Source organism: Heterodontus francisci, chromosome 32 (assembly GCF_036365525.1).
Source record: "Heterodontus francisci isolate sHetFra1 chromosome 32, sHetFra1.hap1, whole genome shotgun sequence".
Lineage (NCBI taxonomy): Eukaryota > Metazoa > Chordata > Chondrichthyes > Heterodontiformes > Heterodontidae > Heterodontus > Heterodontus francisci.
Window position 1 is genome coordinate 27616240 of NC_090402.1, and position 116262 is coordinate 27732501.

General features: G+C 41.6%; 1 protein-coding gene across 12 annotated transcripts; it reads right to left on the reverse strand.

Moving 5' to 3' along the window:
* Positions 1 to 1470: 1470 nt before the first annotated feature.
* rc3h2 (ring finger and CCCH-type domains 2) lies at positions 1471 to 92119 on the reverse strand. 12 transcript variants are annotated; one of them, XM_068012547.1, is made up of 21 exons: positions 92031 to 92113; positions 67335 to 67449; positions 61567 to 61876; positions 60011 to 60128; positions 56315 to 56548; positions 51006 to 51181; positions 48806 to 49006; positions 43559 to 43691; positions 42601 to 42719; positions 41999 to 42111; positions 40201 to 40509; positions 38618 to 38826; positions 37197 to 37627; positions 35617 to 35790; positions 33691 to 33852; positions 30542 to 30746; positions 29479 to 29575; positions 26526 to 26607; positions 22802 to 22903; positions 18051 to 18193; positions 11927 to 16170 (listed from the first exon to the last, which is right to left on the reverse strand). In XM_068012547.1, exons 3-21 carry the CDS (start codon positions 61795 to 61797, stop codon positions 15969 to 15971), a joined length of 3441 nt encoding a protein of 1146 aa, XP_067868648.1. In that variant the 5' UTR covers positions 61798 to 61876; positions 67335 to 67449; positions 92031 to 92113; the 3' UTR covers positions 11927 to 15968. The 12 variants fall into 12 exon arrangements, 7 of the variants coding, with proteins under 7 accessions (XP_067868653.1, XP_067868648.1, XP_067868647.1 ...); XR_010968999.1 differs by lacking the exons at positions 11927 to 16170; positions 67335 to 67449 and adding exons at positions 18662 to 18765; positions 20067 to 20148 and having other exon boundaries at positions 18107 to 18193; XM_068012552.1 differs by lacking the exons at positions 11927 to 16170; positions 67335 to 67449 and adding an exon at positions 1471 to 5037.
* Positions 92120 to 116262: the final 24143 nt, after the last annotated feature.

Sequence of the window (116262 nt, forward strand, 5' to 3'; positions counted from 1 at the left end):
CCTGATGGGTGCTGTTCATGTAAAACCCCTTTCATTTTCAATTTGGTTCCTTAGAAATAAGCATACATGCTAAAATTCTCTGTTTTTAAGTTTCATATCTTTGTAGTCTAAACCGAGGAAAAACCAGCTGTGCAGGGTTGTAGCTCCACTGCTGAAGTACAGGATTATTGAAGTTACTCGATTGTATCAGCAAGGCCTGTACCATTCAGTATCATTAAGGTACATCATAATTTCTAACTGATTAAGTCATGTGATATTCTTCAGTAAGTTCTCTTAACATTGCTGGGGTGTCATACTTAGGCCGCAGCAAGACCATGGTAATGCCAGTACAGGCTTAGACGACCCACAAGCAATATCCTGGGATAGCTACTAGTATCTACCTAGAAAGGTATGTGCATCTTATGCACATTTTGTCTGTCTTATGTATACAATATATAGAATCATAGAATAATTACAGCACAGGCTATTCAGCCGATCATGTCTGTGCTAGTTCTCTGTAAGAGCAACTCAGCTAGTCCCATTCCCTGCCTTTTCCCCATAGCCCTGCAATTTTTCCCTCCAGATAATTATCCAATTCCCTTTTGAAAGCCATGATTGAATCCTAGTCCACCACACTGAGGCAGTGCATTCCAGATTCCCACCACTCACTGCATAAAAAGCTTTTCCTCAGGTCGCCTCTGGTTCTTTTGCCAATTACTTTTAGATGTGTCCTCTGCCTCTTTACCCTTCCACCAACGGAAACAGTTTCTCCCTATCTACACTGTCCAGACCCTTCATCATTTTGAACACCTTTATCAAATCTCCTCTCAACCTTCCCTTCTCTAAGGAGAATAGTCCCACCTTTCCCAATCTGTCCACATAACTGAAGTCTCATCTTTGGACCATTCTCGTAAATCTTTTCTGTCCTGCAGCAATACCACAGGAAATCATTTAATTTTAGAATACGTGAATCAATTCATTCCTATTTCTAGTTTATAATTTTGTATTGGAGTCAGACTTCATTTATTGTGATGGAAAACTGAAGTATATTCTCAGTATAGGTTTATAACTGTTCAACAAACAAATTAGTAATAGAGTAGAACTGTGAATTTTTGAAGCATAGCAGCTTTGAGGATGCTAGCTATGAGAGAACTTTTGTTTTAAATCAAATATTTCTCCCTTCATTCTTTACACAGGGTTAATTTAATTTACATTTAGGCTTTTCCCAATTTATGATTTTTTCATGAGTGGCCCCTGACTGCAATGCATGAGAGGATACGTACTGCGCAATATCACAAACCACATTCACTAGACCTGTAACTTTAACAATTATCAAACAAAGAGATGGTATTGAGGAACAGATGGTTTTTCCTCAGTTTGGACTAATTAAAACAGAATTCCAATGGTAAAGTATGTTGGAGACCTTTTCAACACAAATCTTATATTGTATATTGCTGTCATAAGCAAAATAAATGTAACAGGTGTGTATCACAGTTATAGAAGAACAAAAAGTCGAAAAAAAACAAGTCAATCAAGCATGCAACTACTAGATACAACTTCACATTCACGATACAATCTGCTATACGTATAAAGAACTAAATTTTTTCCAGTCATTTTAGATACATTGCAAGGTGAAATGGACAGCATTAAAGTGATGAGATTATTAAATTAAGTGACTGATATTTGAGTGGAAGGGTAGCTGTTTACAGGCTTGTGTATAAGATAATGTAGGATTAGAAAAAAAAATGAAATGACATATTCAATATACATTCAGAGAGGGCCTAATAATATATGGATAATCTAGGAGGGATTGATCTCTTTCGAAGTGAATGACTTACTGAAGAAATGGGTTCTTCGGTCTGAAATATCAGAGACCAATCAATCAAATTTTGTCCAATGCACCAAAATGAAAATGCCATGACTTAGAAACACATGACAAGGCCAAAAAAGGTTACTGGTCCCTCAAAGCTTGCCCCACCAATCCCAGCATCCAACTGCTTTTTAAAAATCTCTAATTTTTTCCCCTGTGGCTGATATTTGGTAATTAGAGCCAAAGAATGTGAATTTGTTTTACGTGCATATCAAAAGATTGCCCAATTTCCTCATGAACACATTTATTTACATTGTAGTAATATTGGAGCATACTTCCATTTCCTTCCCCTCAACACTCATGGCCCTACCAATAAAGTGTCAGTCATAAGGTTGCTAAGTCATTGTACAAGATATCCAGACTGCAAGAGAAAACTCAGGTATAAAAGCTATATAAAAACCTATCAGCAGAAGGAACTTCACATTGTTCTTCCTACTTTGGTTAAAATTCTTCTTTTATAATCACACATCAATAAAAATGACAGTTCACTGAAGAACAAATTAAAACTTCCAATACTTCCACTGTTATAAAACATCTGACTCACCAGAACAATGTTACAAAAGATCACTTTGTATATAGCACACACTATTGGACAATCACTTATTTCAAGTAGATTTTTTTCTAATTGCAATTTCCATCATTATTTTCGGTCATGTCCGTTTTGCATATTAATTTCTTATACAGAGTTCTGACCCCCTGGTCAAGTCACGTGAAAACATGGTGCCAAACTACTGATTATAATTACACCTGCTGATCATGGATTAGCATAACTAACTCAAGCAGAAGGTATATTTCCTGCCTTTTTGAGTAATTTAATTTCAAAAAATCAGTGAAAAAAACTCTCTCAATCATAACCTTCTTCTTCTTCTTTGGCCTCCTTGTCTTGGGAGACAATGGGTAAGCTCCTGGAGGTGGTCAGTGGTTTGTGCAGCAGCGCCTGGAGTGGCTATAAAGGCCAATTCTAGAGTGACAGACTCTTCCACAGGTGCTGCAGATAAAATTGGTTGTCAGGGCTGTTCCGCAGTTGGCTCTCCCCTTGCACTTCTGTCTTTTTTCCTGCCAACTGCTAAGTCTCTTCGACTCGCCACACTTTAGCCCCGCCTTTATGGCTGCCCGCCAGCTCTGGCGATCGCTGGCAGCTGACTCCCACGACTTGTGATCAATGTCACAGGACTTCATGTCGCGTTTGCAGACGTCTTTAAAAGCGGAGACAATGGCGGCTGGTGGGTCTGATACCAGTGGCGAGCTCGCTGTACAATGTGTCCTTGGGGATCCTACCATCTTCCATGCGGCTCACATGGCCAAGCCACCTCAAGCGCCGCTGACTCAGTAGGGTGTACAAGCTGGGGATGTTGGCCGCCTCGAGCACTTCTGTGTTGGAGATACGGTCCTGCCACCTGATGCCAAGGATTCTCCAGAGGCAGCGAAGATGGAATGAATTGAGATGTCGCTGTTGGCTGACATACGTTGTCCAGGCCTCGCTGCCGTAGAGCAAGGTACTGAGGACACAGGCTTGATACACGCGGATTTTTGTGTTCAGTGTCAGTGCGCCATTTTCTCACACTCTCTTGGCCAGTCTGGACATAGCAGTGGAAGCCTTTCCCATGCGCTTATTGATTTCTACATCAAGAGACAGGTTACTGGTGATAGTTGAGCCTAGGTGAACTCTTGAACCACTTCCAGAGCGTGGTCGCCGATATTGATGGATGGAGCATTTCTGACGTCCTGTCCCATGATGTTCGTTTTCTTGAGGCTGATGGTTAGGCCAAATTCATTGCAGGCAGACGCAAACCTGTCGATGAGATTCTGCAGACACTCTTCAGTGTGAGCTGTTAATGCAGCATCGTCAGCAAAGAGAAGTTCCCTGATGAGGACTTTCCGTACTTTGGTCTTCGCTCTTAGACGGGCAAGGTTGAACAACCTGCCATCTTATCATGTGTGGAGGAAAATTCCTTCTTCTGAAGACTTGGACGCATGTGAGAGCAGGAGGGAGAAGAAAATCCCAAACACTGTAGGTGCGAGAACACAGCCCTGTTTCACGCCACTCAGGATAGGGAAGGGGTGTGATGAGGCACCACTATGCTGAATTGTGCCTTTCATATTGTCATGGAATGAGGTGATGATACTTAGTAGCTTTGGTGGACATCCGATCTTTTCTAGTAGTCTGAAGAGACCACGTCTGCTGACGAGGTCAAAGGCTTTGGTGGGATCAATGAAAGCAATGTAGAGGGGCATCTGTTGTTCGCGGCATTTCTCCTGTATCTGGCGAAGGGAGAACAGCATGTCAATGGTCGATCTCTCTGCTCGAAAGCCACACTGTGCCTCAGGGTATACACAATCGGCCAGCTTCTGGAGCCTGTTTAAAGTGACTCGAGCAAAGACTTTCTCCACTATGCTGAGCAGGGAGATTCCACGGTAGTTGTTGCAGTCACCGCGGTCACCTTTGTTTTTATAGAGGGTGATGATTTTGGCATCGCGCATGTCCTGTGGTACTGCTCCCTCATTCCAGCACAGGCAAAGCAGTTCATAGAGTGCTGAGAGTATAGCAGGCTTAGCACTCTTAATTATTTCAGGGGTAATGCCGTCCTTCCCAGGGGCTTTACTGCTGGCTAGAGAATCAATGGCATTACGGAGTTCCGATTTTATTGGCTGTACGTCCAGCTCATCCATGACTGGAAGAGGCTGGGCTGCATTGAGGGCGGTCTCAGTGACAACATTCTCCCTGGAGTACAGTTCTAGGTAGTGCTCAACCCAGCGGTCCATTTGCTTGCGTTGGTCAGTGATCGTGTCCCGATTTAGATTTGAGGGGGGCGATCTTCTTGATGGGGTTGGCCCAAAAGCTCTCTTAATGCCATCATACATTCCTCTGATGTTTCCGGGGTCTGAGGCCAGCTGAATATGACTGCATAGGTGTTGCCAGTAGTTCTTTGCGCAGTGCCTGGCTGTTTTAAGTGCTACAGATGTTAATTCGCTGGAGGCTTTCTTGTAGTTCAGCAGTGCAATGTGCTTAGCGGCTATGACAGGTTCCAGCTCTTCAAAGTGAGATTGAAACCAGTCTGCATTCCGCTTCACGCATTTGCCATAGGTGGTCATAGCTGACCCATAGATGGCGTCTCTGATGTGGGTCCACTTGTATTTATCCATATACTGTGCAACCTGTCTAAACAAACACTCCCAAAATCAGACACCTGCAAAAAATAGGACACTTATTGAGATCCAAAAAACTTGCACAGCAAAATATACAAGAGGCACTCAAACTACGGCCACTCGCAAACTATGGACAGTGAACAGCTTTCAGTGCGCCAAATTCATTTTTATTACTGAGAGGACATACATCAGTGCAAAGTGGCAATGGGGCTTGTGAAAGAAATTGTGAGGAATAGGGAGCTTTTTACTCAACACCCATAGTAGCCAACAAACTGCTCTATCTCTGGGATTGAATACTTGCATGGCTTTAAACCAGGGGTAGAACCATAGGAAATTTACGGCACAGAAAGAGGCCATTCAGCCCATTGTGTCTGCCTGGGCTGAAAAAACTAGCCGCCCATTCTAATCCCACCTTCTAGCACCTGGTCTATAGCCTTGCAGGGTACAGCACTTCAGGTGCAGGTCCAGGTACCTTTTAAATGAGTTGAGGGTTTCTGCTTCTACCACCGAGCCAGGCAGGGAATTCTAGACACCCATCACCCTCTGGGTGAATAAATTTTTCCTCACATTCCCTCTAATTCTTCTATCAATCACCGTAAATCTGTGCCCCTGATAATTGACCTCTCTGCTCGGGCAAACAGGTCCTTCCTGTCTACTCTATCTAGGCCCCTCATAATTTTGTTCACCTCAATTAAGTCACCCCTCAGCCTCCTCTGTTCTAAGGAAAACAACCCTAGCCTATCCAAACACAAACAAGAAATGCTGGAAATACTCAGCAGACCTGGCAGCATCTGTGGAGAGAGAAGCAGAGTTAACATTTCAATTCAGTGACCCTTCATCAGAACTAGCAGATATTAGAAGTGTAAAAGGTTTTAAGCAAGTAAAGCGGGGATGGGGCAAGAGGTAACAAAAGAGGTGTTGACAGGACAAAGTCACAGAGAATAACTGACCAGAAGGTCATGGAGCAAGGGCAAACAGTATGTTAATGGTGTGCTGAAAGACAAAGCATTAGTACAGAGAGGGTATTAATGGACAGAAAACTGTGCAGCCTGGCCCCAAGCACAAACATGAAAAAAAAAGTGGGCAAGCACAGTGGAAACAAACTAAAATAAAATAAACTCATAAAAAAGAAAAAAGAAAAAGAATAACTAAAAATAAAAATAAAAAGAAAAAGGGGGAGCCCCGTCATGCTCTGAAATTATTGAACTCAATGTTCAGTCCGACAGGCTGTAGCATGCCTAATCGGTAAATGAGGTGCTGTTCCTCGAGCTTGCGTTGATGTTCACTGGAACACTGCAGCAATCCCAGGACAGAGATGCGAACATGAGAGCAGAGGGGAGTGTCGAAGTGGCAAGCAACCAGAAGCTCGGGGTTATGCTTTCGGACTGAGTGGAGGTGTTCCGCAAAGCGGTCACCCAGTCTGCGTTTGGTCTCACCAATGTAGAGGAGACCACATTGTGAGCAGCGAATACAGTATACTACATTGAAAGAAGTACAAGTAAATCGCTGCTTCACCTGAAAGGAAAGTTTGGGGCCTTGGATAGTGAGGAGAGAGGAGGTAAATGGGCAGGTATCACACTTCCTGCGATTGCAGGGGAAGGTGCCATGGGAAGGGGATGAGGTGGTGGGGGTAATGGAGTGGACCAGGGTGTTGTGGAGGAACGGTCCCTTCGGAATGCTGACAGGGGAAGGGAAGGGAAGATGCATTTGGTGGTGGCATCACGCTGGAGGTGACGGAAATGGCGGAGGATGATCCTTTGGATGTGGAGGCTGTGGGGTAGAAAGTGAGGACAAGGGGAACCCTGTCGCGGTTCTGGGAGGGAGGGGAAGGGGTAGAAGTGCGGGAAATGGGCCGGACACGGTTGAGGGCCCTGTCAACCCACAGTTTGGGGGGGGGGGGGGGGGGGGGGGAATCCTTGATTGAGGAAAAAGGAAGACACATCAGATGCGCTGACATGGAAGGTAGCATCATCCGAGCAGATGCGTCGGAGATGGAGAAACTGGGAGAATGGAATGGAGTCCTTACAGGAGGCAGGGTGTGAAGAAGTGTAGTCGAGGTAGCTGTGGGAGTCAGTGGGCTTATAATGAATATCAGTAGACAGCCTATCCCGAGAGATGGAGACAAAGAGGTCAAGGAAGGGAAGGGAAGTGTTGGAGATGGATCATGTAAAGGTGAGAGAAGGGTGGAAATTAGAAGCAAAGTTGATAAAGTTTTCCAGTTCTGGGCGGGAAAAAGAGTTGGGGAAGGGGGCCAGAGTAGGATCGGAACAAGGAATGTTTGACGTATCCCACAAAAAGACAGGCATAACTAGGACCCATGCGGGTACCCATAGCAACACCTATTACTTGAAGAAAGTGAGTGGAGTTTGAGGAGAAGTTGCTCAATGTGAGAACAAGTTCAGCCAGGTGGAGGAGGGTGGTGGTGGATGGGGACTGGTTGGGCCTCTGTTCAAGGAAGAAGCAGAGAGCCCTCAAACTGTCCTGGTGGGGGACGGAGGTGTAGAGAGATTGGATGTCCATAGTGAAGAGGAGACGGTTGGGGCCAGGAAACTGGAAATTGTCAAAATGACACAGGGCGTCAGAAGAGTCACGGATGTTGGTGGGAAGAGACTGGACCAGGGAAGAAAAGAAAGTCAAAATAGGAAGAAATAAGTTGTGGGGCAGGAACAGGCTGAAACGATCAGTCTGCCGGGACAGTCCTGTTTGTGGATTTTGGGGAGGAGGTAGAAACCGGCTGTCCGGGGTTGCGGGACTATGAGGTTGGAAGCTGTAGAGGGAGGATCTCCAGAGGAGGTCAGTGACAATCCTGTGGACAGTCGATTGATGTTCAGTGGTGGGGTCATGGTCCAAGGGGAAGTAGGAAGAAGTGTCTGAGAGTTGGCGCTAAGCCTCTGCAAGGTAGAGGTCGGTATGCCAGACTACAACAGCAACACCCTTGTCTGTCATCAAATCTGCAATGTCGGGGTTAGACCTGAGAGAACGGAGTGCAGAGGGGGACAGGTTACAGTGAGTGAGGGGGACAAAGAAATTGAGATGGCCGATGTATCGCCGAAAGTTTTCACTGAAAAAATCAAGAATGGGTAAGAGGCCAGAGAGAGGGGTCCAGGTAGAGGGAGAATGCTGGAGGCGGATGAATGGGTCTGCTGGTCGGGGGGAGGGCTCCTGGTCAAAGAAGTGAGCTCAGAGGCAGAGGCTACGGAAGAAGAGCTCAACGTCATGCCGAGTGCAAAATTCATTGAGGTGGGGGCGTAAGGGGATAAAACGGAGTCCTTTGCTGAGTACAGAACGTTCAGTGTCAGAGAGAAGGTCAGAAGGTATAGTGAATACACGGCAAGGGGTCAGATCAGAAGGGGTGGGGGTCAGAAGGAAGTGAAAGGGAAGAAGGATCTGGAGGGGCATTAGTCCCCATCAGCTGCTGGAGTTTGCGTTCCTTAACACCTGAAAGGAAAAAAAAAAGTTTTTTGTTAATGCGTCGGATAAGACAAAGGATGAAATGAAACTGCAGAGTAGAATGGCTTTGAGATAAGGTGTGGCGGTGCTGCTGGAGAGAGAGGTCCACTGTGTATATGTGGTGGCGCATAGCACTGAGTGTGGATCTCAGGATGCGGTGAGAACAGCAGTCCGAGGTACATTGTATTTCTCGGAGATACCTGTAATCCTGGGTGGATTCAAAACATGAAAGATGAAACTTCAGTTGGAATCCACGTGGAATAAGTCGGAGCCGGAGACAGTCACTGAGGAAGGAGATGTGGCTGTGAAAACAGTTTTGGTAGACACTTTATCAAACACCAGGGGAGAAATAGAAAGCAATGAAGGTGAACAAGGTAAAAGAGACAAACGAAAATCCCGGAGAGAAGAGCAGAACTCTTCTGATGAAGGGTCACTGACCTGAAACGGTACCTCTGCTTCTCTCTCCACAGATGCTGCCAGACCTGCTGAGAATTTCCAGCATTTCTTGTTTGTGTTTCAGATATCCAGCATTTGCAGTATTTTGCTTTTATCCTAGTCTATCCAATCTTTCTTCATAGCTGCTATTTTCAAGCCATGGCAACATTCTTGTAAATCTCCTCAGTACTCTCTCCAGAGCAATTATGTCACTCCTATAATGTGGTGACCAGAACTGTACGCAATATTCCAGCTGTGGCCTAATTGGTGTTTTATACAGTTCCAGCATTACTTCCCTGCTTTTGTATTCTATACCTCAGCCAATAAAGGAAAGCAGTCCATATGCCTTCTTCACCACAGAAGGGACCTGTGGACATGCTCCAAAGTGTCTCACTTCCTTTACCCCTCTCAATATCCTCCCACTTATTGTGTATTCCCTTGATTTGTTTGTCCTCTCCAAATGCATTACCTCACACTTCTCTGGATTGAATTCCATTTGCCACTTTTCCGCCCACTCAACCAAACCATTGATATCATTCTGGAGTCTACAGCTGTCCTCTTCACTATCAACTACAAAGCCAATTTTTGAGTCATCTGCAAATTTCCGAATCATGCCTCCCACATTTAAGTCCAAATCATTAATATGTACCACAAACAGCAAGGGACCCAACACTGAACCCTGTGAAACGCCACTGGAAACGGCTTTCCATTCGTAAAGTCATCTGTCGACCATTACCCTTTGTTTCCGGTCACTGTGATAATTTTGGATCCAAGTCGCCACATTCTCTTTTATCCCATGGGCTTTTACTTTTCTGACCAGTCTGTCATGTGGGACCTTGTGAAATGCCTTACTAAAATCCATGTAGACAACATCCACCGCACCACTGTCATCAATCCTCCTTGTTACTATCTTAATTGAATTTTTTGAGGGAGTAAGACACGACCTTCCCTTCGATAGTGTGGTTTCTCTGCCACTATGGATGTTGGGAAAGAACTCCTCATTCTACTGAATTTCTTTCTTAATACAGTATATATGATGACCATTTTGAAAATAAAGACACCTACAAAATGACACCTTGATGCCAGTCTCCAAGGTATCCATAATTTACAGGTTTCACTGTACTCCCTTTCCCAGTAATGTAACCCATTTGGATCCAAGTTGGTTTGGAATTACTTAAACACAAGATAAAAATTACAGAAATTAATTAAAAGCAGTTAGTTCAAGCAACATGTATAAACAACTTGAACTTTATGACTCTTGAACCACTGAATTGTTATTGCTTTATTACTCTGCACAGCCATTATATACGGTTATCGATGCATTCAGAACAAGTCAACAGCAGTTGTTAGATAGCCACCTAAAATGGCTGCTACTTGATATTTTAAAATAAACTATATTCAACATTTAAATGACAAAATGAGGTAAGTTTATATTTGGATAGAAAATATTTCATTTAAATGAACTGGACTGTTGCAGTTGACCATTGTCTAACATCTTGAATAATGTTTCAATATATTCCACACACATTTACACATACTCCACCCCCAACCAAGTTAAACTGTCAAAGCCCTTTTCACAAAATGTTTGTGTCTGTAGGAAGGAACAGCAATGAGGAAAAACTTTAATTGACAAATAACTTTATTGTTATGCATGCAAATACATTTCAAGTACTGCAAACTGTCCCAATCATCTTTCAAACACCGAAATTCATGATACTCATTCTAGTGTACAGCCCAAGCTATTAGCTCTTCAACTTGGTGCTACAGCAAACAAGGTTTTGTACACAGAGAATTCAACCTTTTGCTAGTCAGTATCACAAAACTAATCCATTACAGACCTAAGTGGCCTCGCATTCATATTTCATCCTACTCCTAAAACAAAAAAAGGTAACAGATTACCAACAATTTGGAAGTCAAATTGAAATTAACAAATGGAATATAATTTATTCCCTATTTAATTAACAGAGCACTTTAAAAAAAATTATACATTTTAAATATAAGCCAAGTAGGTGTAGTAAAAATGACCATTAAATCCATCTTATTGATGGTGCCTCCTTTATACATGACGGATGTGTACCATCTTTAATTTCATTTACATTTCAATCGAACAATAGATTTGCAAAGAAAATGTCTAATACAGACGTAAAATATTCACACTTGAGCTCCACAATCTGTTGTACAATTGACAAAACAGGCCTCTTTTCCCAACTTTTCCAGCTAAGCAATTTTTCTAAAGATTTTAGTTTTGCAGCAAGAAAATGTTTTCATAACTTCCAGGGAAAAGAATATGCAAAACGGCGTAAATGCAGACAGCGAATGCTGCAAGCTAACCACAATGCTTCAAATGTCTGAACAGTGGGCATGTGTAGTACAAATATGAACCACGTGTGTTGTATCACAACTACAGTATAATGTACTTTTCTGTTGCCCAGCTAAGAAACTGCATGCATTTCCATGCCTTTGATTAACCAAGGCCTTCACTGGATGGGTTTGTGGGATATGTGCAAGTGACTAAATTCTGAAGTAATGCATCTTGGGCCCATGCAGCAGTGTAACTGCACAGGAGTGGATTCCATTTAAATATCTAAAAAAAAATGAATGCTGGCTGATTCTCAAAAATTATGATACGTTACCATAGTTACGTGCATCAGTTGTAAAAAAGCAACCAGTTTCCCCAATCCCCCTTCAGCAGAGCACAACCAAGTTTTTTTAAAGAATGCAATTTTAAAATAAAAAGGTACATACACAAGATTAATTTATGTAATATATATTCACCCTCAGAAAGCACTGAAGATGTTATTTGTAGTTTTGTAGCACAGAGGGCGGTTATTTCCCTGAGGGCTGCAATCTATTTTCGGAGAGCTATTCAGATACTTCTGGGCTCCTGTCATATCTTGGTCATATTCAAGTAGCATATGAAAAGTCCTTAAGATTAATATACTTAAAGTTATCTGTTTGTACTTTCCTGGATTCAGGCATTAATAAATAGATCCCTAAAAGTATATAGTAGTTTTTTTTTCTTTCGGGGGGGGGGGGGGGGGGGGGGTGATTTACTTCCAAAAGAAATTGGATAGTTGATGGGGCCTGTTGCTGTGTCTGTGTAAATTTATTCAATAGGACCCATTTTCTACCACTAGAGGGAGAAAGCAACTATATACAATTCACTGAGACCCCACAGTGGCAGAGAATAAGTACTGCAGCAGGACCCGATGTAGAGTTTATTTTGAAATATTCTATATTCCAGTCTGATGATTTTGATCCAAAGCTTGATCATTTTTGCACTACAGGATGTGGACCAATATGTCTCATGCAAGGATAAGAATACAAATTTCATCAACCCGTGTTCCTGTATTTTAAAGTCTGTCAGTGATTATGAGCTTGACCCATATTTTTGAATACCTACGCCTGCCTGCGGTGTTGGCAGCAAGAAAGCCCCAGACACTGAATTAAATGTTATGATTCATGAAAAATAGATAGATGTGCTCAATTAGGCATTCATCTATTACAGCAACATAGCAACAGCCATTTATAATTAACACATTCATAAGCAATAATCAGTACTGTGTGCAACTCTGGTGATTACTGATTATTTGAATTATGGAGACCTTTAAGGTCTTCTCATTTATTAATAATGCAACTGGACAGCTGAACTAAAACTGGAAATTTTAGATGGAAACTACAGCACACCACTTGAAAACATTATGTACTTTTACATAAAAATTTACATTAAATATTGTTCCTATGCTACTTATTTTAATCACTTACACCACCTGCCTAAAGCTTTGGTGCATGTTTTGGTTTACTCAATCTATATTGTTAAGAGCAGCTTTGGTTGAAACTTAAATTACTGCAATAGAAGAGTTTGTAAAATGGTCTTCAGTCAGTTTAGCATTAGACTGCATACTATTGACTGTCATGCCAGTATCCAGATTTTTTTTTACATTTTAATGTGCACATGTCCAGAGACATGGACGAAAGACCATGTAAACACACAAAGACTGATAACTTCAGACTACAATAGGTGCATAGATCCCAGTAACTATAAGCTTCGGTATATGATACTGAGTAGGAGGCCCACAAAAATTTAAATGTACAATATCACTCCTTCATTACAAAAACCTATATAAATCCTATTATAAATAGGAAGAGATTTCATGATACTGCCTAATGCAAGTATAAACATCAAGCAGCAAACTGTCTCATCACTGTGCAAATATCCTCCAGGAAAAAAAATGTTCAACCCTCAGGGAAGTGCACAAAACTGTTAAAAATTCTGACACTTTGTTGTGGTATTGTGTATCACTTGAACAACTCAGACGACCAATAACATGATCTTGCAGAAGTTGTTTACCAGCAGAACACCTCCTTTGCAGCTACCTGGTGAAAGTCGTGCTTGGTTTAAAATATCCCAGTACGATTTTCAGAACAATCAACTTCACAGAAGTCATCAAAACATAAAAACCCAAAATGTAAAATCAAAACAATAGGACAGTAAAGATTGAGACTGGAGGGTGCTGTTAAATCTAGGCTAATAGCAAATGGCAAACCTACAGAACAGAAACACACAGATCTATTATTTAATTTGCAATGGTTTGATCCAAAACACTCATTATAAAATTAACAAGGTGAATACTAGCCAGGAAATCAACAGATTTGTATAAAATAATGAAGGCTAAGATAGTTAAACTTTGAATTCAATTTTTATAAACAGATGCTGTTGTCACTCCTCTGCTGGTCTTAACTAGGTAAACAAAATCTAGTTTTTAATTCTCAAAGGACTAGCTCAGAAATTTCATCTACAATTAGTTGTTAGAGAATGAAGGACAGCCAGAAAGCTTTCCTGCTTTCCCCTCAATTTCTCAGATGTGGTTGTAAAAGTGTGAAAAGAAAGGTTACACATAGTTAAATCAAACATAATATCCTCAACTTAAGTCTCACAACAGCATATTTTTGTAAACAAATTTTAAATACTTTTACTGTCAATGTCCAGCTATTATATAATAAATCTACCAGTCTCCCAGAATCCACTGAACATATCTGCAATGGCAAAGATAAATTATGCCTTGGATTAAGTAAAATGCATTACCATGATTATTACCAATAGTGTTTTATTCAAATAAAACTACTGATATTCTTGTCATTTACTTTCAAGTTTGATCAAATTGCAGATGGCTGTTTTAAACTGGACCGTGAAGTGTGATTTTGGATTGTTCATAAATTTATTACAGTACTTTTGCGCTCTTACTGCAACATATAATGTTCATCCATTATGAAGCAAGTACAGAAAAGCCATTAGAAGTTCTTAGACTAGAAAGGGCAGAAAAGAGACCAGTGGAACTGGTTTATCATTCAGTGCAAACACCACACAATGCAGGAGTTCCAAAATACAGTTTTCGCTCTGTGTACACAAACACACATACAGCAAATGTCATGGCAGGAAAGAGAAAGAAATTTTTTCTTTCCAAAAAGATGAAAAATATCACAATATCCAAGTATTTTAAACACAACTATGATTGATACAAAAAATCTTTCAGTCTTTTATGTAAACCAATTAGGATAGCATTTTAGTGTAATTTAGCAGTGACTAACAAAAAGGTTATTGTCATTGCAGAAAATCTTATGTACTTTTTGTTAAACTCTATAATGAAAATCTTTACAAGAACATACAAAAAGCCAAGGATGAGACAAGGTTTTTTGATGTAGATGTTACAAAATGGAACTAATTGCAATTTTTGTCTTTGGTGTGTTTTTGGGGTAGAAGGCAGTGGGTGAGATTCCCTTTCTTACTATTCTGTATCCGGCCACTATGTTCATTACTACCTGTTCAAGTTCAGTAATGTAGGTAGTGATGCCGAGCTCCCTGATGCTACACATCAACCAATACCAGGACATAGCAAGTTAAAATTTCTATCCCAGGAGCACTGAGACGGACAGAAATGCCTCTAAATTAAATTCAGAAGAATTAATTTTATGCAGTTGCTGCTTAACCTGTTATCATTAGAACAAAGGAAGTGAAAGTATCTTGTCACATTAACCAAAGGCAAAACACTGTGGACTCTGGAAGTCTTAAAAAATAAACTGAAAATGCTGGAAATACTAAACAGGTCAGGTAGCATCTGTGGAGAGAGAAACAGAGTTAATGTGAAACGTCATGAACCTGAAAAGCTATTGGTATCTTTCTCCCCAGATGCTGCCTGACTTGATTATTTCCGCCATTTTCTGTTTATATGCCACATTAAAACAAGTGTTTAGTCAGTGGTCAATCTTGCAGGATACTTTCATCTCCTTTCTGAGGCACAACTTGGCAGAAAATAAGTGACAATGCTCCAATGTTTCCATGATCCCACCCCATTTAACATTTGCTTTATACATTTGTTTAAACACTTATCTAGGGATATTTCTCAATTTTTCAATCTTATGTTATCATAGTCATACCTGTTGGAAACTGTATTTTGAAACATTAATTATGCATTTTTTTTAAAGTGAAAAGTATGCTCCTTCCACCGTTTAACAAAACAAGTTTCCTATAAAAGTGCAACAATGCCATGAAACTAAATCTTAACATAACAGCTTGAAAGTACAGGTTTCCAAGCTATTATCTTCTTACAACTTTGTGAATTGTACACAAAAATATATAAAAGAAATAGAAGAGGAGGTAAAGTCATAGTTAGCTTTCACCAGGTGTGTTGCTGCAAGGCCCTGCTGGTCAACAACTGAGTTGTTTACGTTCTACATTAGCCATTGTGAATAAGAATGGCTGTTACTACACCGGCTCACAACAGACTCATAAAAGGCTACTTTAAAGCATTAAGTAGAATGATGTCCAAATTCCAAGGTTCAGTGGAATTTGAATTAGTTATCTGACTGAAGTTAATTTTATTTGTCAAAATGGTTAATGCAGGAGGGCTTTCGTAGTATCAAAAAAGTCCACAGGAATTTGATGCCCCCATATTGTTCTTTTAAAAAATACATAATATAATATACACACACACATATATACAAACTCATGTGTTATATATATATTATATCATATAATATAGAAAGCAAAATTAATTGCTTTTGGATGTTTGTGTAAGCACAAAACCCTTCAGCTCCCATTGACTAGAGCTTCTCCATTAGTTGCAGGTTTCATGTCTTTCTTATCTTCTGACAACCTGACTGCAGATGTTTTCAGGACCAAATTATTGATGCTGAAGGAAGCAGTCACAGTCGGGGAGGTGATGAAGCCAACTGAGGCTGTGATGGGCTGGTTAAAGCCAGAAGTTATAGGTATCATCTTCTGTTCCTCTCTGACAGAAAGGGAAATACAGGAAATAGCTAGTTAAGACAATCAAACTGGTTTCCATCAACGTCTTTCATTAAGTTATTCTGTATTTTCTCCAATTCCCTGATTTAATGTCTCTATACAGGGCACCCATTCTACCCCTGACAGACAAGTGACCCTAACTGGGCCTTTGCTAATGCTGATCTGCAAACTGGGTGTTAAGAAGTGGATTAAAGCTGCTCAACTTGCAAGTTTCACCTTCCTCTGTAGAAGTATTCCCTCTATACACTACTTTCCACAAATGCCCTAACTGAGACTGGGAGTACACTTATGGAGGGCCACTAATTTAAACCAGTGCCCCACCACTTGATGGCACAGCACTTCAGTCAAACTCTTTTCATAGAATTATCATCCATAATTCATATTTTCTACAGAAATAAGATATGTATCTGCATCATCAAAAGTACTGCCCAAATGGTTTTCTATGAATTCTTAATATTGCCTACTAGAACAGCTCTGCTGCCATAATTAAATTGCTATCAGCAGAATCCTAAGAATCTTTTGATTGGAAGAGGCGGGATAGGAAAAACATGAATACAGCTTGCTCTGACATCAGACTTCCCTTCCTAGAACAGAACTATGCTAAAGTGGAATTGTGTACTGCTGCACCCTGTATGGATTCTGCTGTTGAATCTTTTCCAGTAAGGGTCACTACTGTACTTGTCTCTCCTTGAATCAACATAGTCTGCCAGAGCCAGCCATTTATGGGTATGTTAATATAAACTTTTTTTTGGATAAATAAACTCCAGTAGGTATTGAATTCACAAAATATGGAGATTAAACAAAACATTTACAGATAGGATTTAAATGTATTGGCCCCTGTTACCACATGAGCAAGACGGATAAATGACAGTTTAAATTAAAAGGTAAAAGTATTAAATACTGAACACTGCTTCAGCCAAATAAATCATTAGAAATTTGTTCCATTCAGCATTAGGTGTCAGCCTTGGCTCAGTGGTAGAACTTTCACTCGATGCTGAATAGTACTAATCTTTTCAGAACCATACCTTTTTCTACCATTATCTCAAATAACGGATCCATATCCTCCACTGGTTCACTGACATTCTCAATTCCACCATCATTTGTAAAAATTGACACAAAATAGTTCATAATACTCCCATATTTAATTCTCCATAATTACACTTTTTCTTTTATTCCTAAACAGTTCTATGCTCGCTCATTATTTTTACTTTTTATATATTTAAACAACCTTACGGTTTCCTTTTATATTATTAGATGCCAACTTTTCTTCTTATTCCTTTTCAGTTTTTTTTAATCTCCTTTATCACCTCTCCACTCTGGTATTTTAAGATTTTACACTACTGATCAGTGACTGGTTTGCTAACTTTTCTGCCCAGGTAATTTAGGCCAGATCCCTTCTTACCTCATTGAATTTTGCCCTTTTCCTGTCCAACAGCCTTATCTTTAACCCTTCGTTATCCTTTTCTATTTTGACATATGAACCAACTATGTTGTGGTCACTATTTCACAATTGTTTTCTGCCTGTGACATCAGTTATCCCATTTCATTTAACAGAACTGAAGTCAAGCAAATGCTTCTTTCCTCACAAGTCTGCAAACACAACAATGTAGGAAGGAGTCCTGAAAACATTCCAAAAAGCATACTCTATTCTGACTACATACATTACCTTTAGTTTAGCCTATCTTGAGATAATAATCATCCAATGGTACAACCCTGTTGCTCTTGCATATTTTTCTATACTGTCTGCAAATTTTCTCTTCAATTTCATCACCATAACAAGACTTACAAATCCAAATGGAAAAACACATTTAAGACAAACCAAAATCATAATATCCTTTAACAATGCAACTTTACGATTCTTACGTGATAGCAATTTGCTCTGCAATCCTGCGGCCCTGCTCCTCCTGCTCTTGACCTTGGTGCTTATGATGATGTCCATTTTCGGACATTATGTCATTGGTCAGATCACCCTGGGAGCCAATCCCCAAATGCCGATCCAGGACATCCTGTGTGAACAAATAAATATAGTTTTAAGCCTGGTACTATCTTCTACCCAAAAGAATTCAATATGTTGCATAAATTATATTATCTAATCTACAAATATTACAAAATATTCCAGCTAAGGATAAATAAGTTTGCTCCAATCACCTTCACTTAGCCTTGCAGCCATGTGACCATGTTGCAAAACTTTCTGCAAACCCTGAAAATTGGAAGTATATATAGTTTCTCCCGATTAGCTCTTCTCATGGGTCATTATGAACCAATGCTTCAAGCTAAGCTCACTTAACATGGAGTGTTCTTCTCTTGCCTGACACATGGTGACCAGAAGTGAAATAAATAAAAGTCCCAAACAGCTTCCAATGGTTATACATGAGCTAAGGTTACTAGGCTGGCTCCTACCAAGTGTCGAGCATCAGACACTACTGGATTTCAGATCAACTCAGGTATTGCTGCTGAGCAGTTTATTACTATACCTTTAAATCCTTTCTTGCTCATTCTTCACCACTTGTTCTGTTAAACTGTAAAAGCTCATGAATTCTTTTTTGTCATAAGATTTCCAGAACTGCTATTTCAGCATCTATGATGTGACAGGTAGGAGGGATAAAGAAATCAAATGCTACAAATGTAATTTAAAATCATTGGTAATGCTTGTGCAAGGTTCAAGTACATCACATCCTCGTTCTCTCAAAGGAGCAGGTTAATAATAGAATTTGAAATACCAAGGATTATGGATGATCCTGTTCAAAGTATTACATTTCATCGTTTAACATGTGGATTATATATATGAATATATATATAAAAAAGATAAATAGAGAATTAAGACTGTTCTTTGCAAAAGGTGGTATTCTTCAGTCTTTGAATTATTCAACATATCAGAATCCCATTTCATTTGCACAGCACAGCAGTGGGTATTATACACCATGGGAGCTTATGCACATCATGGTTACTGTAGTGTAGCATTATTAGATGACCCTAGAAATGCTTATTTTTTACAACGTACAATTGACCATGTAATTTATTTGTAAACACATTTTTGACCTTGGAAGTTGTTTAATCTGTCATCCAAAAAGTTAAATTGTTAAGTGAAGGGAAATTGGATTTCTCAATTAAGTTTTTGAAGCAAAATTGTAATGGTTTCTCAGATAGTACATTGAAGCTGATTAGGTTTTATACCTGTACTCCAGTGCAAGACACTGATTAAATAATTTGAGCCATAACGCATGTTATATTAACTATATCTAGTGTTGTGACTGAGGCCGGAGTAATGCATCGTCAATTCAGTCCCACTACTCCACAGGTCACAACATATTATTAAAGTTTCCCATCTCTTGGAAAAATTAGCCAAATTAATCACTTTATTAACACCCAGAATAAAACACATCAAACCAGGTATCTTTGAACAACAAATTAGCTATTTATTAATAAACTAAATCTTAAGAAAACTTGTTATTTGTCCTAAACCTCATGCACACACACATACATTCAAAAACCAACTGTTAACCTGTTCTAAAAACGATGATTTAAAAATTAGAACTGTTTCTTAGGAATAATAAAACAACTGGGTTGTAAGTCTTGGTTGGTTACTTTCCCGGATCAGTGAGGTATCCCAGAGTCGAATAGTTAGATGCCACTCGAGGTCTCCAGGTGAGTTGATGAACAGTCTGTAATGGATAAGCATTCAAGGCGCTTCGGCTGCAGTAGGCATCATACAGATCTTTCAACAAGGAGTATAACAGGCCTATTTGGATTTTGAATTAGCAGTTTATCAGTAGAAACTTTACTGAGAATTCCAGAACTCCCAGAAACACAAAAGACAACAGAAAGTCACTCCTGAGGCTGAGCCTTCTTGGAGACTGGAAGTAAAAAGGAATTTTCTACCTCCAACAATGCCAAGATTCCTTTCCAGGGGTCTTTTCCTCTTTAGGCGACACACAGCCTGTAGGCCAATGTAGATTTTCTGCTGAGAGAGAGACAAATCCTTCCTTCAAGGAGAGCAAGCTTTGCTGGTCTGCCAGATCATACCGGTTCTAGCCAGTCTTTTCACACAGTCAAACTGCTACAATACGGCATATGACTGCACATCTCTTGCTGTTGCCTAGGAAACAGGCTTGCAGCTCGCGCACTCTGTTTCCAGAGGGACAAACAACTCTCAGTCTTAACGGCACACAGACGCCCTTTAGTTTTTAAATAACAAAAAAAACTTCCATGACACTAGCCACAGTCATGTCTATGGCAACACTTTTAGCACAACGCATAATTTTAGTAGAAAACTCCTTACACACACACATATATAATATATATATATATATACACACACACACAGGTAAATGTCGATCACATGCATATTTACTTAACAAATACTTTTCACCATTTGGTGCAAAACTTGACAGTCTTTCTCTTTCAGCATATCTCAGTGCAGCTTCTAGCTTTTTGTCCAGAACTTGAGAGCATTACTTTGAGTTCAGAGCGATTGCTGTAAGTGTTGAGTCACCCAAGACATGCTAGACCTGCCCCCACTCTCCAGCCAGACCGCCTTTGAATGCTGCTTGCTCTTAGCCATGACATGCCCTGTTAGAGCTGCTTGTTAATGGCTGGACTTGCAATTTTCTGCTGTCCTGGAGTGGTTATTCTGATTGGTCGAACTGACCACGATTACATTATGTATAGCACACACAACAATCAAGAAAAGTCACGCGTTCTGCGTTTTGCCTTACCATATGACCAAGAAATGCACAGAAATATAAAGCACACATGCATACTCTATGCGAATGTAAGTACTGAGATCACCTGCCCAACAATGGCATCAATAATTCACTTTTAAATGAATAATAAAAAATGCAATTAGCCATATCTGGATTCCCTGTTAGCCACATTAATGGCTAATGTATTGGACAACATATTCAACATAGTTCATCCACCCCTCATTTTTCTATACTTTAGAATAGTTGTGAAATTTGGATACTTGTTTTTTTATAATGTATATCCACTAAATTAATCATGCATATGCATGGAAGTTACTTGTTTATAAAGTGCTACTTCAGTTGTCAAAACCACTGAAATGGTCAAGATAAAAAAAATACTGTTGCAGAGGTACAGTATTTCAAAGTTGTGGGAACAAGGGAAAATTACTTTATCCTCTGAATTAAGGATGGATGTAGTAAATTGCATACCTTTCTTTTCAAGCCAATCAAAATAATACTTCATAAAGGAATCAGGATTGCGCCATGTGACTGCTTCACAAATCAAGAGAAGGTAACGCTCAACAAGAGTTAATGGTGACGTAGTGGTAATGTCACTAAACTAGTAATCCAGAGGTCCAGGATAATGCCCTGGGGACATGGGGCTGAAGTTTAATCGCATGCTGCATTCCTCAGCGGCGTGCTTTCAACTCGGCAGCCTTCCGACACAGAAGGGCTGCTGAGGAGCCACCGTGATATTTTGTGTGCGGGCTCATTTAAAGAGTGGGGGCGGAGCAGTCGCCCTGATGATACGTAGGGGCGGCCATCAGGTCCCTGGCAACAGCACCCGGCACCACTGTGCAGGAACTGGCGCCATTTTTAAAGGGCTTCAAGCCCTTCCGTTACATTGTAAAATTTAAAGGTCCAAATCTCCGGGAATTAAAAATAAAATGTTATGTCAGGTGTCAATCATGTATCCCACCCCCACCATGGATAAACCATACATTAATTGCCCTCTACTGCCATGATAAAATTTTATTAGTATCACGAACTTCCCCCCACTCCGACATTTGTTCCCTTTGACCCTCAACCCCTTCCCATCACCTCCAAAGCCAATAATAAATGTTTTCCCCGCTCCTCCGCCTCTCCCACCCTGAAAATTTTATTCCTCCCCCCTCCCCACCAGATTTTCTCCTCGGAACTCCTTGCAGAGTTCCAAAGGCGCGCGAAGGCCGAATGGAGGCCGTAAAATTGGTGTGGGGTGTCCGCCGCCTGCAGGTAAGTTTATTACCATCTCATTTATGTTTATTTGAATATACAGATGAAGGGCCCACTTCCAGGCAGCGGGAGGAGCCGCACTGACGTCCCCCCACCGCCGGTAATATGCAGTGGGCCCTACTCAATGTTGTGGGTCAGGGCGGGCCTCTCCCTGCAAAATTTTACCAGGCACCGCACCGTCGAGGGGCCGGTAAAATTCAGCCCATGGGTTCAAATTCCACCGCAGCAGCTGGTGAAATTTAAGTTAATTTAATTAATAAATTTAATTAACTAATTAAAATCTGGAATTGAAAGCTCGTAATGGTGCCATGAAACTATCAATTGCTGTAAAAACCCATGTGGCTCACTAATGTCTTTTCGGGAAGGAAATCTGTCATCCTTACCTGGTCTGACCTACACATGATTCCAGACCCACTGCCCTTTGAAATGGCCTAGCAAGCCACTCAGTTGTCAAGGGCAATTAGGAATGGAAAACAAATGCTGGCTTTGCCACTGACTCCCACATCCCTTGAAAGAATTTTTAAAATGGCCACGCTTTTGTAGAATATGTTTTAAATCACAGTTGGCAAATACCACCTGCCAATGGAAAGTCAAAACATCCCCGTCAAAAATTCAAACACGTATCATTTCTTTAATAGAGAGAGTATATATCCATACCTCTATTCCCTCATCTTGATCGGCATCAGTATCCAAAGCAGAAAGCTCCAGTTCTATATCCCGATCAGATCTGGCATCTGTGGAAACCTCTGAAAATTCCCTCTATTAGTGAGCAAACAATCAAGTTTACGATTGTGAATAAATTAAAATACCCGCCTGGAAGCAACAGTATAACTAACAGCAAAGTCTTAAAATATACCAATATGCAAAACATACTCTGCCTAAAAAAACCTTCATTCTTGTGTACTGGCATGCAGTTTGACCAGCGACACAATGAAAGATACTGTCATATTGTAGGATTCTGAGGTAGTTTGTATAACAGTGTTGCTCATTAGTCATATGTGGCTCATTCAACAAATGAGGCAAGATACAGTACAAAACTGAAAGGAGGTTTACACAAACACAAAGGAAAGTGGAAACCCAATGGACTGGAAGGGCTGTAAAAAGCAACAGGTTACAAATGAAATAAGTAAAAGAAATTGCAAGGGATATCAATACATTAAGAAAGAAAAAGAGTGGCTATATGGAGCCTCAGCTTTTCACACCGTCTATTAATGACTTAGATGAAAGGAATAGTTTATATTCAAGCTCACAAATGAGACTAAAGTTGGAAGGCACAATAGGTAGGGCAGATGGGAGCAGGAAGTTACAAAGACTCAAGAGAATGATTAAGTGAATGGGAAAATCTGTGGCAAATGGAGTTCAATGTGGGGGAAGTGTGATGTCATCCACTTTGGATCCAAGAAAGAAAATCAAAGCATCTTCTAAAATGGTGAGAAAATAGGAACTGTAGGTTCATGTGCAAAATAAAAATCACCAAAGAGATAGTGGACAGGTATAAAATGCAAACCAGAACAACTAATGGAACATTGGCCTTTATCTCAAGGCTGTTGGAATACGAAGGGGAGGAAGTTATGCTTCAGTTGTACAGAGGCATGATCAGATCCCATCTGGGATACTGTGCTCAGTTCTGGGCACTACATCTCAGAAGGATATACAGGCCTTGGAAGAAGTACAGTGCAGACTCATCAAAATGATATCAGGCCCAAAGGATGAAATTATGAGGATGAGTTACATTAATTTAGCTTGTATTTCCGAGTGTGTAAGCTGCTTAGAATGATTCATGGATTGGAGATAGGTAAGATCTAAAGATTCTATTTCCTCGAGTGGGGGAAATCCAGAACAAGAGGGCATAATCTTAAAATTAGATCCAGGCCATTCAGGAGTAAAGTCAGCAAGCACTTTTTAAAAAAAAAAAACACACAAATTATTACACTCTTGTCCACCCCACCCCCCCAAAGGCCGGAGATACGTGTATCAACTGAAGCTTGAGATTGAGATTGATAGCTTTACTTAACAAAAATCTATCAAGGGATATGCAGCAAATGGTGGAACAGGTTTGAAGGGCCAAATACGCAATTCCTGTTCCTTAGTTCCTAATTGAGAATCCAGATGTGGCTAATTGTATTTTGATTAGTAATTTTTAATACCAATAACATTGTATGGAGAGGAGAGCTGTCATTATGGTCAGCGCGACCAATCAAAAAAACTGCTGCGGGCCAGCAGGAGAAAGCTAGTCTAATCAATAATGAGCAGCTCCAAAAGGGGCATCTGATGGCAAGGGGAGAGCAACTTCTAATCCTATTCTAGATAGAGAGCAGCAGCAAGATTGGCATGTCTCGTGTGAGTTAATATTCTCAGCAATCATTCTGATGAAGTCTAACTGCTGTGGACAACTGCTAGACAAAAACCTAGAAGCTGCACTAAGATATGTTCTGTCTGAAAGTCATGCAAGAATTCCAGACTTTGGTGGCGTACATTTACCTGTATTGATTACAAGGAGTTATGTACGAAAATCATACAACTAAATCGGTGTCACTGTATCTATGCTTGTAGTTAGTCTGCAGATGGAATGGTTGTACAGAGACCAAAATTACCAGCAAAGCTTGGTTAAACTGCGCAGGTAAAAGATATTTTCACCATTATAAGCATTTCTTTTAAAGCCAATATAATATTTTCCCCATTAAAAAAAAAACTCCTTTCCACTTCTTCAACAGTAAGTCATGAATTCTTTCCTTTTGCTCGGTCAATGGAAAATATACTTGCAGTTTATTCCCTATGTTTTGGGTGACAGGACAAAAAAAAACACGAGTGTCATATATATGCTGTAAAAGGAGGTTATGTTGGTCCTGTCTGGAGGAGTAGACTCTTAAAACGGGCAAGTTTGCCCAATTTTTCCTTGGGCTTGGTCAAACTTTGAGGCAGAGTTTTCTATAAATGTGTTAGCCCAGAATTTGCTGAAGCAGAGAATCTCATAGTGTCCCCTGTTAGATGAACATGTTCCTGCAATCCATCAACTCAAATAAGTTTTGCACACAGTTGCTGGAAGTGCAAGTTGATAACTGTGCGGCCAAACCAAGAGGGTATCTGCAATTCCTGTTCCTTAGTTAATAACGAGACAAACAGTGAATCTCTTACTCAAAGTGGGTTTCCTCCGGGTGCTCCGGTTTCCTCCCACATGCCAAAGACTTGCAGGTTGATAGGTTAATTGGCCATTATAAATTGCCCCTAGTATAGGTAGGTGGCAGAGAAATATAGGGACAGGTGGGGATGTGGTAGGAATATGGGATTAGTGTAGGATTAGTAGAAATGGGTGGTTGATGGTCGCACAGACTCGGTGGGCCGAAGGGCCTGTTTCAGTGCTGTATCTCTAAACTAAAAACTAAATGATATTTAAGGATTGAGAAATAATGAACTTCAGTGGGTGAATTCAATGTCAAATCAGGTACAGAAGAGAAAAATAAGAGGGGGAAAGAAAAATTAGATTGAGAGAGAGAAAAAAAGACAAAGGAGAAGATTATTAAAAAATTAACATTGCTAAAATCTCCAACAATTCTGAAGGAATAAGACTCCATACTTTTAATTGTTGACTTTCTGGGTAAAGGAGCTTGATTGGCAATTATCAATTATCACATTGTTATAAATGTACTTATGTTAATTAGTTGGCTTAACTTTATGGCAAGTTTAATGGGCAATTAATGTGCAAATGCAGCATTTCATAAAAATCTCGGGGAGGTTAAGGGTAAGATCCCATTTTCCTAAAGTATATGGCGGAGTAGCACATATTGGCAGCGATTTGTGATGATTAATAATTTACTGGGTATCCTCTTCAGTGCCATAAGTTGCTGGCTGATTGGCAGTTTAATGATGTTTGTCATTCACACACCGTTAGATTTTCAACAAATTCTGACCCAATACTATGCTCTAGCACAGCAAAACATATGGTATGAGTTTACTGAAAAAAAAAGAATCTGTGCATTACAGAGCCAGTTATGTTGGCCACTCACTTTTGAACCTATAAATTTGCAGAATATTGTGCATGCACTGAGAAATAGACTGAATTGTATTCAGCTATTAAAATGAAGGAACAGAAAAGCAAAACAAACTACAATGGTCTGGGGGACGGGATAGAATGCATAGAAAACTCATGCAGAAAAGTATTATGTTTTATATGTGGTTTCCAAAGTGGAACAAGGATACTGACTATTGTGACAAATCCTTACTCTATGGCAAGTCTACCTCTAGAAAGTGATCTCTCACTTGGAGTGATCCCATGAGCATGGGGAAAATTCTGCAATGCATCTTTAGAAATTATTTTATTAGTGCGGGGGGGAGGGAGTATTTTACGATGTGAATTTCAAGATCTCGGTCACCAAGTCCTCACCTGGTGCAGTTCAATATTCAATTGATCTCCGCTATTAGAATGTTTCCTATGACCAGACAGGTCTATCACTTGCAATCTGTCCCTGCAAGAATAAATGATCAAATGTTAATCAAAATCATTGATAATAGTAATTAGCTGCTGACTGCACGAAATAGTGGAGAGGCAATGGGGTTATGAGCATAACACATCAATCTCGAGCAGAAGGTTTTGTGGTGACACTGAACAAAAAGCAGGGATTTTTCTACATGGAAAAAAATCACTTGGGCTCTCACACAATTCCTGCAGACTAACAAGTATAGTCGAGGTCTGGCAATGGGTGTCCTGCCCAACTTCAACACAAGATGGGGCAGCTCCAGGGAAACTGTGAAAAACTATAAATAAAAAAAATCAATACATACCTTTGGAATATTGACTTGACACTGGCAATATCCAATTATACTGAGAATATCAAGGAACTTTATCAATTAAATTGTACAGAATGTTTGAAACACAACCTTAAGAAAGTCACCTATTTAGGGAGTAAAAGTCTCAATTTTTTTTTAGTGTTATAGTTATTGAGGTGTTCAAATTCACATTTTAGATGCACATTTATACATTACTTAGCATGCTCATTTGTGAAAGACGACGACATGCTTATTTTTGAAAGAGCTAAAGTAAATGAATTAATGCAGCATGGTTAAGGTCAGAGGAGTGCTTGCTTTTCACACAATAAACTGTGCAATAAACTCCCCAATTCTCCAGCATGAGGTTAAAAATAATCTTTGGATGCATCCCGATTTGCAAAATAGCAACCACCATTTTTGTGAGAAATTATGGCAAGCTTTATAATGATTTATACAAATTTACCATCAGTTGTGTACCTCCAAAATTCGCAAGGAAATCATCCAAATTTATGTGGGTGGTTGAGAGAAAACAGCAAGAAAGGAAAAAAATCCTTGATTACAGCTTTCCATTTTGAAAGTACTGCATTTCAGTGTTTCTAAACAAAAATGCTCACCATTATTCATCCATTTGTGTTGGATCCACATGCAATCAGGTGGTGCACTGTTAGCATTATAATAGTTTATGACAGATCCAAATGCAAAAATAGAATTGAGAATAGATGTTTGGTAGTACAGAACACGAGTATTGCCGAAAATGGAGACATTTTGTTGAAGCTTTTCGTCTTGCACTCATCAGGACAATCCGCAAGAATACCAATGTAAGAGAAAGCAACAGATTTATACTGTATGAGAAGACAGAGCTAATTGGTTGGCAAGTGGACTCTGATTGATAAAGGCGTTGCCATGAAGAATGCAGCAGTTTATGGTGACTGACAGTTAACTGCAGATGCTTTGTTTGAAATTTAAACCAGGTAGATTGGCTCTGATTGGTTCATTCCTCAGGGCAATGCCTTGACCAACGAATGGCTGTCAATTATTTTGTTTAGCTGAAACAGGGTGCAATGTGTGTACATGTTCTTTCTGTCTACAAAGAACAGGGCCCTGTGTATTAATATATGTAGCTCCCAGTATGCACAAATGCACCACACTGCGAGCCCGACTGACAATCTTAAATTGGTTGCCAGTGTAACTCTTAGCACACAAGGGATTATTTAGCAAATGTTGTCCAATCGCAGAATCACATCTAATGTTAGACATTGTGCTTTGAGTTTTGCAAGCATGGGCTGGTTGGGTATGGTCTGTACCTTGTCCGTTGCGAACAGTGGAAGAGACATGTTTGATACGATCTGCCAGTCTACCTCAGATTACCCTGGAAGGGTAATGCATCCCAAAAATTTGAACAACAGGTGAAGCTAACTGTTTCATGCTGCTACTATGCAGTAGCAACACGTGTGGTGTCTGCCACTAACAGGATGCTGCTTTCAAGCCAAAAAGACGTTCTGCCTAACAAACAAATGAGTAATGTGATATATGAATTTCAATGCCAGTGTGATGCTAGGTACATAAGCCTAAAGACTGGCGGATCGTATCAAACATGTCCCTTCCTCTGTTCGCAACAGGCAAGGTACAGACCATACCCAACCAGCCCGTGCTTGCAAAACTCAAAACACAGTGTCCAACATTCGATGTGATTCCGCGATTGGACAACATTTGCTAATAACCCTCAGTGTGATAAGAATTACACTGACAACCAATTTAAGACTGTCAGTTGGGCTCGCAGTGTGGCGCATCTGTGTGTGCTGGAAGCTACATATATTAATACACAGGGCCCTGTTCTTTGCAAACAGAAAGAACATGTACACACATTGCACCTGTTTCAGCTAAACAAAATAAATGACAGCCATTTGCTGGTTCATTCTTCAGGTCAATGCCTTGACCAGAGTCAAGCTACCTGGGTTTAAATTTCAAACAAAGCTTGGCAGTTAACTGTCAGTCACCACAAACTGGTGCATTCTCCATGGCAACGCCTCTATCAATCAGAGTCCACTTGCCAATCAATCAGCACCCTCTTCTCATGTAGTATAAATCTGTTGCTTTCCCTTACATTGGTATTCTTGCAAATTGTCCTGATGAGTGCAAGACGGAAAGCTTCAACAAATGTCTCTATTTTCAGCAATACTCAAGAATTGAGAATGTAATATGGAAAAAACTTCAATATGGAACAAATGGGAATTTGCAGTTTATTCAGGAGACACAGTTTTATCTGATTTTTTTTTCACACAGTAGAACAGTTTTGAAACCAGACACTCAATTAATAAAGCTCTCGATTGCATATTTTTAAAATAAAGAAGTTACATTGTAAAATAAATAGCCACTGACTGTTTTGTTTTGCTCTTCAGAGAGGTTTGCCAAAAATGATTCAATTTCAATACATTTTTTCATTGTGGTCATTACATCTAAAATACCTGGATGTGTTCATAAATCAAGATTCGCTAAGACAGAGATTGAGATACAGGACAAGAAAACAAAGTAATTAGAGATCATCGATACGAACTGCATTTTGTTATTACCTGTTTAAGTATTGACCAGTGGTAGAATTTGATCCATATGAAAGGGCATGGGAACTCCAACTACTAGAATCTGCATGACTCACATGTGGACTATAGTCTGTGGAAAACATACATGTTTCACTAATGTGAACTTGGATTTTAAAAAAAACACTATTTAGAGATTTATACTTAATCTGTTAACACAATACTACATCAGAAACAACTTTTGAGAACAAAAAAGTGAACACCAAAGTACTATGTTGTCACCAGATTTCGTGCATTTGAATGAGGCTAAATTTCCAAAGACAGATTTTTCTGTTTCAATCTCACTCCATTTTTGAATGAAATTTCCAAAAGATGTACTAACACACGTGCTTGTGAATGCATAAGTAACAATGTACAATTTCTATTTAAATATTACATTGCATGATTTGGCACCAAAAGAATAATATGTAATCATTAGTGTGCGGCAGATGAGGAGTTTATTCATCCAGATACCACTGGGTACTGCAAGCTGATCAGATAACACTTAAAAAAAAAACACATTGCTACCACCTCCAAAACAAAAATCAAAAAAGTGTTAAAAAAAAATCATTTTTAAAGTTAAAAAAGATGAGAGATAATCGGAAAAAAGTAGTTAATACTGTTTTTAGTAATTATTAGTGCTGTAAAGGGTTAATATTCCAGTAATAAAGGACATTCCTGACATTTGAGTAGCTTTTAATCACAGTATTACTTTAGTACAATCTGTGGGTTGAACATTCAAGAAACCAGCCAACACAAGGATAATAGGAATCCCTGGATCTGTTGCAGCCTGAATTAAAAGTCATGCTTATAAAATTAATTTTCTCAAAACAACCGATCAAAGCCACAATGGAGACATATTACAGTTCAGAGACAAGTACGAGCGATACAAAGAATGTTACTATTTTTACTTTCAGGTCACACTTCCTTTCCCTTTATTCCCAGGTCTGATTTAAATAGAAGTTTTCAATAATATTTATGTTGAAAACCTTATGAAAATACTTAATTGTATGAAGTAATGACTGCCCCTATTATTATGGAACAGAGGGAACAGACCAACCTGTCACACTAATTGGCTTTGTAGCACTTCCTTGGGAAGCTGTAGCCTGGACTGGGTCCGTGTTGTGATAACCTGTGCGGGCAGACCTAGAAATTGCACCCCACTTAGAGATGATTGGTCCGTCACCAAATGGAATTATGGGATCTTCATCTTTTCCCCTTCTCTGAGAGTCAAACAGATTTAGCCTTCGTTTCACATTCAGGTCCTGAAAACAGCCAAGAATGTCATGAACAATTAAACATCTGAAATCTTAAAGTTTCAAACACACAAGTTTTTGAAAAAATATTTTCCCAACTTTAACTTTTGATGTATAATCAATATTTTAAATCCTTTTACTGTGGATAAAACCTGGGTACATCATTCTATGGGATGGGAAACCTGGATTCTTATCCCTTCTTCATCAAGATTTACACCAAATGATTCCTGTGCTACCATTACATGCAGAATTTAGGTACCTAGCCAAAACATTACACATAAATTTTTGCATTTGTGGATTGACTGGGCACCTAATATTTTGTTCAGTTTTCCATCCTCCCAACTCAAGATACAAAACTCTTACAATTAGAATGCAGAATATCTACATAAGTGTCAGCTGTGATTCAGTGGGTAACACTCTCACTTGAGTCAGAAGGCTGTGAGTTCAAGTCTCGCTCCAGAGACATCAATACAGAAATATAGATTGATACTCCAGTACTGAGGGAGTGCCGCACTGTTGGAGGTGCCATCTTTCAGACAAGACATTAAACCGTGGGCACATCTACTCAGTCAGCTGGATGCAAAAAGATCCCATGGCACTATTCAATGAGGAACAGGGGAGTTATGCCCAGCGTCCTGGCCAATATTTATCCCTTAATCAACATCACAAAAAAAAAATCATCCACTCATCATCACATTGCTGTCTGTGGAAGCTGGCTGTGCACAGAAGAGCTGTGCACAGATTACAACAGTGACTCCACCTCAAAAGTATTCCATTGTCTGTACAGATATAAAATTTGACTGTGAATTTGGTAGGGCCCTAATTATAAGTAATTTAGAGTACAATCCTTTTTCAAGGTCAATCGTTGTAACACAAAACATTTATACTGATTGCATTTCAACAACTCGCATCTATATAGTGCCTTAACACAGTAGTTCCCACAGGAGGGGTATCAAAAAATACTTGACACCAAGACACATAAAGCGATATGAGGACAGGTGACCAAAAGCTTAGTCAAAGAGGTAAATTTTAAGAGCATCATAAATGAGGAGAGGCAGAGGGGTTTAGGGAGGGAATTACAGAGCTTATGTTAATTTTATATTAATTGCGTTTAATTCTATGCAGATGAAGGGTATTAACTGGGGTCTTAGTTGAGCACAAATAAAGAGACACTTACTGAAACTGTGAGCAGAGGGGTTGAGTTAGGAGTTATATGCCTGTAATGTTTCACTCTAAATAAAGATAAGACTCTGTAAAGAATGGCTCCAGTATCATCCATCACCAACTGGCTTTCTGAAATATAACAGCTTAGGACCTAGATAGCTGAAGGAACGCTGCCAATGACGGAGTGATGAAAATCAAGGATGTACAAGAGGCAAGAATTGAGGTGTGCAGAGGTCTTAGAGGGTTTTAAGAGGTTAGAGAGATAGAGAGGGGCGAGACACTGGAGGGAATTGAAAACAAGGATATATATATATATATTCACTAGAATTTTTATTTATTCAAAAGAAAGAGAATTGCACTTCATTTGAAGAAATGGAGAGTCAGGAAAATACTACATCCCCCACTTCAAAAAAGACCCCTAAAAGCTTAAAGCATCAAATTCTGAAGAAGGGGGGATCTACCATAAAATCCAGTACTCAGGCCATGCTGGTTACTACAACCTGCAAATCCAGACGAAATTTCTCCACTAATACAAGTGATCTTTTCCCATTTATGCAAGGGCCATTTTATCTTTTACTATTAGAGATGTTTGCATTCTCTCTCGAAGTTGCAGACCCTGACTGAGGTAGGGGTCCATGACCGCTAGCAGCCCAAGCATTTCTTCTCCATTAGCCTAGTGCATTTTGTTAGGCTATTTGACTGTCAGAGACATTACAGTTGACCCCTGACCCTCATCCCATGCACATGCACACAGACACTTTCAGTTATGATCACTAGATAATTGGGAGGCTGATTTTCCTCCTCCAACCCACTCGTGCTGAAGTCAACTGTAGTACCCCAGCATCTGCTCCAGGCAGGAGGTGACACTAGGCTCTTCCAGGGTGTGTCTATATGCCCTAATGCCATACTAGGTGATGCTTTTACCTGCTAGCCCATCAGGGAGTTATTTGCATGACTTTTAAATGTTAATTTTCAAGACTATCAATATTCCTTTTGGTGATGACCTTTTATATAATTTGAAACTATAAAAATATTTAATCAGTAAAATCATATGCAGCTTTGTAGTAGTAAGATGCCCCCCCTTCAGTGACAAACTCTTTCCAAAGATCATAACATGACCATATAAGGCTAAAAAAAAAGGATTTCAAAGCAAAAGCATGTCTGTCATGTCTGCAAACATATTCTCCTAAATATTAAGTAACTTTGCTCACGAGTAAAACTTACAAGTACTACTCTATTACACTTGAACTAAGTTTTAGGGAGGAGAAACTCATTTAGACAATGGTGTATATTAGCAAAAGACATGTCATGCATATTTTATGTTGGATTTAAAACTACAGTGTAATTTTGTCAAAAATAACATTCTTAAATCGTACAGAATACGTATAATGTAATTATACATTTTCACCAAGTACTGTGAAAAAACTTTTGAATGATTCAGATAAAAAACACTTCGTAACATGCCAACTTAAAGATGTGTGCCTGTATTTTATTTTGAAAACCAAGCCAGAACAAAACCCTACAGAAAACAGGACAGCAGAACTTAAAAGCGAATTTTTTCTTTGCCTACTTCCAGAATTTATCTTTAATTCTCATACTACAGAATCTTTGCAGTAAAGTGGTGATACCCAGAGCAGAATTAATGAAACAAAAAAGTGTATTATTGCTTTAGAATACCTCATTTATAATGTTAACTGAACTCTTTTAATTTGAAGTCATACAATATACAATATAATACAATGCACAATTATGAGAAGTGAACTCTTTCGAAGCAGCTCTGGTGTCTTACCATTATTTTCACACTGGTGGTTGCCATTATGTCTTTTGGCTCAGACTCCATTGCACTAATGCAAGAGCTGATGGTCCCACAGGACCATGGAGAATAGTGGGATATGCTGTCATCCTCAAATTTAGTGCCTGCACACAAATCACTGGCATTCTCAGAAAACTGCTGAAAGATAAACAAACAGATATTCCTATTATAATAGTTGACAAGATCTTTTAAGAAGTTTGAATATCAATGAAGTTAATTCAGTGCACACATGTTCCAATGTTACTTGCTTGGGTTCACATCAATTCTGAATAACAAACACTGGCCCGTGGTCGGGGTGGGAAATAAGAGAAAGATTTTCTGTGCGCTTTGAAATGATAAACCTTTCTTTGAAACACAGATTGACAATTTCATTGCACATAGTAAACAGAAGAAATCTTCCCCCAATGATATCTTTCCTGAATCAGTCATTAAAGTGAGAAGCATAGTAACGAGACATTTCATTGGTGATAGCTTTAAAAAAAAAGGGAACAAGCACATCAGAACACATCTCAGCTGGTGGTATTGTTGAATTGAAAATAACAATTTTTGTAATACTTTTTCTTTAATGACACAGGTTCTTCAAGACTCCCACTCCAGATCACTCAAAAAACCTGTTGAATCAGATTGGAATTTTGTTAGAACAATTGCTAACTGAGCAAACAAAAAATGTTTCAGAAGAAAAAGATATTACAAAAATTAGAAATGTGTTAGTTTAAACTAAGTTACAGCAACTCCTGTGGTCAAAATGCATTCAATGCTTTGTTTTCTGTGACTTGTACAATGGTTGGTGAAATCCATATCTGATGAAATACTATTTCTTTTTGTTCAACAAGAATCTGGTTTCTAAAGGAGACTCAGGATATGAAGAGGCCACATGATCAATGCATGGAACGCCAATGAAACAGGATTTTCGCTGTTCTCAAACAGGCAGCTAACTGAAGCATACCATCATAATAATTTAAGTAATAACTATTTGAGTATTCAATAGGCATGAAGTCTACAGAGACAAATTGCACCATAATATTACTACTTCTCCTACAATGAACTTGCAGATACAGGGCATTGCAACACAGCTGGAACCTGTTCTCACCCAACATCCATACTTGCACACTTTCCAGAAGTTATTGGATAATGATTTTTTTTATTCATTCATGGGATGTGGGCGTCGCAGGCCAGGCCAGCATTTATTGCCCATCCCTAATTGCCCTTGAACTGAGTGGCTTGCTAGGCCATTTCGAGGGCATGTAAGAGTCAACCACATTGCTGTGGATCTGGAGTCACATGTAGGCCAGACCAGGTAAGGACAGCAGATTTCCTTCCCTAAAGGACATTAGTGAACCAGATGGATTTTTACAACAATCGACAATGGTTTCATGGCCATCATTAGACTAGCTTTTAAATTGCAGATTTATTAATTGAATTCAAATTCCACCTTCTGCTGTGGTGGGATTCGAACCCATGTCGAACCCATGTCCCCAGAGCAATACCTGGGTCTCTGGGTTACTAGTCCAGTGACAATACCAGTATGCCACTGCCTCCCCTTAAAGACCAGGAACCCTGACTCATTTTTTCTTTCCTCCCTAGCGCAGGTATATTGAGGCAATTGCAGCACTTGTATCACTGCCCTCGAGAAGAATAGTTCTTTTTTAAGCACTGACCAGAGATGCAGCCAGAAAATCTGGGTCTTAATGGCAATTCCATAGTGGACAGTACAGCTTTGTACAGAACCGTTAGGGAAGCCAGGGCCTTTTATAATTTAGTAAAAAAATCATACGTATGGATCTATAAACTCTACTTTCAAAAGGCTTTATAGTCTATATATTATTGATAATAAAAAGGAAAGGCAATCACTATATTCAGTTTTTTATACTACAAGTTTAAACTCCAATTTGACTTGCATACCTCTGAACTGAAGTCTACACTGAACAAAGGAGATGGAGGGGCAGAGGGCTGGGTGACTGTAGACAAAGCAGAAGAGACAAGAGGTGGTTTCTGAGTGGAATAGTGTGTCCATTGGTCTGGTTTCCGTCTCAACAGGTCATCAAAGCCTGGTTGTTGTATTCGGCTGTATGCATCCTACAAAGAAGGCACCAATGACAGTTGAACAAATTTGTAACTTCAAAATTCTAAACATTAGCTAATGCTTGCTACTTACACACATTTACTTTGGATCTTTCATCAAAAGCTGCAGTTTTAAAATCCATATCCAAATAAAATTATACAATAGATTAGATTAGATTAGAGATACAGCACTGAAACAGGCCCTTCGGCCCACCGAGTCTGTGCCGACCATCAACCACCCATTTATACTAATCCTACACTAATCCCATATTCGTACCACATTCCCACCTATCCCAGGGACAATTTATACTGGCCAATTTACCTATCAACCTGCAAGTCTTTGGCATGTGGGAGGAAACCGGAGCACCCGGAGGAAACCCACGCAGACACAGGGAGAACTTGCAAACTCCACACAGGCAGTACCCAGAATTGAACCCGGGTCGCTGGAACTGTGAGGCTGCGGTGCTAACCACTGCGCCACTGTGCCGCCCAGAATATTTTACTCCTTATCCAAACGGCTCAGTGGACAAATACATAGTGTGACATGATATTGAGCCATAGAGACAGAGAAGCTTCCAGGTTCAAATCACTGCTATAAAGACTTCGAGGTCCCTTGCAAAAGTGATTTTAAAAAAAAGGCATTTATAGTAATTAAAACACTGTTTTGCTTATACGGATTGTCAGTTTACTCCTGCAGCATAGTTGTTACTTGGCTCATTATGTATGGTGTGTCAGACCTGAAAAATTAATATCATACATGACCTAATGTGATTCCACTGTGTTGTGATATTCCCAATACAAGTTGCAAAATAGTCAGTTTTCTACTAATGGAGATAACACTCACGATAAATGTATTAAGCTATAAAACCACCTCACTTTAAAAAAAAAATCAGTATGGTTAAATGCTGCCACTATTAGTTCAAAGCCAACTCAAAACTAAAGGCAGTGGGACAGAGTAAAGAACAAATAAATTTAAATTTGTATAGCACCAGTCATGTCCTCAGAACATCCCAAAGCACTTCACAATGATTTAATTACTTTTTGAAGTGTAATTGCTGTTGTTATTGGATAAGTGCAAGAACCAAGTTTTGCACAGGAAGCCCAAGCAATGAAATAACTGACTAGTTAATCGGTTTTGCTGGTATTGGTTGAGGGGTAAATGTTGGCTTGGACAACAGGAGAACTTTCTGGTGGTAAACAGAAGAGGAAAAAAAAGTGAGAAAGATGACGTGAGGGGAACTGAAGCAAGTGCCAGAGGTGAACATCTACAATGAAGCTTTACCAAAATCCTAATGAAATTCTATCTAATCCAAACTGCATTACAACCATAAAGAATTCTCCATTGATTGGCAAGAAAGTGAAAAATATAGTCCAGTAACAAATAACAGAGAAAAGCAACAATGCTCCAATTTTTACTCTACCCTCTGCATGGTGACGTTCCTTTGTTCATTTGATGGTTGTCCGGCCATAGAATAATATCCATCAAGTGAGCTGTATCTTTCTCGTGGTGGAGGATGGTAGGCAGCTGAAGGCACCATATCCATTGGAGGTAAAGAATTACTCCGCACGACATCATCCCGTGGATACATCTGTGGCCTCCACATGCGTCTGCTATCATAGACTGGTGCATACATTCCAGAATGCACTGCTGGGACTGAACCATATTGTTGGGGAGGGGCTGTTGGGTAAGGAGAAGATGCTAGACGCTCCCGAGGTGGATATGCATTGTAGTGGTCCGTGTATGGCACATTGGGTGGAAGCGGGGATTCGGGCATACTGTTAGGGCGTACATAGCGAGGAAGGCAAGGGGAGACACTAGAAGGTAGACCAGGATGTGGAGGATAATACCCTCCTGCATAAAATTCAAAGAACACAGAAAAGAAAGTTTATTAAAAAAGCGGAAATGTAAATAAATGTCATGTTAAACTAATATCTCTACTCTTGCAGATAGAGCCCAACTTTGATTCAAACATTAACGGAAAAAATCATATAGACATCTCATCAAATAATGCCAGTACCATAACCCATGCTCGCAAACTGCTTTAGCCAAATGGAACATTCTGATTTTAAGACAAAAGCTTATCACTGTAAATTAAGGCTGCTGCCGATATAACAACTATTCTAAAAGGGCAGTATCATGACAATTTTTAAACTTGTGCTTTAACCCTCCCCTTCAAGTTCAATAATGAAAGCTGTCAGCTATTTCATACTCTTTTATTGGAGGAGAGAGAGAGAGAGAGAGAGAGAGAGAGAGAGAGAGAGAGAGAGAGTGTGAGCATGTGGAAAGCACTATATATTTACAGCAACTTATATTAATATAGTGCTTCACAGGAGCACTATAAAACAAAACATGACATCAAGCCACATAAGGAGATATTAGGTCAGATGACCAAAAAAGAAGAAAGCAAGGTTGCGAGGCACAGAGGTGTAGGGATGTAATTCCAGAGATTAGTGGCTAGGCAACTCAAGACTGCAGCCACCAATGGTGGGGCAATTAAAAACGGGGATGCGCAAGAGGCCACAATTAGATGAGCGCAGATATCTCAGAGGGTTGTGGGGCTGGAGGAGATTACCGAGATAGGGAGTGAAGAAAGATATTAAGAGTAATTTCTTAACATAAGAGCGTCATTGAAGTATGAAATGAGTACGAAAGACTTTTTTGTAAAGGAAAATGTGGTTAAAATATTTGAAGCAGAGGAAGATACAGGGGTAGGTGGAGAGAGCAAGACCATGGGATTTGTTTTGGAATGCTCTGTCAAAAAGTCAACACAGACAAGATGGATTGAATGGCTTCCTCTTGTGCTGTAAACTTTTATTGATTATAGTTTTGTCTGAGACTTACCTGGCTGATGATAAGCAGTCACTTCATATGAAACGGGTGTCCTGGGGTCCTGATAATACACATCAGGTTGCTGGGATGGGTACACTGACACTCTTGATGCAGATTTTGAAGCGGGTAGTGAAGGTGCATCTGATCCAATATGTGACGACATTACAGAAGGGGTAGAGAGCACCTGGTTGAGAATTGCCTTGGGAGGTGAACCAATTTTACTGGAAAACAAATATTGATCTTTGATAACAAAATGCAGTTTCAATTAGCTGGTCCAGAAAAAAAAAGTATATGTCCTTTGCAAAATTTTACTCAATGTGTTAAAATCTCTTAAAAACAAGGAAATTCTTTTCTCGACATGCTCCAAAGTAATTCCATGGAAACATGTTTGAAAGACAGTAGGGAGATATTCTAACCAAAGATGGAAGCTGATGTAATTAAAATATCTCATCAGTCTGGCTGCTAAGATCCTGTGCATCCATGTCAACATAGAAAATTATCAAAGACTATTCACAGAAAATTTTTATGTTTTACATTATTTGATGTGCCTTTTTAAAACCTATTGTAATTCAGCCCTTCAAACCAGAAATATTTTCCTGGAACGGTTACAAATATTTCATGAAAATAAAAAGAATTGTGTGGATTTCAATACCATTTTAAAGGGTCCAGTTCCTTTGTTAGAAATCTAATCCAAATGCAGCATGTTGAATTAGTGAACTGAAACCTCTAGCAACACTTAAATTGAATAATCCAAACTAGCAGCACATTCCACATTCACAAAACATAACTGGTTCCACATCACTTTTGTCCCTTCCTTGGATCCTACGGCAGCTATAGGGGCCAGCTTTGAGCAATTTTTACTTATAAGTGACTTCAGGAGGGATAAATCAAAATCTCAGAACTCAGTTGTACTAAAGGTACACACAAACATTAAACTACCTTTTCTCCCTTTAAATGCTGATTATACTGCTGCACATTTAAATCTTAAAATTACTGTTGTCTATAGCAACAAACAACCATTAAATAAGACATGCCTTGGCCTGTAATTTTTAAGGAGGCATTAGTCCACTTAAATAACAAAATAATGAATGCATTCACTCAGTACCTCAAAAAAAAACAGCTACAATCCATCTTGAAGAAAATAAACTCTCACATGAGACAACAGCTGGGAATGCCCCAGAAATAAATGTCTTTATAAGCTCATTTTAGCAGTATGCATTATATATACTTCTTTCATGTACAAACACTACTACACTTGCAACTGCAATTCTTAGAAACATCAGTCAACTATAAAACTTTCTGCCTCAAGTTTGTGTGGAAATAGTAGCATTAAGTAACATCTGATTGATTCCGACCGCCTTCAAGCCTACCTTCCAACTGATCTGATTCAAGAGGAGAGTTTTTTTTTGTGAAATATAAAATGACATGTTGAAATAATAACTGCTGATTTAAACACAGATGGTTAGTATGTATGCCAATTTGAAACAAATCTGGGTTATCATAAGGATGCCAAAAGTGATCACTGTACAGAACAGGTTTTAGAAAAAAATACTGTAGGCAACTAAAATTTTACAAAAGGAAAAGATATACTTTACTTTTCTGGTGGTGAACCAGATAGTGATCCAGATGTACTCAGACAGTTTTGTCCAATTTTCTTAGCGTTTTCCAAAGCAGCTGAGGTATCTGCACAGCGTGGTATTAGTTGTGGGGTACTACTTTCTGGACTAATGATCCCATTTGGTGTCTGTACTATTTTCACAGTGGTTTCAGTGGATCCCGTCAAAGAGACTATATTTGCTGCAGAAGTTGTGACTATATTAGTGATTCCAACTTTGTTCTGAAGAGCTTGGGGCAGAGGGAAGGGCCTGACAGTAGCATTAATCTTCTTATTCCGCATCCGATACCTATAATAAAGGATACAAATGACACTTGTTTTTTTCACAATATAATTAATACAGTAAAACTGATTTTAAAAGACCATTTATGTCCAAGTGATCAACTGTCAAAAAAGGTAATGCTCCCAAGTTGAACATGTACACTACCACCACTGTGTGAAATTTGACCATCTGACATAATTTACAAAGATAGCAAGTTAATAAAAACAGAAAATGCTGAGTATTTCCAACATTTTCTGTTTTTATTTAAAATTTCCAGCATCCACAGTATTTTGCTTTTGTAGCAACAAGTCTAATTTTATGGTATGACCATCTAAAGCTAATCTTCTTCAAATGTTTTTCTGGCCAGCCTACCATTTAACCTAACTTGAGTTCATCCAAAACTCTGTTGCTAGTATCCTAACTCACACCAAGTCCCATTCACCCATTACCCCTGTGCTTGCTGGCCTACACTGGCTGCCACTCCACCACCAGCTCAATTTTAAAATTCTCATCCTTATGTTCAAATTCCTCAGTGGCTTTGCCATTCCCTACCACTAACCTCCTCCAGCTCTACCACCCTCTGAGAACTCTGCATTCCCCCAAACTCTGGCCTCTTGTTCCATCACCCCACCATTGGTAGCCATACCGTCAGCTGTTTTGGCCCCAAGCTTTGGAATTTGCTCCTTAACCCTCTCCTCCTGCAAGATGTTCCTTAATACCAAGCTTTTGGTCATTTGCCCTAATATATCCTTTATGTAACTTGGTGTCAAGTTTTGTTTGATAATGCTCCTGTGAAGTGCCTTGGGATGTTTTACGACATTAAAGGCACTACCTAAGTGCAAAGCTCTCATTACATTGTTCTGAAATGTTGGCAGCCACAAAGGATGTCTTCATTCACAAAACCATCTTTAAAAGGTATACAAATTTGTGCAAAACTATTGATTTAAAATTTACAATAGTATTTTTGCAACAACCTCAAAATAAGTACAATGACTCATAAAACACTTCATCATAAATACATTTGAATAAAAAACTTTTTAAAATAAGCTTTAAAGATTTTCCAAATGTGTTTGGCACAAGGGAATTTCATTTTATCTTTTCATAGTTCAAATTTAGCCCAGAATGGTGACATCAAAATCTCCTCTACGCCAGCAATAAAATTCTTAATTTTCCAACAGAGTTGACAAAAAAAAGTGTGGCTGGTGCAGGAAATCTAAAATGTTCACACAAGCGTAGTACAGACTACACTTCTCACATTGAGAAATTGCATTTTTAAGCTACAGTAAATCCATTCGGCCATGATAGAATTAACCTGAAAGTACTTGATACAGTGATGTCCAAAAGTGTAAAGTTGTTACATTTCTCAGGACTAACATTCTTCAGCAATGAGGGTATTTTCACTACTGAATTTAAAGGAGGAATGGCAGGAGGCATGGAGTGAGAAAATAGACTCATTTTCCACAATTAATAATACGAAGGCATAATTTGAAAGACACAGATAATTAAAAGTACATACTTTTCCAACTCTTCTTGGGAGTGAGCAAAGGTACAGTTAGCTCCACGAGGACAACCTCCTTGTTGTCGAAGATCTCGGCACATGCTGGTTTTGTATTTGCTGTTTGGCTGTGGCTGTAAGTAACAATAAATGAACTATTTTTAGGACTATGCAAATCTGGTTTTTGCCATGGCTTTACTAATTATAATGTACCATCAATAGCAACGAATTGTTCTAGTTTGATACTGATTAACAATTACACATTAAAATGCTTGCTGTGAAATAATGGAAAACTCTTTTCAATATGCAGTCTACTCATTTAAATAGCAAATTATAATCAATCCTATTAGAAAGCTAAGAGCACAAGATCAACCATACATTGAAATTCCTTTTCAACAGAATTGCTGGCAGAGTGACTGGAAAATTCCTTCAGAGCAATTTTTCTTGAAATCAATTCAAAAGCAAAAGGTAATAATTCTGTGTATGTCTTCAAACTTGTTTGAATAATTAATTTGCTTTATAATCACAGCCATTTCCAATTTTTACATTATTTGAGCTCATTATAAAAATAGAACTGCAAAAAGCTTCATTTAAAAAAAACATCACAACACAGACGGTCTTACTTGTGGTGCTTCATGACCTTTTTTACTGAAGTTCTGGATGAAATCCACAAGCCCATGAACTACAGTCTTTACAGCTACCATTGCATTCTCTAGTTGTTCCCATGTTGGAGGTGCAGCATCTTAAAGACAAAGGCACAAATATTATTTTTTTCTCTCTGCAACTTCTGAAAAAAAAAGTAAAATCTATTAAAAATTCATAAGTTATACTGAAACACTTAACTATTGCTTCAGATTTATTTGACTATTTACAAGTTGCAAAATTTATTTTTCTCCAAGTCTCATTCTGTTTTCCTCACTTACCTCACCTCTTCAGAATGCAGTAACACATACATGCATATACAACTCCACCTGTGAGAAGCAGATTTCTGTGGTACCCTCATCCAAATGGTACAATCCAGGATGGTGACCATTTTTGATTATTCATTGTGGAATTATCACAGGCAAATCTACCACTATCCTAGTGCACACACTTCCAGCAGGAGATATTAAACATGATCAGAAATGTAAGCTCATCCTAGACAAAGGCCAATTTTATAATCTTTATTGCTGCTTCAATAGAAGTCAGCTAACATAAAGGACTGAGAATCAATTGTAGCACATCTTTGGGTCATACCATATAGTGCTCTTTCCAACTGAGCCATTCAGGTTCCACTGAAACAATCATATTCTAAAAGGATAATATTTAATAAGGATAAAATATCTTCATGAAAATTGGAAAATGTAATTTAAGAAGTTGGAACCAAGCATTCTAAAACACTAAAAAATGTACGTCTTAAGCAACACATAGGCAATGGAGTAATGGGCACAATGTCACTGGGACCCAATTAGTTAGTTACCTGGAAAAAATAAACTAGATCTATAAAATAGCCTGACAACATCAAGAGACAAATATATACACAACACATACCCATTTAAATTTGACCGTCATCCTAGTTTATAAAAGCTAAGTCATATATACCTGGGTTAGGATCTATATTTGCCAGAAGTTCGAGATGGGATCGGAGTCGGTTCAGATTAGCTGGATCTGTTGTCCGTTGCAGGACAATGGTCAATTCCTGGACACTCTTTGCAAAAGATTCTGGGGATTGGAGCTAGATTCACAGAAACAGAGGTAAAGAAATTCTTAAACAACTTAAGTATGATTTCTATAATTTCTAAACCAAATAATCTGTTGCACGATTTGTTGCACAATTAAGGGCGGCACAGTGGTTAGCACCGCAGCCTCACGGCTCCAGCGACCCGGGTTCAATTCTGGGTACTGCCTGTGTGGAGTTTGCAAGTTCTCCCTGTGTCTGCATGGGTTTCCTCCGGGTGCTCCGGTTTCCTCCCACATGCCAAAGACTTGCAGGTTGATAGGTAAATTGGCCATTATAAATTGCCCCTAGTATAGGTAGGTGGTAGGGAAATATAGGGACAGGTGGGGATGTGGTAGGAATATGGGATTAGAGTAGGATTAGTATAATGCATAATTAGGGTGGTTGATGGTCGGCACAGACTCGGTGGGCCGAAGGGCCTGTTACAGTGCTGTATCTCTAAACTAAACTAAAAACTAAACAATGAGTTTTGTGGCAAAGATTTGACGGAAACTGTATTGCAGGTTTAGCCATTACTATCAATTGGAGTAAAGGGAAATCTGACATGAGATTTCAAATCTGTCACTTGGCAAAGCAACAAACTAAAATTCAAGAAGAATTTAACAGCACCACATAGATATTGTAAAGTCACAAACCACATTCATTCTAAATTGGTTAGCTCCAAGTCAGTTTGGTCAGAATTTCAACATGCCCTATATATAGTTTTTATGAATTAGTTTCATGGGATGTGGGCATTGCTGGCCAGGCCAACAATTATTGCCCATCCCTAATTGCCCACGAGAAGGTGGTGGTGAGCTGCCTTCTTGAACCACTGCAGTCCATGTCGGGTAGGTACACCCACAGTGCTATTAGCAAGGGAGTTCCAGGATTTTGACTCAGCGATAGTGAAGGAACGTAGATATATAATTCCAAGTCAGGATGGTGTGTGGCTTGGAGGGGAAATTGCAGGTGGTGGTGTTCCCACGTATCTGTTGCCCTTGTCCTTCCAGTTGGTAGAGGTCGTGGGTTTGGAAGGTGCTTCCTGAGTAGCCTTGGTGCATTGCTGCAGTGCATCTGTAGATGGTACACACTGCTGCCACTGTGTGTCAGTGGTGGAGGGAATGAATGTTTGTGGACAGGGTGCCAATCAAGCTGGCTGCTTTGTTCTTGATGGTGTCGAGCTTCTTGAATGTTGTTGGAGCTGCACCCATCCAGGCAAGTGGAGAGTATTCCATCACACTCCTGACTTGTGCCTTGTAGATGGTGGCCAGGCTTTGGGGAGTCAGGAGGTGAGCTACTCGCCTCAGAATTCCGAGCCTCTGACCTGCTCTTGTAAGCACGGTATTTATATGGCTACTCCAGTTCAGTTTCTGGTCAATGGTAACCCCCAGAATGTTCATAGTGGGGGACTCGGCCATTGAATGTCAAGGGGAGATGGTTAGATTCTCTCTTGTTGGAGATGGTCATTGCCTGGCACTTCTGTGGCGTGAATGTTACTTGCCACTTATTCACACAAGCCTGGATATTGTCCAGGTCTTGCTGCATTTCTACACAGACTGATTCAGTATCTGAGCAGTCGCAAATGGCGCTGAGCCTTGTGCAATCATCAGCAAACATCCCCACTTCTGACCTTATGATTGATGAAGTAGCTGAAGATGTTTGGGCCGAGGACACTACCCTGAGCAACACCTACAGTGATGTTCTGGAGCTGAGATGATTGACCTCCAACAACCACAATCATCTTCCTTTGTGCTAGGTGAGATTCCAACCAGCGGAGAGTTTTCTCCCCGATTCCCATTGAGTTACATGTGTTGTGGATAAAGGGGAACCGGTGGATGTAATGTACTTAGATTTCCAGAAGGTATTTGATAAGGTGCCACATCAAAGGTTATTGCAGAAAATCAAAGCTCATGGTGTAGGCGGTATTTTATTGGCATGGATAGAAGATTGGCTAGCTAACAGGAAGCAGAGAGTAGGCATAAATGGGTCATTTTCTGGTTGGCAAGATTTAACGAGTGGTGTGCCACAGGCATCTGTGCTGGGGCCTCAACTTCTTGCAATTTTATATAAATGACATAGATGAAGGGACAGAAGGTATGGTTGCTAAATTTGCTGATGACACAAAGAAAGGTAGGAAAGTAACTTGTGAAGAGGACATAAGGGGGCTACAAAGGGATATAGATAGGTTAAGTGAGTGGGCAAAGACCCGGCAAATGGAGTATAATGTGGGAAAGTGAGAAATTGTCCACTTTGGCAGGAAGAATAAAAAAGCGTATTATCTAAATGGTGAGAGATTGCAGAGCTCTGAGATACAGAGGGATCTGAGTGTCCTAGTGCATGAACCACAAAAGGTTAGTATGCAGGTACAGCACGTAATCAGAAAAGCTAATAGAATGTTATCGTTTATCGCGAGGGGAATTGAATACAAAAGTAAGGAGGTTATGCTTCAGCTATACAGGGCGTTGGTGAGACCACATCTGGAGTACTGTGTACAGTAATGGTCTCCTTATTTAAGGAAGGATGTAAATGCGTTGGAGGCAGTAGAGAGAAGGTTCACTGGACTAATACCTGGAATGGGCAGGCTGTCTTACGAGGAAAGATTGGACAGGCTTGGCTTGTATCCACTGGAACTTAGAAGAGTAAGAGACAACTTGATTGAAACACACCAGACCCTGAGGGGTCTTGATAGGGTGGATTTGGAAAGGATGTTTCTCCTTGTGGGAGAATCCAGAACTAGGGGTCACTGTTTAAAAATAAGGGGTTGTCCATTTAAGAGATGAGGAGAAATTTTTTCTCTCAGAAGGTCGTGAGTCTTTGGAATTCTCTTCCTCAAAAGACAGTGGAAGCAGAGTCTTTGAATATTTTTAAGGCGGAGGTGGATACATTCTTGATAAGCAAGGGGGTGAAAGGTTATCGGAGGTAGATGGAAATGTGGAGTAAATCAATTCAGCCATGAACTTACTGAATGGCAGAGCAGGCACAAAGGACCGAGTGGCCTACTCCTGCTCCTAATTTGTATGTTCGCATGACTCCAGCTTTGCTACAGCTCCTTGATGCCATACTCAGTCAAATGCTGCCTTGATGTCAAGGGCAGTCACTCTCACCTCCCTCGAGTTCAGCTCTTTTGTCCATGTTTGAACCAAGGCTGTAATGGGGTCAGGAGCTGAGTGGAACCCAATATGAGCGTCTAGCATAATCTAAAAGAAAATATGCCTCTGGAGTCTTTGTGAATATTTAACACAAAACTATTTTGGAGGAACATTTTTGCCTCCATTTAAAAATCATGCAAATGGTGGTTAAGTTAGAAATGCATCTTCCTCAACTAACTTTCGCTTTTATATTGAATAAAGCAGAAAGAGTTTTCAAAGGAGCAAGATTACAAATATCTAAATCTGTATATATGGCAATTTAGCCAGGGCTAAATTGTGGCGAGTCGAAGAGACTTAGTAGTTGGCAGGAAAAAAGACAGAGGCGCAAGGGGAGAGCCAACTGTGCAACAGCCCCAACAAACAAATTTCTCTGCAGCACCTGTGGAAGAGCCTGTCACTCCAGAATTGGCCTTTATAGCCACTCCAGGCGCTGCTTCACAAACCACTGACCACCTCCAGGCGCGTATCCATTGTCTCTCGAGATAAGGAGGCCCAAAAGAAAAAAAAGAAGAATATATGGCACATAATTTTTCTCAAAACGTTCTCCATTTTCGGCCATTACTGCAATCCTACGTTATGATCCTTGATAATGTGTGATTTCTTTTAAGCATGCTCCAAGCTATAATGAGTTATCACCAAACACATTTGAACAGCAACATTGGGTCCTTTCATGATGCACTTTTCATTATGAACTATTAAGACAACAGCAACCTTATGCAGCATGTACAGTCAAACTGTGTATCAAATAACTAATAACTGATGCAGAGGTCACTAGAAAGACACTGGCTACTACAATAGGATGGGAATGGGGACATTTACTTTCTGCTGTGCCACATTTGGAGTGCAGTTGTTACATATGAGTAACATGAATTGAGTTTGAAAGTGAAGCTATCAGCCATGAAAAATGATGAAATATTAATAACTATGACGGTTAGCTAATAAATGTGACATACATGAATTTAAATACTTTTTAAAATGGCTCTTATACCTTTTTGTAATTCAACAAAAATTACAAGTCTGAACAAGTGTAATGATCCCCATGGAGACCACTAACAAACGAAAAGAATCCAATCTACCGATTAGTTTGGTTTCCTAAATTGGGGTCAATTGGACTAGATTTCTCTTTTATAAATTTTACTTTAACACTCAAACCAAAACTTACACAAAATTAAACGTGAAGCAACAGACAGATCAGTCATGTAATATATAGCAAGTTACACCTCAACTATCAGATACAAGAGAGATGGGTCTCACAGTTTCAGTGGGCAGTCCACCCAGCATATATGGCAACAATTAGTCACACAGTCCTTCACAACTTGGAAGTTCCTCAGCTTCTTTCTTCAAGGATTTAGCCGCTGTTCTTTCTACAGTGCCCTCTCAATCCAAACTCCGATCTTCACCACAAGGTGCACTTCTCCAGGACCACCTCAGCTCTGCTCACAACAGTCTTGATGGTGCGGATTTATCAGTTTTCTACCTTTATCTGAGTCCTTCAGTGACAACCTGTGCACTGCATGGCCGGGTCTGGTTAGTCAGCTACTGTAAGTAACAGAAACAGGTCCTGGATTCAGTCTTCACTTTCTTCTGCTTGCAGGCACTCCACTCCTGCCTGATCTGGGAAGGACTCTATCTCCTTTTTATTTGGTTCTAACCAATGTCAGTTTCCCTGGAAACCTGAATTTCTTTTTCCGGCTTCTGGTTCAGTTTTGGTTTCTGTTTCATTTCTAGTTTCCCTCTCGGTTAGGGTCTTAAAAAAAGCTTTGCAACCACAGATTCCGTCACACAGGTAGAAATTAAATAAATCTGGCTATTAACATTTTATTCACAAACTAAAACTTATCACATCTTAAAAGAAAATGGCCAGACAATTTGTGTTTTGTAGACAATTTGTAGATCTGTTATGAGCTCAAGATAATATACATTGGAACTTTAAATTCCACTGGTAAAAGACAGTATTACTTACAGATCTTCTACAATACACACCTTATCAATGATAGACTGCATATGTGATTTATGTGCCAAGTCTCCATACAGAAGGGAAGACCACTGCTCTGGGGAAATTCGAAGTCCAGCCTCCATGGCAATATGAACAATCTGTGCATCATGCTCCCTGCGCAAAGCTTCATAAGTACGAAATTCTTCTTTCAGTTGCATCAGAGAAGAGTCTTCATCCCTTTTAGTAACCTACAGAAAACAGCTCACAATAAGATGGAGAAACACAGAAAGATTTACGGCACAGAAGGATGCCATCCACCTCATCATGTCCGTGCCATTTTCAAATACATACATTGCCCCTCAGACAGGTGGAGTTTAATGTGGGAAAGCAAGAGGTCATCCACTTTGGCCTTAAGATATATCAGAGTACTTTCTAAATGGCTATAATGGATGAGCAGAGAGATTTAGGAGTGCAAGCATGGAAATCATCAAAAGCTAGTAGACAGGTTCAAAATAAATTAGAAAGGCTAATAGAATGTTGGTCGTTATATCAAGAGGGCTGAACTTATTGTCCTTTCATCACTCACAGCTGTACCAAACTCTGGTTAGACACCTTCCGGAGTACTGCATTCATTGCTGGGCACACTGCATCTCAGGAAGGATATTCTGGCCTTGGAGCAAATGCAGTGCTGATTCAACAGTATGATATTGGGGTTAGAAGGTTTAAATTAGGAGGACAGGTTGCATAGACTAGGCTTGTATTCCCTTGAACTCAGAAGATTAAGTGGTGATATAATTGAAGTGTGTATGATGATTAAAGGATTTGATGAGGTATAGAGAGAAACTATTTCCTCTGGTGAGAGAGTGCAGAACAAAGGAGCATAGCCTTAAAATTAGAACTAAGCCATTCAGGGTAGAAAGCACTTCTTCACACAAAGAGTACTGGAAATCTGTAATGGTCACCTCCAAAAAGCTGTTGAAGGTAGGTCAACTGAAAATTTTAAAACTGAGATTGATAGTTTTTTTTGTTAGGCATGGATATTAAGGGTTATGGAACTAAAGTGGGTAGATGGAATCAAGGTACAGATCAGACGTTATTAAAGTGATTGGCAAAGAGGCTTGAGGGGCTGAATGGTCTACTCCTGTGCCTGTTCCCTTCCAAAAAAAAATTAACAACTTAACTGCCTACAAAATGGTTTCTCTACAATAGCATAATTGGCTATGGTAACATTAAATTGCAATTCTATTTAAATAATGACCTGTCATTGTAGGTGAAATTAAATCATAATTTTTCAAAATAATCCATTATGGTTTCTGCTTTCCTGGCTAGGCTTAATACCAATTTCAGACCACACAAATGAAACTATATATTTTTAGCACTACATTTCCAACAAGTTAGCTGCAATCCTTTTTAAAATGGTCAATGTACCAGGGACAGAGGTAGCGCTTTATTTAATATCAAACAAGGAAAATAAACCCAGGAATAGTTGAAATTATCAGGAGGTAGAAGAGAAAGAAAGAAAATAAATGATTCATATGATGGCAAGAAAACAACAGTACACAGAGTAAGCAATTTTTCTCTAACTTTATGTTCCTTCAACAAATTTACCTCTAATGTTAACCTGACAAAGTAAACAATGTTTAAGTAAATAATTATCAGAATGTGCCTTGAAGTTTATATGAATGTTAAACACTTATTTCCCTGTTAATATAGTGGATGATGGGAGTCCCTTATTGCAATGAATGAACTGCTAAGAATATGCACCCTCAGACTCATTTCCCAGGCAGTAAGTTCATAATCTGATGTGCCATCAATTGAGGTAGAAGGAAGATATTTTTCCACCAGGAGGAGCAGGGGTAAAAAAAAAAGCAGAGGGACTTATCACCACAGGCTGTTCCTCAGCATCTTCTAGTAGCCAGCCCAAGCGTAGCACTAGCAAAGTATCAAGAGCAGCTTGTGTTTTTGCCTGTGCACCCACAAAAGGAGTTGTGGAAAATTAAAAACAGGATTTAAGAAAAAGCAAATAACAAGAGGTTGGAGAATGACCGTGCTTGGCAAAAGAAAAAACAGTAAAAACCATATCCATACACTTGGTGCATTAAAGTCAGGAGCTTGCTAATGCAATTCAAGTTATACACACTCTTTTACTTGAAATAAAAGACTTGGTTTTTCCCATTAACATCTAAATTACTTTGGCTGCCAAAGAGGAAACCTAGTAAACATGGTAAATACAGATGAAGGGTGTACCTTAAAACATGAAGCACGGTACAAGAGTTGTACAACATGACCAATACTAGTTTTAGATGCCTGAGGAAACCGTGGCTCAAGTCTCTGAACAACAAAGAGAACCAGTACTTTCCTAGAGAGTGCTGACCCATCTTCCAATGCAAGTAAGACCAGTTTAAGAGCTTCTTCCTGCATAGCTGAAAAATAAGAATGGAAAACACCAGCATTATAATTCAGTGATACATAAAAATTCTAAAAAGAATTTGTTGGGTAAAGGTGTCAAGTCATACGGAGCAAAGGTGGGAATATGGAGCTCAGGTACAGATCAGCCTTGGTCTAACCACGGTAGAACAGACTCAAATGGCTTACTACAGTTCCGGTGTATTTAGACTATACATCAATACAAGAGGAATAGCGTCCCACCTGGAAGGAACAAACACCTAAATCACCAAACACTTCAAAACCACCCAAGTTTCTCCGAAATAATGGCCTTCCAACACCGAAGTGCCGTCGCATAGCCCCTGCGATATTACATGCAGGGGCTCATTTAAATGGAAGGGACAGAGCGGCCGCCCCCTATGACATAGAGGGGGTGGCTGCCACGTCCCCAGTAATGGCATCTGGCGCCACCATGGGCGCCATTTTTAAAGGGGTTCAAGCCCTTAGAAGCAATTTTAATTTTTAAAGTGATATTGTGGTATATTGTGTGTAAAAATTGAAATAAATGCTGGAGGTCCTTTCCCAACCCGCCAGCCCCAATGTTTGTTTTCGGGGCAATATCAAAAAAATTAAATTAATTCCCAACCCCAACTTACCCCCCCGACCTCTTCACTTTTGCCCCTCAACCCCTTCCCACCATTCCCACAACTAATAGGAATAGTTTTTCCCCTGCTTCCCCCCCATCCCCCGCCTTGATAATTTTATTCCTCCCCCCTCCCCATCAGTGTCTTGCCTCGGAACTCCAACGGAGTTCTGAAGGCGCGCAAGTTGCGGCTGGATGGCTGTAAGATCGCCGTGGACATCCGGCGGTGGCAGGCAAGTGCATTTTAATTTATCTGATTTCAATATTGTAATGAAGGCCCCGCCGCTAAGCGGCAGGGGTGGGAGGGCTGCACTGAGGCCTCACTGCCAATATCCAGCAGAACTTCTCATGGTGGGCCACTCCCGCTAGCATTTTACGGGCCTCCCCGCCACAACGATGACGGGCTGGTAAAATTCAGCTTACTGTCAAATACAAATAACTTTCAAAATGGTCAAGCACAGTGGCGCAGTGGTTAGCACCGCAGCCTCACAGCTCCAGCGACCCGGGTTCAGTTCTGGGTACTGCCTGTGCGGAGTTTGCAAGTTCTCCCTGTGACTGCGTGGGTTTCCGCCGGGTGCTCCAGTTTCCTCCCACAGCCAAAGACTTACAGGTTGATAGGTAAATTGGCCATTGTAAATTGCCCCTAGTGTAGGTAGGTGGTAGGAGAATGGTGGGGATGTAGTAGGGAATATGGGATTAATGTAGGATCAGTATAAATGGGTGGTTGTTGGTCGGCACAGACTTGGTGGGCCGAAGGGCCTGTTTCAGTGCTGTATCTCTAAACAAAATAAATAAAAAGGAAACCTATGATACCCATCCTTCAAACATATTGGTCCATAATTTGCTGTCAAAATAATGGTGAGGCTAATGACGTTTGCTGTTATATATGTGCAAATGCTACAGCAACTTCAAAACAGCAAAGGAAGATGGGTCATTAAATGCAGAAATGCAAAAATTGCTGTCCAAGCTGTAATGCTTTGCAAAAACAGCATCGCTGTCTGGTTCACCATTGAAATGCATTGAAAAGCATGAAGTTGCACGGTAGATATGAACTAAACTTGCCACAGAAAGTTAGAGCTGGTCTGAGTTGAAACAAGGGGAAGCAGTAGCGTAGTGGTATTGCCACTGGACTAGTAGACCCAGGATATTGCTCGGGGGTGTGGGAGGGGGAGGAGTTGCCCTGGGAGTCCTCAACATCGACTCATGGAGTCTCATGGCATCAGGTCAAACAGGAGCAAGGAAACCTCCTGCTGATTACTACCTACAGCACCTGCTTGCCTCCATCCCCCCACCCCAACCCAGAGCTGATGAATCAGTACTCCATGTGGAACAGCACTTGGAGGAAGCATTGAGGGTGGCAAGGGCGCAGAATGTACTCTGGGTGTGGGACTTCAATGTCCATCACCAAGAGTGGCTTGGTAGCACCACTACTGACGGAGCCCTAAAGGACAAAGCTGCTAGACCGAGTCTGCGGCAGTTGGTGAGGGATCCAACAAGAGAGAAAAATATACTTGACACTGTCCTCACCAATCTGCCAGCCGCAGATGCATATGTCCATGACAGTATTGGCAGGAGTGACCACCACACAATCCTTGTGGAGACAAAGTCCCATTTTCACATTGAGAATACCCTCCATCATGCTGTGTGGATCTACCACTGTGCTAGATTTCAAAACAGATCTAGCAATGCAAAACTGGACATCCATGAGGCACTGTGGGTCATCAGCAGAACTGTACTCAACCACAATCCGTAACCTCATGGCCTGGCATATGCCCCACTCTACCATTACCATCAAGCCGGGGGACGAACTCTGGTTCAAAGAAGAGTGCAGGAGGGCATGCCAGGAGCAGCACCAGGCATATCTCAAAATGAGGTGTCAACCTGGTGAAGCTATGACCCAGGACTACTTGCATGTCAAATAGCGTAAGCAGCATACGATAGAGCTAAGCGATCCCATAACCAACGGATCAGATCTAAGCTCTGCAGTCCACAAATATCCCCATCCTCAAATGATGGGGGAGCCCAGCACATCAGTATAAAAGATAAGACTGAAGCATTTGCAACAATCTTCTGCCAGAAATGCAAAGTGGGTGATGCATCTTGGCCTCCTTCTGAAGTCACCAGCATCTCAGATGCCAGTCTTCAGGCAATTCAATTCACTCCACGTTATCAAGAAATGACTGAAAGCACTGGATACCGCAAAGGCTATGGATCCTGACAACGTTCCCGCCATAGTATTGAAGACCTGTGCACCAGAGCTTGCCATGCCCGTTGGCAAGCTGTTCCAGTACAGCTAGAACACTGATATCTACTCAGCAATGTGGAAAATTGCCCAGGTAGGTCCTGTACACAAAAAGCCAAACAAGTCCAACCTGGCCAATTACCGCCCCAAAAGCCTACTCTCAATCATCAGTAAAGTGATGAAAGGTGTCGTCAACAGTGCTATCAAGCAGCACTTGCTTAGCAATAGCCTGCTCAGTGACGCCCAGTTTGGGTTCCACCAGGGCCACTCAGCTCCTGACCTCATTACAGCCTTGGTTCAAACAAGAAAAAAACAGCTGAACTCAAGATGTGAGGTGAGAGCGACTGCCCTGGACATCAAAGCACCATTTGACCGAGTATGGCATCAAGGGACCCTAGCAAAACTAAAGTCAATGGGAATCAGGGGAAAAACTCTCCGCTGGTTGGAGTCATATCTAGCACAAAGGAAGATGGTTGTGATTGTTGGAGGTCAATCATCTCAGCTCCAGGATATCACTTCAGGAGTTCCTCAGGGTAGTGTCCTAGGCCCAACCATCTTCAACTCCTTCATCAATGACATCCCTTCAATCATAAGGTCAGAAGTGGGGATGTTTGCTGATGATTGCACAATGTTCAGCACCATTCGTGACTCCTCACATACTGAAGCAGTCCGTGCAGAAATGCAGCAAGTCCTGGACAATATCCAGGCTTGGGCTGATAAGTGACAAGTAACATTTGCACCACACAAGTGCCAGGCAATGACCATCTCCAACAAAAGAGAATCTAACTATCTCCCTTCGAAATTCAAAGGCACTACGATCGTTTAATCCCCCACTATCAACATCCTGGGGGGTTACCATTGACCAGAATCTGAGCTGGAGTAGCCATATTTAAAACTGTGGCTACAAGAGCAGATTAGAGGCTAGGAATCCTGTGGTGAGTAACTTGCCTCCTGACTACCAAAGCCTGTCCATCATCTACAAGGCACAAGTCAGGAGTGTGATGGAATACTCTCCACTTGCTCGACACCATCTAGGACAAAGCAGCCCACTTAATTGGCACCCCATTTACCACCTTCAACTTTCACTCCCTCAACCATTGACGCACAGTGGCAGCAGTGTGCACCATCTACAAGATGCACTGCAGCAATGCACCAAGGCTCCTTCGACAGCACCTTCCAAACCAGTGACCTCTACCACCTAAAAGGACAAGGGCAGCTGATACATGGGAACACCACCACCTGCAAGTTCCCCTCCAAGCCACACACCATCTTGACTTGGAACTATATCACTGTTGCTTCACTGTCGCTGGGTCAAAATCCTGGAACTCCCTTCCTAACAGCACTGTGAGTGTACCCACCCCACATGGACTGCAGCAGTTCAAGGCGGCAGCTCACCACCATCTTCTCAAGGGCAATTAGGGATGGGCAATAAATGCTGGCCTAGCCAGTGATGTCCACATCCCATGAATGAATTAAATAAAAAAACCTGTTTTGGAGCCATTTTTAGTTAGGCCTGGATTAACTGTCAGAGATTCTTTAACAACATGCTAATCATTATAGCTAATGAAGCTCGCTGGTACTGAAAAATAACTAATCCAAGTGTGGGCTCTCCTTCCCTCAGATTTTAATTGTTGGATATTTTTAAAATGTGAAATTTAAATGTCAGCCTAGATTTTTGCGCTCAGGTCTCTGGAGTGAGATTTAAACCCAAAGCCTTCTGAGAGGATTTACAGGACAACACAAACTAAACAGAATAAATTTATAACAATATATTTTGATCAAAAATAGTTTTTTTGTTACAAATGGGGAGGTGGTGGCATAGTGGTGATGTCAATAGACTGGTAATCCAGAGCCCAGGCTAATGCTCTGGGGACACAGGTTTGAAACCCACCACAGCAGATGGCGAAATTTGAATTCATTTAATAAAAAAAATCTGGAATGAAAAAAGTTAGTCTAATGGTAACCATGAAACCACTGTCAATTGTTGTAAAAAAAAATCATCTGGTTCACTAATGTCCTTCAGGGAAGGAAATCTGCCATCTTTATGTGGCCTGGCCTGCATGTGACTCCAGACCCACAGCAATGTGGTTGACTCTTAAAATGCCCTCTGAAATGGCCTAGCAAGCCACTCAGTTGAAGGGCAATTAAGGACGAGCAATAAATGCTGGCCTGGCCAGTGAAGCCCACATTCCACAAAATTTTTTTTTTTTTAAAAAAGGCAATGTTTATAAAGTACTTGATAAATGATAACTACTTGATAAATATTATTTCTTTCTCATCACTTACCTGGTCCCAAAAACTGACAACCTCGGGCCCTGACTGCAGCCCACAAATTGGCCGAGAGCTGCTGGGGATTCTGATGCTGCAGAATAAGCTCAGTAACTGTCCTTTCTCCCAGTGATCTTGCTGCCCGCATTGCCCGAACACGACCTTCCTCCTCTACCAACTGACAATTAACCAAGGTAACCAGTTTTCGCTGCATTGGTCGACTCAGTGCACTCTGATTTAAACTTGCAACACCTGAACAAAAAACATCAAAATTACTAAATCAGTTAGAAAATATAGAAGCTCATATTATTCATGCATATCCTTTGGGAACTGAATTTCCTTTGTAACTTTACATACAATATTTTATAGATCAAAAAAATCCCCAATACCAATACTTAAGGAATTTGCGATATCAAGTCTTCAACAGTTCAATAAATGAGCTTAGTTGTGTGAAAATTGTGGCAATTAGTTACCATTGTGGAAAAAGTTGCCACAGCTGCAGTGCTTAATTTTTGACAAAGACACGGGGTTGGATTTTACAGCGAAGGGTGCTCGCCGCTGACCAAGAAGCAAGTCTCGCTGAGAGATCTAGCAATCTCTAGTGAGAACTTCGTCCCTTAGCGCCATGCAGTGGTACTGCAACTGCTTGCATTGTTCTTTGCCGGGCATTCCCAGTGTTGAGCAGCAATGATGTCATCAGGCCGTCCAAGCAGCGAATCACATTAAAAGGATTTTCACAGACCACCCCACACCCCAAAACTGGAAACTAAAATAAAATCACTTTTATAATTAGTATTTTTTTTTTTTACTTAGAGCAAATTAAAGATTGGAACATGCACGAGGTCAAGACAGAAGCTAAAATATTCTGAAAAAATAATTTAAAAAATTTAGCTTCGAAAATTTGCCATTTAATCTTTTAACAACACTCCATGATTATAAAATGATATTTTCAAATATTGGTCAAATTTTATTAATCACATTGCTGTTAAAAATCCAGCTGCACCTGACTGAACAAGGTGCATCTTTTTAAAGGCGTTTCATACAGCGACGTGGGGGTGGGAAATTTTAAATTCTCTTCTATTCTGGAAAGCCAGTTGGTGAAGGATATTACTGGAACCAATCATTACTCAGTCTCATTTATTTACAGAGTGAAACATTACAAGCAAACACTTCTTAACTCAACTTCCCCACAGTTTCATCAAGTGTCTCTTTATATGTTCTCAAGTGAAACCCCAATTAATGCCCTTCACTTGCATATAATTAAACATAATTGATATACAATTAAAACTGCAGTGCAGCCTGTCTTGGAACCCCGAGTGACGGACTGCAACTTCAGGATTTCCTGGCTAATCTGCGCTTGCCTGACAACCTGAAGTTGCGGTCAGTTTCAGAGGGGCAAGGACGTCGAATACCAACAGCTCACTGTCCACCCCAGCCCACCCCCCCGCAAAGTCCAGCACAAGGATTTCCACTGAAATCAGCTTTAAAAATGTGCATAAACTAGTATCTTTGTAGCTTTAAAAAAAAAGTAAAGTGGCATAATTAATCATCTGTTCTGCTACAAGAAGCACATTTCAAATTGTTCATCGAGAATTATTTGTTCAAGTTAATCATTTTATGACTGCTTTCGCAAAACATTAAATGAATATTAGACTTGGGAATCTGTAACAGAACAAACATTCCACTCACCCCAACCACTGAGCAAGATTTTATCCCCTTATCTATCCCACCCACTTCTAAGCAAGATCTTGTCATCTCCCTCCATTGGCTATATCTTTCTTCCCTCCATGGCTTGCTGTTCTATGGCTCAATCCTCCTATTCACACTGATCTGGATTTCCCTTCCTAACACTCTTTCTTCCCTTCTTTCCTGTAGTCTCTTCCCTCTGCACCTCTACCTCTTTCTTCCTCACTGCCTTTTACCTCCTCTCCATCCCTCCTTCTATCCTGAGCTCCCACACACACACCTTCCCATCTCTAATTGCCTCTTCCTCCCTACTTACCCCCTCCATACTCTCCCACATTGGCTCCAATATGCCTCACCCTTTATAATTGCTCGACTTGAAAATGTTTAAATTGGTCTTCATTTCCCTTTCCAATGCCCCGGAAGATCGGCAAGTTAATATATTAAAACTGATGAGTGGCTCACAACTTTCTGTTCTAAAGTGCATTGAAAACTTGTGTGTCAAGTTCAGTGTATGGTCTGTAGTGGCACTGTGATAGGGACCCGTAATTGAATGTTCTGCCCTTGAGCTAACATTGTGTGTCAGGCTGTCTTTATGCAGATCAAATCTATCAATGTATTTGTTTGAGCAGAAAAGGGAACTGAAAGATCAAAAAATTAAAGTGTATGAATGTAACAAAAAAAAGAGGGATAAAATTCTTTAAAACAGTAACCGTTTGTAGAAATTGGTTTACAGTAAGAAACATAAAGCAAAATAGTTCAAATCAGCTGAGAAGAATTTAGGCATGTAAAACAATAAAAAGAAACTTTATAAATCAAAAGCAATTAAAAAAACAAGGCATTACACCGTAGATGTAAATTATGGCTGTGCCGCATGTACACCCCATGACCCTGAATTTTGGTTCCAAGGTCCCATTGGGTATCTGTGATGAACATAATCTTTAAAGTCATGACAAACTGCAGCACAATACACCATGATCAGAACATATTTAAAGTTCACTGTAATGCTGGGAGACTGTGGCTTTTCCAGCAGATAACATTTTCCTGTCTCTGCCTCTCTCCCATCCCTCCCCCAATTGATACAATCACCACCGTTTTCAGGCTCAGACAGGATTTTCTAGGCTCAACAGAGAATCAGTTTGCTAAACAGCCCCCATTATCTTCCTCTTTCCCCTCCCCCACTTGTCCCACATTTACTCCACTCAATTACTCTCTTCCTCTCCTAATTTCCATTATCCATCCCCGGTCCAATTACTTGCTCTGCCCTTTAACTCTACTTAGCATCAATACTGCCCTTGGCCTTGACTCCATGTGAAATAACACAAGTGAATAGCTAGTAATTCAATAAATATACAGGAATAAAGAAGCTGTTGGAAAATGATAGTCTGGCTTACGAGTCTGCCCTGGCTGATCAGAACTGGTTAAGTTAACCAAACATCGTAAAGTACTAATTTTAACACAAATCTTTTTGCACAAAATGAAACTTTGCAAACTTTTTAAAAAACTCTTTAAACTTAGTTGTTTTCTAATCTGGGAGTCAGGCATTGTAATTACACATCTACAAATGGATTTTGTGCTCATACAGATGAATTCCTCAAGTGCGTTTGCCAGCCATGTAAGGTTACAAAATACAAGTTGAGAAAGGGGCGGCACAGTGGCGCAGTGGTTAGCACCGCAGCCTCACAGCTCCAGAGACCCAGGTTCGATTCTGGGTACTGCCTGTGCGGAGTTTGCAAGTTCTCCCTGTGACCACGTGGGTTTTCGCCGGGTGTTCCGGTTTCCTCCCACAGCCAAAGACTTGCAGGTGATAGGTAAATTGGCCGTTGTAAATTGCCCCTAATGTAGATAGGCGGTAGGGAATATGGGATTACTGTAGGATTAGTATAAATGGGTGGTTGTTGGTCGGCACAGACTCGGTGGGCCGAAGGGCCTGTTTCAGTGCTGTATCTCTAAATAAAAAATAAATTAAATTAAAAAAGGAAATATTAGTTTTTACAATTGCTATTGCAAATTTTATAATGTGCTACATACCCTTTCCTCCACTAAGAGGTTTCAAGTAGAGTGCCAGCTCCTCCACACACTTCTTTGCAACCTCATAATGCTTATTTTCAGTCAAGTTACTCAGGTTCACAGTCTGCTGGTCTGGGACCTGGGTACAGTCAACACATTTACAAAATTGGCAAACCTCAAAAGAACTGAACATTTCAACGCTGCAAGATGCAGGAAGTCATTTTTAGCAATGCACATCAAACTGAATATTGGAAATTATCCTACACACCGAAGGTCAACAAGAACAACGACAAAGAAAACTGTGTGAATGCAGATTCAAGACCAAATATTTGGATGGCAGAATAATACACATGCATATTATTGCAAGACTACAATGAGTTTGGCATGTATGCAATAGGGCTGAGATGGATACTGTCAGAAAGTGAATGAATGGATATCAACTGGGAAAAGGCCATGGAGAAGACTACAGTTGGACACCCTAATTGAAGAATGCGAATAGGACAATAGCTCAAACTAGCAGAACAGAGACTGAAATGTGAGTTCTTGTATCAAGGGCTCGTCTGATTATTGTAATCTATTTGACTGGCGATTCAAAAAGCAATACAACATAACACTAGTGCCGTTATGGCAGGACAAATATCTGGGTAGACGAACCAAATTTACAAATCTCTGACATATTAGATAAAATAATTTCATATTTTAGTAGCTAAATGATAATTTATATGACTTGCTTTAATTAGAGTCAGAGTCATTCTTGCTAAATTCTTTAGCCTTTGCTGGACAAGAGAAATAAGTAAACTTCTGACCAGGAGATCTTATGGAGAATTATCTGCAAATTAAGTGAAAAAAAATCTGGTGGTTAAACTCAACTTTTTTCACAACAATCTTGGAGAAGCTGGGATGTTAGGTGCCCAACTTATGAATAATAGTGATAGTGAAGAAAGTTATAATTTCAGCAGGTTATAATTTTATTTAGTTGCCCATTGATCCATCTTTTGACACAAATATCATTTGTCACTTGTGAAGCAGTATGTTTTTTTTGGTTATACAACATCACAGCATCTGGAACAGAATGACTAATCTATATTAACATAACTACAAATAAAAAAGGAGCCTTGAACAAAGTGGTTATTTCATACTGATGTTGTCATTTCACATTCCTCTTGTAACAGACTGCCTAGAAAATCCTATCATTAAACTTTCAACACTGGCATGAGTTTTCAAAGTAGTGCCATTAGTTTGACCTTTACACATGTACAGGATAATTCCATATCAGTTACACCATAAACAGTTATACCCATACATGATGCATCCTGAATAGTAACATTATTCCTGTTCACCAATGTCTTTGAGGTGAATTAGTAATTAGATCACAAGGATTTAACACGCCTACATTTGTTGATGGTTGATTTAATCAGACCAGCAATTCAAATATAGACAGCACATGCTGGTAGATTTTTAAAAAAGCACATTTTGGAATTTAAGCATCACATTTAGTTACTACAAACATCGGCTCCAAAGATGCAATTATAGCAGAATGAAACTTTAGCACCTGATACAGTTTAAGTAAAATTTACCTGTGCACCGACTAACTGTAGAAGTGCAAAATTCACAGGAAGAACATCGATGTCTGTGTTGATGGCAGTCTGATCAAAGGGACACGCCTTGCGGTGTAGTTTGTTCAGGCAGGTTTTACAGACTGTATGCCCACAGCCCAAACTTATGGGTTTGTGCACGTTCTCGTCAAATTCATTGTAGCAGATGGGACAGGATAGGAATTCTGTCCACTGCGACGCTTGCACAGGCATTCTAAAAGTTGGTCTGGGTTCTGTTTCAGTGCTGATGGTTGACTAGCATAACGCTATTTATTGTCAGAAACTTAGACAGCTGGAAGGGAAAAAAAAAACAAGCATTTATTTAACTTTTACAAAACTGTAGCTTATATTTAAAACAATGGGAAAACTCTCCACTCTTTTCCTTCTCTACCCACCCCGCCACTGCAAAGGTTTAGTCTTTAGCATAACACAAGGGTTACAATTTGAGAGTATAAAGGGGGAAAGACATCTACCAGAATGCACACATCTCATGTACAATATGCTCCTGCTGGCAATACTGGGTCATGACTCAGTCAGAATCACAGAATTGTTACAGTGCAGAAGGAGGCCATTCGGCACATCATGTCTGAACCGGCTCTCTGAATGAGCAATTCACTTAGTGCCATTCCCCTGTCTTCTCCCAGTAACCCTGCACATTCTTCCATTTCAGATAACATCTAATTCTCTTTTGAATGCAGTCTTCTTTCGAGAACGCAAAGCTCTCTTTAATGAGCATTTGTTTAATTGCAATTCAGGGTTGCTAATGTTTGGCCCACTTTTATTTCCCATTAGCAAATCAGAGATAAAGTGAATGTCATTAAAAATTGAGGTTGAGAGGTTGCCCATCCCTCTGCACTCTGCAGGTGTTGAAAACAATGAGCTACAAACATTCAGCTTCTGGGTTGAAAAATTATATTTGGTCTACAGTGGGGTAAACGAATGACGAGATGGATGGAATCCTCAAGAAAATAGAGCCATCACAGAAGAGAACAGCCACATGTTATTGTATGTACTCAATATATTTCAAAGACATACAAACAACCAACTCCATATCAAAGCCCATTCTCCCAAACATCAAAGAAACATGAGGTCAGGCAGCCATGTCACTATATCAAGATTGCAACAGCACCATAGGAATTCCTGGCACTGAGGTCAGACCTCTATGTTTACTCCAGGAACATAATAGCTGTACCTTTGCATTCTGCAATGAAAATGTGCTGTAAACTCCAAAAGAAAATCTTTGCACACTATTGGCTAGAACTTTGCTCCTTGTATCCAGAAAATGAAATGCAGAGTTAACTTGCTGAACCATGCATTCAGTTATGGGAAATTGCTTGCTTTCGCAGAACAACTCTCCAGGTCATGTGCTCTTAGCAACTATCCGAGTCAAATCCATCAGACATCTGTCTTGGTGCAGGTGTCTTTGGTTTCACCAAGTTATACTATCCAAGATGTAAACATTCTAGTTGCAAAAATTTACAGACCACTTGTTCTAGACTGTTTCAATTTCATATTGGAAACATGTTTAGTAGGTTCTACACTATGTAAAATAAAATTTTTAAAAAAGATTGGCAAGGCTAAATCTCAAGGACTCCCCACAAATATATGTAGCTGTCCCACACTAAATAACTGTTCACATTTAGTAGCTCAACATCAGACAAGGAAAAAAAAATAAGACTGGATATTAAAAAGTAACTCATGTTATTGCTTCAAGTACTGTACCATTGTGCCCCAAAACATTGGCATCAAAAATATCTTCTGAGACACGAGATTTTCACTTTTCAGGATTTATGAATTTGCCAACATTCTTCCATTATGCAGCAAACTTCAAGCACAGAATCTCTTTCATAAAGCACCACCGGTTAGTCCACAAGTGTTTCTGAATGCCATCTGATAATCACACTTTGCATAATTAAATCAAACAAAGGCTACATACCTCCACCCCACAAAACTATATTCAGTGACAGTATCAAATGCTCTCAATTCAAACTAGTACAAGTGAAATAAATAGAGCTTCCTATGCATCATCCTGACCACTCAACAGTGTCCTTCAAAAGCACTGAATACATGTTGCCCCTGCCAAAACTAATCTATGCCCCTGACCTACCAGAGAAGCTTCTGTACCATCTGTCTCGGGTGAATTCAAAGATTCCGGTGATGAAAAGACAATTTGCTAAACCATTAACACATTAAATTCTGGCCGTTTAACTTCCAATGGAATTGAAGGAGATTGTGATTATGGCTATTGGTATTCAATTAGTTTCAATGGATTGCAAAAGCAATCAGTTCTTAAGCAGGAGTTCCTCCCAAGGTCTGAAGTACAAGTCCACTTAGAGCATTGGTATAGGGAAGAGTAACAATAGGAAATAGTAATGGTACTGATATAGCATCACTCCATAGTGCCACTTTAGCCAGCATGGACTCAATGGGCCGAATGGCCTCCTTCTGTGCCATAAATGACTGACTCATAATTGAATTCTTTTAAGTATAGTCATTGTTGTAATGGTGGATAACACAGCAAACAACTGGCACACAAAGGCCCCACAAACAACAATGAAATAAATGATCAGATAATCTGCTTTAGCGATGGTGGCAAAGACACTGGAAAAACTTTTGAACAGCAGCTCTTTTACAATCATGTAAAAAAGCCAGGCAGGACCTCACTTCAACACCTCATCTCAGGAAGTGCATTTCTCCCTAGGTACTGCATTGAAGTGTAGAACTAGAATGTGATTACCTGGCAGGGGGGAGACCATGATCAGTAGCCTTTGATCCTGTTCCAGGTAGGTTTTGAGTAAAATGGATGTAACCAATTCTACAACTTCAGGTCAGGGAGTGCATAACACCGTTCAGGTGGTGGTGAAGGATAATGAAGAAGGTGCGCCGGTTGACCGTACCTTCTTCATTAAGAAAATCCTTATTGATTGCTGTGAATTCCAAGCTGCAAACATCTTCTGCCTACAGGACTTTCCCAGCAGTGGATATTTCAACGTGACGTTCAAGAATGTGATGGGATGCATCAAGTTCCTGAAGGTGTTCAAGGAGAGGGGAAACCAGGCGCCGCTGTCGATCCTCACAGTGGAGCCACTCTTCACTCTGCCGTCGCACTGCGACCGGGTGGTGACAATTCACCTCTACGACCCCCATGTTCCTGTCGTGGATGTACTCACCTTCCTCACCAGGTACGTCGAGGCAGCTGGCAGCAGTATTGATGTCAAGGACCCATTGGGATTTGGACTAGCAAGCGGCAGGTCAAGGTGACCCTGAAGGTCGATGCCAATGGAGCCATTATCCATCCCCCCCGCCGGCTTCGCTATCGGGGGAAGTAGAGGCTTCTTGGTCTATGCAGGGCAGCCCAGTGCTTGTCGTACCTGTGGCAAATTTGGTCATATGGCGGCCAAATGCAGCACAGTCGTCTTCAAGAACTGAAAGAAGGAAGGCCATCAGACCAAGGACTGTAAACAGAGCAAGTGCTGCAACCTGTGCGGTGGGGCAGGCCACCTCTACAAAATCTGTCCCAAATGCTGCCTCAGTTATGCACAGGCGACAAGGTCCAAGGAAAGGCCGGGAGAAGAAACGGACAACGCATCTGGTGCTGGGAGGGAGACAAGCAGTACACCCCGCAGCGAGGAAGGTCTGAGAAGGAAGAGAAGAAAGGGGAGGCAGCTGCACCCAGCGACCCAACACCTGCCCCATGCCCAGGAACTGCTCCTCTGCAGATAGAATCAATGGAGGAGGAGGCAGCAGATGGACAAACTGGTCAGTGGCAAGTGGTAAAAAGGAAAACCAAAAAGAAGAAGCCTCCAAAAAAGGAACAGGTCACTACCCAAACCAGAGGCAAGAGGAGGCGACCGTCTGAGACAAACTACAGCAGCTCCTCCTCATTGGACGAGGAAAGGCCGGAAAGACGGCACCTGCAAAAGAAGCAGCAGAACTCAAAGGAACTGGAAGAGCAAGGCCTCCACCTCCAGGGCACTGGAAGCTGTGACGGACCCAGCGCGCCCCAACCCCAAAGCGCCGAAACGAGCAAGATGCCCAGCACACCCCAGCTCCGGGAGACTGTGAGCAACGAAGCGTCTGGCGCACTCCAGCTCTGGGAAGCCAGGAGCAGTGATGTCTTCGAGGAGGGGCAGAGGGGAAAGACACCAACAGCAGAGGACAGCCCAAACCTTGCTGCCTACAAGACCTCCGCCCCCCGCCCCGATGTCACCCCAGCAGAACACCCCCCCCCCATGAGTAACCAGGAGGGGTTTCTGAGCCCAACGAATGTGAAACAGCTTGGTTACACAATGGGTATGCAGGAACATACCCAAGGACTGGGACTAGCAAGGACACCTGGTGTGGTAAGCAACACCCAACTTTAAAATGGTATAAAGATTGCTTCGATTAACGTGCGTAGCATTAAATCCACCATGTGATGTGTTTCGACCTTGGACCCCCTCGCCAAGGTCAAAGCCGACCTGCTGTATCTGCAGGAGTGTGGAATCTCGCATCTCAGCACTTACAGGCAATGGTCGCGATGGTGGTCCCACGGGCCATCAATCTTGTCCAGGGGAAATGATTCCCGTTCCTCTGGCCTGAGTATTCTACTGCGGGGAGGCAACATCACCATCTCCAAGTTAAGGAGGTGGTGGGCGGTCGCCTCCTCATAGGGGATGTAATGTGCAACAATGCTCCGCTCTGGTTAATCAACGTGTATGCCTCAGTTCAATGCAGCAAGCGACTGACCGTCCGCCAGCAGCTCCCACTGCTGTTCGTGACATCCAGATCAGTCATTCTTGGCAGTGACTTCAACTACATCATTGATGCAGTTGGACAATCTGGCAGTGATGACAGCAAACTGGATGTTACGTCCAGATTCCTAATGGAAACAGTAAAAGAGGCCAAGCTCCACGACACCTTCAGCAAACCTGCAGACGGAGCGCAGCGTAGATACACCTGGTCATGACCAGATGGGTCTTCCCATTCCAGGATTGATTTCCTGTTTGCGTCCCATGCTTTCATGGTCAGATCCACCGACGTCAATCGGTGTTCTTCTCTGACCACTGCCTCCTACTGGCCGACTGTCACTTACAGGACAACCAGCAGGTTGGCAGGGGGACAAGGAAGCTGAATGTTACACTGCTAACCCCAGAGAACATTAAGGAACTTACAAAGTTTGGAGAACCGTGAAATCCAAGTCTCCGATGCACTGGTGGGAAGCGATCAAGGTGAACATCAAGAGGTTCTTTATCCTCAAAAGGTATGCAGAGGGCAAGAGAGAGAGACAGAGGAAAATGTCCTGAGTCCAGAAAAGAATGCAAAATCTTCTCCTGCTACAGTCGATGGAGGTCGAGGTCAAGAAGTATCTCCAAGAGGTGAAGAGCCAGCAGGCCTCGCTCTTTGCCACAGAGGCCTCCAAGATTATCTTCCGGTCCAGAGTCCACTCCGTAGAGCAGGATGAAATGTGCTCGCGTTTCTTCCAAAATGTACACAGAGAGAGAGCTCTGTGATCAGCAGCCTGAAGGAAGAGGATGTTTCGGTAACTTCTTCGCAGTCTGACATACTAAGGATTAGCAAATCCTTTAATGCTGGGCTATATGACATGAAACCCACGGACAGCAAGGCCTCCCAGTTCTTCCTGTCATCTAGCATGGAGGTCTTCGATGAGAGCATGCGGGACAGTCTGGCCAAACTGCTAACTCTGGACGAGCTGACAAAAGCAGACAGGTCCTTCGAGATCAGTAAAACTCCCAGAAGCGATGGCTTACCGGTTGAGTTGTATTCGGCTCTGTGGGATTAGATCGGTGCAGACCTGCTGTACGAGAGTATGCTTCTGGCCGGCGGCATGTCAGAATCCACGAGGAAAGGCATCATCACCCTTATCTACAGGCGGAATGGGTAGAGGGAGGAAATTAGAAATTGGTAGCCCATCTCACTGCTTAATGTAGACTACAAGATTCTGTCCAAAGTCATCGCCAGTCATGTCAAATCTGCTCTGGAGTTGGTGATTCACCCTGACCAGACTTGTACTGTACCCAGCAGGAAGATTTCTGACAGTCTCGCGCTACTCAGGGATACGAACGCCTATGTACAGGACAGGGGGGTGTACTCCTGCCTCATCAGCTTGGACCAGGAGAAGGCCTTTGACAGGATATCGCACACATACATGATGGATGTGGTCTCCAAAATGGGGTTTGGGGAGCAATCCGCAATTGGATCAAACTGCTCTACACAAACATCAGCAATGCAGTCCCAATCAATGGGTGGGAATCAGAAAGTTTGCCAATCAAATCGGGAGTCAGACAGGGCTGTCCTCTCTCTCCAGCTTTGTTTGTTTGCTGTATCGAACCTTTTGCTGAGTCCATTAGGAAAGATGTGGGCATATTAGCAATGACAATCCCAGGCAGCAGAGGCACTCAGGTCAAAGCCTCCCTGTACATGGACGACGTCGCTGTCCTCTGCTCGTATCCGCCGTCTATTCGCAGCCTGATGAGCATCTGCGACCAGTTTGAACTGGCCGCGAGAGCCAAAGTAAATCGCGGAAAGAGCGAGGTCATGTTCTTTGGGAACTGGGCCAACCGATCCCTTGTCCCCTTCAATGTCAGGTCAGACTACCTGCAGGTGCTGGGGATATGGTTCGGAAGGGCCAGGGCGTGCGCCAAAACCTGGAAGGAACGAGTAGCCAAGGTACACCATAAACTGAGCATGTGGGAGCAGCATTCTTTCTCCATTGTGGGTAACAACCGAGTCATCAGGTGCAAAGCGATCACACTGTTGCTGTATGTGGCACGGGTCTGGGCCATACCCCACTCCTGTGCCGTGGCGGTCACCCGAGCCATCTTCCGCTTTATCTGGAGCTGCAAAATAGACCAGGTCAGGACGGACACAATGTTCTAACATACCCAACGTTGCCCTCATCCTGATGACCATCTTTGTGTGTGGCTGCATCAAGCTGTGTGTAGAGCCCCTTATGCAAACACCATGTGCTGAGGTTCTGTCCCCGGTGTTGCAAAGGATGGGTCTGGTCACATTGCTGCGGAACATTCCATCCAGTTGGACCGTGCCGTATCACCTATCCTTCGTGGAAAAGTTTGTGCAGAAAAACATCTTTGATCACCAATCCATCAGGCTGTGGTCTGCATGGAACGTCCTCAAGGCCCTACGGGAAAAGGAGATGGCGGATCCTGTTGGATGGTTTCCCGAACAGACTGCCAAAGTCATTTGGAAGAATGCCTCAACAGAACTTTCAAACAAGCACCAAAACGTAGCTTGGCTGGTGGTGAGAAGAACCCTCCCTGTCAGATCCTTCCTGCATGGCCGGAATCTCACCCCCTCCACACGCTGCCCCCGAGATGGCTGTGGTGGGGAAGAGACCGTTGCTCACCTCCTTCTGGAATGTGCCTACGCTAAGCAGGTGTGGAAAGAGATGCAGTGGTTTTTTTCGAGGTTCATCCCAAGCAGCTCTATAACACAGCAGTCTGTGCTCTACGGGCTGTTCCCAGGGACGCACACCGAGATAAACATCAACTGCTGCTGGAGGACCATCAATTCGGTGAAAACTGCTCTTTGGTCTGCCGAATTTTGCTGGTCTTCCAGCGAAAAGAGTTGTCACGATGGAGTGTTGCAGACTCGCACATTCCAAGGTCCAGGACTACGTGCTGAGGGACGCATTAAAGCTTGGGGCAGCCGCCACAAAGGCTCAATGGGGAAAGACCACTGTGTAAGGTCCTCCCACCGTAGTGAACTGAGGGGCTGGACCCATGGAAACCCTCGGGCTGTATACACCAAATATGGGTTTGCTGTAAAATGGACATGGCATGTAAAATGGAATGGAAGGGTTGTGAGGCAACTCACTCCTGTATTGAAGAAAACGGATTTCCTTTGCACTTTCCGAAATGTCAACTTGGTGCTGTCTTGAACAGTTTTGTAATGTATATATATTTTTTTAAACAGACTTATATGAATAGACTATATTATGAGGAAAAAAAATTGTGATCAAGTCTCTGAAGTGGGGCTCGAATACATCACCTTCTAACTTAGAGATAAAAGTGCTACCACTTAGCTAAGCTTGACACCCAATGTGACACAACCTGTGGGTCTGTATTTTTGTAAATCTTTACATGTGATCTGAAACAGAAGAGTGCATAAATCTGTCAGAATGTTTAAAAATAGACAGCCAACTGGCATAAGAGCCAACATAGTAATTATTTATTTCTGCATTTTTTCTTAAAAAGGTAGCTGTAACACTTAAAAACACAACTCAAACTGCTTTTACACTGCTCCTTTTGGATTCAGAAGGTGCCCATGTACCAGCTCCCGACATTTATATTGTCAAATCTATTGTCCATATCCCAGCACAGACACATAACAGGAAATGGATTTAAACAGCCTCAACATTGGCAGTTCATTCCAGAAATTGAACTAAAATTGAAAAGCAGAATTCCTTTCATTTAGTGTGCAGGAGCTATTTATTCTGTCATGTGCTGTGGGATTTCTACATTTAATTCTGTCAATGCAAAAATTAATGGCAGGTTGTTCCTCTTTTAAGGCCACTTTGTTACTTGCTCCAGCCCTCCATTCTTCTGTTTCTCATGCATTTGTACTGCAGTTCCCCAGGGATCAGTGTTGGGATCCTTGCTTTTCATGATATATATTAATGACCTAGACCTTGGTGTACAGGGCACAATTTCAAAGTTTGCAGATGATACAAAATTTGGAAGCATTGTGAACTGGGAGGAGGATAGTGCAGAACTTCAAAAGGACATAGACAAGTTGGTGGAATGGGCAGACAGGTGGCAGATTAAGTTCAATGCAGAGAAATGTGAAGCGATTCATTTTGGTAAGAAGAACATGGAGAGACAATATAGAATAAAGAGTACAATTCTGAAGGGGGTGCAGGAGCAGAGGGACCTAAGCGTATATGCGCATAAGTCATTGAAGGTGGCAGGACAGGTTGAGAGAACAGTTAATAAAGCATACAGTATCCTGGGCTTTATTAATAGGGGCATAGAGTACAAGAGCAAGGAAGTTGTGTTGAACTAGTTCGGCCTCAGCTGGAGTATTGCGTCCAATTCTGGGCACCGCACTTTAGGCAAGACGTGAGGGCATTGCAGAGAGTACAGAAAAGATTCATGAGAATGGCTCCAGGGATGAGGAAGATAGATTGGAGAAGTTAGGACTGTTTTCCTTGGGGAAGAGAAGGTGGAGAGGTGATTTGATAAGAGGTATTCAAAATCATGAGAGGTCTGGACACAGTAGATAGAGAGAAACTGTTCCCACTCGTGAAAGGATCGAGAACCAGAGGGCACAGATTTAAAGTAATGGGTAAGAGAAGCAAAAGTGACAAGTGGAAAAACTTTTTCATGCAGAGAGTGGTTAAGGCCTGGAATGTGCTGCCCAAGGACATGGTGGAGGCAGGTTCAAGTGAAGCATTCAAAAGGGAATTAGACAGTTAGATGAAAAGGAAGAATGTGCAGGGGTATGGGGAGAAGGCAGGGCAATGGAACTGAGGGAGCTGCTCTTTCGGAGAGCCAGTGTGGACACTATAGGCTGAATGGTCACCTTCTGCACTAACGATTCTGTGATTGTGATTTTACCCCACCCCTTGCCCTTTTGCCCTATTATTGGCAGCCATATTTTCAGACATCTGGACCCCTTGCTCTGCATTCCCTTTTCAAACCTCTTTACCTACTCTACTCCTTTAAGATGCTGCTTAAAATCCACCTCTTTTACCAAGCTTTTGGTCACTCCTCCTAATATTTCCTTCTGTGGCTTTATACCCAATTTTGTATGCTTATGTATGTGATGTGCAGTGGGATGTTTTTCTATATTAAAAACATATACAAATGCAAGATATGTATTAGCCTAGACAGTGACTGGCGGTTGGATGTCTGACCATGGAGGGCATCACATTAGAGCGGATTGTGTTCTCACTTCCCATCCCAGTGTATTTTACAGCCTGAGTCACTGGATACCAAATCAGCGTGACTAGATGCAGCAGTAATGTCCAACTGGCATAAAAACAAGAAATGCTGGAACCACTCAGCAGGTCTGGCAGCATCTGTGGAAAGAGAAGCAGAGTTAACGTTTCGGGTCAGTGACCCTTCTTTGGAACTGACAAATATTAGAAAAGTCACAAGTTATAAGCAAGTGAGGTGGGGGTGGGGCAAGAGATAACAAAGGAGAAGGTGTAGATTGGACAAGGCCACATAGCTGACCAAAAGGTCATGGACTAAAGGCAAACAATATGTTAATGGTGTGTTGAAAGACAAAGCATTAGTACAGATTAGGTGTTAACGGACTGAATATTGAACAGCAGCAAGTGCAAACCTGAAAAAAACAGTGGATAAGCAAACTGAACTAACTAAGATGAAATGAAATAAATGCAAAAAAAAAGATTGTAAAAAAAGAAAAAATAACTAAAAATGAAAGTAAAATGGGGGGCTGACATGCTCTGAAATTATTGAAATGTTCAGTCCGGCAGGCTGTAGTGTGCCTAAATCGGTAGATGAGATGCTGTTCCTCACGCTTGCGTTGATGTTCACTAGAACACTGCAGCAATCCCAGGACAGAGATGCGAGCATGACAGCAGGGGGGAGTGTTGAAATGGCAAGCAACCGGAAGCTCAGGGTCCTGCTTGCGGACTGAGCGGAGGTGTTCCGCAAAGCGGTCACCCAGTCTGCGCTTGGTCTCACCAATGTAGAGGAGACCACATTGTGAGCAGCGAATACAGTATACTACATTGAAAGAATGACAAGTAAATCGCTGCTTCACCTGAAAGGAGTGTTTGGGGCCTGGGATAGTGAGGAGAGAGGAGGTAAATGGGCAGGTATTACACCTCCTGCGATTGCAGGGGAAGGTGCCATGGGACGGGGACGAGGTGGTGGGGGTAATGGAGGAGTGAACCAGGGTGTCGCGGAGGGAACGATCCCTTCGGAATGCTGACAGGGGAAGGGAGGGGAAGAGGCGTTTGGTAGTGGCATCACGCTGGAGGTGGCGGAAATGGCGGAGGATGATCCTTTGGATATGGAGGCTGATGGGGTGGAAAGTGAGGACAAGGGGAACCCTGTCACGGTTCTGGGAGGGCCGAAGGGATCGTTCCCTCCGCGACACCCTGGTCCACTCCTCCATTACCCCCACCACCTTGTCCCCGTCCCATGGCACCTCCCCCTGCAATCGCAGGAAGTGTAATACCTGCCCATTTACCTCCTCTCTCCTCACTATCCCAGGCCCCAAACACTCCTTTCAGATGAAGCAGCGATTTACTTGTCATTCTTTCAATGTAGTATACTGTATTCACTGCTCACAATGTGGTCTCCTCTACATTGGTGAGACCAAGCGCAGACTGGGTTACCGCTTTGCGGAATACCTCCTCTCAGTCCGCAAGCAGGACCCTGAGCTTCCGGTTGCTTGCCATTTCAACACTCCCCCCTGCTCTCATCTCTGTCCTGGGATTGCTGCAGTGTTCCAGTGAACATCAACGCAAGCTCGAGGAACAGCATCTCATCTACCGATTAGGCACACTACAGCCTGCCGGACTGAACATGGAGTTCAATAATTTCAGAGCATGACAGCCCCCCATTTTACTTTCATTTTTAGTTATTTTTTCTTTTTTACATTTTTTACAATCTTTTTTTTGCATTTATTTCATTTCATCTTAGTTTGTTCAGTTTGCTTACCCACTGTTGTTTTCAGGTTTGCACTTGCTGCTGTTCAATATTCAGTCCGTTAACACCTAATCTGTACTAATGCTTTGTCTTTCAACACACCATTAACATATTGTTTGCCTTTAGTCCATGACCTTTTGGTCAGCTATGTGGCCTTGTCCAATCTACACCTTCTCCTTTGTTATCTCTTGCCCCACCCCCACCTCACTTGCTTATAACCTGTGACTTTTCTAATATTTGTCAGTTCCAAAGAAGGGTCACTGACCCGAAATGTTAACTCTGCTTCTCTTTCCACAGATGCTGCCAGACCTGAGTGGTTCCAGCATTTCTGGTTTTTATTTCAGATTTCCAGCATCCGCAGTATTTTGCTTTTATGTCCAACTGGCACTCTGGCCAAGATCATCTTACTCAGCACAGAAAGGGGATTCAATCAAGGCTTTCTGGGTCTGTATACCTTAGTACCACACACATCAGTGCCTTTGCCCACTAAGCCTTGAAACGGTTCAGGATCTCAGGATTTTTTTTTTCTTTTCTTCAGATGTTCAATTACCTAATATGGTATGCCTCGTATAGTTCAACTGCAAGGAAAATTTCCCATTTGCTTAACCCTAGTACCAACTCCTTAAATAGTTGGGCAAAGACACCATCCACTATGTACAAGTCACTGTCAAAGCAGTTCATCATAGACCAACAGGTCAGTCTGATCATTAGCACTTGAGAATAAAGATCCTTCTGCAGTCTGGACTCAATATTCATGAAAACCTCAGAGGATTTTGAAAAATAAAGGGTCACAAAGAGAAAAGACATAAAAAAAACTTTAAAGTATCTCTAACAACTTTGTATGATGGTAGACTTTACATATGTTATGCATGAGGAAAACTGCTTTAAAAACAGGAGCTGAAGTATTTCTGCAATCTTTTAAAGTCATCACAAATCTGGAATTTTAGTAGAAATGCACACATTATTGCAAAGGTCAACTCAGTTACAATTTTGTTTCTCGGTTTACATGTGAATTGTTGTACTCTACAAATTATCAGTGTTGTTTCTCAATCCTCTGTTTCAGAAGAGAAGCTTTTTACAACACCCATTGGATTTTTCAGTTTCCTTCACCAGATAACCCTGGGGCATTCCTGAGCAAGATTCCCACTTCAATGCAAAATCTTCTGGAGGACTCATGCAAGTTAGGGAGAATTGGGAATGGCAAGCTCTTTTTGCATTGGCTCCTTATAACCCAAAAAGGGGAGAGACGTTAATTTTAAATTAAATCACAGATTAAACAGTAGTGATTTTAACTAATACCATTTCTGAAGACCTTAAGAACATCTTTTTGTGAAATAAAAAGACAGAAACAATTCCATGTAGAATGAACTCAAAATGCTAAAACCACAAGAAACATCTCAACTGCTAAACAAAAATGCCATGAAGAACGTCTTTCATTTTAAGAGGGTGATAACCAAGAACAGTTTGCAGAGCTGAAAAAAACCTCTTAAATAGGCCAAGAATTCATTTTTCTTTTTTAAATATATAAAAACAAACAGTCATCTGCTTCTTGTATTTTCAGGCTTAAGTCCTAATACTAACAGCAACGATGATCTGCCTATCTTATGTTGGCCATCATGAGTTTTGACTTGTATCTAAGGATCTAAACAGGAAAGCAAAGAAAAAAGAAACAGATTTGCAACCTCATAACTATGGGAAGATGATGGGGGTGGGGACGGGAAGATGAAGAGAAGTTGCAAATTTTAGCCAGGCCAGAAGAATTAGAGAACAAATATCTGTATTAAGATACTCTGAGCTGTAGTAATGCTTGAAGTGAGATACACTGCAAATCCATCCAAGCATGCATTTATTTGTTTAAAAAAGTAGTTTATATTAAAATCTGTTTCTTAAATTAAAAAATATGAGCTAATTTTCATTCCTAATGAGCAACACTTGGCAGTTTTGTTCTTTGCAGGCAGTTTGTGATACTAGCAGAGGATGCAGAATGGAAGTTAATGTTGAGAAGAATCAGTACAATAATAATGCTCTCCTCCTTAACGCGTGACTGTAACATGATTTCTGCATGGCTAAGATCATAGCACACGTACCTACCACTTTCCATAGGTTCTACTGCTTGATGAAAAATATGTCCGCACTAATGCAAGTTTGATGTTATAATACTGAAGACAATTTGGTCCCTTTAAATCATTATCCATGCTGCCAGAACAGTATGTAAATAACACGTCCTTCAAAATCATAAAAGAAACCATTACATCTTAAAATTATAGAATAATGCTGGCGATAGCAGATTGCAGCAAAGAAAAGTATAACTTCGCATCTCAATGTTTTAGAGTCATATTTCAAAATCCGTTAACTGAAGTTTTTATCCCCAATCCCCAACCTATCCCACAATCCATTTTCTTTATCCCTCAACTTAACTTTTGTTTTAGCAACTTCTCAATTTCTGTTAGTTCTGATATCATCTTACATAATGCATGGAAGTTCCGTACAAGACAAAAAAAGATTCAGTGTGCAGAAGGTTCACTAAAGCCAGTATTCTGGATTAAGCATTGTACAATACCTCAATTAGCTCAATATGTAGAGAATCCAACAAGGGAGGGTGCAGTGCTGGACCTAATTCTGGGGAATGAAGCCGGACAGGTGGTTGATGTGTTGGTGGGGGTGCATTTTGGTGATAGCGACCACAACATGGTACAATTTAAGCTTGTTATGGAGAAAGAAATTGGCCATTACAAATTGCCCCTAGTATAGGTAGGTGGTAGGGAAATATAGGGACAGGTGGGGATTTGGTAGGAATATGGGATTAGTGTAGGATTAGTATAAATGGGTGGTTGATGGTCGGCACAGACTCGGTGGGCCGAAGGGCCTGTTTCAGTGCTGTATCTCTAAACTAAACTAAACTAAACTAAAGAAACAGACAAGTTGCAAAAAAAGGTTTTCGATTGGGGGAGAGCGAATTTAAGTAAAATAAGGCAGGATCTGGCCAAGGTAGACTGGAATGAGTTACTTGTTGGGAAATCTACAGAAGAGCAGTGGGGGGCATTCAAAAAGGAAATGGGGAGGGTACAGGCCCAACATGTTCCCTCTAGGGTAATAGGTAGGAGCAACAAGCCCAGAGAACCATGGATGACCAGAAACAAACATTCAGGGAACGATGAGTAGGAAAAGAGAGGCTTTTAGCAAATACAAAGAGAGCAAATCAATGGAAGCATTAGTGGAATACAGACAGTGTAGGATGGAGCTTAAGAAAGCAACTAGGACAGCAAAGAGGGGACATGAGAAAGCTCTGGCTGGTAAAAGTAGGGAAAATCCCAAGATATTCTATAAGTATATCAATGGGAAGAGGATAACCAGGGAAAGAGTAGGACCCATTAGGGACTAAGGGGGAAATCTGTGGGTGGAGCCAGAAGACATTGGTAGGGTGTTGAATGAATACTTCACATCTGTCTTCACCCAAGAGAATGAGGATGTAGATATGGAACTCAGAGAGAGAGAGAGACTGTGAGGTTCTTGAGCAAATTGTCATAGGGAGTGACAAGGTATTGGAGGTTTTGGAAGGCTTACAAGTGGACAAATCTCCAGGTCCGGACGATTTGTGTCCCAGGATGCTGTGGGAGGAGAGGGTGGAGACTGCAGGGGCTCTGACCCTAATTTCTAATTCCTCTCTGGCCACGGGGGAGGTGCCAGAGGACTGGAGAACAGCTAATGTGGTCCCACTATTTAAGAAAGGTTGTAGAGATAAGCCAGGGAACTGCAGACCAGTGAGTCTCACGTCAGTGGGAGGGAAACTATTGGAGAAAATTCTGAAGGAGAGAATCTATCTCCACTTGGAGAGGCAAAATTTGATTAGGAATAGTCAGCATGGCTTTGTCAGAGGGAGGTCATGCCTAACAAATTTGATTGAATTTTTTGAGCATGTGACCAGGTGTGTAGATGAAGGTAGTGCAGTTGATGTAGTTTACATGGATTTCAGCAAAGCCTCTGACAAGGTCCCACATGGGAGACTTATCAAGAAAGCAAATGCACATGGGATACAGGGTAACTTGATAAGATGGATTCAAAATTAGCTGTAGGAGACAGAGAGTGATGACAGACGGCTGTTTTAGTGACTGGAAGCCAGTGTCCAGTGGCCTACCACAGGGATCTGTGCTGGGTCCTCTATTGTGTGTCATTTATATAAATGACATAGATGACTATGTCGGGGGTAGGATCAGTAAGTTCGTGGACGACACAAAGATTGGCCAAGTGGTTAACAGTGAGCTGGAGTGTCTTAGGTTTCAGGAAGATATAGACGGGATGGTCAAATGGGCAGAAAAGCGGCAGATGGAATTCAACGCTGAAAAGTGAGAGGTGATACACTTTGGAAGGAGTAATGTGACACGGAAGTATTCAATGAATGGCCCGACACTGGGAAGTTCTGAGGAACAAAGGGACCTTAGCGTGTTTGTCCATAGATCCCTGAAGGCAGAAGGGCAGGTTAATAGGGTGGTGAAAAAGGCATATGGGACACTTGCCTTTATCAATCGAGGCATAGATTACAAAAGCAGGGAGGTCATGTTGGAGTTGTATAAAACTTTGGTAAGGCCACAGCTGGAGTAGTGTGTGCAATTCTGGTCGCCACATTATAGGAAGGATGTAATTGCACTGGAGGGGCTGCAGAGACGATTCACCAGGATGTTGCCTGGGATGGAACATTTAAGCTATGAAGAGAGGTTGGATGGGCTTGGGTTGTTTTCGCTGGAGCAGAGAAGACTGAGGGGTGACCTGATCGAGGTGTACAAGATTATGAGGGGCATGGACAGGGTGGATAGGGAGCAGCTGTTCCCCTTAGCTGAAGGGTCAGTTATGAGGGGTCACAAGTTTAAGGTGAGAGGCGGGAGGTTTAAGGGGGATTTGAGGAAGAACTTTTTTACCCAGAGGGTGGTGACTGTCTGGAATGCCCTGCCTGGGAGGGTGGTAGTGGTGGGTTGCCTCACATCCTTTAAAAAGTACCTGGATGAGCACTTGGCACGTCATAATATTCAAGGCTATGGGCCAAGTGCTGGCAAATGGGATTAGGTAGACAGACAGGTCAGGTGTCTTTAATGCATCGGTGCAGACTCGATGGGCCTCTTCTGCACTGTATTATTCTGTGATTCTGTGAAAATTAGAAATCACAGAATTTTTATAGAAGGCAACTATTCGGTCAATGCACCTATACCTCCAAAAGAAACTTATCAATTTAGATCCTTTGCCTTGTCCTTTCCTCATACCCTTTAAATTAAAAAAAAAATCTATCCACTTCCATTTTAAAAGTCATTAGGAATTTTGTTCGCATCAGTTTCTGATCAGACATGGAATGTCCCATCATTCATTCAGGCAAAAAAAAATTTTTTTTCTCAACATTCCCTTCTTTGTTCTTTAATTTATGCCATCCAGTTACCAACTTGACTAGCTGAAATACCTTTTCCCTATTTACCTCGTATAAAACCTTTCAGTTTCAAACATCTCTAATGACAGCATTCCCACCTCAAAGTTAAAAAGTGAAGGCTTCAAGCCCCACTTCAGATGGCCCCAGCAAATGGGGACTATGAAAATTGTTTCTAAAATACTGGGATGACATCCAATGGACTACTTGACTAAAATGGGTACATCCCACTTCCCAACATAAAAGATAGATGAGGTTCTTTAGCTTCAGTTGCAGGCCTAGGAGATGGTAGTCTAAAGATTAAAAACCTTGAAGTCAAAGGGAATTCAACTCAACTAGTAAATGGCACGTGCAAGACTCTGCTGCTCGTATCCTAACTTGCACCAAGTCCTGTTCACCCAACACCCCAGTGTTCGCTAACCTAGATTGGCTCCCAGTTGTCATGAAAACCCTACATGTCAAAAGGGGAAGATTAGCTTCATTGGTTGGAACCTTACAAAAGACTTAATGGGAAAATCCTACAAGTAACATTAAAAAAAACTGCAGCCAAGATGGCCATGCAATTTACATTTGAAACACCAAAAGATCAAACTGGAGCCTAGCCAGAACAATGGGGTGCTCTCAGTGATTAAATTACCTAGAATGGCCTTATCAACACAGTTGTCAAAGCCATCTACACCCATTGACTTTGAAAGAGCCAACCTCCTTCAGGTGTGACTGGATAGCTTGTGGTGTAGCACCTTGAATCTCAGAGAAGATTCCAGTAAAATCTCATTAAAACAACAAAGGGGCTGATAGCATCATGTGACTGCCCGCGCAGCTCTGGAGAAACTGTCAGCTTTGTCACACAGAAAGCAGACAGGAGTAACTGAAAAGCCATCAACGAAGCAGGTCGCTCTCTCCCCCTCCCCAGCAAGCATCAAGAGAAGATCCGGCTGTGACTGGGAACCCTGTTAAGCCTATGGACTGCCACAGCTAGCAACCAGGGGACGAGAATTAAGCCCTCTTCTGCCTTCAGGAGCCCCGAGCAAAGCAAGCCCACCACCGTGCACGTGGCCCAGCGAGGACTTCAGGAATATAATTTCATCTGAGGATTATTGAACTTACAAACTGTACTTAAATTCCATTTATTCCAGACTTTAATCCAACCACAAAATCTGTTTTCCTTCTAATATATCGGTATGTTTGTGAGTCTTGCGTGAATGTGTAGAGTATTTTTAACTGGGTTAGAGTGTTGAGTAATAAACTTACATCTTTCTTGATTAAACTCAAGAAAACCTGCCTGATTGGTTCTGTTGCAATCACATTAAAGGAACAGAAGCAGGTGCTCACTGAGGTGGTAAGTTTAACCATTATGTTAAAAAAGATAAACCCTGTTGCAGCCAAACAAGAGAAGTGGCAAAAGGGGAGTCTGAGACCCCCCTCCTCACCTGGGTGCAACAGTCTAGCAAACCCTTGATTTGAAAATTCTCATTCTTGTTTTCAAATCCCTCCATGGCCTTTCCACCCCTATCTCTAACTTCCTTCAGCCCTACCCTTGGCCCAGACCATGGAGAGAGTACAGAAAAGACTCACTGAGAGGAGACCGAACTATATGGCTCGCAAAACTGGATACAATATATTAATTGTGGCCTAACCAACGATTTGCAGAAGTCTAGCATTACTTCTACCATGGCTCAGTGGCAGCACTCTCGCCAGAGTCAGAAAGTTGTGAGTTTAAGTCCACTCCAGAGGTTTGAGGACAAAAATCTAGGCTGACACTCCAGTGAAATATTTGGGAGCACTGTACTGTCAGAGGCGCTGCCTTTTCAACTAGACGTTAAACTGAGAACCCGTCTGCCCTCTCAGGTGAATGTAAAAGATTCCATGGCACTATTTTGAAGAAGGGAGTTATCCTTTGTGTCCTAGCCAACATTTATCTTCAAGCAGCATTACTAAAACAGAACTTTTGGTTATCACATATGTATTTCCCCCACTCATTCTTTCTTCCAAAATGCATGAACACAAATTTCTCTTATTGATATAATCTAATATCTCCTGAAAACACTTATGGTCCTCTTCACAGTTAATAATACTCCTCGTTTTTGTGTCATATGGAAATTGTGATACTGATCTTCCAGAACGAACATACGCACACACATTAACCACTTTTTTTGTTTTGTCCTTTAACCAACTTCCTATCTATGGTATCAGATTCCCTTTAGTACCCTGGGACTTACTTTCAATCGATATTAATAACTTAGATAACGGGACCGGACCGAGTGTAACGCATTCAAATTTGCTGATATCAAGTTAGGTGAGAAGGCAAACTGAAAGGAGGATACAAAGAGGAGAAAATGAGCAGAATAAGCCAAATACTCCAGAGTTTAGAAGAATGAGAAGTCATCTCACTGAAATATAGAAAATTCTTAAAAGGCCTTGACAGGCTAGATGCTGGCAAGATATTTCCCCTGGCTGGAGAGTCTAGAACAAGGGGCCACAGTCTCAGAATAAGGGGTCGGCCGTTAGGACTGAGATGAGGTGAAATTCCTTCACCCAAAGAGTTATGAACCTTTGGAATTCTCTACGCTAGAGGTCTGTGGATGCTCAGTTGTTGCGTATATTCAAGTCAGAGATCAACAGAGTTTTGGATACTAAGGGGATCAAGGGATATGGGGACAGTTGGGGTAAGGTGCAACCGGGGTAGAAGATCATCCATGATCTTATTTGAATGGCAGTGTAGGCTTAAGGAGCTAAATGGCCTACTCCTGCTCCAAATGGCACCATATCAAATAAATTTTCTAAATCCATATAAACATCCACTGCATTTTAATCAATATTTTCCATTACTTTCTCAGATAATTCTCATCAGCCACACCCTGCCATCTACAAATTGTTGTTTGCTGTCCTCAATTAACTCATATCTTTCTAAGCAAGAATTGATTTTATCCCGCGGAATGGCCTCTAAACACTAACTCACAATCATGATAGGCGACTAATCTCCCTTTCTGAACATTGGCAATGCTCCCGTGACATAACTTCCATATCCAAACATGATCAGGAATGAGTCCCTGCAATTTTCTTTCCGACTTAGTTCAGCATTCTTGGATACTACACATCAGCACCTGCTATCCTTTACATTCAAGTCACTCCAATTATTTAATGTTTCCTTATTTTCAGTTACCTAATTGTTCCACCTCCTCATTTTCTATGCTTTCATGCCCATTACCACACTTTTGTGAAAACTAAGATAAAGGGTACTAGCAACCTAATGATCAAGAGTTCAAATCCCACCACGGCAGATTGTGAAATTGAATTCAATAAATCTTGACTAGCATTAAAGGAAAAAGAAATGAACAGGTCATAAAAAACCTAATTGGTTCATTAATGTCCTTCAGGGAAGCGAACCTGTCACTCCTAACCAACTAGTCTGAGCTCCTGGGGCATAATTTCCAAGTTTACAGATGACACGAAACTCGGAAATGTAGTAAACAGCGAGGAGGATAGGAAGACTTCAGGAGGACATAGCCAGACTGGTGAAATGGCAGATATATGGCAGATGCAATTTAAACTTAGAAGTGTGAAGTAGCATTTTGCTAGGAAGAATGTGGAGAGGCAATATAAACAAAATGGTATAATTTTAAAGGGGGTGGAGCAACTGAGAGATCTAGGAATGTATGTACACAAATCTTTTGAAGGTGGCAGGACAGGTTGAGAAGGCCATTAAAAAAGCATACAGGATCCTTGGCTTTATAAACACAGAAGTATGGAGTACAAAAGCAAGGAAGTTATGCTAAACCTTTTTAAGTCACTGGTTAGGCCCCAGATGGAGTATTGTGCCCAATTTTGGACACCAGACTTTAGGAAGGATGTCAATACTTAAAGCTGAAATATTTGCAAGGCTATGGGGAAAGGGACTAATTGGATAGTTTTTTCAGAGAACCAACAGAGGTAAAAGGGCCAAATGGCCACCTTCTTTGCTGCATCACTCTATGATTTGATGATTGTGGTATAATGGTACTGCCATTGCTAACTTCAGTTCAGAGTTCAATATTTTTAAGCCTTAAGCTTGGTTTTGGATTCTGGATTTGATACTTTGGACTCCAGAGTATAAAGGAAGATCCCACATCCACATCCTTGGGAAGTCTACTTTTTGAAAAGAACTCTTCCAAAGCTCTTGAAAATTATTTTTAAAAACTTGGTAAGAAATAGATAGTTTCTAAAGATATTTTAAGTTCCTTCTGGACTGATTCAAGTTTTGTTTTCAAAATGATCAGTTTCTGTATTTTTCTGCTTCAGTATGATACTCATAAATAAACCTGAATACTAGCTTATCACTTTAGAGAGTAGACAGAAGAATGTGGTGGTGTCAGGCAGTTGTTGATTCAAGAGTCTTTACAGATATGAACAAGTAATCTGAACTGACACTTCAGTACAGTACTGAGGGACTACTCTCCTCAAAGAAAAACCCTTGATCCCTCCATTGCATGCAAATTACCACCCCACCTCCAACCTCCCTTTCTTTTCCAAAGTCCTTGAATGTGTTGTCGTCTCCTGAATCTTTCCCAGAACTCCACGTCTGAATCCCTCCAAATCAGGTTTTGGCCATACCAAAACAGCTCTTATCAAAGTTACAAATGACATCCTATGTGACAGTGACCACGGTAAATTATCCTTCTCAACCTGCCCGCAGCCTTTGACGTGGTTGACCACACCATCCTCTCAGATGCCTCTCCACCATCATCCAGCTAGGTGAGACTGCATTCGCCTGGCTCCATTCTTATCTATCGAATGGTGGTCAGAATCAGCTGCAATGGCTTCACCTCCCACTCCTACAGTTAATTCTGGTGTCCCCCAAGGATCTATCCTTGGGCTGCTCCTACTTCTCATCTACATGCTGTCCATCAGCGACATCATCTAAAAACACAGCATTAGTTTCCACATGTATGCTGATGACCCAGCTTTACTTCACCACTACCTCTCTCGACTCCTCCACTGTCTGTTTGTCAGGCTGCTTGCCCAACATAATGATGTGCAGGATGAGCAGAAATTTCCTCAAATATTGGACAGACCAAAGCCATCGTCTTCCATCCCTGCTACAACTCAGTTCCCCATCCATCGACTCCATCCCTCTCCCTGGAAATTGTCTGAGACTGAACCAGACAACATTGGCATCATATTTGACCCCAAGATGAGCTTCCCACCACGTATCACTCCACCCTTGGGCAGTGCCTTCTGTTGCCAAAACCCTAAGCTCTAGAAATCCCGCCCCCACACCTCTCTGTCTCTCCACCTCACTTTCCTCCTTTGAGACATTCTTTAAAACCTACCGCTTTGACCAAGCTTTTGGTCATATGCCCTAATATCTCCCCACGTGGCTTTCTGCTTTATAACACTCCTGTGAACTGCCTTGGGGCATTTTATGTTAAAGGCGCTATTTAAATACAGGTTGTTGCTGTTGTGGAGTATCAATTGTCAGACATCAAGGGCAGAATTTTCCTTCCCAGGCAATTTGTGGGGGAGGGGGGGGGGGGGCGGGGGGTGCAGCAAAACAAACAGCCACCAGCCCCAATTTTCACGGGGGAACTCCCTTAATTGGGCTAGAACGGGTTCAGCAGCCGATCAGAGGCTGCGGGGCAATTACAGAGGCCGGACTGTTCAAATGCAGGTCTGATTTAAACAGACTATTTCACTTCTTTAAGTTCAGGTTGGAAGATCATAGAATGTCTCAGGAGAGGCAGAGGTCTGGAACCCAGGGGAGGGCAGCACACTGATTTGCTGATGCGGATTTGGAAGTCCTCCTCGAGGCTGTAAGGAAGAGGACCTCCATCTATGCGTATTTGGGACGCCAGACCAAAAAGGAACAACTGGTAATGCTTTGTTTCATTACTGGTTAAGTCTTGTTTTATAATAAACGGATAATTTTGTTGTTTACTAAAGAAACCTGGTTGATGTATTTTATTTTGGGATAAAGAGTAGATTATATGGTTGACTGCATCGGTAACTGGGTAAACATTTAAAAAATGTGCATTGTAACCTGTGGAGAAGTGGAACTAGAAAAGACAGTGCACTCCTCCCGCCTCGGTCTTAACACTGCTCCTGAACATGGAAGGAATGTGTGCCCTAGGCTATTACTAACCCCCCTTAGAATGGTCAAAGCCATACTGCTGAGGACCTGCCAGTACTGAAACATGCAGCTAGCATTGGCCAGAGAGGCCAGCAGTGCCCCATCTTGCTCTTTTGTTCTTGCAGGAGGAGGGAGTCATAATGACCACGAGAAGGCACAGACAGAAGGAGGGTTTCCCTACCATCACATCATTACCAACATGGAGGAGAGCGCCATGGACATCGCCAGGGTTGTGGACCTCAAGGAAGTCTAGCAAGTTGAAATGGGCACCCATGGTGGAGATGGTGATTGGAGAGCACAATGCTTTCATTAAGGGAGAGCATTGCATTCCACCCTATCCGATAGCATACCGAAGACGGAGTTGCACTAGGAAGCATCAGTACTGCAGAGGCTTCTACTTCTCAAGGCCAGTTATAGTTTAGAGATACAGCACTGAAACAGGCCCTTCGGCCCACCGAGTCTGTGCCGACCATCAACCACCCATTTATACTAACCCTACACTAATCCCATATCCTTACCACATCCTCACCTGTCCCTATATTTCCCTACCATCTACCTATACTAGGGGCAATTTATAATGGCCAATTAACCTATCAAGGTGCAAATCTTTGGCATGTGGGAGGAAACTGGAGCACCCGGAGGAAACCCATGCAGACACAGGGAGAACTTGCAAACTCCACAAAGGCAGTACCCAGAATTGAACCCGGGTCGCTGGAGCTGTGAGGCTGCGGTGCTAACCACTGCACCACTGTGCCGCCCTTATCATGATCTCTTTTTGTGTTCCCCACAGGTGTAGACATCACAGCAATGAGACCTGCTCCGTCACCATCACTGGGACAAATGCAGCAACATCAGCACTCTGAAGAGGCACCATCACACTTACACGCACACCCTGCACCAGTGCAGATAGTGTCACCCTAATGAGTCCTCACATGCTGTTAGGTAGGGTGGCACTGGGTGATGAGCACAGGACTAATGTGCAAGAGGAGGTGCCAGATTAAGCTCTGTATGAAGGACATACACAGCCCTGCTCATCTGGGCACAGATGCAGGGCCTCAGGAGTGACAGGAATGTAGGCTCTACCTGGACCAGCAGCAACAGATATACTCACATGTCGGAGAATGGAGGAGTCCATCCAGCTCATGTGCGCTACCACGGCACAGGGTTTTGAGCGCATAAACTCCTCCATTTAGTGGCCAACCTCAGAGAGCTATATGCGGCAGCACTTGGAATGCATGCAGGAACTGTGCATTGTCATTCACAGGATGCATGCCACACAAAGTAGCCTTGACCAACCAGTGACGCTGATGGCACAGGGATATATGAAGGGGATGCCAGTAGTGCCCTAGCTGGTAAGCCCCTCCAGCCATCCGGAGTGCCAAGGGCTGAGGCAGTCACCGAGGATGATAAGGGTGCACTCCCTCACAGGTGCCATCATCATCGGCCTCCTTGCTTCCTCTGGAGGGAGCATCTGTACAGCAGGGCCCAGTGACGAAGGCTGCCCCTGCAATAATGCAGGTGCAACAGCCTCTAGAGGTACCCCCACGGGCAACTCCACAATGAGGACAACCATCATGTAGATCTTAGCCGCAGATAGAGACAAGTGAGCAGGCTGTCTCCACCTCTTCAGAGACCACAAGGGGAGCACAGTGTAAAAGTTGCCAAGCATGGAGGCCACCATGCCAGACAGAGCACTGAGTGGGTCACTCGGGTGTCTTCTACCTGTAACTGTTTGCCTTTATGAGCACTGTGCAAATATTGACACATGAAGCCAGACTTGTGCACCTCCTTTTATTGATGGTGGGACAAGAAAAAAAAAAGGTATGACGAAGTGGCGAAGGGGTGTAAGGGTCCGTCTACAGTGATGGTGAAACCTCTGGGCATATGTACATCCTTCATGGGCAGCAAGAGTTTCTATGTTCCAGGCTGTATCTTCAATGGAAGTGTTAGCACAGGCAGCTCAAATTAGTTCCAGACCATGCTATTGCTCCTGGGTCGGAGGGGCTCAGTTGAAACGAGGCTGAACCAGATGATCCGTGACGTTAATGGCATCCTGATGAGACCCTAGAGCCCCGGGCCGGGCTGGGCCCAGCAACCTCGCTGTGCAGCTGGAGCACCTTGGTGTTCTGCACTGTCCCCTCCATCTCCTCTTCCACATCCTACTCCTCCTCCATTGAGCTGTCCTTCCAGGGCCTCACCCTCTTCAAGGTCCACACCTCCCTGGAGGGGCATGTTATGGAGAAAACAGCAGACCAACACAATGAGCAAGACCCTTGCAGGAATGTATTGCAGGTCACCACCTGACTGTCCAGGCACCGGAACCGCATCTTTAGAAGGACAATGGCCTGCTCGATGGTGGTCTTAGTGAGCAAATGGCTTCGGTAGTATTGCCTCTGTTGCTGGCTCCTGTGGAGGGGTGAGTAGCCATCTCTTTAAGGGATATCCCTTGTTCCCTAGAACCCATCCACGGAGTTTGAGGGGTTGGAGTGAAGAGCTGTGGCAACCTGGACTGCTGGAGGACGAAAAAATCATGGCAGCTATCAGGAAAGAGTGCGCACATGTGGAGGAAGCTCTTGTGGTTGCAGACCAGCTAAACTTTCAGGTAGCGGAAACCCTTCCTGTTGATGAATCTGACTGGCCGGTCACTGGGTGCCTTGATGGCCACAAGGATGTAATCGACAATGCTTTGCACCTGGGGGGAATCCACTGCCCTTTGTGCCTGCAAGACTGCGTCTGTCTGGATTTGGATGTACTATCCAGCTCTCACAAATAGGGCCTCAGTAATCCGTGAGTTGCAATAGTCTGCAGACATTTGCGAGATGCCAAAGTTCACAGCTTGTCCTTGGACGGAATCAGAAACAAAGTTGTTCAAGGCCACAATGACTTTGATAGCTACTGGCAGGGCATGGCGATCAGGGCTACAAGGTGCATGGTCTGCGGTGACAAGAGTACAGATCTGCGACCATCTCCCTGGAGAGTTACAGTCGCCTGTGGCACTGGTTCTCGGTCATCATCAGGTCCTCTGTCTTCGGCGTTAGATCCTATAGTGAGGGTATGGTCTCCATGTCCTTCCTGTCCCTCGTCCCTCTTCTCTGCCCTCCTAATGCCCGGGGTTTTGCTTTTCCTGTGAGGGTGTTGCTCCTCATCACCACTGGACCCAAAATCTGAGAGTCGTGCCCCCATTGCCAGGTGCTGCCTTCATTGTGCTTAGGTGGTTCTTCTAATTGTGTTTGTCTGTCTTGTCCCCTCCTCTTATGTCCCCATGATGCCAGGAGGGTGATGACCCCTGCAATGCCTGAGCACTTCTGTACACTTTCCCTGCAACCTGCACTGACCCGGTGGCACCTGTGCGCCATTCACCCTTTCATGGGGCCCACCTAATTCCCTGGCGCAGCCACAACTAGCTCCCCACTGTGTGTTTGCCTCCATTTATCTGGTCTGTCCCACAGTGCCTGCAGCCCATGCGCCAATGTCAAAATTCAGCACATGCCCCTCAACGATCTTTTTAACAATGCTAATTGGGGCTGTTAATGGATCAAGTGGGATCTCCAGGTACCCTCTCCCACCCTGGTGAAACTCGCCAGTGCCAGGAAACTGGTATGCCAGCTGGCGCTGGTGATTTTGTCCCTGCCTGCCTCCATTCCTGCCCAAGACGGGACCTGAAAAACTCAGCCCGAGTCTTTCAGATTAGGCATTAAACAAACAGAAGCCTAGTCTGCTTGCTCAGGTAGATGTGAAATATAATATTGCACCATTCAAAAGCAGGGAGCTCTGGCCAACCTTTCCTCATCAACCAAAACACTGCTCTCAATCATATCCAAAAACATTATCTGATCACTCATTGGCTGTTTGTGGGATCTTGCTGTCTGCAAACTGGTGGCCATAAATTATCTTGGCAAATCTGTTGCAGGTATAGGGATTAAACCTCCTCTGTATTTCATCACATGCTCTCATATGATCTTAATCTTCAGAAGCCAGGAGAATACTAGTGGAATGTGACAAACAAATGTATTGAACAATAAAAAGTTAACAGCAGTAGTAATATTATAAGTTTTATAGTTGTTAATTTTCTCAATTAGGTAGAAAATAATAAATCACAGATGATGCACTCATCTATAATATACACAATGAATATCAATAATTAATATATAGCCAACCCACAAGATACCTGTATTCAAATTAAATGGCTTAGTCAATCTTGGATACTTGGCTCAAGAAAGATAACTAATCTAGGGCACGCTGTTCTGTGAATCAAGCTGATTTTTTTAAAAAACCCTTTGTATACTATGACAATTTAATGAAGTTAATATTACAACATATTGCACATAAAAATACTTCATTGCTGTCACAGACATTTCCATCAAGTTTTAAAAGCAACATTATAGCTGAAGACCTAAAATATTAGAGAATGGGTACCCAAGAATAATAATACAACCATAACCCAATGAAAAAAGCTCAGATGACATTATATGTGCAAAGCTTAAGCAGTTTATTATTCATTTGAAGCCCAAGATTATATTCCATTCTGAAGTCAGCAACTGCTATAAATATATACAATGGTATAATTATTATCCAGAATGAATGTATGGCTGAATATCATGTAACTTCCTGGTCACCTGGCTTTAAGTTCATATATCCCAAGAATAGAAGAGATATACTAGCTTATTAAGTAGAAAAAAATTGAAGGGACAAAACCAATGGAAACCAAGGGACAGCTACAAAAGCAAGACAGAAGAATGAAATGATCAATGTCTAGCAAGAACAAATAGCAATATATAAGAAGCAATGTGCACCCATGCATGATACACTATTCCTTAATACCAAATATTATGTCACCAACCATATTTGGAATTAACTGAAGAAACTGATAATATGTATTTCAAGATCCAAGGCATCCATATCTGTTCCTCTGTCACTTTTGAATGCAACCCAATTTGATCACACCTTCTAGGGTGCAGAACATTTCACAACTGAAGGTATGCTAACCACATACAGTTTAATCAACACTCACAAGCTGATCATTCCATCACATGTGCCCTGGGATGGCAGGATTGTCTTACGAGGAGAGACTGAGGAAACTGGACCGGTATGCTGTACAGTTTCGAAGAGTGAGAGGTGATCTCGTTGAAACTTAAAATTCCTACAGGTTGTGATAGGGTGGATGTAGATAGGATGTTTCCCCTGGCTGGTGTGCCTAGAACCAGGGGTCTCAGAATAAGGGGTAGGCCATTTAAGACTGAGATGAGGAGGAATGGTCTGCTCTTGCTCCTATGTAATAAATTGAGATTGTAACATAGTGACCGTAGCAAATTCAAAACAAAAAGTGGGAAAATGAGCTTAATTCAGGAAGCAGCTCAGTTCCTGAAAAGTATAAAAAGTTATAAAGGCACAGAATATGCACATCCATTAATTGGTTTAATACTAGTGACATTTACATCAGTAACTTATCTGCCAGTATACAAAATTGACAATTGCAGATCATGCTTCAACATAGAAAAATATCACATGCTTTAGAAAAAGGGAAAAAAAATGAAACAGATGCTGAGTCAGAATGAGAGATGAATAAAAGCTTCAGTGAAAGGTCGGTTTTAAGCAAATTTTTAGAACAGAGGCAGATAGGTTTAAGTAGGGAGTTCTAGAATATGGCCAAAGCTTCAGTACCAAAGGTGGCAAGGGGCTGAAAGAATCCAAGCACAGGCAAGGCTACAGGAGGCTACAGATGTAGGCTGAAATTAAGCTTTGCAGAGAAATGGTGAGGATTCTAAATTCAATGCACTGGGGCACAAGGTGCCACTGTAGATCAACAAGAATGGCAGTAATGGGCAAACCTGATTTAATACAAGGCAGAATGTAGGTAATAAAAACAGAAAATGCTGGAAATACACAGCAGGTCTGACAGCATCTATGGAGAGAGAATCAGAGTTAATGTTTCAGGTCTGTGATGAAAGGTCACAGACCTGAAACGAGAGTTTCTCTCTCCAGAGATGCTGCCAGACATGCTGAGTATTTCCAGCATTTTCTGTTTTTATTTTAGATTTCCAGCAGTATTTTGCTTTTGTACTATTGTAGAATGTAGGTATCTAAATTTATGGAGGATGGAAAGCCATCATGGAGAATATTGGAGAAATCAAGTCTAGTATTGGCAAAAATATGGATACAGGTTTCAGTGGCACTAAGGGGATTTAGTGGTACAAGTAAGCAGTCTTGGATGAGAGAATGGAAGTATTGTTTAAAACTCACTTCTGGACCATATGATGTTACCCACAATCCAAAAACAAGTTAAAAACTGAATAAATGAAATTGCTCTCCACAGGAAAATAATTTTCTTGCAACTCATCATCATCCTCCAGATTTGTCTTCCTAGATGAGACAAAATACTGTGCAATTAAAGTAACCTCCTGAACATATGAGAATTGGAGTCTGCTTATGAGAGATTGCTGGTGCAAAACCTTTTTAAAGCTCTGATTAGGCCACAATTAGAGTATTGCATCCAATTCTGCTCACCACACTTTAGGAAGGATGTGAGGGTCCTTGAAAGGGTGCAGATGAGATTTAACAGAATGGCTCCAAGGATGAGGGATTTTAGCTACAAAATTAGGTTGCAGAAGCTGGGCTTGTTCTCCTTGGAGAACAAGAGGTTGAGGGGAGATTTGATAGAGGTGTACAAGATGATAACAGGTTCAGATAAGGTAGACAAAGAAACGCTGTTTCCATTAGCTGATGGTACAAGGACTAGGGGACGCAGATTTATCATTTTGGGCAAGAGATGTGGGGGTTATGTCAGGAAGAACTATTTAAAAAAATGCAGTGAGTGGTAATTACCTGGAACTCAATCCATTTGAGGGTGATGGAGGTGGAGATGATCATGATTTCAAAAGAAAATTGGATAGGCATTTGACAGAAATAAACTTGCAAGGCTACGGGGAAAGAACGGGGGGTGGGAGGAAATGGGGCTGACTGGATTGCTCTACAAACAGCTGGCATGGACTTGATGAGCCCAATGATCTCCTATGAATTCTATGACTCTACGGTCAATTATCTAAAATTTGAATTAAAACCAAGAGCCCCTGGTTCAAATCACTGGGCATTTAAACATTTGACTACTTCACACTCACACAGAAAAAAAAGGGTCACAGGGTCTGGAGAAGGGGAAATCCTCCTGTTAGGATTCCTTGGTTTGATGAACTGGATTTTTGGCAGTAATTTTTCCACACAATTATGCCATCAGGCAGATGTTGAATTATATACATGGGGGTGGAGCAAAAGAAAGGTCCTTGGACATCACCTGGGGCTGGTTACAAAGTGGCACTGACCAAGGTTTGGACCAGGTTTCCTTCCCATCTCCCTTCATCTGGGTCACAGGGTGCAAAATCTAAGAGGAGGAAAGAAACACATTTAAGGAAAAAAAAAAATCAGTCCATGATTTCAGCGATCCCCGGTGCATAGCACAGCTACAATATTCAGGCATTTTGCCAAAAGTTATCTTCTTTCCCTCCCTCAATAGATACTGTTATTTAAAGACATCACCTCATCCCATCTGCATTTAACTTGCATAATTATTTTCATTAATCTGTGTAGGTGGGCTGGGATTGCTAGGCTAGTGACACCAATGATCTATTTTAAGAAAAGAAAACCACATAGTAGAAACCACCATCAGGTACTATGATGACACTTCCAACAGTAACACCCATGAAACAGAACTAGGTGGGCCTCATGCCAGGTCTGATGGCAGCTTGTAGAACATTAATTTTAAAGTGCTTTCAGTATGCAGGAAGTACCTTTGATGTTTGTTTGTTTTTAAAAAAGGATGTACTATTTAATTTGTCTACAACTAAACCTAGTAATCAACCTGATCACCTCCTTTTGGGGCTGAAAAGGTTGAAATTCAGGATGGGTCAGTGAATTAGAAGATTGGACAAAACATCCAAGTTCAAAGACCAGATCTTCCTGATAAGATGGTTCTGACTCAAAGAAACAAAAGCCTTTCAATTAAAAGTGTTCTTCGACACTATTTCTTGCCTCTAAGTCAAATTGAAAGCCATACTACTGAAAGATGATGTTGAAATGTTCCTCCTCATTATCCTCTGCTTTAGCCACTAATAAGATTGTTGCTGAAATGTTCCAACAGGAACTCCAGGAAGGTCTTATTTCTATTTCTTGTTTTGGGTTAGCAGTTAGTATATTTACCAACTGAAGGAAAATTATTTTACTTCAGCATGCACAAATAGCTTGCCAATTTAGGAGAGGGTGGGGAGGGAGCCAATATGACTTTTAAAGTAATGAGTGATTTTTAAAATTTAATTCTCCGATGTGTCAAGGCTAGGATATGCTCATCCCTAGTTTTCCCCAGAAGGGAGTGCTGTACCTTCTTCTTGAACCATTGCAGTCCATAGGGAGTTCACAAGGAGCTTGTAAGGTCACTTCAACAGGCAATTAAGAGTCAACCACTTGGTGTATTACTGAAGCCACATATAGACCAGACCAGGTAAGGACAGCAAGTTTTTTTCCCTTAAGGACATTAGTGAACAGTTGGGCTTTTACAATGATCTGACGGCTTCATGGTCATTGTTACAGATACCAGGTTTTTATTTCCAGATTCTTTAAAAACTGAATTCAAATTTGTAAACTACCATGGTGGGATTTGAACTCATATCCTCTGGATTATGAGTCCAGACCATGGATTTCTAGTCTAGTAACATTACTACTGCAGCACTGTACCCATGTTTTTGTAAATTAAGAGATTATGATTAGCAAAAAACACATCAAAATACATACCTGGAAAATCTAAGGAAAAGTTGGTCAAACCTTGGGACATTACATTTATTAAAGACCATTCAACATGGATTCAAGAATGAGAGTTCATATTTAACTAATCTGGTGAAGTTTTGCAAATATATTAATAAATTGGAGTTCAGGTGCAATGCAGTTGATATCACAAACAGGATTCTCAAAGTTTCTGACAAACTTCAAAAATAAGCAATTAATGGCTAAAGTAGGAGGCATGGTACAGCTGTTGAAATGTAGTGCTGTGCAGGTTTAAGAAGAATACTGGGCCCCAACAAAAAGCAAGATCTACCTAGAATCAAGGACTCCACAGTGAGCTCGAAGAACCATAACAACAACTCTTCAGATATTGCCTCAAACCTTTCCACTTTATTTTTCTTCTGCTCTTTTCTGTCTCTATTTGCACACATGCATCACATTTGCATGCTAGTGCGGGGCGCGGCGTGTATCCGTAGGTGTTAACTGAATTAGAGCTTAAATTTAAGTTTAATAAATTTCAACTTTTCTTCTTTAAACCCAAGAAAGCCTGTTTGTGCTGTTTCTTTGCCTTATAATTGGAAAGTGATAAACAAGGATTCACCAAGGGGGAGCCAAAAACAGTGCGTTTAAAATTAAACCCTGTTACAGTAAGACCAGGAGAAGGCCGAAAGGGAATCCTAGACCTCTTTCTCACCTGGTCGTAATATTAGGCACGTGGGATCCTCAACAGCAAACTTCACCAGCCTATTTATCAGGTTCTCACCAGAGAGCCCTCCACAATTAATTACCAGGTGCCACTATATAGTGATTAAGAGCACAAACTAATCGTACCTCTTCCTCCAGGGTCACTGAGGGCATTATAACACCCTACCATCACATGATTAACTCAGCACAGAACTTTGGTATTAACCTTGGGAACTACTCACCTGTATCCCCAAGTTTCACGAGAAGTATATTTGCACACTAAACCACTAAAAAACATTTATCTTAAGAAAAAAATTGATAGAGCAAAAAATTGATGAGAAAATAGGATGAGAGTAAATTAGAAAAAGAGGTATAAAAAGATTGTAAAAGCTTCTATAGGTGTGTAAAAATGAATAGATTAGCAAGAGTAAATGTGGGCCCCTCAGAGGCAGAAGCAGGAAAAATTATAACAGGGAATAAGATATAGTAAGGACAAGTAGTTTGTACCCATGTTCACAGTACAAGACATAAAAAAAATTCCAGAAGTAATGGGAAAACCAAGGGTCTTGTGGAAATAAGGAACTTAAGGATACTAGTATTAGTAAAGAAATTGTACTGGAAAAATTAAATGAAACTAAAAGACAACAAATCCCCTGGATATGTTGGCCTACTCCAGGGGTTGTCAACTTTTTAAAACAAAACGGAAGAGCCTTTTAAAAAAAAATACCTAAAATAAAAACTATTAGGAGCTGCAAGATGAAAAAAAATTAAAGAATGGAGTAAAGGCATAAACATACCTTAAGAGGAAAAAATAGTTTAAGAATCCCAGGAATATTATGCACTTATTTGATGCTGTAAAAAGTAACTGCTTTAACTTCTCTCTGACGCGTAGAAGAATGACCACAGTTACTACCGCATTTCATGCAACTTCAGTCTTGTACATAGGACGGGCAAAATATCCAGTTCCTACATCCCAGGATTAGGTAAAAACCGTTATTTTTGTTTTCAAAGTTGAATATTGATGCTACCCAAATCTTAAATGTGCCTTCAGTTTTATCAACTTTTCCCTGGAGAATCATAATGGCACATTTTCTTTTGCGTAGAATTAATAGAATTTTTTGACTGTTGATTCGCGTGGTAAAAGAATTGCTTCTACTAGCACATCCAGAATAACTTATTGTCTCAGCTATATTAGAAACAATAATGGCTGCAATCATAAAATCTGCTCCTCAAACCATAGGGTAGCTTTATCACTCAAACAGGTTTATTTGGAGCTCAATGATGTTTTCCCATGAAAGTAATCATTTGAAACCATACAGTGCAGCATAACAATTAGCCTTTTATCGCCACAATAAAAGCACGGCTTACTTCTTCAACAAATTGCCTATGTGTGATATTTCTCCTAATATCATTTATGTAATTTAGTAAATTCTAGAATTATATAATTGTGAATGCTAAATTCTTTAACATCTATGAATTGACTCACGAGATAAACTGTCAACTAGGAGACCGCAGTGTTGAGGGCTGTTTGAACTTTTAATTTCTCTTAAGACCACAATTGCCAAATATTTTCCAAAATAACCCCTAAAAATACTATTTTGAAGCCTGACAGCATAGAAACTAAATTTTCGATTCAGCAAATGATAACTCAATAAAGGAAAATTGTGTTGCCGTCTAGTTCTTTGATTAGTCATTTTTTTGACAATTTTTTTTTTAGGTTTTTTTCACGATAATGCGATCCAACCAGAAAAGGTTGAGACCTACAAATGATATGTTAAAAGAGGAACATATGGTTACCGAGCCATGGGCTGCAGACCCCTGGTCTACACCCCTGGGTTTTTACTTATATACAGAGTGAGCGATGCATTGGTTTTGATCTTCCAGAATTTCTTAGATTCTAGAACAGTGCCCATGGATTGGAATGTAGCAAACGTAACCCCATTATTCAAAACAAAAGAGACAGACAGAGGGAGAGAAAACTGAACTATCGGCTAAATTAGCCTGACATCAATAGTAAGGAAAATGCTAGAATCTATTATTAGGGACGTGAAAACAGGGCAATCAAGAAATCACAATATGATGGGGCAAAGCGAACATGGTTTCATGAAAGGGGAATTGTGTTTGACAAATCTGTTGAGTTTTTTTTGGAGAATGTAACAAATAGGGAAGGTAAAAGGGAACCAGTGGATGTAGCGTATTTGGATTTTCAAAAGGATTTGATAACGTGACACACAAGAGGTTATTAAACAAAAATAGGACTCCTGGGATTGGGGGTAATATATTAGCAGGGATTGAGGGTTGGGAAACAGACAGAAAACAGAGTTGGAATAAACGGGTCATTTTCATGTTGGCAGTCTGTAACAAGCCGGGTACCACAAGGATCAGTGTTTAGGCCTCATCTATTTACAATCTATATTTATGACTTAAGTGAAGCGACCTCGTGTAATGCATCCAAGTTTGCTGACAATACAAAAGTTAGGTGGACGAGCAAGGTGTAAGGAGGACCCAAAGAGGCTAGACCAGTTCAGTTAGTGGCAAGAATGTGGCAGATGGAATATAGTGTGGAAGAATGTGAAGTTATCCACTTTGGTCGGAAAAATAGAAAAACAGATTTTTTTTTTTTAAAAAGGGTGAAGGACTGGGAAATGGTATTCAGAGGGACCTGGGTGTCCTTGGACATGACTTACAGAAAGTGAACGTGCAGGTACAGCAAGCAATTAAGAAAGCAAATGATATGTTAGCTTTTATTACAAAGGAATTGGAGTATGAAGAGCAAGGAAGTCTTACTGAAATTGTACAGGGCCTTGGTGAGACCACACCTGGGAGTACTGTGTACACTTTTGGTCTCTTTAACCAAGGAAGGAAATGCTTGCCTTAGGAGAGCAACGAAGGTTCACTACACTGGTTCCTGGGATGACAGGATTGTGCTACGAGGAGAGGTTAAGCAGACTACACCTATATTCCCTAGAGTTTGGAAGAACGAGAGATAATCTCATTAAAACATGTAAAATTCTTGGAGGGGCTTGACAGGGCAGATGATGGGAGGATGTTTCCATGGATGGGGAGTCCAGAATTAGGGGTCAGCAATTCAGGACACCAATGAGGAGAAATCTCTTAACTCAAAGGGTTGTGAACTTTTGGAATTCTCTACCGAAGAGAGCTGTGGATGCTCAGTTCTGGAGTATATTCAAGTCGGAGACTGATAAGATTTTTGGATACTAAAAGAATATGGGGATAGTGCAGGAAGGTGTACTAAAGGTAGAAGATCAGCCATGATCTTACTGAATGGCAGAATAGCCTACACCTGCTTCTATTTCTTATGTGAGAAAAACAGCAAAAGAAACTATAAAGGACATGTATTTTACGAATGTGATTATTTGATCACAGAAAAACATTAAATGTACAGGAGTGCCAGCAGACATGTCAAAATTCCCCAGTATTCAATAAATTATAGTTCACCAGGTTATTTACAAGGTCATCCAAATTTAAACTAATGTGTAGGGAAGAGAGTTCAGGTGAAAGTAGATTTAGAAATCCAAAGAGAAAAGTTGCGACGACAGAACAGTGCAGCAATGTGGGTAAAGGCAAGCAGGGTGGGACAGGAAGAGATAGAGTGTTTAACGGTAATAGTGCATCAACGAATAAGGTCCATATAAAGAATAGTAGTAAAAAAATAAAATTTAAGGCTCTTTATCTGAATGCATGAAGCATCCGCAATAAAGATAGATAAACTAGTGGCACAAATAGAGATAAATGGTTTAAATTTAATTGACATTACACAGACATGGTTCCAAGGTCGGAAAATAAATACTAAAGGGTCTGCAACATTTCGAAAAAAGACAAAGAATGGAAAAGGAGGCATATCCCTGACAGTAAAGGATGACATAAGGACAGTAGTGAGAAAGGATCTTAGTTCAGAAAATCAGGAAGTAGAATCAGTATGGGTGGAGATCAGGAACAGCAAGGATCAGAAAACGCTGGTGAGTAGTAGATTATAGGCCCCTTAACAGTAGTTACACCACTGAACAGAGCATTAAGCAAAAAAATTATTAGAACTTATAACAAAGACAATGTAATAACTGTGGGGAACTTTAATCTTCACATAGACTGGACCACTCAAATTTGCAGGGGTGGCCTGGAAGATGAGGTTGTAGAATATTTTCATGACAGTTTCCTGGAACAATACGTTGTGGAACCAACTAGGGATAAAACTATTTTAGATCTTGTATTGTGCAACGAGGCAGGGTTAATTAGTAATTGCATAGTAAGATGTGCTGGGAAAAAGTAATCATAATACAATTGAATTCCATATTAAGTTTGAAAGCAACATATGCCAGTCCCAAACACGAATCTTAAACTTAACAAAGCTAATTACCTAGGTATGAAGGGACAGCTGGCTAAGGTTGACTGGGTAAATCGACCAAAAGATATGCTGGTAAATAAACAGTGGGAGACATCTAAAGAAACAATTGAAAATGTTCACCAAAAGTACCTTCCATTAAAAAACAAAAACTCATCAAGAAAGATCCACCTGTGGCTCACTAAGCAAGTTAAAGATAGTGTTACATTAAAAGAAGAGGCTTATAATGTTGCAAAGAATAATAGTATGCTTGAGGATTGGACATGCTTTAGAAACCAGAAAAAGGGCACCAAAAAGCTGATAAAAAGGGAAAAAACAGAATGACAGTACACTAACCAGGAATATAAAAAAAGATTGCAAGAGCTTTTACAAGGATATAAATAGGAGAGTAGCTAAAGTAAAAGTTGATCCTCTAGAGGCAGAGACAGGAGAAATTATCATGGGAAATGAGAAAATGACAGACACTGAACAAATATTTTGTGTCTGTCTGTATAGAAGACACAAGTTACATACCAGAAATAGAGGGTAACCTAGGGGCTAATAAGAGTGAGGAAATTAAGGTAATTGATATCAGCAGAGAAAAAGTACTGCAGAAGCTCAAGGGACTAAAATCTGACAAATCCCCAGGACCTGATGGCCTACATCCTCAGGTTCTAAAGAGGTAGCTACAGAGATCATGGATGTGCTGGTTATGATTTTCCAAAATTCCCTAGATTCTAGAACGGTCCCAGCAGATTGGAAGTTAATTAATAGAAATCTGGAATTGAAAGTTAGTTTCATGGCACTATTACTGAGACTATCATCGATTGTCATAAAAACCCATCAGGTTCACTAATGTCCTTTAGGGGAAGGAAATCTGCCATCCTTACCTGGTCTGGCCTACATGTGACTCCAGACCCACAGCAATGTGGTTGACTCTTAACTGCCTTCTGAAGTGGCCTAGCAAGCCACTTAATACAAGGGAAATTATGGATGGGCAACAAATGCTGGCCTTACCAGTGGTGTCCACATCCCATGAAAAACTAAAAAAAAAATTAGCAAATGTAACACCACTATTCAAGAAAGGAGGGGTTAGCCTGACAATCAGTCGGTAAGGTTCTGGAATTTATTATGAAGGAAGTCTTAACAATGCACTTAAATAATTATAGCATGATCAGACAAAGTCAACATGGTTTTACAGAGGGAAATCATGTTTGACAAATGTATTAACTAGTACAGTAAAAGAGGAACCAGTAGATATAGTATACTGGGATATCCAAAAGGCATTCGATAATGTGCCACATAAAAAGGTTAACATGCAAGATAAGGGCTCATGGAGTTGGGGATAATATATTAGTATGGATCGAGGATTGAGTAACCGACGGAAGCAAAGAGGAGACATAAATGGGGCATTTTCAATTTGACAGGATGTAACTAGTGGAGTGCAGCAAGAATCAGTGCTGGGGCCGTGGCTATTTACAATCTATATTAATGACTTAGATGAACAGACAGAGTAACATATTCAAGTTTGCTAACGATACAAAGTTGGGTGGAAGTGCAAGCTGTGAGGAGGACACAAAGAGGTATAGACAGAGTGGGCAACAAGGTGGCAGATGGAGTATAATGTGGGAAAGTGTGAGGTTATTCACTTTGGTAGTTATAATATGAAAGCTGATTTTTTTTTTTAAAAAGGCGTGAAACTTGTAAATGCTGATGTTCAGAGGGACTTGGGTATACTTATACAAGGAAAATAAAGTTAGCCTGCAGGTGCAGCAAGCAATTACGAGGACAAAAGGCATGTTGGCCTTCACTGCAAAAGGATGGGAGTACAAGAATAAAGAGGTCTTGCTACAATTATACAGGGCTTTGGTGAGGCCACACCTGGAGTACTGTGCGCTGTTTTGGTTCTCAATATTTAAGGAAGGATATACCAGCATTGGAGGCAGTACAGTGAAGGTTCACTAGATTGGTCCCCAGGATGAGGGGGTTGTCCTATGATGAGCAGCTGAGTAAATTGGGTCTATATTCTCTGGAGTTTGGAAGAATGAGAGGTGATCTCATTGAAACATTCAAGATTATGAAGTGGTTTGACAGGATAGATGCTGAGAAATTGTTTCCCTTGGCTGGGGAATCTAGAACACGGGGCCACAGTCTCAGGATAAGGGGCCAATCATTTAGGATTGAGATGAGGAGAAATTTCTTCACTCAAAAGGGCAGTGAACTGTTGGAATTCTCTACCCCAGGAAGTGGTGGATGCTCCATCGTTGAATATATTTAAGGCTGTGATAGACAGATTTTTGGTCTTTCAGGGAATCAAGGAAGCAGGCAGGAAAGTGCAACTGAAGCCGAAGATCAGCCATGATCGTACTGAATGGTGGAGCATGCTGGACAGGCCATATGGTCTACTCCTGCTCCGATTTATGTTCTTATCTACATGCCAGGTGTGAAGGGTGGGAAGATTTTTCAATAGCCTCAGCCAGTCCTATTCTGTACTTAATAAGTGCTGAAGTGTGAACTGAGGCACACTACTTGCTAAGTTTTTCTCCTGCCAGTTGGCGCTTTGCCCAAGCTCAATGTTCAGTCCACCCAATGGAATTTTTGTATTAAATAAAAACAGAAAGTTCCAGTTCTGGTGAAAGGTCACAGACCTGAAATGTCAACTCTGCTTCTCTCTCCACAGATGTTGCCTGACCTGCTGAGTATTTCCAGCTCTTTCTGTTTTTATTTCAGATTTCCAGAATCTGCAGTATTTTGCTTTTATTCCAGGCATTGTGGAAGTGCCTTTCAACAAATGGACTGCATTGGTTCTAGGGCAAACAACCAACTTTTCAAAGGTAGCTAGGGATGGCTAATAAATGCTGGCCTTGCCAGTCACACCCACGACGCTTTCGTCCCCCCAAAATATACTTTATTCATAAAAATCTGTAAAAAAAAATACATTACAAAACAGTACCAAGTTGATATTCCAAAAAGTGCAAAGGAAATCAGTTTTCTTCAATATAGGAGTGAGTTGCCTCACAACCCTTCAATTCCATTATACAGCAGAGAGAGAGAGAGAAAGAGACTCTCTCCTTCCAGATTTTGGCACACACCCCGGCCCTTCCGAACCATATCCCCAGCACCTTCAGGTAGTCTGACCAGACGGTGAACGGAACAAAGGATCAGTCTGCCCAGTTCCCAAAGAACATGACCTCGCTCTTGCCAGGGTTTACCTTGGCTCCCGAGGCCAGTTCGAACTTGTCGCAGATGCTCATCGGTCTGTGAACGGACAGCGGATACGAGCAGAGGACGGCAACATTGTCCATGTACAGGGAGGTTTTGACCGGAGTGCCTCCGCAGCCTGGGATTGTTGGTCCTCTAATGCTCGCATCCTTCCTAATGGACTTAGAAGGTAGTTCTATACAGCAAACAAACAAACAGGGGAGAGAGGACAGCCCTGCCTGACTCCAGATTGGATCGGGAAAATTTCTGATTGCCACCCATTGATTGAGACTGCACTACTGATGCTCGTGTAGAACAGTCTTATCCAATTGTGGATTCCCTTTCCAAACCCCATTTTGGAGAGCACGTCCATCATTTAAGTGTGTGATATCCTGTCAAAAGCCTTCTCCTGGGGTCCAAGCTGATGAGGCAGGTGTCCACCCTCCTGTCCTGTACATAGGCAATCGTTTCCCTGAGTAGCGCGAGACTATCAGAGATCTTCCTGCCGGGTGCAGTACAGGTCTGGTCAGGGTAGATCACCAACTCCAGAGCAGACTTGACCCGACTGGCAATGACTTTGGACAGGATCTTGTAGTCAACATTAAGCAGTGAGATGGGCCGCCAATTTCTGATTTCCACCCTCTCCCCCTTCCGCTTGTAGAGGAGGGTGATGATGCCTTTCCTCATAGATTCGGACATGCTGCCAGCCAGAAGCATACGCTCATATACTTCCAGCAGGTCTGGGCCAATCCAGTCCCACAGAGACGAATACAACTCAACCGGTAAGCCTCCAGACGTTTTACTCATCTCAAAGGACTTGATGGCCTTTGTCAGCTCGTCCAGAGTTAGCGGTTCGTCCAGACTCTCCTGCATGCTGTCATCCAAGATCTCCGTGATAGATAACAGGAAGGACTGGGAGGCCGTGCTGTCCCTGGGCTGCACGTCATGCAGCCCAGCATAAAAGGATTTGCTGATCCTTAGTATGTCAGACTGCAAAGAAGTTACCGAGCCATCCTCTTCCTTCAGACTGCTGATCACAGAGCTCTCTTGGTGTACCTTTTGGAAGAAAAAACACAAGCACGTCTCATCCTGCTCAGAGTGGACTCTGGACCGGAAGATGGTCTTGGAGGCCTCCGTGGCAAACAGCGAGGCCTGCTGGCTCTTTACCTCTTGGAGATCCTCCTTGACCTCGACCTCCATCGATGCAGCTGGAGCAGATTTTGCATTCTTTTCTGGCGTTGGGACATTTCCCTCTGTCTCTCTCTCATCCTCTGAGCACCTCTTGATGTTCTCCTTGATCGCTTCCCACCAGTGCACCGGAAACTCAAAGAGGGGTTTCACGGTTCTCCAACCTTTGTAATCCCTTTTGAGTTCCTCAACGTTTTCTGGGGTTGGCAATGTAATATTCAGCTTCCATGTCCCCCTGTCAGCGGTCGTCCTGTAAGTGACAGTCAGCCAGTACGAGGCAGTAGTCAGAAAAGAACACCGGCTTGACGTCAGTGAATCTGACCGTGAAAGCACGGGACACAAACAGGAAGTCAATTCTGGAACGAGCAGACCTGTCCAGTCTTGACCAGGTGTATCTACTTTGCATTCCATCTGCAGGGTTGCTGAAGATGATGTTGAGCAGATTGGCATCTTTTACTGTTTCCATTAGGAATCTGGACATAGCGTCCAGTTTGCGGTCGTCCCTGCCGGACCGTCCAGCTGCATCAATGATGCAGTTGAAGTCACCGCCTAGAATGACTGGTCTGAATGTTGCCAGCAGCAGAGAGAGCTGCTGGAAAACGGTCAGCTGCTCACTGCATTGAGCCAGGGAGTACACGTTGATCAACCGGAGTGGGGTATTGTTGTACATTACATCCCCTATGAAGAGGTACCCACCAACCACCTCCCTAACTTCGGAGATGAAGAAGTTGCCTCCCCAAAGCAGAATACGCAGGCCGGAGGAACGGGAATCATTTCGCCCTGACCAGATTGATGGCCCGTGGGACCACCATCGCGACCATTGCCTGTAGGTGCTGAGGTGCAGTATTCCACACTCCTGCACAAACAGGAGGTCAGCTTTGACCTTGGCGAGGTAGTCCAAGGTTGAAACACATCGTGTAGTGGATTTAACGCTATGTATGTTAACCAAAGCAATCTTTATACCCATTTTAAAGTTGGGTGTTGCTTCCTACACCAGATGTCCTTGCTAATCCCAGTTCTTGGGCATGTTCCTGCATACCCATAGTGTACACAAGCTGTTTCACATTCGTTGGGCTCAGAAACTCCTCCTGGTTAGTCATGGGGGGTTTGTTCCACTGGGGTGACATCCGGGGGGGGGGGGGGGGGGGGGGTCTTGTAGGCAGCAAGGCTTGGGCTGTCCTTTGCTGTTGGTGTCTTTCCCCTCTGTTCCCACAACAGGGAATGAATTCTTAATAACCAGGCTCTGTGATGCTCGTAGCAAGCATTAGGTTGTGTAATTTCGTGCACCACATCCCACATGACGATAATGCCAACTCATGGGGGAAGCATAAATTAGAGTGGAGAAAACCTGTGGCAAGTTTTAGCATAAATTCTTCAAAAAATCCCTTTACTGATTACCTAAGGTGATTGTAGAAGCTTCAAGAATCCATATTGTCTTAGTCACAATACGAGGTGTAGTTAACTAATCCCCTATTTCTCCATTGTCGTTAGGAAAGTACTCTTGTACAAAGTCAGAAAACAACAATATCCATTAGGCCAGACCCAAAGATATGACAGTTCATACCCACTTTATAGATCAAACGCTTCTATATCCCTATCTGCTAAAAATGTATCCACACATAAATTTCTAGCCACTTCCATTTCTGCTGCCTCTGTACAGGCTTTTTCACATATTTTCCACCCTCTGCATGAACAGCAATGGGGAATAAATTGGTTCCAATGTTGTGGGCCAACCTCCTGTGCTCCAAGGACTCCTGAAAGCTGTCCAACCAGATATTGGGTTGGGCCATTTTTCAAGCATCCAGGGCAACTGCTAATGACTGAAGTAAGTGTCTGCTGCAATCAGGCCTGAGCCTGCTCTGCTCATCATCATCCAATTTGGTAGTGGACACCTAAAAGTACTGTTGGGCCCCTCATTAACATATGTATGAGGCCTAATGTTTGTTTTAGGCAGTTGCCTGGGAGGTTTGTAAAATGGCCTGACCTAGTATTTTGTGCATCCTTGGCCTGAAAATGGGTACAAGATCCAATTTCTTCCCTATACCTTTTTAATTATTCTAATATTGACTTCCCTCACCTCCATCTCCAGCTGTTGATTTCCCCCTACTTTGTTTTTTCCGTTACCTCCCATAAGGGAAAGTAGAATTGAGCTGTACTGCGTGTTATTAAGTAATTGAGCTGTACAGTAATTGATTGGATCTTCATTACTCCATTCCTTGTTCGTTTTCTCCCCATAGGTGAATAATCTGCAGGCATGCGTGATCAAAGCACACAACACATGAATAATGATCACTTAGATGAGGTAGAAGAGAGTGGTGTAATGATGGCTTGTGCTATTCAACAGTACCCTTGTACAGAGTCAGTGGTGTCAGGAGAGGAGGGGAGGAAAATGGTCAAAGGGAAAAAACAATTAACATTTTCTTTACAGGAGTTAATTGAGCATGAAGTAGTGATTGCAGAGAAAACAATGTAAATGAAGTGATTTATCCATTTCAGCCTGCAGAGGATAACATTGTATAAATGCAGAGTGCTGTGCTCTAACAGTTGAGCTAATAAAATGAATTCCCTCTGTAATTGATGTTTGGATTAATATTTTGTTTTAATTTAAACATGGTATTTAATTTGGGAAAAATGTTTTTGAAACACATAGGGTTCAATTAGATAAATTTTTAATAAAAACAATTTACTGGCACATTTGGCACAGGGTTCCAATAGTTATTGCTGTCTTCATTACAACAAAATTCAGATAATGTAACCACTGACGACTATATGTTAACTGATGTAGAGAAAGGCCACGAGTGTTAACTGTATGTATGTAATGTGTTGATGATGATTCCTATCCACTTCCTTGTTCATTTCAAAGGAAAATTAATGTTATTCATTGTCAAATTACAAACTACAAATATTGTGACTGCTACTGTAAGAATCTGCTCATATACTATTGCAATTATTAGAACTTCAGCCTGTTTTTGTGTTGAATTCCATTTAAACTATGAACAGAGAAAGCCATTCAGTACCTTTTTTATTTCACCTTTACATACTACTAATGTACAGAATACCTGGGATTAACTTAATTGTTTAAGATTTATAAAAATGCATCTTATTCTTGGACTGAATGAAAGATAATGCTCATCACCTGATGACTTGTCTCTTAACCTCCATTATGGTGTAATTATGGTCAGCGCTGCTCTGATATTTTCCCTCTCTTTCTTTTGCACTCTCCTGTCTATGTTCCTTTTGAGCTCCAAATATGCTGTTATGCACACTCTTTCCTCCTCTATGGTATCCTTGCCATATTGAAATTGACTCTCAACAGCTCTTCTGCTCCAACTCATCATTTCCTAGGATTTCAAAATTGTAGAACTTTATACTTCCCTCAGTCTTTCTACCCTTCCTTCTGCAACCTTCAGATTTTTAGAAAAACAGCAGGCAAAGTGAAGATACTGTATGCTATGACATATGGCAAAGCCAACAGCAATTCTGAAACTGATCTAATAAGTTTAAAGATGGTTGCTTTTTGAATTCCAGCCTGTGCCAAGTGACTAATCCTAGCTAGTACAACAATGGAGAAAATGACAATTGGCCTCAGCAATCCCTGGTCAGGGACAGGAAAGTCAGTTAAAGTTCCCTGATGAGTATCCAACTTTTGCCGGAAGTGCACGTGTATGGACATCAGGCAAGGGCAGGATCAAGGCTAGATGTGATGAGCCCCACCAAACACCCATTCCCCCCTGCACCAGACACCCAGTAACATTCATTGTTAAGGCTCACAGCAGGGTAAAGGAGAAAATAACAAGGGAAATAAAAGACATTTGATTAGCAATTCAAAAGTGTATTTATATGAATAAAATCTTGCACAAAACAGGTGTCTGTAGAAATACACTTCTGTCGGGTCAAAATAATTTTTCCCTGCTCATTCCATCTGTAGCCTTTGACACAGCGGACCACACCTGCCTCCTCCAATTCCTCTCCACCCTCATCCAGCTGGGTGGAACTGTACTTGCCTGATTCCAATCTTACCTATGCAATTGCAATGGCTTCCCTTTCTGCCGCTGTACCATTACCTCTGACATCTCCCAAGGGTCTATCCTTCTCCCACCTCTATTTTACATCTACATGCCGCTTCTTGGCGACATCATCTAAGAACACAGCATCAATTTTCATGTTTGTTGAAAACACCCAGATCTACCTCATCACCACCTCTCACGACTCCACCGTCCTTAAATTGTCAGGCTGCTTGTCCAATGTCAAGTACTGGATGAGCACAAACTTCCTCCAACTAAATATAAAGACCAAAGCCACAAATTCTGTTCCCAAGCCATTGACTTCATCTCTCATTCTGGCAACTATCTGAGGCTGAACCAGACTGTTCGCACCCTTGGGTATCATACTCGAGCCAGAGATGAGCTTCTGATCACATAACCATGCCATCACTAAGACTGCCCATTTCCACTTCCGTGATATCGGCTGACTCCACCCCTGCCTCAGCTGACTGCTGCTCAAACTTCATTTGCCACTATTCTGCCCGTGACTAATCCATTGAACTCTTCCTGCAGTTTAGCTTTCTTCTAGCTTTCTACCTCATCATTAACCACACGGCCAATTTTTGCATCGTCTGCAAACTTCTTAATCATAACCCCTACATTCAAGTCCAGATCATTGATCTATACCACAAAAAGCAAGGGACATAGTAATGAGCCCTGCAGAACCCCACTGGAACCAGTCTTCTAGTCACAAAAATCCCCCGCCCATCGACCATTACCCTTTGCTGCGTGCCTCTGAGCCAATCTTTGATTCAACCTGCCACTTTGCCTTGGATCCCATGGGCTTTTACTTTCATGACCAGTCTGCCATGTGGGAACTTATCAAAAGCCTTGCTAAAATCCATATAGACCATATCTAACACAATAACATCACCGACGCTCCTTGTTACCGCCTCAAAAAATTCAGTCTGTTAGTCAGACACGACCTCCCCGTAACAAATCTGTGCTAATTATCTTTGATTAGTCTGTACCTTTCTAAATGAAGATTTATCCTGTCCCTCTGAATTTTTTTCAATAATTTTCCCACCACTGAGGTTAGGTGGCCTGTAATTACTCGGGTCTTCTCCTTTTCTTCCTTTTTAAACAATGGCACAATGTTAGCTGTCATTCAATCCTCTGGCACCACACCAGTCATCTACCTGCCTTACATGCAATTAAATGAAATACCACAAAGTCGAACAAAAACCCTTTAAAAAGATCTAAAAGGCCGACATGAAGCAACCAATTTGACTGATTTGATAAAGAGGGGGAAAAAAGGACCCAGAGAAGGTAATTTGCTTCTTCAAATAACTGAATACCTTTCCCTGAAGGATTTCAAAGATAGAAAGTAAAACATATTATGTTGTATCATTCATTTCTGTTCCATTTTAAAATTGCCAATACTCATTATTCATATCTGTAAGCTGGTTGCGTTAGGATACATCACTATTCCATTCACTGAATGGATGTCAATTTCAGGCTAAGGTTTATGGTGCAATTGCTTCTACATGATGTATGATTCTGATGATGCACGGTGTCAGAGGGCATAGCTGAGGTATTAAGTGAATACTTCACATCGGTCTTTACCAATGAATAAGATGAAACCCAGGCAATGGTGAAAGGAGGAAGTAATTCAGACACTAGAAGGGTTTAAAATTGATAAGGAGGACGTATTAGATAGGCTGTCTGTGGATTAAAGTGGATAAAACACCAGGACCAGATGAGATGCATCCAAGGATACTGAGGGAAGTGAGGGTGAAAATTGTGGAGGCACTGACCATAATTTTTCAGTCTTCCTTAGACTCGGGGGTGCTGCCAGAGGACCGGAGATTTGCAAATGTTAAACCCTTTTTCAATAAAGTGTGTAAAGATACGCCCAGCAACTACAGGCCAGTCAGTTTAACTTTGGTGGTGAGGAAACTTCTAGAAAGAATATTTTGGGACAAAATTAATAGTCACATGGTCAAATGTGGGTTAAGTAAAGAAAGCCAGCATGGATTTCTTAGGGGAAAATCATGCTTGACTAACTTTTAGGTTTTTTTTTTGAGGTGTCAGACAGGGTTGATTAAGGCAATGCAGTTGATGTGGTGTACATAGAGTTTCAAAAGGCACTTGATACAGTGTCACACAACAGACTTGTGAGCAAACGTACAGCTCATGAAATAAAAGGGACAGTAGCAACATGGATACAGAATTGGCTGACTGACAGGAACCAAACAGTCGTGGTTAATGGATGTTTTTTGGGCTGGAGAAAGGTTTGTAGTGGAGTTCTGCTGGGGTCAATGTTGGGATCCTTGTTTTTCCCGATATATATTAATGACCTAGACCTTGGTGTACAGGACACAATTTCAAAGTTTGTGGTTGATATGAAACTGGGAAGCATTGTGAACTGTGAGGAGGATGGTGTAGAACTGCAAAAGGACATAGACAAGTTGGTCGAATGGGCGGATAGGTGGCAGATGAAGTTCAATGCAGAGAAATGTGAAGTGATTCATTTTGGTAGGAAGAACATGGAGAGACAGTATAAAATAAAGGGTACAATTCCAAAGGGGGTGCAGGAGCAGAGGGACCTCTGTATACGTGCATAAGTCATTGAAGGTGGCAGGACAGGTTGAGAGTGCGGTTAATAAAGCATACAGTATCCTGGGCTTTATTAAAAGGGGCATAGAGTACAAGAGTAAGGAAGTTATGTTGAACTTATATAAGACACTAGCTCAGCCTCAGCTGGAGTATTGTGCACAGTTCTGGGTGCCGTACTTTAGGAAAGAGGCATTGGACAGAGTGCAGAAAAGTTTCACGAAAATGGCTCCAGAGATGAAGAACTTCAGTTATGAAGGTACGTTGGAGAAGTTGGGACTGTTTCCCTTGGAGAAGAGAAAGATGAGAGGTGATTTGATAGAGGTATTCAAAATCATGAAGGGTTTGGACAGAGTAGATAGGCAGAAACTGTTCCCACTCGTGAAAGGATCGAGAACAAGAGGGCACAGATTTTAAAGCAATAGGTAAGAGAAGCAAAAGTGACAAGAGGAAAAGCTTTTTCACACAGCGAGTGGTTGAGGTCTGGAATGTACTGCCTGAATGCGGTGGAGGCAGATTCAATTGAAGCATTCAAAAGGGAATTAGACTGTTCTATGAAAAAGGAAGCATGTGCAGGGTTACAGGGAGAAGGTGGGGGAATGGCATTAAGTGAATTGCTCATTCGGACAGCCGGTGCAGACACGATGGGCCAAATGGCCTCCTTCTGTGCTGTAACAATTCTGTGATTCATCTACAGCTGCACCAAATATGTAGAGTCCAGCTCACTGTTGCAGGGTTCCACATTTAAGATTTATACAATTAAATAGCTTTTAACACCTAAAAAGACCATATCCCTTTTCGACTATTTATAATAGCATTCAAGACTTAAAACCACTCAATATAACTCCAACAAGTTGTATAAACTGAGTGAACAAGCCTGTTATTTTTTTTTTTAAATGGCCCAACCATTCCAATATATCTAAAATACAAGCAGAATACTGCGAATGCTAGAAATGCAGTTCTGATGAAAGGTCACTGACCTGAAATGTTAACTTTGCTTTTCTCTCTCCACAGATGCTGCCAAACCTGTTGAGTATTTCCAGCACTCTGTTTTTATTTCCAATATATCTAAAGTTAGGATACCTAACAACAGATAATGGACCAGTGTCCTGGCGAATTGTATAACTAGGACTGTAGACAGGGTTTTAAACTAAATAGTGGGGGACAGGGATTCAGGCGAAGGGAAATTTAGAAAGTTAACAAAAAAGGACAAGGCAACAGTGCAGGGTAGCGATAACAGTAATAATAACCAGAGTATGCTCTACGGCAGCGAGGCCTGGACAACGTATGCCAGCCAAGAGCGACGTCTCAATTCATTCCATCTTCGCTGCCTTCGGAGAATACTTGGCATCAGGTGGCAGGACTATATCTCCAACACAGAAGTCCTTGAAGCGGCCAACATCCCCAGCTTATACACACTACTGAGTCAGCGGCGCTTGAGATGGCTTGGCCATGTGAGCCGCATGGAAGATGGCAGGATCCCCAAAGACACATTGTACAGCGAGCTCGCCACTGGTATCAGACCCACCGGCCGTCCATGTCTCCGTTATAAAGACGTCTGCAAACGCGACATGAAATCGTGTGACATTGATCACAAGTCGTGGGAGTCAGTTGCCAGCATTCGCCAGAGCTGGCGGGCAGCCATAAAGACAGGGCTAAATTGTGGCGAGTCGAAGAGACTTAGTAGTTGGCAGGAAAAAAGACAGAGGCGCAAGGGGAGAGCCAACTGTGCAACAGCCCCAACAAACAAATTTCTCTGCAGCACCTGTGGAAGAGCCTGTCACTCCAGAATTGGCCTTTATAGCCACTCCAGGCGCTGCTTCACAAACCACTGACCACTTCCAGGCGCGTATCCATTGTCTCTCGAGATAAGGAGGCCCAAAAGAATGACAGGAAGGGACAGAACGTACAAACATAAAAGTACACCAGTAAATAAGGTCAGAGTAGGGAAAAATGGTAAAAAGACAGAATTAAAGGCTCTTTATCTGAATGCACGCAGCATTCGTAACAAAATGGATGAATTGATAGCACAAATAGAAATCAATGGTATATGATAGCCATTACAGAGACATGGTTGCAAGGTGATGAAGGCTGGAAACTAAATAGGACTGGGAGCTAAACATTCAAGGATATTTGACATCTAGGAAAAATAAGAAGAAAGGAAAAGAAAGTGGGGTAGCTGCATTAATAAAGGATAAGATCAGTACAATAACGAGAAATGATCTTGGCTCCGAAGATCAAGGTATATAATCAGTTTGGGTGGAGATAAGAAATAACAAAGGAAAGACGACATTGGTGGGAGTAGTTCATAGACCCCCTAACAGTACCTACACTGTTGGACAGAATATAAATCAAGAAATAATAGGGGCTGGTAGGAAAGGGACTGCAATAACTGTGGGCAATTTTAATTTGCATACAGATTGGACTAATCAAATTGGTAAAGGTAGCATAGAGGATGAGTCATAGAGTGCATTAGGGAAATTTCCTAGAACACGACGTTTTGGAACCAATCTGGGAGCAGGCCGTTTTAGACCTGGTAATGTGTAATGAGACAGGATTAATAAATTACCTCATAGTTATGGATCCTCTAGTGATCATAACATGATGAACTTCACATTGTTTGAGAGGGATAAATTTGGGTTTGAAACTAGTGTCTTAAACATAAAGGCAATTACAAGGGTACGAAGACACAGTTGGCTAAAGTGGTTGGGAAAATAAGTTAAAAGATAAGACAGTAGAGAAGCAGTGGCCGACATTTAAGGAGATATTTCATAACTCTCAACAAAGATATATTCCATTGAGAAAAAAAAACTCTGAGAAGGATGCAACATCTGTGGCTAACTAGGAAGTTAAGGATGGTATCAAATTGAAAGGTATACAATGCTGCAAAGATTAGCCGTAGGCCAGAAGATTGGGAAAATTTTAGAAACCAGCAGAGGAGGACTAAAAAGAAAAAGGAGACAGGGCGGCACAGTGGCGCAGTGATTAGCACCGCACACTCACAGCTCCAGCGACCTGGGTTCGGTTCTGGATACTGCCTGTGCAGAGTTTGCAAGTTCTCCCTGTGACTGCGCGGGTTTCCTCCGGGTGCTCCGGTTTCCTCCCACATGCCAAAGACTTGCGGGTTGATAGGTAAATTGGCCATTGTAAAAAAAAAAATTGCCCCGAGTGTAGGTAGGTGGTAGGAGAATTGAGGGAAGGTGGGGATGTGAGAGGGAAAATGGGATTAATGTAGGATTAGTATAAATGGGTGGTTGATGGTCGGTGAGGACTCGATGGGCCGAAGGGCCTGTTTCAGTGCTGTATCTCTCTATGATTCTATGAGAAATTAGAATATCAGAGTAATCTAGCAAGAAATATAGACAGACAGTAAAAGCTTCTACAAATATATAAAAAGGAAGAGATGAGACTGGGGAATTAATAATGGAAAACAAAGAAATGGCAGAGACTTTGAACAAATATTTTATATCTGTCTTCACAGCAGAAAACACAAAAAGCATCCCAAGAATAGCAGAAAATCAAGGGCAAAAAGGGAGTGAGGAATTTAAAACAAATCACTGGAGAAAAAGTACTAAGAAAACTAATGGATCTGAAGGCTGATAAGTTGGCTTTGGACCCGATAGCCAGCACCCCAGGGTCTTAAAAGAAGTGGCGGCCGAGATAGTGGATGTAATCTTCCAAAATTCCCTAAATTCTGGAAAGCAGATTGAAAAACCACAAACGTAACACCTCTATTCAAGAAAGGTGGGGGGGGGCGGCAGGGAGGTTAGCAGAAAGCAGGAAATTATATGCCAGTTAGCCTAACATCTGTCATTGGGAAAATGCTACAATCTATTATTAAATAGTAGCAGGACATTTAGAAAATCATAATGCAGATTCAACATGGTTTTATGAAAGGGAAATCTTGTTTGACAATTTTATGAGAGTTCTGTGAGGATGTAACATGCAGGATGGATAAAGAAGAACCAGTAGGTGCAGTGCATTTGGATTTCCAAAGGCATTCAATATGGTGCCACATAAAAGATTATTGCATAAGAGCTAAGGGTGTTGAGGGTAATATATTAGCATGAATAGAGGATCGGCTAACTAACAGGAAACAGAGTCAGGATAAATGGGGCATTTTCAGGTTGGAAAACTGTTAGTGGAATGCCACAGGAATCAGTGTTGGGGCCTCAACTATTTACAACGTATATTAATGACTTGGACAAAGGGAATTAGCGTACTGTAGCCAAATTTGCAAACGATGCAAAGTTGGTAGGAAAGCAAGTTGTGAGGAGGACACAAAGTGTTTTTGCAAAGAGATATAGATAGGTTAAGTTAATGGGCAAAAATTTGGCAGATGCAGTATAGTGTGTGAAAATGTGAGGTTGTCCATTTTGGTAGGAAGGATAGAAAAACAGATTATTTAATGCAGAGAGACTGCAGAATGTTGTGGTAGAGAGGGATCTAGGTGTCCTCGTACATGAATCACGAAATGTTCGCATGCAGGTACAGGAAGTAATTAGGAAGGCAAATAGAATGGTGGCCTTTATTGCAAGAAGGATGGAGTATAAAAGTAGGGAAGTCTTGCTACAACTGTACAGGGCATTGTTGAGACTGCACCTAGAGTACTGCATACAGTTTGGTCTTCTTCCTTAAGGAGGGATATACTTGCATTGGAAGCAGTTCAGAGAAGGTTCACGAGGGCTGATTCTAGGATGAAGGGGTTATCCTATGAGGAAAGATTGAGCAGGTTGAGCCTATCCTCATTGGAGTTTAGAAGAATGAGAGATGATCTTATTGAAACAATTAAGATTCTGAAGGGGCTTGACAGAGTAGATGCTGAGAGGGTGTTTCTCCTCGTAGCGGAATCTAGAATTGGGGGTACAGTTTCAGAATAACGGGTCTCCATCTTTCCCAGATAGCATTGGAGGCTGGGTCATTGAATATGTTCGAGGCTGAGTTAGACAGATTTTTGATCAACAAGGCAGTAAAGGGGTTATGGGGGGCCGGCAGGAAAGTGGAATTAAGGCCACAATCAGATCAGCCATGATCTAGTTGAATGGCGGTGCAGACTTGAGGGGCTGAATGGCCTACTCCTGCTCCTATTTCTTATGTTACTTTTACACATGTGCACACTAATACATGAATGCACAAAGTGTTCATGCTCCTTCAGCTTGCAAAAGACATGAATTGCTTCTAAGCATGCAGCAGCATTTTAGATCATCATGGTGTCACTGTGACACCTACAGATTGTGTTGAATGGTGAGTGATTCAAGTAACAGAGGGCAGAAAAAAAAAAGTTAGGAAGGGGGGAAAAAAATGAATGAGCTAAAAGTGGCATTTATCTAATAGCATGGCTTTACTTCTGTTCATAAATACTGCAATTTGTGTCCTCAATGCTTGGTGCGATTATTCGTAAATCACATACAATGTCTGCCAAAACCCAAATTCCTGCTGTTACAAGGAATACAGAGGAACCAAAACTTCAAAATCATTATGAATGTCAACAATTCTAATCTCAGTCTTGATCATATTCCAGTTTGGTTTTTGCTTCAGATGCATGCGCTGGCTTATAAACTATTAGTTATAATCAAATCACCAGGTTGGGTTCCCAATTTTTTTTTCTCCACATACGACCTCTGCTGGCTCAAATATCCTGCTCTCAGACCACTACTGAGATCACTCAGCCAGCTGCTTTGACACATCCACAGGACCTTCCAATCTTATATCCTACTCCCACCCCTTTAACAGAGACATTGCAGAAACTCCCCCATACAGCACGTTTCAGATTGAGAACTCAGAACAGTATGTCAATCCTGCATACTTCTTTCCTACAGTATTACATCCAAATTTATGACCTCAATATATAGTGCAATATTAGATTTTTAAAAAAATCTCCTGTACTAAAGGATGCAGATCCAGACCTGGCAGCTCTCGAATACCTCAAATGTAATGGTGTTATTGAAGAAAGGAGACACAGAAAGCTGCGCGCGAGCGAGAGACACACACACATGCAGAGACAGAGACGCAGAGAGAGGGAGAGAGAGAGAGAGAGAGAGAGAGGGGCAGAGAGAGAGAGAGAGAGGGGGGGGGCAGAGAGAGAGAGAGAGAGGGGGCAGAGAGAGAGAGAGAGAGGGGGGGCAGAGAGAGAGAGAGAGAGGGGGGCAGAGAGAGAGAGAGAGAGGGGGGCAGAGAGAGAGAGAGAGAGGGGGGCAGAGAGAGAGAGAGAGAGGGGGGGCAGAGAGAGAGAGAGAGGGGGGCAGAGAGAGAGAGAGAGAGGGGGGGCAGAGAGAGAGAGAGAGAGGGGGGCAGAGAGAGAGAGAGAGGGGGGCAGAGAGAGAGAGAGAGAGGGGGGCAGAGAGAGAGAGAGAGAGGGGGGCAGAGAGAGAGAGAGAGAGGGGGGCAGAGAGAGAGAGAGAGAGGGGGGGCAGAGAGAGAGAGAGAGAGGGGGGCAGAGAGAGAGAGAGAGAGAGGGGGCAGAGAGAGAGAGAGAGAGAGGGGGGCAGAGAGAGAGAGAGAGAGAGGGGGGCAGAGAGAGAGAGAGAGAGAGGGGGGGGCAGAGAGAGAGAGAGAGAGAGGGGGGGCAGAGAGAGAGAGAGAGAGAGGGGGGGCAGAGAGAGAGAGAGAGAGAGAGGGGCAGAGAGAGAGAGAGAGAGGGGGCAGAGAGAGGAGAGAGAGAGAGAGGGGGCAGAGAGAGAGAGAGAGAGGTGGCAGAGAGAGAGAGAGAGAGGGGCAGAGAGAGAGAGAGAGAGGGGCAGAGA

Coding starts and splice junctions, on each gene's coding strand:
- rc3h2 (XM_068012546.1), bottom strand. CDS start 61,797: ATGCCTGTGCAAGCGTCGCAGTGGACAGAATTCCTATCCTGTCCCATC. Junction 40,510..41,998: donor TCCCAAGAAGAGTTGGAAAA/GTATGTACTTTT, acceptor CCTTTATTATAG/GTATCGGATGCGGAATAAGA. Junction 22,904..26,525: donor TGAATATTGAACTGCACCAG/GTGAGGACTTGG, acceptor GCTCACTAATAG/AGGGAATTTTCAGAGGTTTC.